The sequence below is a fragment of the Schistocerca serialis genome, chromosome 9 (assembly GCF_023864345.2).
Source record: "Schistocerca serialis cubense isolate TAMUIC-IGC-003099 chromosome 9, iqSchSeri2.2, whole genome shotgun sequence".
NCBI lineage: Eukaryota > Metazoa > Arthropoda > Insecta > Orthoptera > Acrididae > Schistocerca > Schistocerca serialis.
Genome location: NC_064646.1, coordinates 399,102,770 through 399,235,915, shown reverse-complemented (window position 1 = coordinate 399,235,915; position 133,146 = coordinate 399,102,770). Strand labels below are relative to the sequence as shown.

Sequence of the window (133,146 nt, the reverse complement as noted above, 5' to 3'; positions counted from 1 at the left end):
GGACCATCCTGGATGGCCTAAGCATTAAAGGCAACTGCACATCACAAGTGGTAAATCTGGGTTTGAGTCCTGGTACAGAACAAATTTTTATTTTCGCCATAGCCTTATCACAATGCCCTCTGTGACTGGAAGTGTAGCGGCACCATCGCTTAGGATAGGGAAAGTTGGTTTTGTGCAATATTCTGAGCACAAGTTACAGCCAGGTGTGGGCCGGATTGCAGTGAGTTACGCATACCAACAGTTACGAAGTAGAATAGAGACCACAGGGCTGTCAAATTTCTGAAAGAGTATACATAGCGGTTTTAAATGTTGCAAATCACAGGCAGAAGGGGCCCACTGGCCAACCTAGCATGTCATGAGTACGTGATGCGAAGCAGCATGTATGGCAAAACAGAGGCGCTCAGCCACATATAAATAGGTGCTGGTTTCTAACGAGATTCATTCAAGTGTGGCAGCTCTTCTGGATGGTGGGGGTATCACACTTCCAGCTACGTTCAGCAGCAGATGGGGCGCCAGCATTCCAGTCCACGGCGAGTTGCTGGTTTGACCCTCTTGAGTCTGACGTGGGGTCCGTAGCCAGCCAGCAGTGGGCCACTCCACGGCTCGCAACCGCAGGCAGTTGTCTTGGCTTCCAACACACGCCGGAGGCATCCTGAGGCGAGGGCCGCATATTAGGACTCCAGATCGCGGGCGCTTGTTGTTGCTGTGGTCTTAGCCACGCTGGCGAGAAGCACCCATCTGGCCACCTACAGCTCGCACCGACCAGCGCTGAGTCGGCAGGGACACAGACCGCTGAGTCAACTGCCAGCATCCTGATGACGCCGCAACTCCATTGCTGCACAAGGCCGACACACAGCAGTGCTTGCATGGGTCAGTGAGGCAGCCATTCTGCACCAAGCCGTTTCGCAGACAGCAAAGTGGTGTCCTCAGCATTGTGGAACTCAGTGATTCAGAACGAGAGGAACAGGGGCACTGTAGTTGGAAACAATAAATCACTTGGAAAGCTCGGACGAATCTTAATATGGTGCCTATTACCCCTTCCCGCTACATCTGGTGTTGCAGTTACATTCGGTGGCTGAAGTCGCCACTACAGGAAGTCACTCCATTCCCACCCATCCATTCCCTTTCTCCCTCATTCTCTATTTCATATAAACCGAGTATAAAATTTCCAGCGTTGTGATGGCTGTACAGATATGTTAAGGCAGCCAATAAAAAATGATAAAAAAAATTAAAAAAAAACGTTCTACCTGGATTGCTTCATGGTCAGACAGAGATTCTGATATCAGATACTGGATTGTGAGGCATACCCAGGAGCAGTTATAGACTTAGATCATACTTTAGTAATGATGAAGAGTAGAAGAAAGTTTAAGAGAATCACTTGGAAGAATCAGTGAGGAAAGAAGTGGGATACTTAAGTCCTGCGGAACGACGAGATGCGTTTGTATTTAGCTATGGACGTGGATACTGTGATAAAGAACACCACAGTAAGCACTTCAGTTAGAGAATTAGACATCTCTAGAAAGGACAATCACAGATGATGCACAACTAGACATAGATGCATCGAAGATAACTCAAAGAAACTATGGGTAACAGAAGAAATACTTCAATTGATCGACGTAAGGAAAAATACAATAATATTCAGAGAAAGAGAGGCATACAGCAATATACACCGATGAGCTAAAGAAACTGGTGCACCCGCCTAGTATTGTGCAGGACCCCTGCGAGCACGCAGAAGTGCAGCAACATGACATGGCACTGACTCGACTAATATCTGATGTAGAGCTGGAGGGAATTGACACCATGAATCATGCAGGGCTGTACATAAATCTGTAAGAGTACAAGGAGTTGGAGATCTCTTCCGAACAGGATGTTGCAAGGCATCCCAAATTTGCTCAATAATGTTCATGTCTGGGGAGTTTGGTGGGCAGCGGAAGTGTGTCTTAACTTTTTGGAGTGTTCCTGGAGCCACTCTGTAGCAATTCTGAACGTTTGGGGTGTTGCATTGTTCCGCTGGAATTGCTGAAGTCCATTGGAATGCACAATGGACATGAATGGATGCAGATCAGGCAGGATGCTTACGTACATGTCACCTGTCAGAGTAGTATCTAGACGTATCAGGGGTCTCATATCCCTCCAACTGCACATGCCCCACATCATTAAAGAGCTGCCACCAGCTTGAACAGTCCCCTGCTGACATGCAGAATCCATGGATTCATGAGGTTGTCTCCATAGCTGTACATGTCCATCCACTTGATACAATTTGAAACGAGACTCGTTCGACAGGAAACATGTTTCCAGTCATCAACAGTTCAATGACAGTGTTGATGGCCCCTCGTGAGGCGTAAAGCTGTGCCTCATGAGGTCATCAAGAATACACGAGTGGGCCTTTGGCTCCGAAAGGCCATATCGATGATGTTTCTTCGAAAGGTCTGCACGCTGACACTTTTTGATGGCCCAGCATTGAAATATGTAGCAATTTGTGGAAGGCTTGCATTTCTGTCACGTTGAACGATTCTCTTTAGTCATTGTTGGTCCCATTTTTGTAGGATCTTTTTCCAGTCGCAGCAATGTCGGAGATTTGATGTTTTAACAGAGTCCTGACGTTCAATGTACACTCGTGGAATGATTGTACGGGGAAATCCCCTCTTCATAACTACCTTGGAGATGATGTGTCCCATCACTCATGCACCGTCTGTAACACCACCTTCAGACTCACTTAAATATTGGTAAACTGCCACTGTAGCAGTAGTAACCGATATAACAACTGCGCCAGACACTTGTCTTATATAGGCGTTGCCGACCGCAGCGCTGTATTCTGCCTGTTTACATATCTCTGTATTTGAACACGCATGCCTATACTAGTTTCTTTGGCGCTTCAGTGTAAATTCCTCAAGAATGGAACAAACTGGACGTAGAATGCACCCAAGGTGAAAGGGCTCTAGCAAAGAAGTGAAGAAATCGAAAAAGGAATGACCGTCGGGAAGACTGGTTCAGCATGCAGGAAAGTCAAAAGATGCTTTGGTGAAATTAAAAGCAAGGATGGTAACATTGAGAGTGGATCGGGAATTCCACGGTTAAATGCAGAGAATGGATCGGGTAGGTAGAAAGAGTACATTGAAGACCTGTCTATGAGAGGGAGGATTTGGCTCATGATTTGATAGAAGTTGTAGCTGGAGTCGATAAGGAAGATGTAGAGATCTAGTAATAAAGGCAGAATTTAAAAGAGCTTTGGAAGTCTTGAGATCGAATAAAAGAAGAGGGATAAATAACATTCCATGAGAATTTATGAAATAATCGAGGGAAATGGCAACCAAACGACTATTCAAGCTTGTGTGTGTGGTTTCTTTGTGATCGGCGGCGTACGGTTAGATTTTCGGCAAAATATTATTCACACAATTCCAAAAATATACTTGTGAGAAATATCACAAAATCAGCTCGACAGCTCATGCATCCAGGATACTGACAAGAATAATATTCAGAAAAAATGGAAAAGAAAATTGAGAATCCGTTAGAAGACTTTGGACTTAGAAAAGGTAAAGGCGCGAGAGAGGCAGTTCTGATGTTGGGCTTGTTCGTTGGAGCAAAGCAAGAAAAATCAAGACACGCCCACAGGATTTATGGACCTAGAAAAAGCGTTCGACAGTTAAAAATGGTGCAAAATGTTCGAAATTCTGAGAAAAATAGGTGCAAGTTATAGGGAAAGGCGGATAGTACCCAGTAAGTACAGGAGCCAAGAGGGTACAGTAACACTTCTCGAATTAAAAAGGGTGTAAGGTAGGGATGCAGTCTTTCGCCCCCAGCTGTTCAGTCTATTCATAGAAGAAGCAATGACTGAAATACATGGAACGTTAAATTCAGGGTAAAAACATATCAATGATATTGATGACATTGCCATCTTCAGCGAAAGTGAAGAAGAATTACAGGATCTGTTGAATGGATGAACAGTCTAATCAGTACAGAATATGGATTGAGTGTAAACCAGTTAAAGACACTAGTGATGATAAGCAGCAGAAATGAGAACAGCTAAATACTTAACTTCAAAATTAGTGTTCAAGAAGTAAATTAAGTTCAAGAATTCTGCTACCTTGGAAGCAAAATAACCTGTGATGGACAAAGCAAGTGTGACATAAACAGCAGACTATCATAACAAAGATGGTATTTCTGACCAAGAGAAGTCCACTGGTTTCAAACCTAGGACTTAATTTCAGGGAGAAGTTTCTGAGTGCGTTTGGAACACAGCATTGTATGGCAGTAAATCATGAACAGTGGGAAAACCAGAATAGAAAAGAATCAAAGTGATTTAGGTGTGGCACTACAGAAGAGTATTCAAAATCAAGTGGGCTGCTAAGGAATGAAGAGATCCTCAGCAAAATCGGTGAAAAAAAGAAAGTTATGTAAACACTGACAAGAAGAAGGGACAAAATGATACTAGTGGGAACTGAAGAGGGTAAAAACTGTTGGGGAAGGCAGGTATTGGAGTACATCCAAAGAATAATTGAGGTCGTAGGGTGCAAATGCTACTCTCAAAGAAAAAAAGAAAAAATACTATGGATTTTACACAAACGTGGCCTTCAAACGCCTTTTCCTTGAGTAACTCGACAGCCGTGGTCTCCAGCAAAATGTACACCAGTACAAAATTTAATAACATTAAATTTTCCAACAAAAAAGCTCTGTTTTTTTCTGTAGGACTAATAGTGTGCGCTGGTAACTGAAGGGGTTGTAGATTTGGAAGTTAATCATGTGCTATAGAAGAGTATTCAAAATCAGGTAGACTGATAAGGTATATATATAATGATATGAATAAAATAGAAAGAAACATTCCACATGGGAAAAATATATTAAAAAACAAAGATGCTGTGACTTACCAAACGAGAAAGCGCTGGTAGATGGACACAACAAAAAACACACAAACACACACACAAATTTCAAGCTTTCGCAACCCACGGTTGCTTCATCAGGAAAGAGGGAAGGAGAGGGAAAGATGAAAGGATGTGGGTTTTAAGGGAGAGGGTAAGGAGTCATTCCAACAATCCTGGGAGCGGAAAGACTTACCTTAGGGGGCAAAAGGGACAGGTACACACACACACACACACACACACACACACACACACACATTCATCCGCACATATACAGACACAGGCATACCTGTCCCTTTTTCCCCCTAAGGTAAGTCTTTCCACTGCCTCTCCCTTAAAACCCACATCCTTTCGTCTTTCCCTCTCCTTCCCTCTTTCCTGATGAAGCAACCGTGGGTTGCGAAAGCTTCAAATTTGTGTGTGTGTTTTTTATTGTGTCTATCTACCAGCTATTGTGTCTATCTCATTTGGTAAGTCACAGCATCTTTGTTTTTTAATATTTGTGGAAATTTGTGGTAAGTTCCTATGGGACCAAACTGCTAAGGTCATCGGTCACTAGGCTTACACACTACTTAATACAACTTAAACTAACTTACGCTAAGGACAACACACACACACACACACACACACACACACACACTCGAACCTCCGACGGGGGAAGCCGCGCAAACCGTGACAAGGCGCTTCATACCGCATGGCTCGGCCATATATATATATATATATATATATATATATATATATATATATAATTTTCTTCATGTCCGCACATTAGCAGCACTTTGTCGCTAGAAGACTCCTAATTGTAGCGTGTAACGAGAGGATCTGTGACGTAACTACGTCGATGCGTGAGAAACAGCGTGCCATAATCGAATTTTGATTTCTCAGAGTTCTTCCACACGCGGAGCCGCCTCTCCTCAGCATGCAGTGCCAGACCACATACGAACGTTGCGACATCTACAACACCCCGACACCTTAGTTTCGCTGTCATCGGCCATCCTTCATACAGTGCCGACTTGACGCCATCCGATTTTTATTGTTTCAAAAACTTAAAGAACACCTTCGAAGACTTCACTTTGTTAATTATGAAGTGGCGCAAGCGGAGGTGACATTGTCGCTTCGCCAGCACAGTCAAACGGTCTACAGGACGGTATCAATAAACAGTCTCGCGTTGGGAGGAATGTGTTCGTAGCCACGGTGTTTATGCTGAGAATTTAAACATGTAGGTGTTAAGAATAAAGATGCAGAATATTAATAACGTTTATTTTATTTTACAAGCTTAAAGAGCTGTCACACAGAAATTCGGAAGCATTAGTTTTCAGCACGACCAAGTAAATTCTACTTGAATTAATGTAAATTCTAGTCAGTTGCAATATTTCTGCCTCCAGGCTTTTCACAAGCGTTCTTGACCAGTCATAAAGTTTCACATCCTGAATGATTCGAGGTAATTCAAATGTAGTACTAAACTCTTCTTTGAAAACTTTCAGTACACTTATAAAATACTGTGATGTATTGTAAAAATTGTCTATGACAGTCAACTTTTTACATTGAAGTGTTTTCTCAAAAAGCTCACTTTTGACGTCTGCGTTTGTCAACACCTTAAAAATATGTTTGATGACTCCATCTTGAACAAAACCGAGTGTTTGCTCTTTTTAACTATCTCCGGTATATGTTTCGGTTCTCTTAAATCATCCGTAATGGGTTTCATGTTCAAATGGTCCTGAGCATTATGCGACTTAACTTCTGAGGTCATCAGTCACCTAGAACTTAGAACTACTTTAACCTAACTAACCTAGGGACATCACACACATCCAGGATGTGCGTGCCCGAGGCAGGATTCGAACCTGCGACCGTAGCGGTGGCGCGGTTCCAGACTCTAGCGCCTAGAACCGCTCGGCCAACCCGGCCGGCTGGGTTTCTTGTCATTTTATGCACAATGCTTTGATGTATTTTGTATACAGTAGATTCTTCCATGCAGTATTTTCACTGTAATACTCATCTGTGTCATTCTTATCTATTTTATAACGTCCACTCAGTCTTTTCTTATTTCTTGGAAACCAGCAGAGACCTTACTTGGTTCATCTGCCACCCACCCACCAGGTCACATGTCCACTCCGTCTTTATTTAATTTTCATTACAGCCAGAACCCTGTCATTCATTACAGTCTCTTCCCTGATCCATTTCTGTCTTTCACTGTGTCTACTAGTAACTTCCATTTTCATTTCCTCTTTGCAACCTTACTTTCTGAAAGTTGTATATTCCATCTTTTTCTCATATTTGCTTCCGCCTTGGCATTTCCTTGCCGGAGACTCGAATGGGGAACTAGTGCGGAATCTTTTGCCTATAGGGAGATCGTCATGGCACTTTTCAGTTACAGGCCACACATCCTGTCGATACATATTATGTGTCATTAATGCAGTGGTTTCCATTGCCTTCTGCATCCTCATGCTGTCTATGATTGCCGATTGATCCTCCTTTTAGCGGCAGTGCAGTATGTGTTACCCGCCTCCCCAGCTGGATACTCGCTGTTCAGTCTTTCTATTCCTGATTTAGGTTCGTGAATGTCATATGTGAATGTGAATTCCGGCATACACCATTATTATTATCATCATTGTTGTTCTTGCTACTACTTTAACTTTTATTTTCGTTCTGGAACTTACACATTTCAACGGATATTATTTCGATTCTATTTATAACTGGTACGTCATGACAAACCGTGTGCTCTAACGCGCTGTCATCAGGCCTCAGTTGAATAGCAATAAAATAATGTAAATGAGGAGTCCTTATTTCAGACACAAATGGAGATGATACACTCATACTGTGGACCCACTTGCAGAGGTTAAGACGCTGTGTTCGTTGTTGATTGATTTTCTGCTCCCGTGCACACACACACACACACACACACACACACACACACACACACATGTAAAAGCGCCCAGTGTGTCCGCAGGTGCGATTGGAATCACTCGTGCGCACGTATTGTGGAAAAGGCGTGCACCTACACGCGCGTGTGCTACCGTAGCCGCTCGCCGTCTAGCCGCAAGGCGCACAGGTGTAAACACGCCTTTACCCAGACCTCTACCGAAGGCTTCTCGTTGTTTGATGATGTAAATGAGCTGTTAGGATAATGCTACCGTACTGTTACAGTACCACACTGCGTTAGGACGCCTGGTGCTACTTGAGATGGGGTGTCGTTGCATTACTCCGAACCAGCCAGTTATTGAGAAGCCTTCAACTTGGCGTTGAATCAATCAATAAGTGACAGAAAAAAATCCTCGAACCGCCTGAGATTGAACCCCGAAACTTTCGATTTGTAGCTGACACTTAACTTCTTAGCGACAGAAAATAATAACAAAAAGAAACGGTTTCTAAAACTACTCATCTGCTGATGAAAACTAGGGATTTATGTTGCACAGAACTGCTTAAGACGTTGTGGAGGAATTACTATGTCATGACAGAGTTCCAGACCGACCAGACGTGTAGAGGACTAGTCTGTGCGAATTTATCATTCTCGCTTATCACTACCGACGTGAAAGCTCCATCTGATCACTGTATCCTCAGAAGCGGATTTTGGATGATGCGATTATTACTGCTCTTCCAAACAAGGAATCATTCCTGTTGAGTCAGTACATTTATGTTCTTTAACATTTTATAATCGATCAGTGCAAACCAAGTTTGAAATATTAACATTATGATTTTCTGGAATGTTTCTTAACGAAAATAATAACAAAAAAGTGCATTTATTTCCACAGTTTGTAGCTTCCATATCGTAGAAAGGTCGTTTGTCAGAGCAATATGTGGTGAAGCTGCTGTCGTGTGGCCCTTAATTATCATTGGCGATTGATCTATAGTCCATCAAACGGCCTACTTGAGTCGGAGGCAAAAAATTTTCATCACTAACCCAGATCAAATACAACACGACAGGGACGTAAACTAAACCTCCTGATAATCGCTATCTGCAGCTGCTAACAAGTCTTGATACGTTTCAATTTTAATTATCTGACAGCGTCAGAACATACAGCCTTTTCACATAATAAGTATTCTGTCACTTTTACGTAAATCTTTCTCGTCCTTAATTAAAATGAAACTGTTCCACACTAAACTTCAGTCGCAGCCAACACACTGTTTAATACATTCCGATAAACATCAAGCTACTGATCACAAGTCCCAAATTGCTCTAACACAGTTCTTCATATGTTGTGAATTTCTCATATCCAGATTATATGCCGTAGTATTCCCTGATTTCTCTGAGTTCAATTACATTCAAAGAATACATGTATCTCGCCCGCAGCATACTTGTTTCCCTTGTACAAGTCTATACAGGAGTGACATATAAAAATTTTATAATGTACTTCATTCCCTGAGTAGTTGGGCATTCCTTCGCGGCCATCGTGTTTCACGTCACTGTCAGAGAGCATGCAGCGAACTACAGAATGCTATAGGTCCACCAGCTGCATCGTGACTCGAGCAAGTGACAAAACTCTGCATTTTCATACATATAAGAATGCATAAAATTCACCAAACTGCTAGACAGTTGCCCTCTCAGCAGTAATGTTATACAAACGTCTTGATAACTAGACAGCCTACCCATCAACCTAAACAAATCTTAACGGGCTCCATAGGCAATCTGCTACGAATGTCGTAAATAAACGAGTCCTATCGCGTTAATAATGCTAATGAAGGTGCAGGATCGAACGTCATCTTTACCGCTGGAAAAATGTAATGTTTTTATTTTTTTAATATATTTTTTTTATCCGAACCATCTGACAACGTACGTTATGTGAAGGAGTGGAGCGTGTCTCAAATTTCCTTGTAATGTATGTTTCGCAGTACAGTTTCTAGAAATGTAAGATGAAATCCATATACAATGTGCCAGATTATAAATCTCTTTCGAAGGATCCATCCCAGTATTTGCCTTAAGTGATTTAGGCACACGACCAAAAATCTTAATCTGCTTGATAGGACGGGAATTTAAACCACAGCCATCCCAAATGTGAGTTCAGAGTGCTGACTCCGGTTTACTTCCCTTGGTCAAATAACAGAATGCATATGGTGCTCCACAAAGCGTTCTCATCAACCAAAACAAATCTTAATGGGCTCCATAGGCAATTTGCTACGAATGTCGTAAATAAACGAGTCCTATTGCGTTAATAATGTACTTGTCTTCAAGGAGCGTAGTCGAAGGCCATCTTTATAGCTAGAAAAAAAGTAATTTTTTTTAATCTGAGCCATCTGACAAGGTACATTACGTGAATGATTGGAGTGCGTCACAAATTTTCCTGCCGCGCGTGATTAGCCGAGCGGTCTAAGGCGCTGCAGTCATGGACGGTGCGGCTGATCCCAGCGGAGGTTCGAGTCCTCCCTCGGGCATGTGTGTGTGTGTGTGTGTGTGTGTGTGTGTGTTTGTGTGTGTGTGTGTGTGTGTGTGTATGCGCGCGCGCGCGCGCGCGCGCGTTCGTGTGTGTGTGTGTGTTTTTGTCCTTAGGATAATTTAGGTTAAGTAGTGTGTAAGCTTAGGAACTGATGACCTTGATAACCAGTTAAGTCCCACAAGATTTCACACACATTTGAACAAATTTTCTTGTAATGTAAGCATGTTTCGTAGTAAAATTTCTAGAAATGGAAGACGAAATCCGTACAGAATGTGCCAGATTAGAAATCGGCCATGCTCTTTCAAAACATCCATCCCAGTATTTGCCTTAAGTGATTTAGGTACAACACCAAAAACCTTAACCTGCTTGACAGTACGGGGATTTGAACCACAACCTTCCCAAATGTGAGTTCAGAGTTCTGACTACCGTTTACTACTGTTTAGTTCTCTTGGTCAAATAACAGGAAGCATACGATGCTCCACAAAGTACACTGCGGGCCACTAAAATTTCAGCGTGGGAAAGGAGAGCAAATAAAGAAATTGTACTTGCCGAGCGCATACGTTATATGAAGTATAGCCAAACGAAAACGAAACAGATGGAAAAAGTAAAAAAACTGTTTAATATTTCAAACGTACGAGGGCATGCTGAAAAGTAATGTTGATACTGTCACTGCAGAATGTTTGCGTTTGTTGACAGATCACAACCTCAGCTTTGTTTGCACCGCTTCGTCACTATCACAGTGAAGTCCTAGTGGATGTACTTTAAATTTTGGAAACAGGTGACAATCGAATGGGGCCAAGACGGGATTGTATAGAGGATGATCGATGACAGTTAACCCAAGGCACATGGCACACTTACCTGAGAGCTGTGTCGGTGTTATCTGACAATTTTCTCTGATGAGTTCATTAACCCGATTCCGATGAGTCTCGTCGTTTGCCATACGCTTCCGTCCACTGGAGCTCTGCCACACACAATGAGTTTAGCACCATTTCCTTCATAACGAACACGAAAACCCAATACGCGCAGTACTGATGCTGGCACAATGGATATCGTGTACAGCTATCGTTCGTCTATGGACTTCAATTGGAAGCACATTTGCTGCGATGAGAAACTCGATTACATCACCCTATTTGTCACCCACCGACACAGTTACATTACACACTGCCATGTTACACGCAACAATTTGGAGCTCTCTAGCGGCAGAGGGTCGCAACTTGTGGCACTGAAGAAGGAAAGCCGGCCGAGCAATGTGCATGACTTGTAATACTTTAGCCAGTTTTGAGAACACAATAAAAAATTCTGTGCCGTTACTTTCAAGAACCCCCGCGTAATCGCCATATCTATTGATACATTTATCATTGTGAGACAAGCTGGTCAATGCCTTCATGGAAAAATGTTGCGGTTGCATGTAGATCCTTGATTGTTTCTAGGCCCGCACGCACCTCTTCGTCCAAAGCAAACTGAAGGACACGAATATCTTTCTTCAGGGCTCAAAAAATATGAAAGTAACATGGGGAGAGATCGGGACTGCATGGAGGATGTGCAAGGGCTTCCCAGCGAAACTTCTGCCATGTAACTTCCTGGCAGGCTAAAACTGTGTGCCGAACCGAGCGTCGAACTATGGACCTTTGTCTGCAGAGTGAAAATTTCATTCTGGAAACGTCTCCCAGACTATGGCAAAGCCTCTCTACCAGTGACAATGTGCTGGTTCTGCAAGTTTCGTAGGAGAGGTTCTGTGAAGTTTGGGAGGTAGGAGAAGAGGTACTGCTGGAAGTAAAGCTGTGAGGAGAGGGCGAAAGTCGTGTTTGGGTAGCTCAGTTGGGAGAGCACTTGCCCGCGAAAGGCAAGGGTCCTGAGGTCGAGTCTCGGTCCGGCACACAGTTTTCATCTGCCACGAAGTTTCATATCAGCGCACACTCTGCTGCTGAGTGAAAGTTTCATTCTGCCATGTAGTCAAAACAACCTTGGTAATACGTGAACGGGCATTATCCTGCAACGAAATGATGTCGTCCGCCAACATTACTGGGCGTTTGGACTTGACGGCGTGCTCCAATTTTTGCTAAGTGTCCATGTACAAAGACATCAATGGTCGTCGATTTCCTTCGAACGAAGACGGGCGTTTCTCAGTACAATTATTGCTCCGTAGGCAACAGTAAACATTTTTCCGTGAAACAATTGGCTGGCTTGTCACACAGTGGAATAAATGTATTAACAGTTATGGCGATTACTTTTGAAATAATAAATAGTTTAACTGTTTTTTTTCACATGTTTCTTTTTCGTTTGACAGTGCCTTTTAGTAGCAAGAATACATGGTAGGTGATTTGAAGTTATAAGGGTGCGAAACTTAGTACACAAGGAGTCCACTTCTGTCAGCAACAATCGCTCTAGCTCAGCTGGTCATCACGTCTGTTTGAGCTTGAGTGACACATGTGACACATGTATTTCAGTCCATACTTCTTCAACTCTGTGCCAGTTTCTCGGCAGCCTATTACCAGATGAGTTCAGTCGGTAAGAGATCTGAAAAATCGTGCTGGCCAGGCAGTAGTCGAACACATACCTTGTTGAGGCAGCTCAGGACACCACGGGCAACATGCAGATTAGATTAGATTAATACTAGTTCCATGGATCATGAATACGATATTTCGTAATGATGTGGAACGAGTCAAATTTCCCAATACATGACATAATTAAGTTAATTTAACAACATACTTAAGTTAATTTAACAACTTTTTATTTTTTGTGTTTTTTATTTTTTTATTTTTTATAATTTTTTGTTTTTTTCTTTTTTTCTTAATTTATATCTAAAAATTCCTCTATGGAGTAGAAGGAGTTGTCATTCAGAAATTCTTTTAATTTCTTCTTAAATACTTGTTGGTTATCTGTCAGACTTTTGATACTATTTGGTAAGTGACCAAAGACTTTACTGGCAGTATAATTCACCCCTTTCTGTGCCAAAGTTAGATTTAATCTTGAATAGTGAAGATCATACTTTCTCCTAGTATTGTAGTTATGAACATTGCTATTACTTTTGAATTGGGTTTGGTTGTTAATAACAAATTTCATAAGAGAGTATATATACTGAGAAGCTACTGTGAATATCCCTAGATCCTTAAATAAATGTCTGCAGGATGATCTCGGGTGGACTCCAGCTATTATTCTGATTACACGCTTTTGTGCAATAAATACTTTATTCCTCAGTGATGAATTACCCCAAAATATGATGCCATATGAAAGCAATGAGTGAAAATAGGCGTAGTAAGCTAATTTACTATGATGTTTATCACCAAAATTTGCAATGACCCTTATTGTCTTGCGTTATCTTGCTGAAAGACATCTCAGAGAATGCAAAGACAGGGCACAGCTGACAGCTTTAAGACGTCAATAATTTAATCACTGATGTGGAAATTACCAGCTATTTGAACCAGAGAGTTGATTATGATTTTTACCCAACAGCAGTCCATACCATCATACCAGGTGAAGGGCACGTATGACGGTGATGAATGCCAGTGAGGCAACATTTATTCTCCTCGGATCCTCCACACGTTTATAGGTCCGTTGTGACCCTTAACACACTCGTGGGTCTCGTTGGAGATGATGTGGTGCCACTCCTGTGTCCAGTTGTTGTTATCACATGCACCATTGTCGACAACGTCTCTCCTGCTGCCAAGGGAAGCTGAAAGCTTGATCGTCGTGCTGACAGTCCGTGAGGCTCCATACGATAACGCGTGGATAATCTCTTGCTTCAGCTCCACTTACTCATGATACATGACGCGGCTGTACGATCCTGCGTGGCCAAATGAATATGTCCTCTCGGGCGCTACTATTGTGGATTTGTTGGAATCTTGCACGGCGATGAGTATGTCTCTCCTGAACCCATGGATTCCATGTTTGCATGACAGTCGTGGGACCCACGTCGTAAGCATTTGCTTTAAAAAAAACTCGAATCCTTGCAAAATTCCTACAGTGCATTTGTTCCCTGGTGAATTTTATTAAAAAATTACATTTAAAAAAAAAAAAAAAGACTGACAATGATAAATGTAACGCACCAGGGGTAAAATATCTTTGAAATCCTACACTGAATTTCATGCTGACTTGGAAAACAGTAAGGTGTAGAGGCGGAACTGATGAAATCTTCTCGGGCTTCCAGCCAGGTGGCTGCATTGAAGTTCTGTGACGTTACGATGAGTGTCACTTTCACGATCTTCCGACGAAGTGTCGAGACACGTGCCGGTGGCCCATATATAGGGTGTGACATCTAGCCTTGCCACCTCATGTATTTCCGAAACGTACCAATATGTGAAAAATTAAGCAGGAATGCCGCTACGTCAGGGACTCACACAATCGGCGGCAATGCACAATCCATAAAAATAAATAAACATCACTTTCAACACAAAGCTACTTCTTTTTTAAATGGCACATATACTTTTTTTCTATGGCAATGAAAATCAGAGGTACAATTAGTGACGCATGACTTGTTTTCACTGTTCTAAACCTCATTCCTTCTGAAATACCCAGACTCTGAAGGGTGATAACGGAGTCACAGTTTCTGCCGTAATGCGAAGAGCAAGGGTTACCTACAGCAGGCTCCAGAACAGTGCAGGCAGCCAACATTACGTCATTACAGCATTACGGCAGAAACCGCGGCACCGTTTCCAATTACTTAAAGCAGAGGACACCAAACTTTTTTGACAACTTGCCATATATCTGGCAAAATAACTAGCGCGGACCACGTCATCATTCTGTATAATACAGAAAGCTCTGGGGTAAAAGACGGGAAACTAAGTTCAGCATTCCGCGTGAATAATGTGTGAGTGGCACGCAACCAATATACAGGGTGAGTCAGGAGGAAGCATACGTGTTTTGACGGGTGATAGCATTACTGATTCTGAACAGAAAACTTGATGTGCACATATGCCCTATTCCGGATGGTTTCCGAGATAAAACACTTTTAATGTACGTTTCTCTTTATTTTCTACATTATTCATTGTCATTGTTTACAACGTACCACAGTAATATAGAGGAAGGTGAGACTAAAATTTTGATACGAGATGATTGTGGTCTATCTAGTCGGAAAACTACCTCAAACTGGCCTACAAAAAGTACTTAAGTTACAGCGCATGCGCATCGCGCCAGATGATTCAATATTCTCTCTCCGCGCAAACTGTTAGTCCTAATCAAAATATAAATAGGACCTTTTCTGTAGCAAATTTAATTTAGTTTAATTGTGTACCGAGACACGTTTTCGTTGGAGTGTGCGCTTTTCGAGTTATTAAAGAAAAACGTACAAAAGTGATATTAAACGTGTTCTATCTCGGAAACCATTCGCAATAGGGCGTATGTCACTCTGAAGTTTTTTGTTAAGAATCACTAATACAACCGCGTCTCAAAGCAAGTACCTTTCCTCCTGTAGCACGCTGTATTTATTTGCTAAAAAGGTTATTAGAGAAGGTGACGTTAGCAAAAAGAGAGCTACATCCGTCTCTAATGATCTCGTTGTCGGCGGGACGTTAAACAATAAACTCCTCTTCCACGGTAGTTCCATCAGATCTTGCATGCACATATCGAAATCTCACAAACTAAGCAGCAAAAGAACGTTAGTGTGATTTGTGAAACTGACGTTTGGCTTTCAAGACATCATTAATGATTAGTTTGGTGTTGCCGTATCCAGTCGAGATAACTGCTTTCATATATTCATCTGTCAGTCTCATTCGATGTGCTGACTTAACATACCTCATTTTCGAAAACGTTTGCTCACAGACATCAGTTGTCCCAAACACTGGTGCTATATACCATCGCAAATTTCTTTAGTTTCGGAAACTCAGCAAGCTTTCTTTCTCTGTGTTTCTCTTTCAACAAGACATTTGCTTCCAAATCAATGAGCTTCAACTGTAATACAATTACCACATCACCGAGGCTACACTCAAGCGGATTCTGGAACAAAAGAATGTCACTCTCCAAAAGACGCTTCTTCAAGTCACGAATAACTACTTACGGAAAATCAAGGTTGACTTTTTCGAAGATTGACCTCTTTAAACTATTGACAATGAGAATAAGTTTCTCCTTACGGTTACGCTTAAGATAATGACAGCGTCGTCTGACCTCTTTTGATGATTCTGTAGAGATATAGACGAGATTATCCTTACCCTGAATTTTAAACTTCAGCTCATTCGTGTGGGATGTCATGTCGGCCAAAAATTACAACTTTTGACCGCCAACTAGGATCTGACAACTGTGGATCAGCTCTGTGTTTTTCAGTGAGAACTTTTTGTTTCGGAGCTTTTAAAACTGGAACAGAACTTCACCGCTGCTGAGCCACCTCACTGTTGTATGATAAGGCAAGTAACAGAATTCAGAATCACTCTCTTCAAGAAAAGCCTTGGACTGACGGTGACTGAGCGCCATATCCACGAATGAAGTTCGCAGCAGAAACGACTGGTTTCAGTACACAAGGAATGTATGTCTTTATCGCAGAATGCCATGTGATGTGTGATGCAGTATATGAAAGGAGAGTTCGAAATTTCCATATCTTACAACGGGTCCTGATCGTTGAACATGGTAAATTTAAGGCACACAAGAGCCAGGTGGTTTCCGCACGTGTGAAAATCACTTGGTATTCTACAGATAATATTTAAATTTAGACTGTATCACAGCGACTCGCGTCCCACATTGAGTAAATCCAAGTAACGTCGGTGGGTCGGAGGAGTAGACGTCGTGGGCTGTTGTTTGGCGGCGCGTGATTTAAAGTCTAAGTATTTCAGAACGTATGAGGTTTGAAACACTGAAAGCAAGTCTGGATCAGTAACTGTGGCTCTAGCTTCCGTTCTCTCTCTAAAAAAAAAAAAAAAAAAAAAAAAAAAAAAAAAAAAAAAAAAAAAAAAAAGCCTCTGACGTATGTGCTTCCAACTGAATTTTTCACCCTTTTGTTTCATTTCGGAAATATATGAGGTGGTAAACTTTGCACTGCAAATACTACGGGAATGGGAATCCTATTGATGTGTGGTTTTCACGGAATGGTAATACGAGTAATACTTAGAAAGCGCATTTTTGTGCAAACTTGCGCTTTTTTAAATGGAACAATGCCTGCTGACTTTAAAAAAACTAAAAGTAGGGTAGATTAGAATGCCAGTGGTGTTTGTTGTAGGATTTTAGTGCGAATGGTTTACGAGATATAGCATTTTGAAATTTCCACACAGATACTTGTTTAAATGCAGGCTGGCAATGGCAAGGAAAGCGTTTCTGAAGAAGAGAAATTTGTTAACATCCAGTATTGATTTAAGTGTCAGGAAGTCATTTCTGAAAGTATTCGTATGGAGTGTAGCCATGTATGGAAGTGAAACATGGACGATAAATAGTTTGGACAAGAAGAGAATAGAAGCTTTCGAAATGTGGTGCTACAGAAGAATGCTGAAGATTAGATGGGTAGATCACGTAACTAATGAGGAAGTATTGAATAGGATTGGGGAGAAGAGAAGTTTGTGGCACAACTTGACCAGAAGAAGGGATCGGTTGGTAGGACATGTTCTGAGGCATCAAGGGATCACCAATTTAGTATTGGAGGGCAGCGTGGAGGGTAAAAATCGTAGAGGGAGACCAAGAGATGAATACACTAAGCAGATTCAGAAGGATGTAGGTTGCAGTAGGTACTGGGAGATGAAAAAGCTTGCACAGGATAGAGTAGCATGGAGAGCTGCATCAAACCAGTCTCAGGACTGAAGACCACAACAACAACAACTTGTTTATGCCATTGAACCTGCGTAGTTGCCATATACGAAGTTATGTTTGGTTACAGTGTGCTTGCGTGTTCCTTGAGTGCAGTGTGACTTGCCAACCAGTAAGAGTGTCACAGTCCAAGCAGTAGATCGTGAGTGGACGATGGAACTTATTAGTGCAGAAAAAGTCCACATTCTCGTAGTGTATGGAGAGTGTAGGAAGAATGCAGTTCGTTATTGTGTGGTGTATGCGGCAAGATATCCCAACAGACGTCAACTATCTCGGCAATTATTTATCAACCTCTTGAACCAGGTACGTGAAAATGGTATTGTAACACCTAGACAAGGTAACAGAAGGACACAAATAACGACAGAAGAGGGGGGAAAGTAATGTTCTTGCTGCTGTTGCAGTTGATCCGGACGTTAGCTGTTTCACAATCGTATGAGGAACTAGCATGTGTCAGGCAAGTGTTCTACGCATTTTCCATTGACATAGGCTCCATCCCTATCACATCTCCCTCCATCAAGAACTGCATAGAAACGATTATGAGAATCGCATTAACTACTGTACATTGGCATTAAATCTGTATATTCCAGATGCATCCTTTATCTTGTTTAGCGATGAAACCACATTTACCAACCATGGCCTGGTAAACAGCATAACCATGCACTATTGGTCTGTTGACAACCTCCATTGGCCTCATCATGTAGTATGTCAGCCGCGCGGGGTAGATGCGCAGTCTGAGGCACCTTGCCGAGTCCACCCTCGGGCATGGGTGTGTGTGTTGTCCTTAGCGTAAGTTAGATTAAGAAGTGTGTAAGACTAGGGACCGATGATATCAGCAGTTTGGTCCCATAGGAACTTACCACTAACACAGGTGGAACGTCAGCGCACATGAAGTGTAAATATGTGGTGTGGGAGAATGAACCATCAGCTCATACACCCATTTTTCATAGACAGAACACTCAACATGCACAGGTATTGCAGCCTCCCAACAGACTATTTTCCACGCATACAGACTAAGAGAGTAGTCTGGAGTACCAACATCATCGCAATGCAGCCCATGGTACACGAAGTACTATGGCATTGTTTCAAGAGTTGTTTCCAGATCATTGGATTGGACGCAAAGGACCTGTACCTTGGTTGGTCCGTTCCCCATATTTGACGCTTGTAGACTTTTTGTTGTTGGAAAAGTTGAAAGAGTTTCTGCAAGGAGCTACCAACTACACCCCATGATATTCAATTACGTTTACTGCAGCCTGCTCGGACATCTCTGCTGAAATGCTAACATTTCTGCAGCAGTCGTTCCATACTAGACTGGAAGCGTATATTGATTTTGCCAGAGGTCATTTTGAACACAACCTGTGATGGTCAATTGTCCCGTTACTGGTTAGATAACTAGCGTACGCATGTGTGTTCTTCTTTAGTGTGTTCTAGCACAGGTATTAAACAAGTGTCGATGTGGGAACTTTTCAAAATACGATATCCTGTAAGCGATTCATACTACCGTAGAATGCTGCAATAAACCTCACTTACATTCTATTTTATCCTTCTTTTGGCATCTTAATGTTAATAGGTATTGTAACATTTTAAAAAAGTGCACGTTTCAACAAAAAACTAGACTTCATAAGAATTATTATGATCTGTATTGGCTAACAATATGAGCCCCAGATGCAGGGTTTGGTGGGGAGCACAGACAACTGTTCAACTCTCTGTGCATTCAGTCTTGTCCAGAACTGCGAAGCATCAACAGCTGTCTACCTTCTTGGTGTATATCTGCTGGTGGAGAGTTCCATTCTGAACTTAGCAGGCTGCCCCCATCCTGTCGACGTACTTGTGCTGGAGCCTTATCTCAACTGACCACTTATGATGCTCTCCCACAGTCGACAAGCTTGGCACAATATGTTTGTTTTCTCAAATTGTAATGTACATTCTGTTGATGCTGAGTGCTACCAATGCTGGTTTAACTTAATGCTCCAGATGTACACATTTAATATGTCCCACGCAGGGTTGCAAGAAGCAGCACTGTGTTTGCTGGATGTACTGGCGTTCACACTTGCAAGGGATGCTCCCAGGGGGTATGATTAAAATGCAGCTACTGACAGAAGTAAAACTCATAAAAAAGTGACTGGTTGCTATGTTTCTCAAACATGAACTTTATCTTTCAACTGAGACTTTATCCTGATTGGGACATATTTTATACATCTTTCCTGGTAAATAAAATTAAATGTTTTCATGAGAGATCTCATGATCTCACAGTGAATGACCCTGTACTGGTGTTATTGGTTGCTGTTGAGGTCACCTTTTTAATATGTAATTCAATGAACACTGGCATGAAACTATTTGTAATGTAATTTTGTTGTAGCACTTCACCCATGCATGACACGAAATTTTTTATGTTACTTGAAGTATTGCACTTGATAATTAACATGAAACTCTGTACCAGTTCTGTATAAAAAAACAATAAAGGAGATTTTTTTATGTTGATGTTAGCGAACTAAGCACTTCACACACTGATATTAAACAGCTCAATATATATAAGATGTTTTGTCGTTCTCAGACAAGATGGAGTTCCAGAGGTATGTTTATATTGACGCGACAGTTTAATCTTTCCCCCAGACTCCACGAAGCTTTATTTTACTATAGAATGTGAACTCTGTGTTTGTGGTCAATCTACTCGTTGTGTTTTTAGTTTTCATGCAAGAGATTCATCACTGATGCAAATGTAGATATAAAAACAGAAAAGCTGATACTTATTAAAGCCGCTGCTTCCCCAGTTACATTGAATCACTGTTGTCTACCTACCACCATTTGCCTACTATTATTTGCATGACCACACATTTATCAAGAATGAGAATTGTCCATTTGCTGTAAGAGTGGAAGCCATTTTACAATGATACTGCAGCTATGAGACTTTTTGCCGTTGCTATTAAATTCTCACTTTCAACCAATGGCTGAAAACTATTGTTAAAATGATGTACGGGTGCAGTTATTTTTAGACAAGTTTCACATTGCATTCTGTTTGCTATGACACATCTTCTGTTACTGTTCAGTTTATTCATTGGAGAAATAAATTTGCTGCAGATAAACAGATGAAGAAACTGTAGAATACAGGCAAAGATAGAGAGAAAAACCGTCATAAAAAAAGAAATGACAAGACTGCAAGATAAAGCCTGCTTTGAACTAACAACAAAATATTGTAACTCATTAAACTTTTCTAAGAAAGACTATTCTTACTTAGTGAACCAGCTGGTGTCAGCATTAAATTTTAACAGTATGAGGAATTTCAAATGAATTGACGAGTATTTAGCAAAAGGAAGATTGTTTTATTTTTAGCCAAAGCAATTAATAAAAACACAGCTGAAGTTTTGCATAATTCAAGATTAATTGCCTCTAATTTGAAATGTGTTTAATACAAAACATATTTCGAATTTAGAAAAGTGTAATTTGTGAGTTTTGAGCTGCACAATCTCCATCAAATATCTAACATTTAAAATAAAAATTTATTTCTGCAATTCTTGATGAATTGTGTTTTTTATAAAAATTAAAACAACAGTTTAATATTACTTTAAATCAGTCTTTTCAAAACTTAAATATAATATCACTATGCTGATAGCATTTTACAATTTGACAGGCAAAACATTTGGCTTGAAAGAATGCTGTTCCTCTAAAGTTGTCACTTTTTGTTTACATCATTTGTACTTAGAAACAGCCCACTATAGCAGGGATGTGAACACACAGTTTATAAGTTGCTACATAATTTTCTAGTCGTTTCAGAAGGTACAGCAGTATTCTTTTGATGTAATCAGCTTCTGATCATTGCCTAATTTTTGATGTCTGAAAGAAACTAATATTCTGACTAGCTTGACTGACCTTGCTGAAACAGGCTGAGGATATAAATCTTAATATTAACTCAATAATTTATTATGCCAGTATTTCTGACAATAATATCTACCAACATCTGTTAATTACAAGCAACAGTAACTGACCATCTGTTAGGATAATATTTCTTTTCATTGATTTTTTTCAGAACATTGGAGCATGCACAATGTGTTTCGAATTCCCCATGTTGGTTAGCTGTAGTAATAACAATAGGCAGTGGCATGAGTCTGTACTGCTACATTGCAGCAAGGGTAACATTACTTAGTAATGATATTGTAACTTAAATGCTCAGTGAGAAATAACTAATTCCCAGCCAAGCTTTGTACCTGTCACATGGTAAGACTGTTAGTTACAGTGAGTAGAATTTGAGCTCGTATAAATAAGCACTGGTCAACCGTATCATCACATACTGCTGTACCAATGTAGAGAGCATATTCCATCTACATAAATGTGAAAGTGCTCTAATATCACTATCATTCTCTCTCTCTCTCTCTCTCTCTCTCTCTCTCTCTCTCTCTCTCTCTCATATTCAGCAATGTAGTTGTGGACTTGAAGTTTCACTACCAAGCTGTGGAATACTGAAATTTTAGAAAATCTGAAATGTTGGCTGCCTATAGCAGTCTCCACAATAAATTTTCTTCCTTAATGAACTCACAGTAATGGAATTTCTTACTACCACAAGACCCTGCAAATTTTGTTATATGCTGGCAGTACCCTCAGCAACCTCTTCATCATTCTTCTGAGAAAGTTAAGCACTTTCAGGAACTTAATTGTAAGGAATACTGACACGCTGCACTATACATATCTTAACTGTTCGAATATGCTCTATTTACAGCACTACTACTACTACAACGACTTTGTCCGAGGTATGTCACAATTAACTTGTGATGCTCTAGCATTGATTTTAGTCTAGTTTATCATTCTCTCGATGGAAGAGTCTGCAATCAGTATGCAGCCATTTTCAGCTGAGACTGTGCTTCAGCTTCTTTCCCCTAAACAGTACACTTGTTACACATCAACCTCCAGAGCATCCTTACTGAAGTTCCTAATTGTAAATGCTCTACAAAATTTCTAACACAGCAAAAAACACAGACGTGTTTGTTATTTTTTGACGGTTTGAATACTTAGTGGAATATGGTACACAATTGTGCATTGACAGTATCAGTTTTACTCGCACTCCAGGCTACGGACACAGAAAACGCCAAATACACAATGCGGCACTGTACAGTGTCTTTTCGAACAGTCGTTACGATCACACAGTCGAACGACACCACTGCAATTGGCGATCTCAGTCATCTATTCCAGTGTCCACGGTGGAAGACGTGTACTGCGTACTAGCACCACTGGAGAAGGAACTGCGACAAGTGTCCACGCTGAGGGCCGCATCGGGAACTGGCACGAAGTCGCACAGCATAGTCCGGCACTTGGGCTGCTTGTAGCCCCATTTAGTTTTGCTGAGCAACGACTGCAGTACCGACGAGGAGCTGTCTTTGGACAGAGAGTCAGTCTCGCCTTCCGCCAGGGAGGCCATTACGTCCAGCGACACGTGGCTGTAGTTTGCAGTGAGATGCGTCTGCTGGGGGTGGTGGACTTGCACAGACGGCGGACGCCTCAACGTGGGCGCCTTCCGACGGCACGTGGCGGTACCGGACCCCGCCTCGGACGGCCTCGGCAGCCCGAAGATACGGCGGACCTCGCGCTGGACGCGGCGCGACCGGAGGGCGAAAAGAAATGGCGAAGCGACCGTGCCCGCGGCCAGCATGGTGAGGCTGAGCGCGTCCACGTAGTGCGGCACGCCGCCGGCGGGCAGCGCCACCAGCAGCCCCGAGTGCAGCAGCAGCGCCGCCACGTAGGGGAACCAGCAGAAGAGCGCCATCACCACGACGAGCGCCGAGACGCGCGCGGCCCGCGTCTCCTCGCGGTAGCGGAACACGCTCGCGTTCGAGATGCGGTGCTTCAGTGACGTCACGATGCTGCTCGATGTGCTGCGGACGCTGGCAGCGCGCGAGAGCGGCGTCGAAGGCGCGGGCGACGACTGGCAGGTGGGAGGGCCGCCGCCCTTCTGCGGGGAGCTCGGCGGCGTCACCGTCACTGTCACCTGCGAATTCAAGGAGGCAGCTGCTGTCAGCTTCACAGGTCACAATGTTGGGTATACGCATCAGTCAGGTCACTTGCGATTGCGTAATGATATACAGAATAAAATGAAATGAACACCCTTAGCTGCTTACAGGCGTTGACATACGTCAACGGGGACAGATGAAATTGTGTGCCCCGACCGGGACTCGAACCCGGTATCTCCTGCTTACATGGCAGACGCTCTATCCATCTGAGCCATCGAGGACACAGAGGATAGCGCGACTGCAGGGATTTATCTCTGGCACGCCTTCCGCGAAACCCACATTCTCAACGTATTGTCCCGCACTACATTCGTAGAGCCCCCCGCCCATTATACTCTTTACTCGCGGCGCGTTGCTGATTCCCGTAAGAGTTCGGGTACTGTTTGTGCATTCGCACAGAAGAAGATGGTCAAGTGGCCGGTGAGCCTTAACTATGTATATACTAAGATAGTATATATATATATATATATATACTAAGTATAGATATACAGGATACTCAAAAACGAATATAGCGATTAAGAACGCCTGTAACTACACTGACGTTTAAAACTCAAGGACGAAAGTAGCTTCTGCCCGATGTACTATTCAAGAGCAGCATCACTCTTATATGTTTGATCTGTTTATTGTAGATTGATTTCAACTGCTATATAGCTATTTTCAGTGCAATGATATCTCACTTACGACTGATGCTGCCTTTCCTACTGTTTTGAATCTCATTAATTCGGTCATGGAGTACGCCGTTCATGTTATTGTGGTCTTCAGTCCTGAGACTGGTTTGATGCAGCCCTCCATGCCACTCTATCCTGTGCAAGCTGCATCATCTCCCAGTACCCACTGCAGCCTACATCCTTCTGAATCTGCTTAATGTATTCCTCTCTTGGTCTCCCTCTACGATTTTTACCCTCCAGCTGCCCTCCAATACTAAATTGGTGATTCCTTGACGCCTAAGAACATGTCCTACCAACCGGTCCCTTCTTCGACTCAAGTTGTGCCACAAACTCACAAACTCCTCTTCTCCCCAATTCTATTCAATACCTCCTCATTAGTTATGTGATCTACCCATCTAATCTTCAGCATTCTTCTGTAACAACACATTTCGAAAGCTTCTGTTCTCTTCTTGTTCAAACTATTTATCGTCCATGTTTCACTTCCATATATGGCTGCTAACCCTCTGACTGAACACGCTGAGGTATGCTGGCGACCACTCAGCTACCGGGGGAGGACGTCGTATCATATGAAAGTCACTTTGATCCTTAGGTTTTTCACACCAGTATTCTTCACCCTTAGTTTGCGATGCATCGATAATTATTCCAAAGAGGGATCCTCAGAAATTTAATATCAGCTTGAATAAATAAAGTTACGTAACTATTTTTTTTTAAATTCCTTGCAGGCACGCGTTTGGAGTCCTAGTACACATCGAGCTCCCCGCACCACAGCAGGGAGGCATGTCTGTTTTTGAGGTGATAATTTAACTTCACGATCACGTCTCCTAATGGCTAATGGAAGACTCACTTGTTGCAGGAGGGCCGTGTTGTCCTCCGAGGCGGGCGCAGCGGACACGGAGAAGGTGATGGTGGTGGGCTGCGGCTGCTGTTGCAGCTGCGGCGGCTGCAGGTCGCCGGACGATGCCTCCTCCGCCACCGACGCCAGCGGTTGGCAGTCCGCCATCTGTGCGTCGACCGACGCGTCCGCTGTGCTCACTTGTGACGTCAGCTGCGAGCTGGCTGCCACCGGACCAGAACCTGCGCACACCGACATACGGGGGCTCTGTTAGTCGCTGCTGCTCTGCGCCACCAAACGCCTGCTGCCTGTCCCTTCCTTATACAAGCAATGCGGTTTCGAAAAAGGCTGTGACAAAGCCGACACTCTTAATGAACATCTGTAAGCAATTTCCATCCCCCGGTACAGAAACCAGATGGCAGTTATAAGAGTCGAGGGACATGAAAGGGAAGCAGTGGTTGGGAAGGGAGTGAGACAGGGTTGTAGCCTATCCCCGATGTTATTCAATCTGTATATTGAGCAAGCTACAAAGGAAACAAAAGACAAGTTCGAAGTAGGCATTAAAATCCATGGAGAAGAAATAAAAACTTCGAGGTTCGCCGATGACATTGTAATTCTGTCAGAGAGAGCAAAGGACTTGGAAGAGCAGTTGAACGGAATGGACAGTGTCTTGAAAGGAGGATATAAGATGAACATCAACAAAAGCAAATGAGGACAATGGAATGTTGTCGAATTAAATCAGGTGATGCTGCAGGAATTAGATTAGGAAATGAATTTTGCTATTTGGGGAGCAAAATAACTAATGATGGTCGAAGTAGAGAGGACGCAAAATGTAGACTGGCAACGGCAAGGAAAGCGTTTCTGAAGAAGAGAAATTTGTTAACATCGAGTATAGATTTAAGTGTCAGGAAGGCGTTTCTGAAAGTATTTGGAGTGTAGCCATGCATGGAAGTGAAACATGGACGATAAATAGTTTGGACAAGAAGAGAATAGAAGCTTTCGAAATGTGGTGCTACAGAAGAATGCTGAAGATTAGATGGGTATATCACATAACTAATGAGGAGGTACTGAATAGAATTGGGGAGAAGAGGAGTTTGTGGCACAACTTGACTAGAAGAAGGGACCAATTGGTAGGACACGTTCTGAGGCATCAAGGGATCGCCAATTTAGTATTGGAGGGTAGCGTGGAGGGTAAAAATCGTAGAGGGAGACCAAGAGATGAATACACTAAGCAGATTCAGAAGGATGTAGGCTCCAGTAGGTACTGGGAGATGAAGCTTGCACAGGATAGAGTAGCATGGAGAGCTGCATCAAACCAGTCTCAGGACTGAAGACCACAACAATAACATTTGTTAATAAGAGTTTATTAGAAAAAGCCACAACAGTTATTCACAAAAGTGAGGAAGAATTATTTATTTTCGTTTTATTTAAAGGAAAGTGACAGTAAACTGAAATATCAGGCCACCAGTTTATCGCCAATGGATAGTCAAAGTTGATGACTGTTCATAAGCACTGCTCCTTCATTTTCAACTGGTAACGTTAGGGCTTCTGAATTCAAATGTGGTCGACCTTGAAGGTGTCCAAAGTGAAGGACTCACGGAAGTACCGCCTCAGATGGACCCATCAAGCACACAGTAAGGTTTGGACGACTGGCAGTTAAAGGTGTACGAGGTTTTAAAATTTTGAACATGGCTGCGCTGTAGTAGCGTCGCAGGTAGAAATCTGATAGAATTGGAAAATAACAGCCAACCAGTTGCAGAAGTAAAGGTATTAGCGTTTTCCCATGGTTTCGAAAAAATAATTTTTCAGTCCATTTTCCTTACGAAGGAGACAAATTTATGCTTGTCAAAAGGATCGGTACGGGCAGCGGAATCATCCTTAATTTACTTGACGAAAATTGGAAATTTATTTAATCTAAATTGTATCTGCATATCGTCACAATTGTGTCTGTTCTTTCAGGCGTACACGTCCAAATGAACGGACACCGTACCCATATAATACATATAACAAATTATATTGGTAAAGCGTAAAGAAAGCTGATCTGAATTGATATGGTCCCTGGAGACCAAAAGGGAAAGAAAGAGATGGTGCACTATGGGACTTAACATCTGAAGTCATCAGTCCCCTAGACTTAGAACTACTTAAACCTAATTAACCTAAGGACATCACACACATCCATGCCCGAGGCAGGATTCGAACCTGCGACCGTAGCGGCCACGCGGTTCCAGACTGAAGCGCTTAAAACCGCACGGCCACTAGTGGCCGGCTCATTGAGAAGTGAGTCACTCACCAGTGAGCCGTGTCCGCTTGCTGTTGTGGTGTGCCGCAGAGTAGATGCACAGGTAGATCCACGCGATACCAGCAAACGGGATGGCGAATATGAAGATGGCGTAGCAGGCGGCGAAGGTCTCCCTGTAGAGAGAGTAATCGGCCCGCTCCAGCTGTGGCTCCTCCACACTGATGGTGCTGGTGGTGTTGTCGGCGGTGGTGTTGGTGTTGGGAGCGGAACGCGCATGCCGGTACAAGCACGCCTGCCACAGACTGGAGCCGGAGGAGTCCTCCACCGGGACGATGCCCGCCAGGGCGCCGAACACCAGCGCCACACTCCACGCCGTCAGCATCATGGCTGCCGGTCATAAAAATACGTGTTACACTGACTACTGGCAAGGGAAGGGCGGAGGCGAGCGTTCCGTCCTTATCAACGACAAATTGACACCAGACTTTGCTGGAAAAGGTCGGTAGAGGGACGGTGATGTGCAGAGACAACGCTGGAAGCGGCAGGGATGGTTCAAAAATGGTTCAAATGGCTCTGAGCATTATGGGACTTCTGAGGTCATCAGTCACCTAGAACTTAGAACTAATTAAACCTAGCTAACCTAAGAACATCACACACATCCATACCCGAGGCAGGATTCGAACCTGCGACCGTAGCGGTCGCTCGGTTTCAGACTGTAGCGCCCAGAACCGCACGGCCACTCCGGCCGGCAGCGGTAGGTAAGCAGTACTGTGGAAGTCCGTCATCCTCGAGACTGCTTATTTCTTTCTAAGTGTTTCATAATAGTTGTAATTTATCTCAAGCAAGATCAGTATAAAGTAATAAGTAGCTACGGCTGGAACGATCTGTTACTGGCCAAAGGGGAGAGGTTAATGGCATTAAACTTCGAAAAGACTCACTATACGCAATTCAGAACCTTTAAGACGTTTCCACCCAACATACGCATAAAGTATGAAGAAGAGCGAGCAGATAGAAGAGGTTGACAGTCTTAAATTTCTGGGATTACAACTTGATGATAATAATAATACATTCAGTTGGGAGGAGCACACCACAGAACTGCAGAAACGCCTTAACAAATCTGTATTTGCAATTCGAGTGTTAGCAGACATAGGCGACATAAAAATGAAAAGCTTGCATACTTTGCCTACTTTCTTTCCATAATGTCATATGGTATATTTTGGGGTAACTCTTCAAGTCAAACAAAAGTTTTCAGAGTGCAAAAGTGTGTAATACGTATTATTTGTGGAGTAAATTCACGGACGTCCTGTTGAAACTTCTTCAAAGAACTGGGTATACTAACTACTGCCTCTCAGTATATTTACTCCTTAATGAAATTTGTCCTAAATAATGTATCTCTTTTTCCAGTTCATACGTACAATACCAGGAACAAAAATGATCTGCACAAGGAGTTAAAAGCACTTACTTTAGTTCAAAAAGGGGTCCACTACTCAGGAACACTCATCTTCAATAATTTGCCAGCAAACATAAAAAATTTAGTTACAAATAAGGGTCAGTTTAAAAGGAGCCTGAAAGACTTACTAGTGGCCAACTCTTTCTACTCCATTGACGAATGTTTTAATAGAAACAAATGATGTATTGTATATATTCATACTGTTATTATGGTTATTTCAGCTTAAAAAAATTGACGTGTTCCACATTCACGAGGATCTCCTCAACACAGATCTATGGAACGAAAAACTAATCTAATCTAACAACCAATACAGTGATGTGTACACGCGTGCAAACGCTGTAAGATGAATGTATAAAATCTTATACAAACATTGTGCGATTTATGTCACACAGTAACACACGACTGTAGTAACCTCCCTTAAAGTAAATAATGAGGACTGCGATTTAACGTGCATTGACGGCGAGATCGTTAGAAGTGAAATACTCAAATTAGGAGAGGACGGCAAAATAAATTGTCCGTTTCTTCTGAAAGACTGTCATTACAATCGGTGGATTTAAAATTGCGATCTTCTGTTCATGGCGGTAGGCTGGATGAGGCACCACTCGGAGCTTCATGCGTCTCTCGATGGTGAAACGCTTTCGTCAAAACAGCTGCTTGGTCGATTGTGCATTGCCTGTCAGAGTACAGTGGCGTCAACGACACCGTGGATTATGTTTGTTTGTGCATTAGAGTCGCATAGAAAAAGCTTTGCTATGCTGATGTTTTTTTATGACGCGCGCTTTTTATTAAACAAAAACAGTAACAAAGATGGCTACAATGAAATGACAAATAAGGTGACATAATTGCAGCCATAAATTACAGCATCAAAGAATGAGGGATCTTTAGCAGTAGCACACATTCAGCACCTTCACTGTCACCTTCACCTGGTGGCAGTTCAGCATGCACATTTTCTTTTTCTGCAGCCTGAGGTTCCTCATCGTCATTTCCCAGACCCAAATTAATCATTCAGTAAATCCTTGATTTGTGTTCCTTCCAGGGTAAATTACGTGGACAGGAGAGCAGTCCCGAACAGCAACATTGCAAAATCCCTCACTGCCTTGTTATTTTTTGTCAGTTTCAGCCTTCTAAAGGCATCTTTAGGGAGTTCAAGATCTTCCTTTATATCAGACACCAGATGTTTGCCGTCATATTCTTGTATCTGCTGTACTACTGTTTTATTTTTCATGTGTGACTTGCAGGTGAGGTTAGGGTCGGGAAAGTGACCCAACCCATCCCCTCTCTAACGAGGAATCCAGTTCCTAACCTACACCCATTCTGTTGAAGATAATTCGGAGCATGTTACCATATTTCTTATTGTGATTCCGATACTTAAGTGAGGGAGCAAAATCGTACTGCAGTTCTTCGCTTCAGTTATTACACGAACACCAAACTGACGTACTGAAATAAGGGTCTCGGCATATGCAAGCAACAAAAACTGTCAACAGAGCTAAGGTAAATTGACCTGATGGAATATATGAATCGACACAGAGTACGCGAAAGGACTTGCAGTAGCATACGTGGTCTTCCGCGTTCCATCTGGTTAGTAAAACGCGCAGTTCCAGAAGGGTAATTGAAAATACCAACTGCTTGCCTTTACTCTGTTATGTCTTACACTATGTCATTATATCTCCACAAACCGAGAGGAGGTTTTTAGAGTACTTAAGTGCCTAATAAGACTCAGCAGTGCTGAAGTCACGCTTGCATAGCACATGGTAAGCTCGGTAAATGTTGAAGGTCGTGGGCCTTCACCAAGAATATTGCCCTTCCCACTTTTTCAAGCACGCGCGTTAAGTATTCAATTTTCTAGCATCTTGGGAGTCTCTAGATCGTCATTCCACTGCGAGAGCACGTGATGAGAATTGATTCACTTTAGAAACAAATGAATGCCGAACAGTATAGCACGTACATTACGGAAAGAATGCTACACAAATCTGAACATTTCGGGTTGAATTTTCTCTGTTCTCGATTGCTGCCAATTAATGCGATCTATCAGTACTGGCCCTTTCAAAGCGTGGCGAAATGTTGTGTTGTGCGGGTCAATTGGTAAATAATGTAAGGAGCAGGTTTAAACACTAACGTCTCTATAATCAGCTTTCGCGAGCCCTTATCACTTGGGTGTGTTAGTTATGCCATAGCTGCTGATCGGTACGAGGCGGGCGCTTCCGTGGATTACCAATACTGATCGACATTGCTACCGTCACTACCCCATCACTGGCCCGCCCCCCTCCTGCCCCTCCCTCAGTAGAAGGCGACCATAAATTGGTCTATACATCGAGAGTAGTATCGATTATTATTGACAACTTTTCGATATCTGTCGATCAGGGTGTCTGAAGTATCCATAGTACAGGGTGACACATGGGAGACAGACGGTTTTTAATGAAATAATACTCAGCCAACTTTAAAATTAATGCATGTTATTTACACAAAATCAAAGCTCATTATTTGCAGTTTTAGTTAACAAAGTTATTTGTGAAAAATAATGTCGTCAAGGTGATGTCCGTCATTTCGAATGCAGGACTCAAGTCTCTACACAAAATCCTCCATCACATGGACTAAAATCTCTGCAGGGATGGCAGCAATTTCTTGAACGATTGCATTCTTCAACTCGTCCAAATTTCGTGGTTTGTGGTTATAGACACAGTTCTTAAGGTACCCCCACAGAAAAAACGTCACATACTGACAAGTTGGGAGACCTGGGTGGCCAAGGAACATTGCCAAAACGTGAGATAATCCGGCCAGGAAACATTCGTCGAAGAACTGACATTGAAGTGTTCGCTGTGTGCGATGTTGCCCCATCCTGCTGGAACCAAACGCGTTTTAAAGGGATTCGTCGTCTTCTTAGCTCTGATTTCAGGAAGGTTTCAAGCACACGAATGTAACGAACCGAATTAACAGTAACTGAGGCCCCGTTCTCTTCAAAAAACAAGGTCCAATAATGGCAACAGAGGCAAGAGCACACCAGACTTACTTTTTCTGAGAGGACGCTGGTGGATAAGGTGTGGATGCTCTAGAGCCCAGTAACGTAGGTTTTGCTTATTCACGGTCCCGTTTAAATGAAAATGGGCTTCATCGATCATCAATAAAATTTCATTTTTATTCGATCCCAAAATCACTTGCATTCTGTAAGCGAAGTCTTCTCGTGCAGTAAAATCAGTTGTTGGACAATGAGCATTTTGTAGGGACGGAATTTTAATTCTTTATGCAAAATTCGTGTAACCGATTCACGATTGATTCGTAACTAACTAGCATGACGTCTAGCTGACCGTCCTGGGCTTCTGACTGCCGCTTGCCTTACCCTTTCAACATTTTCTGGTGTCCTTACTCTGCGTCTCGGGCCAGGATGCTTGTTATCCAGTAGGTTTCCAGTTGAACTGAAGTTTTCCTTCCACCCATCTGAGGATTGTGTTACGGCTCGGAACAGCTCCATGTCGACCGACATTAAACCGCGCACGAAACAATCGCTGCGTAGCAACAATAGACTCACCACTTTTCATGAAACTGCCAAACACTCGACGTTGCAAGTCCCACTGCTCCATAGCGACTGAGTAAATGAAATGGCGTCTTGTGTGGATCAGAACTATCCCCACCACGACCACCTCCCACGACCGCGCCCTCAGTACTACGCAGTTCAAAACCGTCTGTCTCCCGTGTGTCACCCTGTACTTAGCGACATTGCCGGCCGGTGTGGCCGTGCGGTTCTAGGCGCTACAGTCTGGAACCGCGTGACCGCTACGGTTGCAGGTTCGAATCCTACCTCGGGCATGGTTGTGTGTGATGTCCTTAGGTTAGTTAGGTTTAAGTAGTTCTAAGTTCTAGGGGACTGATGCCCACAGATGTTAAGTCCCATAGTGCACAGAGCCACTTTGCGACATTAATAACACTGATCACTGAAGAGAGATACGGGAGAAACATGTGGTCAACGAGAGATGCGGGAGGATTAAAAAAAAATTTCAAGTCTGCAGGCTTTCGTGGCCGTTGTCATTGAAGTTAAAAATCTTCTGGGTTATCAGGCCGCGTCATGTTTCTTCTAAAATGATCATTGTTTCGACTCCTCTGCTGGGATCTTCTTCAGGATCCTTTGGTGTCCACTACTGCTAGAACACTGATTGTTCTAGCAGTAGTGGACACCAAAGGATCCTGAAGAAGATCCCAGCAGAGGGGTCGCAACGTCGATCATTTTAGAAGAAACATGACGCGGCCTATTAACCCAAAGATATTATATATATTGCTGTAATACGGCAGATCTCGGGAAATACGGGACGGTTGGTCACCCCAGCTCGGATAGTGATGGGAGTGGCTTACCTGCGGAGCGCAGCTTGTTGATGTGCGAGTGGTAGTGCAGCGGGTCGACGACTGCGCAGTACTGGTCGAGCGCGATGAGCAGTACTCCAAGGATTGAGGCTGCGCAGGTGGCGGCGGCGGCGGCTCGGCCGGCGGAACAGAGCGCGGACAGCGGCCGGGACAGCACGGAGTCCGCGGCCGCCAGCGGGAGGAACACGCAGCACGCCGACAGGTTCGTCGCCACCAGATTCAGCACGAACCTGCGCATTGCCGCAGAGCACAGGCGTCACTCGCCGTACAACTCCGTGCCGGTCGGTCGGGTACTGGATATAACAATTTGTAGGGGTTAGGATGTCGCACAGGCCCAGGACGCTGGGTGAGACATGTGGAAGACTTCGGTACATTAGGATACGTGGAAAATTCAGTCGGTGTAAAAACGACATTGTTTACAAAAGTAACTCGTGGGAACTATCTGCTTTATGATGGATAAAAACTCTAATTACGCCAGCCATCTATGATGTCTGGTTAACAAAGGGAGCGTCTTTCGCAATCATCACGTGTTTCGTGGTACGAAAACCCCCCTGTCTGGAAAATTATCCTTTGGACACTGCCCTAATTAATGTATTATAGAAGATCGTGGCGCTCAGATACGATTAACCTAAAGATTGTCGGGTATTCCCTCTGACGTCAAGAACGTACCGAGAAACGTTATGGCTTATCGAGAGGTTTCCCACTGACTAGGACAAACTACCACCATCAACGAAGTCTTAGTGTTGACTTAGTACTTATCTACCGCATTTTTAAAATGTGACTACACCTGTTCAGGCCGTTTTAGTTTTATTTCTAGACCGTGCCCTCTTAGACAAATTACAGATTCAGGAATATCTTCTGAAGAAGGCTCAATTATTTGGGCTGAAACGTAGGTACAGGCTGGTTTCGTTACCGCAATCGAGGCTGATAGTTTCTCATATATTAGAATACTGAACGAATACAAACAATGACAACACAAATGGTCAGATTTATTTGACGCGTGAAGGAGTGTCGAGGACGTGCTAATGAGCCTGAACTGGTAGACACTTTAAGACAGACGTCGAATACTCTGCAAGAACCTGCTTACAAAGTTTCAAAGAACCAGCATGAAGTGATGACTCTAGGAACATATCCCCATCTTCTACATATCACTTCCCTAGAAACCGCGGAGGCAAGACTGCCACCTTATGATTTCGTGGCATATTTCAAACTTACAGGACTGTCGGGCGCCCGCTCCCGTTGTATAAATTCTCCACGATACTTCGCCAACAGACTAGATGCCATCTTCAGGTGGTTTCTTATCAGTGCTGCTCTGCTCGGGTCGACGTCCTATATACGTTCGCCGTTACCCTTTCCATCACTCTGGAGTGACGGAGGGAGTAATACCAAACTTATGTAGAACGCCGATCCGAGCAGGACAGCGCTGATCAGAAATCACCTGAAGATGGCAACGAGTCTGTTGGCGAATTAATCCTGGATGACACCCGAGAATTTTACAAAGAAGATGCGGCTAATTACAGTGCATACAGAGGCATTTAACAAATCATTCTTCCTGCGTGAATAGACTAATAACTGGTACAATGGGAAGTACCCTCTACCACGCACTTTACATCGGTTTGCGGGAGTATAAATATATACATAATCCAGATTTAGTGCATATTGCGATGAGGAGTGGTAGAAACGAGAATAACAACTTGCGTAACATCAAAATGGCGATAGATACCGAAGTTCAAGTGAAAGAGTTAACCTAGCTATCTGGAAGCAAGATTACAAAGGATGGCCGAACACTGGAATCAGATTACTACAGGTGATTAAATATCTCTTCAATAAGAGAGCTCTTTTGGTATCATATATTCGTATGGATATGAAGAATTTCGTGAAGCACATATCTGGAGTATAATGTTGAAGTGTTAAGTAGACATCGGAAACCCAGATCTGAAATGTGGTGCTATCTGAGAAAAGAATGAGTGGACAGATAAAATACGAAATGAAAGAGAGTAAAACAATAGGGAGGGATATAAATATGCAGAAGACACTTAATGGAAGAAGGGACAGATTAATGGGACATCTGGTACTGCGTCCAGCCGCGGTTAACATGGCCCTGGAAGGAGTAGTAGAAAGGAAAATAGACGTATACCAAGACTATAATGTGAAAAAAGATTTTAGATGAAAAATAGAGAGCAGCGACAAACTAGTCGAAAGAATGACAACTTAAAAAAAAAGCGATCCATGTGGCGCTTTGTTGGAAACAGCGAGTTAGAAATGGGCATTCAGCACTAGTAAGCTTGAAGGAAAAAGCCTTAGGGCTTAAACCGTAAAGTCACAGATGGTGGCAAAAGTTAACTAGTTCTATGTTCCGAAGATGATATCACAATAAACGTTCGGAACGTAGCATTTTTCGTCCCCGTTACTGCGCTGCTGTACTACGTTAAGTACTACAACACTGAAATGTAATATTCTCTCAATTAATTCTACCATTGGTGCAATACAATCATCTCGTGCTTCAAACTAATTCTTCAGGAAGTGCTGTGTTATTTGGGTTTGCGACGGTCATCACATCGAATTACGTCAGCCATCTGCAGCAAAGTATTGTTGACGATGTCAAACACTCCGTGTTTCGCGGTACGAAAATTCCCCAGTCCGTAAAACTGTGGCTTGGACACTGCCCTGCTTAGCATACTGGTTCTGTTATGGAAAAACTCAGCGCAGATGTACTTAATTTAAAGGAATTCACGTTCTAATTTGTTGGGTATTCCCTCTGACGTCAAGAACGTACCAAGAAACCTTACAATGTGTGTTCAGATCTTCGCCACTGATCGCAGAGAAGACCTTCGGCGTTCTCCGCCTGAATATTTCCATTGTGTAAAGTTTTATTACCTATAAAAACTTATAAGCACAACACAAACTTGTGATCTTGTCGATGTATGGTCATATTTATAATGAACGTATACTACGGGAATAAAGGTAAGAGGCGTTATCTATTTCCTAAATTTTTCGTAAATGTTTAATATTGACATTTCGTACGCGCACAATTTTATACCGAAGCAATCAGTGGTACCAGAGCATGCACATTCCTAATACGGCGACAGTGACTTGCTGCATCCTTACTTGACGGAATAAAGAAGTAAGATTACACATTAATCTACCGTCGACTTCGAGTTTGTTAGAGACGTACTTGACAATCACAATTCAAATATCAGGTCAACTAGTGTGATACAGTCTTCTTTTAAGTTTTAAAATCTCACTACGGGTCGTTAGCAGTCCTAGCATGATGTCTACAGTTGTTTGGTTTCTCTATACCATATTTGTTTTATGCCAACTACAGTTGCGACTACGGTAATATGCTGCGTATGCCTGATAATTTTGACTGACTAATAATGCGATAATTCTAACCTTCTGAAGAAGGACACTAAGTGTCTGAAACCGGTCAAGAAATAAAATTTCTTTTGTAGAACTGGTTACCTATTTCTTCAATAATTACTCTTAGTTACTGAGGAACGTTAAACTACTAAAAATTTAGAACCGTTCTACAAAAACATACCTTTGCAAAATTGAGGTAGTGTTCGGTTACTGGTGGCAATCCTTAACTTTAACTGAACTCTATACTTTTTTTGCGAAATGGTAAACTTGTCTTGTGTCTGTCGTGGGACTTGGTACTGTAGAAATTTCGTTACACAGCTTAGCGATATTAAATACAGTAATGACATATATCATAAATTAGTTACGAAACGAGAGTAATAGTATTAACTACGGGTTCCCGATCAAGTAACGGGCCACTGAAGAAACACGAGGAATGCAAGTCCTAGTCACTACAGATACAATGTCATCACGAAGTGCGTGCAGAGGCTTACCATGGATTTAACCTTCGGGGCATTGGTCTGTCATTTTACACACCAGGTACTAGGGCTATTCAGAAAGTAAGTTCCGATTGATCGAGAAATGGAAACCACTTTGAAAATCAGAAATATTTTATTTGACTCAGTTAGGTATAGCTTCCAGCCACTGCTTTACATAGTCACCACTCTGACTCAGACATTTGTCGTAGCATTGTACCAACTTTCCAATGCCCTCATCATAGAAGGCAGCCGCCTATGCTTCCCACTAATTCTCTACACTCATCTATAGCTCGTTGTCTGTGCGAAAATGTTGTCTTCATAGCCAGCAGTTAATGTGAGCAGAGATTTGAAACACAGAAGGAGCCAATTACGGGCTGTGGCGCCGGTGATCAGACACTTCCCATCGAAAACGCTGCAGGAGCATTTTCATTGCCCCTGCAGGTAGCGACCGAGAATTGTCACGAAGCAGGAACCGTATGACACTTCTGTAATGTTTGCTGCATAACATCAGGCGAAATCTCTCACCAGGACCTCATACTTGGAGGGAGACACTATTTTCTATACATCTTGATGTGTTCACCATGCGCTCAGAACTGAAAAGAGCGAAGTGATGCAACCGACAGGCATACTAGAGACAATGTCGAACACACATGTGCAAAGCTTTATTAGATTTTCACAGTGGTTTCCATTTCTTGACCGATCGGAACTTACTTTCCGAATATCCCTCGTATATTGCCCAAATGTAGTCTAGTCTACCATTCGATCGTTTGTTCATTGTGTAACGGTTGGAAGTTATCCACTGTGTAGACCACGGTCGTCGGGGCAGTGGTTTGCAGTGTCGTCACTTTGTTGCTATTTGATCAAGTTCCACATGAGGTATGTCGTTTTAGTTCGAAGAGTGTTTTAAGTGTCACCGAAAAAACGGATATAGTTCAGTTAAAAGACTGTCATGATTTGGCCGCTATAAAAGTAAAAAAAAAAAAAAAATAGTATATGTCAGAAAATTAACCACATTGTTATAATTTAGCGAAACTCACTCCGCGATTTATAAAATACACTGAAAAATAACGAGCCTGAAGCTGTAAAATGAAAACCGCTGGAGAGATGGTACTGACATTGCCTACGGTAGGTGTTGCCCCTTTAGAGGGGCAAAGCCCCAAACTCGCCTGACACTACATGATGAGAGCCAACTCTTGCACTGTCGACAGTCCGCTGCCCTCATTAGAGCCGAAAACGCAGAAACAGGGGCATCAGCAGAAGAACAAAGGGATGCAGCGCGTTCCTTTACAGCTAAAAGAATGCGGGGAATGGAAATCCACTGAAGACAGGCACAAGTGTACGGAGGGAACAGCATGTCCGTTGCAATTACGACGGTCAATCCGACCTCTGGGTCAACGTCTGCCACTGTAACTCGCCGGTTTTCAATAATGAGGGCATCCATATACGGGGCAATGGTGTCTGTAATGCGGTGTGGCCTTCCAGATCGTGAGTCATCAGCTAACGACGTCAGTCCTTTCTTGAATCTCATGTGTGATGACCCTTGCAATGGACTAGCAGTACTCTCCGTACACTTGTGCCACTCTTTAATGAATTTCGGTTCCCTGCTACTCCTCCCACTGTCAGGAAACACAAAACGTCCCATTGCTCTTCTTTTGAAGCTTCCTTTTCCCTGTTTTCAGCAGTACTGAGTGCAGTGGACGGTCGACGATTGCACGTGTTCGCTCTGTCGCGTGCGTGTGCGCCCATGTCCCCCTAGAGGCGTGTTTGGGGCCGCAGCGCTCTTACACTAATCATGCATTCTTCCGTAGGCAATGGCATTACGATCCCTTCATCGCTTTTAAAGCCTCTGGTTCGTTTCATTTTGAATGCTACTTACATTAAATCATTCTCGATATATTTCAGAAAGTTTGCCTCAGCTGCGTCACCTTGCATGTGGTGCGTAAACCGACCAACAACTTTGCAGGTCTAACACAGGAGTATAACACCCTCAATTAAATAAAAATTTATGTTATACGATGCATTCCAGACCCTATGGATCCATTATCAGGTGCATATAGTACAATACGCTATTTACGTCTGCTCTTGAGCGAGGTGATGCGAAAGGTACATTCCAAAATATATTTTGGGGCGTACATTTCGCATCAGTCGCTCAACAGCAGACGTAAATAATGTATTATTCAGTTTGCGCCTGATATTGGGACCACCGGATACGAAATGTATCGTATAATTTGGCGAAACAAAAAGAATGTGTATTGAATACAGTCACGTCCACAGATGGAACGTAAGGATAAAACTTGACGCAGATGTAAAAATCACTGTGGTGGGGGCGTTGGCAGTGTAACACGAGTTTGTTAAGAGGGTCTTTTTTTCTTTTTCAAGATTACGAAATAGAAATCAGAGTGAAAAAAAAAACGTTTTATTTGCGACATTTAGCTACACTTTCCAACTACTTTTGTACGTAGTCGTTTCCCCGACTTGAAGACAAATGTTGTAGAGTGGTACCAACTTCCCAAGACCTTCGTCGCAGAGGATAACCGCCTGCACTTTCAGCCAATACTCGATGCTGATCTGCAGCTCGTTGTCTGTGCCAAAATGCTGTCCTCATAGCTAGCGTTTCATGTGAGCAAAAAGATAAAAATCGGAGGGAGCCAAGTCCGAGCTGTTGCTGGGTGACCAGACACTTTCCATAGAACACACTACAGGAGCGTCTTTCTTGCAGCTGCAGTGTCGGCCCACCACTGTCATGAACAACAATGCCTGAGGACAACAGTCCACTTTACTTGTCCTGAGTTGCCCTTCGTAGGAGATTTTCTCTAACCGCCTAATCGGCTCGCTGAACAAGATCATTGGTTGACGCTCGCCTCATTCCCTGACCGCCTGCATCATCAACGTCTGTACGTCCTGCTTCGAAGTTCCTGCACCATTGCCACAGTCGTCTGTAACGCGTGACGGTTACGTTTTCGAGCCGCATGGAAGTCAGGCAAAAACCCTCGGCGTGAAATGAAGAAATCGAATGACAGCACCCGCTTCACATTGTTCTAGGCATCTTTACGTGTTCACTATCTGTCCAGAACTGGAAACTGCTGAAAAATGCAACCTTACGTGATCAAGGGGATACTAAAGATACTGTGCAACCCATATGCGCAAAGCGTCATCGGATTTTTACTGTCGTTTTAATTTTGCGACCGATCGGACTCTGGTTAAGAAAGTGCCCTCGTAGAAGCTTTGGTATCCTCATCCCCGAAGGAAATTCTGTCAGTAAAGCTTTTAGTAGATTAAAATTTCTCCGCTGTCTCCCTACCTTCTCGAAAAGCGATTGTGAACCAATTTATTGGGAGGTTGCGCAGCAAACGTATGGGGAACTTCGAGAGCCTGGACCTGCTCAGTTGCTCAGCTCTCAATTGACGGCTTATTTATAGGCGAGCGCCGTTGTGGAAGGCTGACGTAAGCGAAATGAAACTGAGCAGAGTGGGCCGGCTGTGGGCTAGGCTCACCTGTTGGACAGGGTGCGTAGGCCGGGCCGCCGGTAGAAGACGAGCAGCACGGTAGCGTTGGCCAAGAGCCCCGCCACCAACAGGAAGAGCAGCGCCACGTCGCACGCCACCAGCAGCGCCGCCCCCGCGTCCGTCGCCGTCGCAGTCGCCGCCACAGCCGCCCCCGACGCCATTCGCCGAGGGCCTTCACTGGACTCTGCAACACAGACACCATCACCGGTCAGTCTCGCTTCGGGTACCCCGATGTTGAGGTGCCGTCCTCACTCCCAAAACTAGACGGTCTTAACACTTAATTTACAATGGTCTTGATCGCGTTGGATGGTTGGTTGGTTGGTTGGAAGAGTGGACCAAACACAGAGGTCGTCGGTCCCATGATCTAAGGTGGCGGCAACCAAGGAAGGAACAACATAGACAGCACAGTCCAGTCAAGACAAAGAGAAAAACGGGCGAACGAAGAGGTAAAAGGAACGTTGGGGCAGCAGGAAGAGTGAAGAACAGGAAAAGGGCGGGGAATGGCGTAGCAGGGGCGTCCCAGAAACGGCACGCGCGATGGAGCTTCAGCAACGCCGCCGACCCTTCTCGATCCCGGCACCATACCATAATCACGACACAATGGGGACAATACCAGGGGAAGAAGACAGAAGAAAATGGGGAATAAACGGCATAAAAGATCAGAAAAAAAACGTAGGGAAAAGGAAGGGGTAGAACATGGCCGATGGGGAGACAAGGCCAAGATTGATCGTGCTGGATGGACATAACAGCACTTTGCAGGTTTCGACTCTTATGAGCCATCATCACACTCAGCGACTGTGTTGGCCACTTGACATCGGCATGAACTCAACGCTTGACTTGAGTTGATGTCAAGTCACCATCAAAGACATTAAGTGATTGTTCGACGTGCTACTTTTCTACCAAGATACAGGTTCTGATGATGGTCATAAGAGTCGAAACTGGTAAATTTTATGCCTATTAAGGTTCATTTAGGGGGGGGTGGGGCTTAATTGGAATGGTTAAATCAGTTCTTGTGTTGCCTAATTTTATTGTTATCAATTTTCTGGCTTTGATACCCCTACAGTTCACCGATCCTATTAACGGATGCCGAGACTGTTGGCTCTGAGAACTATGCGACTTAACTTCTGAGGTTATCAGTCGCCTAGAACTTAGAACTAATTAAACCTAACTAACCTAAGGACATCACACACACATCCACATCCGAGGCAGGATTCGAACCTGCGACCGTAGCGGTCGCTCGGCTCCAGACTGTAGCGCCTAGAACCGCACGGCCACTCCGGCCGGCGCCGATACTGTCAGAGGGATGTGAGATTCCTATTTAAAAAATTATCCTTCTGGCACAGGGCAAACTAGTTCAACTGTGGCGATTCACTTAATTTCAGAGGTGGCTCAACGTAAATATTTTTATTTAGACAGCTAAATGAAGTGGCGTAATGTCACAAGTCCATCCCGTGCCAACAGGACAAGAGTAAGTAAAGTACTTACGAAAACAGGTCGCGCGCTACAATTTGACAATGTCAAAAACTTCATTCTAGACAGGTTATTTAAAGATGCTTCCTTGGTCTAAATCCTCATTGCTATCGCATTGTCTCCAACGAACTAATGATGTAAATTACTCTCCCACTGCATTATAACATCACTGGAACTTTCGTACAATTGCAACAGTGTCCACTAAAGCCACAAATTTAGTGTCACGCTGGCTGCCATTTGAAAAATTAAAATAACCATTTCTTTTGCTTTCATAATTTATCAGTTTCGGCAGTGAAGCGTTCTCACATTATTATAATTATACTACATAATAATCAATGTACTTTGTGAAGACAGGGCCACCACAGATACTACATGTGGAAAAAGGCTATTTTGAATAATTTTATGATGTCTGAAGGTGTTCAGACGATCGAAACCGGTTCATAAAGCAGCTATTGGTGGCTCTAAAGTGTGACTTTCTCACATTTTGTGTACAACTCATCACAATCGGCGTAACTGCGTTTCTCATCAAAATATCTCAATGGTAAAAAGAGGAGAGGGTGCGTGAGGTGTCAGTCGGATTTCACAAAAAAATAACACCAGAATTACTTTTAACAGCTGTGATGTAGCATATCGCTTAGAAATGTAAGAATGTACTGGACACGTACGACGACACCACAGTTCACGTAATAAATGTGATCTGAGACGAGACATCTCGGACAACACGATCAGTTACTCAGTCGGTGGAAGGAAGGCGGAAGGCAAAGGACGCATGTTCCAATCCCCCTCCGGCACCCAGTTTTAATCTGCCAGGAAGCTTCAAAACGATATACAGGGTGTTACAATAAGGTACGGCCAAACTTTCAGGAAACATTCCTCACACACAAAGAAAGAAAATATGTTATGTGGACATGTGTCCGGAAACGCTTACTTTCCACGTTAAAGCTCATTTTATTACTTTGTAAGTAGGCTGTTTATGTTTTCTTATTGGCAACGTTACGTAGCGCTCTGTATGAAAATCACTGTCTGTGCTGTGTGCAGTCTGTGGCTAGTTTGCATTGTTGTCTGCCATTGTAGTGTTGGGCAGCTGGATGTGAACAGCGCGTAGCGTTGTGCAGTTGGAGGTGAGCAGCCAGCAGTGGTGGATGTGGGGAGAGAGATGGCGGAGTTTTGAAATTTTTGAGACTGGATGTCATGAACTGGTATGTATATTATGAGTTTTCAACACTATTAAGGTAAATACATTGTTTGTTCTCTATTAAAATCTTTCATTTGCTAACTATGCCTTCCGTAGTTTGAATCTTTTATTTAGCTGGCAGTAGTGGCGCTCACTGTATTGCCGTAGTTCGAGTAACGAAGATTTTTGTGAGGTAAGTGATTTGTGAAAGGTATAGGTTAATGTTAGTCAGGGCCATTCTTTTGTAGGGATTATTGAAAGTCAGATTGCGTTGCGCTAAAAATATCGTGTGTCAGTTTAAGCACAGTCTTGTATAATTGTTCAAAGGGGACGTTTCAACTTCTCTTCAAATCACATTAATCATGGAATGGAAACACACAGCAACAGAACGTACGAGCGTGACTTCAAACACTTTGTTACAGGAAATGTTCAAAATGTCCTCCGTTATCGAGGATACATGCATCCACCCTCCGTCGCATGGAATCTCTGATGCGCTGACGTAGCCCTGGAGAACGGCGTATTGTATCACAGCCGTCCACAATACGAGCACGAAGAGTCTCTACATTTGGTACCGGGGTTGCGTAGACAAGAGCTTTCAAATGCCCCCATAAATAAAAGTCAAGAGGGTTGAGGCCAGGAGAGCGTGGAGGCCATGGAATTGGTCCGCCTCTACCAATCCATCGGTCACCGAATCTGTTGTTGAGAAGCGTACGAACACTTCGACTGAAAAGTGCAGGAGCTCCATCACGCATGAACCACATGTTGTGTCGTACTTGTAAAGGCACATGTTCTAGCAGCACAGGTAGAGTGTCCCGTATGAAATCATGATAACGTGCTCCATTGAGCGTAGGTGGACGAAACTAAAATGAGCTCTAACATGGAAATTAAGCGTTTCTGGACACATGTCCACATAACATCTTTTCTTTATTTGTGTGTGAGGAATGTTTCCTGAAAGTTTGGCCGTACCTTTTTGTAACAACCTGTATACTCCGCAGCAGACTGTAAATTCGTTGTGGAGTAGTTTATGTGATCATGCTTATTAAGTAGCACACGCTCTGGCGCCAGGAGAGAATCGTATCTTCCGACGACAATGCCCTCTTTTACTGTACTGCAAATGGTCTAGATTTTGTATGACAGCTGATCTCTCCTCCACTGAACTCGCGACGGTGGACATCCCGCAGACTTCCTTACTGTGCTTGGCCTACTGCGGTGTAGAGCGCGTTATATAAGCGGGACGATACCTGCAGTTTGTAGGTGTCGATGGCTGTGGGCGGCGGGGTGAGTTCCCTAACATGCGGCTTTAAACATACCGGCAGACGTATCTAGGGCAGAGGCCTCCTAATATACTGTGCCGTCTGGAGAACGCCAGGTTATAAAATACTTTTGCCGGGAACTTAATGGTCTTGCGGAGCGAAGCCGTCTGTATATACTGCCTCGTGCCAGGATCAGTTACGATATTTAATGGTTTATGGACAAGTAAGTCACAACTGTCACTCTAATGGGAGTTAAAGACTTTCAGCTTACCACGTGATGGCGCTCTGTCTTCCTTTCAATCAGTAAGGCAAATTTGTTTCAAAATTTAGCGAACTCCCGAATACGTGCGGATATTCAGCATTGCGGATTATCCGTGCTGCTTTCCACTAGTTTTGCTGCTGTTAGAATTACGACGAATATTTTTTGTTTAGAATACACCACTATGCATGTGGCTAATGTTTTAAGACACAATTCGAACCACTAAATGTGCTGATCTGTTATGAGAGTATGCGTGAACCAAATTTAGCGATACCGTTGTTTTGACTCATAGGGAAAACCGTCGACAGAAAAAAAAGTGATTGGAAAACAGAAGCGCAAAAAAAATTGACGATCATTGTCACGAAATGAAAGCAAATGATCCCCGTCAAGCAAAGAAGTTCCGAGACTATTAATAAAAAATAAAGATTCGTTAAGAGCGTGGTTTTAGTGCACCAGTGTTCTACATAGTCTCTCATGACTTGAGTAAAATGCACAGAACGTTCAATCATGAGAAACTGCCAGAAAAATCCTACATTGGGATATTGTTCAAATCGCATGACACATTGGATTGAACGTCGGTTATACTGGCAAAACGTGTGACCATTCATGTCAATTTCGGCACCTTGTGTCGTTTCTGGTAGGTTGGTATTGGTAACGCTCTTAACGATTTTATCAAGAAGACCTGCCAGCGTTTTATATGTCAATTAAGGCGTGGCAGGCGTCGACGTGTAGTAGTTTTTGTTCGATAATCTACGGGGACAAACTCAGCAGACGCTTTCCTCTTCTTCAGAACACTCTGGAGAATGTCTAACACATGATTTAGAGGTGTTGCTCCACTGCAATTTGTGAGGCAGTGACACACTGCGGCCGCACGCCCACTACTTAACACTGCCTGTCATTGTTTACAGTTGTTAGTTCAACATGCCACCGTAGTTACTGCGCTCATCTCGCTTACACGCCAGGGATTATATCAGTCTCTCGACTTTTTGGACCGATGGTTTACAGTGCGTTTTAAGAGCGATTTAGTAACTAAGTTTCAAGTTTTCGACGCTTGACGCGTACGTAATGTAGTGGGCTTTCAAGCAAGTTATGTAAATAAAGTAAACGGCAACTTCCGTTAAAAACAAATGTATTTTGGGTAATCCGTATTTTTCACTTATCCATTCAGTTCGGTTCCGCATTAATCCAGAACATCGGAAGCTTCTGTATTCCGTTTCTTAGCAAGCACCGTTTTTGTGATAATTAGGGCTACATCGAATTCGCATTCCTGGTCAACGGCGTGGCGAGTAGGAATAATTTATCTGAAAGATGGAAAATGATCGACACGCATTGGCGTTATTCCTCCTACTTACACGCTGTCTGTGTTCCACGAAGATTAAAGAGAGACATCAAGTAAAAGGATGGATCACTTTTCCACATGGAGAGCAAATACATGCTAATGTATCAACGACAAAGCTGAATTTTTCAAATCGAAGTTTATTGAGTGGTACTAGTTCAATCTATCGTGGTTGCTCCCGCGAAGAATTCTTAAATCTATAAGGAGCCGTCAAATAAAAACGAGACAGATGGAAAGAAAGTAAGTAAGTAACCTGATTGTTATTTAAAAAGTAATCTCCAAAACTGTTAATAGATTAATCTCACTGAGAGACAAGACGGTCAATGCCTCCATGGAAAAAAGCGCTTACTAAGCGTCCGACCCCTTGTTGCCAAGGTTGCTTAGAGTACGTTGCAGAATGTGGGAAGCCCTTACACACACACGATATAGCCCCGACCTCTACTCGATTTTTGGGGCCATGAAAAAGGACGTTCGTGGTCGTAGATTTGCTTCAGACGAAGAGATGCACCCCTGGATACAATCATGATTCCGTAGGTAACTGCAAACATTTTTCCATGAAAGCGTTTGCCGTCTTGTCTCACAGTGGTATAAATGTATTAACAGTTATGACGATTACTTTTGAAATAATAAACAGTTAACTTCCTTTTCTTCCATCTGTTTCGGTTTCACTTGACCGCCCGTAATAGTTTTACGGAGTCATTTCGAGGAAACTCTCTCCAGTCCTAAGACGACTCGAATCACACGTCGAAAGGCTAAAAATCGAAATCTGCTGCTGGAAGGTGAATCCAGAACGACCAGGAAGGAAGAGGAGGAGGAGGAGGAGGAGGAGATTAGAGTTTAACGTCCGTCGACAACGAGGTCATTAGAGACGGAGCACAAGCTCGGGTTAGGGTAGGATGGTGAAGGAAATCGGCCGTGCCATTTGAAAGGAACCATTTAGGGAAGTCACGGAAAACCTAAATCTGGATGGCCGGACACTGGTTTGAACCGTCGTCCTTCCGAATGCGCGTCCAGTGTTTTAACCACTGCGTGGACCTCGATCGGTCAGAACTATCAGAACTGGTGCAAAGGAGAGAAGGGCGCGATGGTTGGTAACACTGGTAATAGAATGCAAATGGCCGATTTCTTCAGAGATATTCGCTAGTGGCTGCCAACAGTTCCAGCCACGCTGTGATTTATTCAGCCCACGTCGGAACACGTGCGACCGAAATACCGGATGGCGACCACTTAAGAAAATTCGCAGTAAAACTCGTGAGCAGGCGAACTGTCCTCCTTACAGTGACATAACTCTGTACCAGCGCATCACGCTTGTGGGCAAAACCAAGCATCTTTAGTTATATTTATAACGTGTTTCTCATTTTTGGTCTAAGTCCCTCTCGAAACTTCCTGGCAGATTAAAACTGCCGGACCGAGATTCGAACTCGGGACCTTTGCCTTTCGCGGGCAAGGTAGGAGACGAGGTACTGGCAGAAATGAAGCTGTGGGGACGGGCGTGAGTCGTGCTTGGGTAGCTCAGATGGTAGAGCCGCGAAAGGCAAAGGTTCCGAGTTCGAGTCTCGGTCCGGCACACATTTTTAATCTGCCAGAAAGTTCCATATCAGCGCACATTCCGCTGCATAGTGAAAATCTCATGCAAGTCCCTCTCATCTGATAACATGTTCTGGTGGCTAAATTATAGGAGTTTGCCTGGCTCCTTGAGTCCATGAAAAATCTGCCTACATCACCGGCAGATTAACCACGGATTAGTTTTTAGGCGCGCACCGACTGGCCTACCAGTACGAAGAGCAACCTGTGATCGTCGGACATGTGAGCACAGCATGCCAGCAATCCCAACAGCCGTTATTGCCATTAGATGCATCCTGGTGATGCTGCTGCTGCTTCTTCTTTATTCAAGTAATCCTGATTTGACCTCGTGACGTTGCGTCGCACCCGTTCTAGAGCTCCGTACCTTAGAAAAGAATCTGAGAAGGTATCGGGAATTGAACTCGGGTCTTTTCGCACCGGAGGGAGCAACGCTAACCATTCAGCTACGCAGGCGATCTACTGGCAAATAAAAAATAGAAATTATCTGAATGTTGAGGTTTTAAGTTGGGAATTCTCGTATGGCTTACGGGGTACAGGAGTACAAGTACCACTATAGCCGTGATCTGGATCCTAGTCTTAATAAGGTACTCTCCCTCTCCTTGTGTGTGTGTGTGTGTGTGTGTGTGTGTGTGTGTGTGTGTGTGTGTGTGTGTGTGTTTGTCAGAGAGAGAGAGAGAGAGAGAGGTGTGTGTGTGTGTGTGTGTGGGGGGGGGGGGGGGGGGAGGTCTGCATTCTTACTGTGTGTAAGAGAGCGAGACACAGTTGGTAGTAACGAGAAAACTGACGCACAAAAAGAAAGGCGTAACAAATATCACTGGCTGTGTTCACCAGCCTGTTTATGAGATTACGGACTCTTCGCTAAGGAGCATGTATTGGGTAGTTGAATTCATACATATGTCTTCCAATATGGAGTTTTAAGTGACGCCGGAACGAAGAGTTGTTTAAATCGGCGAAAAGTCTTTTTGATTAGTCTACTACGCGCGTTACTTTGGATATGTAACAGTCTCACCAAGCCACGCGGTGTGGTAAGTTGCTACTATGCGATGATTGTAACACATCGTATATTTAATCATATCCTTATTTCCTTATAGGTTTCAGGTCTTCTGCTAGAAAAAATATGAATATTTTCCGGCCGTACTAATTTGCTTTATACTTCTCATCCCGCCCCCTCTCCCAAACACACACACACACACACACACACACACACACACACACACACTTATTGTATGTTGCAGAATGACTTACTCGTGGACGAGAAATATTCGACACTAAAGTGAGCATCAGCTAAGCCTGTGTTTATTCCTGTGTTGCACTGTTGTTATAGTACATGAAATTCTGGCCCCCCTCGACCCGGATTCTTTGCTTTCAGGCTGCAGTGCACAGAGGTAATGTTGTCGTTCAGTCAGCACTCATTCTTCCGGAAACACCCAAGAAATGTAACTATGAATGGTATTCGGCATACGTAAACCGCACGTTTACAACACATTTTCCGATCGTCTTTCTTTTTTGGGGGGGGGGGGGGGGGGGGGGGAGGCGGTTATACGAACATTGTTTCGGACAGCCCGGGTTCCTTCGCTGCGCCTAAGCGATATTTCCAAGGTCTGTTGCTGTCCACTTCTACAGCGCGGATGACCTTGCACCGAGGCCGTGCCCGCTTGGCATCCTAAGGACCGTACAAGCGACATAGGAACGCACGGAATTTTGAAATCTATTTTCCTGACATTCCTCACTGTTCCACCACTGTCCGTCAACACGCCTGTTTTCGTAATACATTGATGACTGTAACGATAAAGAACGCCCCCGTAAAACACAAACAACTCACCCTGTCAGTGACCCGATCTTAGCATATGTACAGGAATTTGCAATGTCGCTATTTTTTCCTAGACTAGCAATATAAAAGAGTTGCAATTTTCTTCCTTATTATTAACTTTCTAGCGCTATTTTGTTTTGTAGAACTGGACCGAATTTCAAAAGCTTCCTGTTAGCTCGCAGTGACATTATGCGTCTATAATCAGCTACGTAAGTACGTGTCGGAGGGTGTTTCTCAAGGAAAGATGTATTGACCAAGCACGGTATTATATGTTCCGTGTATCTGGCGTAAGACCGGGCTCAGGTCACGTGGAACGCATGTACGATGTTGCGAAAGACGAGGAACCGGTTTCTGGGACGCAGATAATTCAGGATGCGAATATTATTTAACGTCGGCAACCACTGCTACCTTCTGTGCGGCTGCGGAGTTACATCGAAAACGTTTTATAAGAGTCACCAATGAGTGGAGACTTTTTCGAGATATTTCGGTTGAATGAAAAGGTGTATGCATGTCAGTGTCGATAAACAGACTTCATTAGGGCCACATATGCATTACTTCTAGGAAGCGATTACAATGTACATTGTTCGGTTTCACAACGCCAGGGCTTTGTCTAATGTGTGGCGTGTCGACCCGGAAAAACACCCGCTGTTCTTTGCTGAAAGAAGTCAGATTCAGAGAAGGCAGTTAGCTCGCCCATTAGCAGTTGTGATTAGCTCACGAGTCGGCGAACTCTCAAATTTCCACACGCTGAAAGACCACGCCTACACTGGTTTCACCTAGCCTGTGTAACTGGAACACTAATTGCTCGTGTGTTATTCCCCGCTGGTATTCGTCGTTGTTAACACTCAAGTTTTCATAGCGTCGTGTTCAATAACTAAACACTGTAAATAGATATTCTACGTTTTTCAGTTTTCTGTTTTTTGCTGCACTACCGTGGGTGATTTCTGATGCCCCCTTACAACCTGCTATAACAAAGTCTGAAGAAACTTTGTGCAAGGTTGGCACCTTGAGAAAATTGTTATATTATCAACATATTACATCAAGGAGGGAGGGAGATTGGGTTTAATGTCGACATCGAGGTCATCAGAGATGGAGCAAAAGCTCTGGCTGGGAAGGCAATAGGCCATGCCCTTTCAGGGGAATCATCCCGGCATTTGCCCGAAGCGATTTAGGGGCTGTCGGACTCTGGTTTGAACCGTCGTCGTTCCGAATGAGAGTCCCGCGTGCTAACCACTTCGCTATCTCGCTCTGTAGGAGAACCTGAAGCTCATACTAACGTAGGTGTCGCTGTAGTTAAAATACTGGACTCTCACTGCGAGATGGTTTTTTAAATCGTCTTCCACCCATCCGGATTTCTGTTGTTCCCTCAAATCCCGTAAGGCAATTGGCAAGATGGTTCATTTAAAAAGGAGACAGCCGAAATCCAATCCCATTCCTCCCGAAACCGTTTTCGTGTTTAATCCCTAACGACCTCGTCGCCCACGGAACGTTAATTCCGATTTTCCTTCTTTCTGAACTCGCAACCCACACTGAATAAACGATCTTATTCGGAAGAGAAGCGGCCAGTGCAGGGGTGTGCTACTTCTCTCTGGTAGAATCTTAAACTGAATTAAAAAGCGAATTCGTTCGACGCACTGTCAGGGCACAATTGAAAAGAATGGGAGATGCAGCGGAAAGTACATTTGTTATGGGAACAGTCTGGACAAAGCAAGGACAGTCATGGGAACATATCAGTGGGAAAACATCAACCCAGCGCCGAGTGTAGAAGAAACATCTCTTCCAGACACTTCAGCTCCTTGCCCCTCAGCGTCGATGGTAAACGAAACCGAAGCCGACTATAAATAAACACTCCGAGGCTGCCCCCAGAAAACCGCAACGCAGAGGAACACACACAGCTAGCGGCGGTTATGCAGCCGGTGATGCAAGACGTGTGACACCGATTGCAGCGCCAGTGGCGTCTGGCTGTAGGAGCTTGCAGAAGTCAGCCAGCTTGGATTCGGCTGTCGCCGGAATGCTAGCGGGTCTGAACGACAAAGGACGAGAATGTTCCAGCGGTCGATGATCTCAGCCGACACGTCATTTCGGGAAAGACACGTCTTGGCCGCACGCAACCGGTACGTGCAATTGGTAAACTGGCTGAAACGAGTGTTAATTACTTGCTGCAACCGCACTGGTGCCAAATATGCGAAACAGATGCATGAGAATTAGGTCATCGACTACGTTACCGTTCACACCGATTCAGATCGCGATAGTATAGTTTTATTCCATCGGAAATTGACTCATTCTCTACAGTACGCTGTACTAGTATATAAGAAGGATAAATGTGTGGGTATGCCTTAGAGTTAAGTCGATAAGAGTGTAATGTATCTTATGCTGCGAGTTATGGGACTTGTGCTTAAGACGACGACGGTGCCAACAGCGGAGACAGCTATGCCATGGCGACGATTGTTTTGATGATGATGATGATGGTACAGAGAATTATTGGAAGTGTTACGTATACATTTCCCACGATGCTGGGAAATGAGGTATAGGCCCTGAAAAATGAGGAATGGATGACGATGATGAATGACGACTGGATGATGATGATGATGATGATGATGATGATCGCATGTTAACCGCTATGACATGATCAAGTCAGTGATAACGAAATCTACTGTGTTTTGTGCACAGGGGACACAGAAAACTTCACTGGCAAGAGTCTCTCCAACACATTTGTTGGTCTCACCCAGTACAGTGCCTAAGAAATGAAACACTCATTGTTACGAAGTTAGGCAACATTATGCATACAGAAGCAGTCTGGATAAGAGTGGCTTTTGGGAACTCTTAACCAGGATGAAAATCATACAAGATTTGGTTCGACTCATCCTACATCGTTCGAAGGACCTAGCCTGGTAAGAGAGATCACATTTTTGTCGCCACAAAGGTGTAACAAACTCCGGTACGTAACATTCAGAAGGAACAACGGAATCTCCTTTCTGTAAAATGCTCTTAGGTGGTTCAATAAAGCGTATATCCAAGATCACCGCGGTACAAAAAATTCCTGCGCGTAAATGTACAAGTAATATGTACTGGAGAAACATGTCGTAATCGTAAAATAGTTGATATGTATTCCGCTCAGAATAAATTTACATGTACTTATAACTGTGTCATTTTTTTCTTTGGATGATTTTTGTGTATTATTTTTGTACGGATTTTCTCCGCCACTAGTAACTTTATTCCGCCTACAGACTTTGTAGAGTCAAGAACTGACGTCCAAGGCCGAACGAACACGGCTTTGTAGATCGTAAAACGTCCACGCACTTGGCAGAGGCCTCAGCCTCTGCCCGTTTCGTCCCTGAATAGAAAAACTGACTGATGGAAGCAAGGCAACCTTGGGATCGAGTGAGGGGTCTAACAGAACAGAAAAATAAGGAGAAGAGGAAGAAATGTAAGAGGAGGAGGAATTGATGAGCAGAAGTGCCAATGAGGAAACTTTCAAAATGCACACCACTAGTGTGTGGAAGGAATAGATTGAGGAGGAGTTGATGATCAAGACGGCTACAAAAAGGCGCTAAGCATACGTATAAAAAAAAAAGCGCGACACGAGTACGTTCATTGATTGTCTGGCTGAGTGGAAGGGCTGATCGGGTGCATCGCCCACTCCAGGTGTCGCTAGCGGAGAGACCATTGTATGCTAATCTCTCGGCTTGTGAGCTCAAAAACAGCCGCGCGCCGACACACACACACACACACACACACACACACACACACACACACACAGACGTGGAGAGCCCCATCCTGCAGACCAGACTGCTTGCCGACTGATGGTGGGCAGTGGCGTGGAATTCTTTGCAGCGGACCAGTCGCTGCCCGCCGACCACCCCACACCAGACCGGTCAAGGTTGAAAGGTCAGCGAACCGGAGGAGTTGTGGCCAGCTGCAGATGGCGCACTGCCTCCTCCGTACCGTTCTCACAATCGATTGTACACTTCTCTGGTACAGATTTAAAAGTTATCCAAAGGATGATACAAGTTGTGGTACGCGCGATGCAATTTTCTATTTTAAATCATGTTTCTAATCGATATTCCGTAAACTGATTTTGCACAACAACGTCCAAAAGAACTATGCAAAATAATTTCTAATGACTGCATACCTTTGGAAAGCATTTCAACCGTCTAGAGCTGCTGATAAGTAACTTCTTATTCACAAGCGGTTTCGATCTTCAATCATTTTCAGATACTGTATTTCATTTTTCGAGTTGTTTAGAGCTCTTACCGGCCGCTAGGCCCTAGTGGTTCTAGACGCTTCAGTTCGGAACCGCGCTGCTGCTACGGTCGCATGTTCGAATCCTTTCTCGGGCGTGGATGTGTGTGATGACCTCAGGTTAGTTAGTAGTCCTAAGTCTAGGGGACCGATGACCTCAGATGTTAAGTCCCATAGTGCTTAGAGCCATTTGAACCATTTAGAGCTCTTCAGGTCTTTTCTCGCAACCTCATATCCAAGCCACACGACCCTTGCATAAATCATCTTTCAAATTTCTTCGTCGCGTATACTACTCCACTTGATTTTTCCATTCTGCAGTCTTCCTCTTTTTCTGTTTAAGGTGGATGCCAACACAGCAGTTTCTTTCGGCCATCGTTCGTTCCCGTGACATTTTAAACGCCGTTTTTCCACCCCTTCGGTGAGGTGCGTGTGGGTTTTCATTCAGTTCCTGATTATTTGGGATTTTGTCTCTCCTTGAAACCTTTCAGGCACCTTGTAATTAACAGCTGACCGGCTCCAGGCGCTTCAGTCTGCAACCGCGCGACCGCTACGGGGAATTTCATTAAAAAGTAAGTGGAAAGACATGCGGAATGCCGATGAGCAAATGGAGTATTTGGGAAATTCTCATTAAGAAGCGACAGGCATGGTGTATGAGCCAGTTCCGCAGCTGAGGTTAAGATAAAGCAAGACTGTAAAGTTCATATGGACTGAAGACATTGATACTAGTCAGTAAATAAAAAAGAAGAGGTGAGGAGACTAGTACAGAACAAAAACATTGGATGACACTTTTATCAGCATTTCATGAATTAAGAAGTATGGGACACACAAAATTTGCAAAAATCTTACAACTAATGTTGCGACCGTTTAAACCCATCCATCAGCAATCAGCGATTTCAAAAAGGGATGTTAGAACGTGACGATATGACTTCTAAAGGAGTCGAATTTCGAAATAATTTGTTTAATCCCCTTCTCTTATCATCTGGGTAGCGAACTTTACCCTCGGCGATCGTTGACTGATGTCTCGCGCCACTTACGCGCACCACAACGATTTTGATAATTACGCAACGAGTAAGCGTTGGCCTTCAAAAATCTGGCTTATCATTGTGTACAAGAATCTCGGTGTTGTTGCAAAATCACAAAGAAACCTTCATGATTGCCACCTGCCCTGTGGTATGCCGAAAATGTTATCCTTGCCGTCCTCGGTGTACTGGTTTGCAGAGTATAGCATCAAGCCACCTGACGATGTTACAGACTTCGTTACATCTTCAGTAGCTGAAAATGGCATTGGGATGAAGGTCGCACGCAGCTAAAATGTGGTGGCTAACATAACCAAATTAACAGTTCATCTGCTCCCTACATCCAAGCCCTTACCCCACTCCAAATTCACAGACAGCAACTTCAAGGAGCTAGTATGCAACACAGCAAGGAGCAAGGACGACCTGTGACGTAAACACTAATGAGGTGGTACGAATGGCTGAAAGTTTCGCATTACTCGCTCTGACTAGAAAATCTATTTGAGGTATTGCACCCAGACGAGACTACCTTCACTGTATTTGTGTATTTCCCGATTTAAGAAATGATAGTAGCAATATTTAGTCATGTTGTTAGTGCTCACACTGGAGGAAAGAAAACAGCATCGCCGAATGGAATTCCTAGGCAGCTGAGTATTTCTGCTTTGATCTGGCTTTGCTAACCAGAGGCCACTTTTTCATATGCAGATGGTCGATGCGCGTCGCAAATAGTATTAACGAGACGGTGAAAGGGATCGTTTATTTCTAATTTAGCTTTCAAGATAATCTTCTGGCTCGCAAAATTATGGGACTGCTCTGCTGGCAGGTTGGCAGCACGTACTGTAGAGGTCTTGCCACAGTAGAATCAAGTCTTTCACTCGACGTTATCACCCCACTTTCTACGCATTCTTCAGGCGAACTGTTTCTGTTTACCTTGTTCTGCAGTAATGCATGACGCACTATTCCTCAACCGCTAGTGTGGCTAAGGTGAAGTCCCGTGGATGTTGCAATCAGTTCCAGGTTCCAAGAAACTGTGCAGCACCAGGCGTATCACTCCAGGACGCATTTCTGAACTCTCTAGTTCACGTAAGTTTAGCACGAATTGGAGTACAGTGAAAATAAGGCTCGCATATTTTTTGGAGGTAAACTCATTACTGGCTCGAGAACAATGTCTCCGTCAATCAGTATCCAATTAGAAGAGAGCAAAATTGCTACTGGTTAGAAATCTCGATCATGTATTTTTTGGAACGTGTAAGAGGACCGATATAAATTGCGAATATTATAATGACTTCTTGTATTTTCGGGTGTCTAGCCAGGAGGTATCCACAATACCGCCGGTATTTACCTGGTTTGTGTTATACGTATTGACACCATCTAGAGGCACCTGGAATTCGTTTGTTTCTAACTATTGATAACACACAGAAGGGGAAATAAGATAGTTAAGGCAAGATAAACATGTCAGACTTGAGATAATTGCCTTAAACACGTGAACAGGGCTTTCAAATAGCCGTATGCCGTTTTCCCGCTACCTGTCACTCATTCCAATATAGTGGCTATTCATGTTAAAAGACAACGCCCAGTTTTAATCTTTTATCAGCGCCGAACATCGCATATAAATTCACGTGTTCCACGTCTACTGTAGGTGCTTAGCAGGAGGTTTCGCAGTATTGCAAAAAGCTGAAAAAAAGAGATAGTGTAACACGGTCTGTATGTGAATTATTTTGTACTAATGATGTTGCATTCGACATTTACTTCTGCCCCTAGACTTCTGCTTACATTGCCGTCTTTCGTTATTCGGCTACACACTAAGGACTACATATTTTCTAGTGTAATTTATCCGCCCTTAATTACATTCCCCCTCCCCCCCCCCCCCCCCCACCATCTTGGTCTTCTGTTATCTCTTGGAATCCGGCAGGGAGCTTACTTATTCCATAACACTTCTGTTCGCCTAGCTACTGTTACACCCATATCAGATACATATTCATTGCTTCTTGAGCTAGAAACCTCTCCCATTTGCGTCCCTATTCTTCCGAGAATACGTATCATGCATTTCTCCGATGATCACTGAGAAATCATTAGTTTTTAACGGAAAACCGTTCGAAACTCCATTTCTCACATTTCGTAAGTCAAAACTGGTAGTACATATACAGATTGTGGCTTCTGCATTTCATTTACGTCAGAAGCTCTTACTTAGTTTGCTAAAAGCACACCAGCCTATTTTTACTTTTCAGTTTACTTCTATTATTGCACCTTGAATAGTTGTCTCGTACGTCCCTATGTGCAAAAGCTCATGGATCGATCAGGGTACGTTATTGTTAATTTTTTGTTATTGTTAGTTCGAGTGTGCATTATATTAGTCTTCTTATACTTGTCAAGTTTAAAAGTAAAGTTACCTCATCCATTGTTGAAGATTACCTACACTAGAGACGAACCGTACGTTATCAGCAAAACAAAAGTATCCAGAATGAGATTTTCACTCTGCAGCGGAGTGTGCGCTGATATGAAACTTCCTGGTAGATTAAAACTGTGCCCGACCGAGACTCGAACTCGCAGGAGAGCTTCTGTAAAGTTTGGAAGATAGGAGACGAGGTACTGGCAGAAGTAAAGCTGTGAGGACCAGTCGTGAGTCGTGCTTCTGTAGCTCAGATGGTAGAGCACTTACACGCGAAAGGCAAAGGTCCCGAGTTAGAGTCTCGGTCGGGCACACAGTTTTAATCTGCCAGGAAGTTTCATATCAGCGCACACTCCGCTGCAGAGTGAAAAACTCATTCTGGAAACATCCCCCAGTCTGTGGCTAAGCCTTGTCTCCGCTATATCCTTTCTTTCAGGAGTGCTAGTTCTGCAAGTTTCGCAGGAGAGCTTCTGTAAAGTTTGGAAGGTAGGAGACGAGGTACTGGCAGAAGTAAAGCTGTGAGTACCGGGCGTGAGTCGTGCTTCGGTAGCTCAGTTGGTAGAGCACTTGCCCGCGAAAGGCAAAGGTCCCGAGTTCGAGTCTCGGTCGGGCACACAGTTTTAATCTGCCAGGAAGTTTCAAAACAAAAGTAGTTCAAGTGTGTGTGTATATATAAATAGAATTAGTGTGTGATGTTACGAAAATGCGAAAATTACAGTGTTTGTCTGAAGATTAAGGGATTTTTTTCCTACACATCTTCTGTAGGAAGATACGGAAGAAGTGTCAACTCTTAACACTGAATCTTCGGAGTCAGAGCTCAAGACAGTAGGACTGGTAGTCTAGTAAGCGTTGACCTAGCAACATCTTCTTAGAATGGGAGATTCTGATTTAACGTTCAATCGAAGGCGGGTCGGTCTGAAGAAGGATGGGAAAGGAAATCAGTTTTATCCCTTCACAGGAATGGTCTGGCACAGACCTTTACGTAAAAACCAAGCAGGCCAGATGGGAATTTGACACCACCGCCCTCCCGTCCCCATACAACGACTGCATCACCTCACTTGGATCACTGCTTAATACTCTGGAGCAGACTCTGAGAACGGGGCAGTCACTCACTCACTGGTGCAAGAAATGATACGCAAACCACATTCGGAATTAGCGGTACTAGATACACTGTCCACCTCGAAGACTGAATCTTCCCACCTCTCTACATACTGTTATTGTAGCCTAACCTAAACCGAACTCAAGCCTTTCTCTTACCTAAAGTCGTGAGCCATGCGCATATTTTGCGTCAGTGTAAGGAAGTAAGGAGGGTTAAAGAGTGTAACGCTCCGTCGACGCTTAACTAGTCGGAGATGGTGATTCAGTGACTGTTCTTTCCGTGGAGAAGTGGCGGTGTAAGGCCGTCGCAGCTACTTGCGTACGACAGTAAGAGCTGCGTGGGCGTAAGGCATACACAGAGGTGGAGAGGTAGAGCGTTTCGCACTACTTTGACAACTTGTTGTCGACTTCCAGCTACGGCGGCTCATTATCACTCGGGTGGAAAGAGTTCGGACATGCGCTAATTTTAGACACTTGTTTGCGCTTCGCCCGTAATAGCTGTTCGGCCAGTAAATTTTAGCCGTGGGAGGGCTCTGGAGCACTTTAACACACTGATCTCGACAAGGAAGGAACGCTACTGCCCGTAAATCGATCGTCATGCAGTTTAATAAGACTGTTTGGCTTGTACCAGCTGGAAAAACTTACACGTCTCTCTCCTCTTCTTCAAACCAGACACTGCCTCGCATTGTGAGAAAAAATTGTTAGAATTCCACGAGTCTTCTATAACCAGCACTAATTCCTGCAGCAGAAGCAATAGTTTACAATAATCCGTTTAGTGTCGTTACGTTAAGGAATTATGAAAGCTATGTGCCCTTGCCCATTAGGGGAAGGCTAATCCAAGAAACCTCTTAATTTAGAAACAAGTTAGTTGATATATATCAGACTGTTAATGTGATAATAAAAGTGCGGCGTATCATTGGCATGTAAGAAAGCGCGGAAAAATGTTTCAGGCAATAGTACCCATCTGCAGCTTCGTATTAGTCTCAAGTGCACAGTATTAGTACAATAAATGAAACTCTTGAATCGAATAGCTGAATGTACTACACAACACTCCGTTGCCACACAGCGTACAACTGGAGGTGGTATTGCGTTTTAAATACCTAGTATCTCTTTTGTTGCATCTTTATCGCTGTCTTTTACTATCGACTTCCGAACACGAAAAAGAGAGCAATAAAACCGCAGGTAAATTGCACACCAGTTCAATAAAGAACTTTTTATGTATAAATAGGAAAACGTACAAACATATTATAGGTTCTTTATTTGCTGATGGGAACAATTATGGTGTAAACACTCTTAAATTGCAGTACACTTAAGACGGAAGAAAGCAAATAATAATTGACATAGCATTTCTATTGATTTGGCGCCTTCCTCTAACTCGTTCTCATACTTTCATTTCTGTTTCCCCCAACATCCTCGGCAATGAGGAGTTCGGATGTTTCCCAAGTTGCTATTCTCGTCTCTACTACTCTTCATTACTTTCATCCTAACTTTTCTTTGCCCTCCAAAGCGCCATTTCGCTACAATAAGCTAATTGTCCTATTCAGCATAGCTTATAATTCTTTCTTTTCATCTCTAGAAAGGTTTTGTCATAAGCGAATCTTAGCAACAAAGTCCGTAGCCAATCTACCTTTAAGTCACTCGAGAAAAGCTACTTAACTTCTTAATCAGTTCTTTGGATTACCTTTAGGGGAGTACGTACGATGAAATTGGTCCAAAAGTGACATTTTTCCGATTATTATCTCTTAATAATGCTTGATCTCTCCTGAATAACTTGATGCATCTTTTATCGACTAATTCCAGTTCGGAGTGCCGTTTTTATTATATCAAAGTTAACAGTGCAAGTGTAAAAAACATACATTTTGCACTGATTTCCGTAACTACCTCTATGTCAGGTACTATTTAATCTAGAAAGCTGTGGTTTTCCTTGAATTCGTGTCAATGTTCGTGTTAAGAGATTGGATTTAGTGTGTAAACAGAAATGGCGATAATGCACATGCATTTTGTGGGGACTCTAAATGGTAAAGGAAGACTTACGGACGAAAAAGTTGATGAACTCCAGCAATATTGTAGAATGGCAGTAAGGAACTATACACATGAGCTACAAGGGATAAAAAGAGCAGTGTGGGCTACATTCTTCCACAAAAATTATCTATTGGTGGTACACTTATACATGGTCTATGCCCAACTGGTGTTGATTCATGGTTCAAGTACCACAAATCTCAGGCAGTGGGTACAGAGGAACAATTTAAACACAAAAATAGCATACCATTTGCAGTGATGGAAGCAATTAAGCCAATGTATAGAGTTAGCTCATCTTGATATTTTTTTCCAAATGTCTTCATGGTCGAACACAAAACCCGAATGAGTCTTTTAATAATGTCATTTGGACCCACATACCAAAAAATATATTTGTAGGAATGAAATCTCTGCACGTGGTGTTTGTGACGCTGTAATAACATTTAATGATGGTAGTAAGTGAAGGATTAGGGTACTCGAGCAACTTTGTTTAACTCCAGGAGCCAACGCACTGAAAACCTATCGCCGAATGGATCGACATAGGATCATGAAAGCCCAGCGTGCAGCAGAGAATATGACTAAAGAAGGAAGAGGCAGAAAAAAAGGAAGCTTTAAGATCTGCAAGATTCAGATAATGCTGACTATGGGCCTGGCTGTTTCTAGGCGCTGGCATGCCTTTCCAAATGCAAGTTCATATCAAATGAATCTTTTAAACTTGATTTCCTGAAAGTGACTATTTTTAAAATTTTTGACCCATTAGCTCAGGAACTATTACCGATACGTATATCTAATTTTTTACTATGTTACCTCTTCGTATACTGCTGCTGCTGCTGCTGAACCACGGAAACATTTCTATCTATAATGGCTTTTTACCTACAAAAGCAAAAGTTGACAAAAAATTGAACATAAATTTAAAAAAATCATAAGTAATTAATTATTTGTATGTGTATTATGATTCTAGTTCACTAATCAGAACAGGAGTGAAACTGCCTCCCAAAAATTTGAGATCTCAATCTGTAGAAGGTTCTGAGAAAATGGGTCTTCAATATTGCAAATTTAACACTGTAGGTGTGGGATGTACGGACTCCCTTTAAAGCCTTTTTAATGTGTACTTTCATTTTTCCTGCTCGATATGTCAATCGTTCACCGATGCCGTACTCTGTTTTATGACTCAGAGATGAACAAGACCCTGTCAGAGACAACAGAAGTGTTTTGGAACAAAATTAGAATATCAGAGCAGTAGGGAATAGAATATAGGGCTCTTAGTATTTCTTATATGGTGAAGCATCTGTAGAGATCGTCCTGTGGAGGTAGGAAGTATACCATACAAAAGCCCCAGCGCATACTTGCGGTGCTGCGAAACCGCATACCATCCGCGTCGTCATGTGTGACTCGCAACATCATGAACTCAGAGTGACTCAACGTTACAGTTACGGCGTTGTCTATGTGATAACCGTTTACTAGTGGTCACGACAAGTGGGAGACCGAGGCATACCATTATACTGTTGTCTCCCGCACTTAACGAGACTTCTACGCCGAGGAAAATAAGTAGACCGAAGATTAGAATTTAACGCGTCCGGTTGACGAAGAATTTATCAGAGACAGAGCACTTACTCGAAGGGTGGAAGAAAATCAGCAGTGCCCTTTTCAAAGGGGCTCAGCATTTGCTTTAAGAGATTTGGGGCAATCACGGAAAAACCTAAATGTGGATAGTAGGAAGCGGATTTGAAACGTCGTCCTCCAGAATGCGAGTCCAGAGTCCTAACCAATGCACTACCTCACTCGACGGCAATAAAGTGAGATGATGACAATAGGAGGAATCTAATAGCTACAAATCACGTCTTTTATTTGTCATGAGAGCTTCAATGGAGTCCGTACTCATCCCTGTCGTACTATGCTTCGTTTGCAGTTTTCCTCGGTACGTCTATGGCGGCGAAGAATTTCAATAAAAGCGTGAATTGACGTAACAGTGCTATAAAGCTTCCCACATCCTGAATTTTTCTGACGATGCCATTGAACCATCGCGTGGGCGCCGTATTTAGAATTCCGATCCACCTCGCGCGCGAAAATGCGGAAGGAAGACTTGTAGCGCAACCTTTTCACCTTTTTTTACCCTGCAGGGCCGGCTATTCACAGGATCCGAAAGCGCTCGCATCAGACCCTTGTAAGGAGCGTCTGACAGAGCTGGTTGTTTTCACCGAGCTTGTGGCTTGTTTCTCCTCTCTTCTGCTCTGCACCGATTCGAAACGGAGCACAATCCTTTCTGCTTGCAACGGGTCACATTTCTGTAGATGGCATTCGGAGGTGGTAAATAGTAATCAAATGGCCAGTGCTGATTTCCGAAATTATACAACAGCACCAAGAGACAGTACTTGATCTATATGGACCACGTATTTTTTCCACTGCATCGTATAGTCTCTTGCTATATCAACGAAAGAAACAAATAATATCTCCGTCCTTTAAAGAATTATTTGCACAACTTCATCATACTGCGTAGGTGTAAGTTTAGAGTCCAACACCGTAACTATTGTAGAATGGGTAGTGGAATTCATTTAAACCTGAAATCGCGTTACCTAACGTAGTGCATAAAACACAAATTGGAACTGTACAAATATTGAGACTTGCATTCATAAAATCGCTTCTCTGTCCAGGAAGGAAAAAATTACAGCTACTATAGCCCTTTCTAAAAACCCACTACATAACCACACAATCTAAGTATCAGGATTATGTCACTGAGCACTTGTGCCACTTTATATCTACACCATCTAGTGTTATCTTTTACTCGAGTACCGCGAAGAGTTTCTTGGGAACGCCCTCATTATCGGTATTGTAAAAAAAAACAACAGCTCTGAACCGTGTAGTTTTTGCCGCTATCCCGACGTTACGAGACTGACGAATGAATATCACATAACTGCAGCTGGATATGATGTCCAGTCGATACATACACATCTATTGACGTGGTATGGGAGTGCTTGTTATTCACTTTACATGCAATTCATAGCACCCCTCTGAAGACTAGAAGCTCCCGCAGTTATGGTAGCTTTCTTCCTTGGTGGTGCACGGAGTAACAATCATTAGCGTATACCTGATCAGGTTGAATAAATAAATAATCCTGAAGATACTCGCTTAGTCAACACAGTTCACAGATCTCGTTCTCCACAGCCACTACGGAGATGATATTATTCAGCCGGCTTACTGACTGGCACGCCAGGTAATTCCAGATTTACGTCGGCAACGGCAGGCCTGGCCGCGAGACCGTTGAGCGCGCCTGGACACCCCTGGGCGGGTGGGAGTTCTCCCGCAATCCGCATTCTGCCCGGGTAGCGGAGCCGGCCGCTAACCCCATTCACAGTTGAAAGCCGTTGCCATGGAAACGCACGACCAGCCCGGATGCCACCTCGTCTGGAGAGGGGGGGGGGGGGGGGGGGACACGTCTGCGCATGCGTACGGCACTGAGTCCCGGCAGGGGTTCCCAACACCTAGCGACAATTGCTCTGGCGTACACAGACGGATGCGCAACCTATGACACTGGATTTGCTCGAGCGGCAAATCCCAACCGATACGTGCAAGCGTTAAGCGATCGCGGCTTTGGAGCAGGAATTTCGCCAAACTCAGTTTGTGGTTGGCAGGAAGCTTTTCCGCGCAAGGATTCTTTAGTTAGGAATAATTAGAAACCGTTAGAGCTTCAAAAGCCAGCGCGGCTACGTGTTTCTACTTGTGCAGCTCATCCGGCATTAAAAAACAGCAGTTATTTAGCTATCACCACGTACAGCAAGCATTACTAAGCTCGCACAACGCTGGCGCGTATTGTATAAACTACCTAGCGGTATATCTATGAGGACATTTGCTGTCTCCCTCTACCTCCGTACCATGCATCACGAAAAAGTAGCTCACAACGAAGTAGACTAAAATGAAATCCACACTTTCAGTAACACTTCTAGACAGACACGTCATTTTGAAACGTTTTATTGTAACAAATCTAAGTAAAATATGTACGCCCTTGACAGATTTTTAACATATACTTCTCTCATCTAATAGGAACTCATCATCACGAGCTGCTCAGCCACTACTGAGACAAACTAAAAATTGTACTTTTTTGTCCAATACTATAAAAAGTCGTATCACAAAATATTTGCACTTTACTGTAAAAATGGAGGTAAAACTTTCGTTCGACGAAGTGTTTAATGTTTTTTGTCAATATATACTCCAACCATGTTGGACAATCCGGCCGGTGTGGCCGAGCGGTTCTAGGCGCTTCAGTTTGGAACCGCGCGAATGCTGCGGTCGCAGGTTCGAATCCTGCCTCGGGCATGGATGTGTGTGATGTCCTTAGGTTAGTTAGGTTTAGGTAGTTCTAAGTTCCAGGGGACTGGTGACTTCAGATGTTAAGTCCCATAGTTCTCAGAGCCGTTTGAACCATGTTGGACAAACAACAGAAAAGAAAATGATCAAACAAGACGTACACGATTCGTCAAGGGTTTGGTAAATCATCGTGATGATCTGCTCAACAAACACTCATGAGAGACGTTCCAGGAAAGATACTGTGCATCATGAACGGCGATACATTCAAAAGTTTCGACGTCTCACATTCCAGTATGAGTCTACAACACATGGTTTCCTCCCAAAAACATCTCTCGTAATGACTTCTACAAAACTAGGAATATCTACAGGGTGTAAAATAATAATAGCCACCAGCCACAATAGGAGGTGATTTTATTTAACACACGACCAGTTTCAGGTTTGTGTCCATCTTCAGGTGGTTTGTATTCATTTACATGGTTCCATACTCAATGCTGGATATCAGTGTTAGAGAGAGAGAGAGAGAGAGAGAGAGAGAGAGAGAGAGAGAGAGAGAGAGAGAGAGAGAGAGAGGGGGGGGGGAGAGAATGCGACGATACTAAATAGATAAAACCGAAACAATTAGAAGTTGCTCAGTGACTTCTGTCGAAAAATACTAATAGTATACACATTCACCTGCAATATCCATATAGTTTCTACAATCATCACATTTTTTACAGAAATATTTACAGTTTTTACAAGACTATATTTTAGTCTCAATAGTAATTATTGGTACTTCCATATTACGCCTTTGATACAACAGTGGCAGATGTTATTAGTTTCAGAAGCACATGCACTCAATTTCCAAAGTGTGTCATTTGAAAACAGAGGCTATGGTCAAAGAGCTTCGTTCTAAGAAGCACAGAGACGTTACAAGCACAGAAATATTATAGGTATTACAAGTGATGAACATTAAAGTGGTACATGATTTTGGAATCACACTGGCATTGATAATATATCAGAGTGATTGCTGGAAAATTATTTTAGGGTTAATGGTCATGATCAGTTTTTTTTATGGTTGTGAGGAGGAAATAATTTACAATTTTCTTTTTCATATGTTTCATTAAAGGTGTGTAGGAATTACTTGTGTGCAAGGTCTACTTATTGACTGAGAATAAAATGTGGTGAGCTGGAGCTATGGATGTCAATTTTGAGTCTTCAACATTTTCGTTCCTTTGCTGACCTACGTAGTATACGCAGGTTGCCTGTAATGGCTGTGGCTAAATGGTCGTGTTTCTTCCGATGTGTTGTAAAAATGGATTTATCGAAATTATTTAGCTGGAATGCATCTGTGTGTTTCCGATATCTTACAGTAAAACTCCTGTTGTGGTTTACGTAGAGCTGTGGGAAATTGCCGCTTGAAGTTACTAATAACTGTTTTATCAAAGGCATAACATGGAAGTACCAATAACTACCATGATGACTAATTGACAGTTATCGTGGAAAAAATCGAAATCTTAAATATGATGTGGAAACGGTGTCGATCCTCCTGCATTATGTATGTACTCTTACTGTAATATTTTTCAACACATGTCACTTAACCACTTCTGACTGTTTCAGTAGTATCTGTCTAGACATCATAACATTATTCACTTTATTTAAACAGTGATATCCAACGTTGAGTATGGAAACATGTAAATGAACGTAAACTACCTGATGATTGGCACGAGCTCGAAACCGGTTGTGTTTTAAAATCGCCTTCTATTGTGACGTGCTGTTCCTATTCTACACCCTGTAACGGGACAGTCAGAGTTCAGCTGCATCCAGTATGGATAAAATTCACTTAGAGAACCTCTGTCCACACAGACGGGTACCGACGATGCACTTGCAGAGTATCGTCCGCGAATCGCATAGAAGTCTCTCAAAACTGGTTCTGGCACACCATTTGGTATTTTTCAGAAAATAAATCCAGAAGTCAGATAGGCCGTATCGAAGTACAAGTATTTGATCTTCCCAAGCAATGTTTTTCATTTTTAAGCAAGTAGGATTCATTCATCCAACTCGTGAAAGAGAGTGAAAACTTACCTAACCTAAGACGCACACTAGGCTACCTGCTGGGCTAAGGCGAACTGTCAAATTTTTAAATTTTTTGAGGTGTAAAACATACTGCGCTCGTGATAAAGATTTTCGTAGAACCGTAATTGCAATGAACTATCTACACATTCTTTAACAGGGATAAAGGCGTCGTTTAAAGAACAGCAGGAAATCCTTGTAATTGGCAAAAGAAACGTTGACGCCAGTGATAAGGCGTCGTTTATAGAACAGCAGAAACGTCCTGTAATTGTCGAACGAAAAGACGTCAGCGGTCTTTGTTCTCGACCGGTTACGGCTGGACGTTCAGGGACTGAGCGACTGGTTCCTGAATTAAACCAGCGCTTCCAAAACGCTGCCAAGTGTCTGAAAATTCCTGTTGGCAGACAAGTCGAGTGACGAATGCCGGCCACCGAGACAGCGACGAATGTTGCTGGGCAGTTACAAATGCTCCCCGGTGGTTTAAAAACACACTAACCAATCTAAATTCCGACCTCTGTGTGTAGCTAGGGCAACATTCTAAGCTGTTTTTACGAGATAACCTGCGACTCCAAGGGTACCCCAGGTGCTAATATATCAGAATCCTACTCGACCTCACGAAGAACGTAGACTGGGTGGAAAAGCCGTATTGCTTAGTTACTTAGTACCGTAGTTTGTGTCTTTAATAAAGAATCGACGATGATCAGCCTTTAAATTCTCGATCGGCTTCTTACTTCCTGCCCACGATTTCGAACTTCATTGAAAGGCGCGTCATATGTTTCTATTACGCATGTTATGCCTAGGGTATCGAGATTCATGCAGGGAAATCTTTGTTCATCATAAATACCTCCCAGTCTACTCACTGTATCTTTACAAATTAATTATATTTTTTGTGACACATCAAAACAAAGCAACAAAGTGCTCTGATATGCATGCCTATAATACAAGAAATAAAGACTGCTACTACAGACAAAGAACAAAATTAAAAACAACAGACCATAGTCCATGCATTAGTGGTCAAATATGGTACAACAGATTACCGAGCTCTATAAGGTGCCACAAAGGGAACCTATTCAAAGTGAAACCGAAATATTTCTTGATTGACAAGTGTTTATATTCTTTAAGTGAATATTAATATTAAACTAAAATTATATATGTTTGTGTAAAATCTGAATATTTGTAATAGGTACGATGTAACACCCAATATTGTGCCTTATTAGGTAAAATGGTACATTTGTATCATGTATATGTAATCACATATGTATATATGACTGTACTAAACTTGTAAAAAAAATGCTATGACGTTTGCAAAAGACACCAGTTGGTGTCTCCATGCAAAAAAATAACAATAAATAAAATAAAAAAGATTGTAGACAACTCATTTCACAAACCGTTTGACTTATTTTTCATTTCTTTTGTCATACGGTTTTAGTCTCGGCGCTGACGTGCTTCCCTTGACAGCGGTTACGCACAATGAAAGCTTTCCGGGAAGAGTCAAATAAATGTACGGTCACGAGACTCGAGCGGCGAAGTTTTCTCGCGCCAACCCTCCTCTCCCCCCGCCTTCTCACAACCGGAAGTTTGCTCTCAGCAACCATGTCAGAGGGTCACTAACGTGAGGCTGCACGAGGTATCCGCCGCGAAGTGGGTTCAGTATTGTCGAGCCTACAGCAGACACCGGAAGTGAGACAGAACGGCTCAACTGGCTGTCGGTTGTGAGGCAGTGAGCAGACAAGAGACGTGGGAAGCGGGATGTAGCGAATCAATTGGAGCAGAGTATGCGTGACACTTCCATAGAGGTGGCGGCCGCACTGAAAGCAGCGGAAACCGATGGGCACCGATGTGTGCCACGCAATCGGCACGCACGCACCATTACCTAAGCTGCTGGCTGGCTGGAAGCTCCGCCGTCGTAACCACTGGCCAATCCTCGCTTTCTCCAGCACTCTCCATGCTCACAGTAGCTTCACAACGCTGCAGGACGCTCTTTGAGGTTCTTTGTCGGCTCGTGTCCATACTGTCGAGTCTAGTGGCTGACCTCTCGGAAGATTAGGACGTCACAAAAAATGACTAAGGTCTCATCAGTAAGGTTTTACATTTTAGTTTGTCTCCAACCTTTGAACCATGGCCTTAAATGAAGATTGGTATGAATACTGCACTGCTTGTCCAGGTACTGTCATACTGCAGATGGTATGCGTTGAATTCTTCCGACTTTTGAACTGACTTATCAGCCAGTTAGAGGAGGCTCTACAATTTAATGAGGACTATGAACCATGGTGCAACTCGATTTCACATTAACAACCAATGCCAGAAGTGAAAGAAGTTATGACAAAAATCCTGAACTTGACCAGGGGGTGAACCCGAGATCTTTTGATTGTCTGCCTTTTTCATACACAGTTTCAAAAATAATGTAAGAAAAGTAACTGTAGGAACTTTCAACATGTTGTTGTTGTCTCCAGTTCAAAACTGGTTTGAGGCAGCTCTCCTTGCTACTCTATCCTGTGCAAACCTCTTCCAATAACTTCTGCAATGCAACCTACATTCTTCACGATTTTTATCCCCCCCCCCCCCCCCCCGACACACACACACACACACACACACACACACACACACACACACACACTCTCTCTCTCTCTCTCTCTCTCTCTCTCTCTCTCTCTCTCTCTCTCTCTCTCTCTCTCTCTCTTCTCTCCAGTATTAAACTGGTGACTCCTGCATCCCTCAGAATGTGTCCTACCAATCGATTCCTTCTTCTAGTCAGGTTGTACCACAAACCTCTAGTCTCCCCAATTCTATTCAGTACCTCCTCATTAGTTACGTGATCTACCATCTAATCTTCAGCATTCGTCTGTAGCACCACATTTCAAACGCTTCTATTCTCCTATTGTCGAAACTGTTATTCGTTCATGTGTCACTTCTATACACGGCCTACACTCCATACAAATATTTTCAGAAAGGACTTCCTGACAAATCTATACTCTATGTTAAAAAATTTCTCTTCTTCAGTAACGCTTTTCTTGCCATTGCCAGTCTACATTTTATACCATCCCTACTTCGACAATCATGTTATTTTGCTTCCCAAATATCACAACTCTTCTACTACTTTAAGTATCTCATTTCCTAATCTAATTCCCTCATCACTTTCAACACGCTGCAGATATATCTACATCAAGTAACACTCAAAACTATCTTTGTTATCAGCACATTAAAGAAATTTCATGTTTTTGTTATCACAGCAATCAGCATTTCTTTCCTTTAAAGGCTGGAAGTACACCATATCACTACCAGCAGTAAATTTTCATCGTCTTCTTCTTCTTCTTCTCGAGCATATTCACCGCCATCATCACTTTCACTTTGTTGTTATTTTTGTTGTTCAGATATGTGAGGTTCGACTAATTTTCTTCTGAGCGTCCTTCAATGTCTGCCACTTCTTTAGCTGACTTATTTCTACCGTAATTGTTCCTGTTTCGTCTTTAAACGTTACAGTTGGCACATTGCAGCTTGACATTATGTAGCAAATATTGTCGGGAGGATTCTGTTTGTACAAAGCTCCAGACGACTATACATTTGCGCTTAAATTATTCGTATCACACGATGAATGAACGATCGACTATGCAGCAGCAGCGCGGTAGTATGTTCATCGTGGAAAGTGGATAGCATGTCGCAGGTCGTCCTGAGATATTTAATATTTCTTGTCCAGTTCACACGCTAGACATATTACCCGTTATCGTCATTTATTCATTGTTAAATTCAGGCTTAATATTCCTGTTGTTCGTTGCATTATGTATCTCGCAGCCTGCAGTATCCTTTGGTAGCCAATACATAACAGGAGAAAACTTATACTATCTATATTCTTCACAAACCACGAAGAAAGATGCACATCATCACCATTAAAAATAACTATAATACATACCAAACGGTTACCGATTTCTCTCTGAGGAAACTAAACGTTGACGAATCGTCAATGCTTAGTTATCTGTATCGACCACGGCAGCTTGTAAACATACCGAACTTTAGGAGTATCCAGGAGGGGCTCCTATGGAAAAGTGACGGCCGACTTCCTTCTCTGAGCCTTGTGTTTAGGTCCTGTCTGTACTATCCCATTGTCGCTGGGTCTGTGAAGTGTTCCCTCACTGTATCTCCATACTGACTAATGGATGTGTCTTTACAGGAAAATTCTTACTAGATACTATCCATCTTGTCGCAACTCTAGTGTTAGCTGTTTCCCCTAATACAAGATAGGTTACTTACCTATAACTGGAAGATCTCTCTCGAAACGGAAATTCAATCAAATTAACAATGCGCCATCGATCGTGCAATGCCGTAATGCAGTGGCGACTTGCAACTGAAACCGCATGCTACCTCAGCGCCTAAGCGGATCATAAGGGATAGAGTCGGAGCCCGTGTAATGCGTCTCGGACCGGCGTCTGAAATGTAATAAGCGGTTATCCGTGACCGCAACACGGCTCACAAGGCTGCCTCGTTCCAGGTCGCCGTGCGGACGTTTCCAGGCCGACTATGACTGGAGCGCGCTCTTCATCACAACTATCCACCGGGCATATATTCCGCGAACATGGAGTCATTACCACCAACCTCAAAACACGATGAATCTTGAATGAAAGCGATTTATCGAATTCTAAATACACCTGTAGAACCTAAAAGAGACGTTGTCAATCCTTCGACATTGACAAAAATTTCTGTTATCTGGAGAGAGAAGCAAGCTTAAGGCTCTCTCGACGAATTCCGTTGACGAAATCGCCTCTTGCTACCAGCCGCGTTTACAATGTCACTTCGGTTCAGCGTTTCCACAAATTTCCTGCTCGCCATCTTCTGGTGAGGGAAAGCGGGAAACTTGTAAATACGTTACACAAAGGCTACATTGTTAATCACCTGATAACCCGAGAAGATTTCTCTTTTACTACTTTGTGTGATTTCTATAGCGTTTGAATATCCGCTTCAAACAGTTTGACTATAGTAGACGTCAGTTCTCTAACTAGATTCTACTGACGCAGGAGACTATAGTAACGACACACAGTGCGGAGTAATAGTGCCTCAGAAAAACTTAAATAGATCTACCAGTAGCAAGGTTTAAAATATTGCATTGTCCCTAATTTACATGTTAATGCTTCAGAACATTATCTTTTGTGATCAGAGTGGTTAGGCATTCGAACATCCTTGAGTTTGTATTTCACGTTTCCTTTTGATAACTGTTACTGCGTATTTTTAGTTGTGTTTCTACCAGTACCTTGAGAGTTATTCAATCTGCAGAACAAACTGAATTAAACAACCTCAGTGGATATTACAAACTTTATCCCTTCTATTTAGTATGATTTTAACAACAGCTATTCGATATATTACGATGGATATTCGGAATGTAAGTCCCGACCTTAAAAAATCTAATAAAGCTTTGAACATATGTCTTCTACAGTGTCTCTAGTATGCCTGTTGGTTGCATCACTTCTCTCTTTTCAGTTCTCAGCGCATGGTGAGCACATAAAGACGTGTAGTAAATAGTGTCTCCCGCCATTATGAGGTCCTGGTGAGGGATTTCGCCTGATGTTATGCAGTCCACATCACAGAACTGTCATACGGTTCCTACTTTGTGACAATTATCGGTCGCTATCTGCAGGGCAATGAAAATGCTCCTGCTGCGTTTTCGATGGGAAGTGTTTGATCACTCGCACTACAGACCGCAATTGGCTCCCTCTGTGTTTCATCTCTGCTCACATTAACTAATGGCTATGAAAACATTTTCACACAGACAACGAGCTATATATGAGCGCAGAGAATTAGCGGGAAGCATAGGCGGCTGTCTTCTATGATGAGGGTATTGGAAAGTTGGTACAACGCTACGACAAATGTGTAAGTCGGAGTGGTGACTATGTATAGCAGTGGCTGGAAGTTGTAGCTAACTGTTGCAGATAAAGTATTCCTATTTTCAAAGTGGTTTCCATTAATCGGAACTTACTTTCTGGATAGCCCTAGTATTACAGCCATCGTACCAGAATGAATGTAAAACAAGTTTATGGAAGAACCGTGATTTGGCACAATAGCTATGTGACACTTCTTTATTAAAATTACCAGTTTCCGTATCTTTCTGATACATGAAAATAGAAATTAATTTCGCTTCACTTCATACGACCAACTGTTCGTTTTTCATGCCTGAAGATAGTTCGCTGTTTCACAAACCAGGAGTTCTAATGAAGTGACACACCAGCATTGTGCCATATCATTATTTCCCAAAAATCGACCATGATCTAATAGTAGCGTCTTTGACTAATAATAAAAACTACCGTGATCTTGAATTAGATCGCATCCTCTGATTAAATGTTGAATAAAACAGATCAGCAGCGGCGAACGGAGACAACCGGCATAAGCAAGTCACCTTTGTTCTGCCAACGGCCTTTTTCAATGAGGCCAAAGGAGCGAACAGTGGTGGAGACACCTTGTTGCCCTTGGGGTGGGAAACTGCCCCTAAAGGCGGAAGAACCGGCGACGGTCGACAACCTGAGGATGTAGAAGGCAATGGAAGCAACTGGATGAAAGTCACAGAACGATTATCCATAGAACATTAGCCTGCAATAGAAAGTTGTGTGACGATCTCTGCATTGTAGAAAGATTCCGGGGTAGCCCCCAATGGGACCACCAGGGAGGTACTTCCAAGGAGCAGGAGATCATGAGTAAAAGGCTGAATAATCAGCGAAAGGGCGTTTACGAGTCTGAGAGTGGAATATCTGAAGTCTGCATGCGATGGGGAGGGTAGAAGATCTGAAAGAGAAGGGAAAAAAGGCAGTCTAGATACAGCGGTGGTCAGTGAAGTGAGAAAAAGTAAAATTTTCTGGCCAGATGAGTGTAGGGCAATACCGACAGCAACTGAAAATGATGTAATGGGTGTGGGATTCGTCATCAGAAGGAAGGTAGGTCGGACAGTTAGTTACTGTAAACTAAACCTCCTACCAGCATATACAAGTAACGAACGCCAACAGCAATAGTTCAGGTTTACTTGCTGACGTCACTGTAGTATAGTTTTATTAGCATCCACAACTCGTTAATAATCAGAGCGGTGAGTCAGAGTGTGTGAACTACTCCCAACGCCTGCTCACAGATGTACGTAAAGCAGAGCCTCCGTACTCAAGACGGCAAACTCTGGCGTCTCGCATGGATTCCGCCATCGTACGCCTCAGGGAGCGCCGCGCTAGCGTGCAGAAATTTGTAGAAAGTTTACCTCCGGGCCTTGTTCGTCGCAACCGCACCTCGCGTATCGCGTCTCCCCCTACTCGTGGCCACTAATGCACTATACGGATAGGAGCGCATACCAATCATACCTCTCTCTCTCTCTCTCTCTCTCTCTCTCTCTCTCTCAAGTGTGTACTGACAGTTTAGGAAGACTGTGCCTATGACACACCTACCTCCTCTGGAAAGTGACCTTCCTTGTTTACCGGCGGGGTCTGGCGGAATCTTCCTTCATTTTTCTCTCGAGCAAAGCGTCCTCCAACCGACTAACGGGAATTGCAGACGAGCGAGGTGGCTCCGCCCGCATGAAGACTCGTGGTCACCGCCCGTATGTCATCCACCGGCCTGGGCAGATATGCCGGACAATGGGAACCGACAGTGGCAGCTCCCGTGGAGAGCTACGTAGAAGGGCTCACAATCGCTGGAAACGGAGCGCACTCATTGGCGCGGAATCACTTACTGGTATGTCTGCAACGTTGTTGTCCATCAGAAAAATCGTGTCCGAGTAAAGGACGAAGTTCAAACCTGATCCGAAATTACTGCAGTCAAGAAGCTACAACGACGTGTCGACTACGCTTTGAAAAACTGACTAAAACGAGTTTGATCTTCCCATAAAATAATTTTTTTAAACTTTTCTTACAGATATAGTTTGTTAAGTAGGCTAAATACCTGGAATTAAAAAAAAAATGAGGTCGACATCTGCATTTAAAATTGTAAGTACGTCAATTCAGACTATTAACTTTAAGAACTGAGTTCCATATTTTAGTCTTCAATCTTCAGCTGAGGAGACGCGCGATCTGTCTTCGTCCGCTATACATTTCCCTTTCCTGCTCGCAATAAGCAGTTATGTAACCGACTCAGTTGTAGAGCAATCATCTCCGGATCACAGCATCTAATGCAGCTAGTATGATAAAGCACCCTGTCATATGGAACCAATAAGAGTGCCCTGCAAACAGCAACTGACTACGTGAGTTATAATAGCAGTTGCATTAGGAGTTACGACCTGGAGATAGTTTCTCAACAGCTGAAATCAGGACTAAATTTATACTGAAGCGAGTTGCAGTTCCTCTTGCAGACAAATCGTTACTAATGATTCGAAACATGGGAGAATCATGTTGTGTTGAGATGCATCGCAAATGACAGTCATAAAACATAAAGAGTCAACCAATTCAATTTGGCTCTTGCTACCTCTAACGAAGCCACCACATAGGATTTAAAATTGGGCACTACAACGACGCCGGCCGGAGTGGCCGAGCGGTTCTAGGCGCTTCAGTCTGGTACCGCGCGACCGCTACGGTCGTAGGTTCGAATCCTGCCTCGGGCATGGATGTGTGTGATGTCCTTAGGTTAGTTAGGTTTAAGTAGTTCTAAGTTCTAGGAGACTGATGACCTCAACTGTTAAGTCACATAGTGCTCAGAGCTATTTGAGCAATTTTTAAACTACAATTACTTCCTTTTCCACCGACATTGTTACGTTAATGTAAAATTCTTTTGGGAATTAGGTTAAACTGCTTTAGACTCAATACGAAAGATTTTTGTATTTCCACTTGACTGAAATGCTTACTTTCCGTGGTATCCCTAACCCACTGCCCCCGTGTTCATTCAAGTAGACGACAGGCGATTTCCCCCTCCTTAACTTTTGTGCAACTGAGGCTCCATCATTGGCAACATCGTAGACGAGGAGCTAAAATCGAATCTGCCACCACAAAAATGCAACCATTGTGTTCTCCCGAGACGGCTGGGTGAGCCGATGATGACATCTCGTCAGGACGAAGTATCCCTATTTCTGTTCGCTCTGGTGAACATATGGCGTAAACGACAGTTCGGTGGTACAGGCAACATCGTACTTTGCGTCATCTTGGTTTAATTTCCGAGAGACAAATTGAAGAAGCACTTAGCTATAGCGACTACCCGATTTATATGTTGGCTAATACTGATTTCCACTACCTCATCACACAATGTTCCTACAGCAACATTAAGGGATTGTATTCAGCTCAGATAACAGACCTGTACCCATCTATTGCTAATAATTAATAATCATCGTACAACGTCGTCAACAGAGCACATCACAATAGCAGATTGTATTAAAAGTCGTAAAAATGGTTTCCTCTTCATGGCGTGTTGGTACAGCAACCAGTATGCAGTGTGGTAAAAATAACAGTCCTGGTTGCAACCGACACTGTTCCTTTCACCACATGGTATAAACTAACGCATTAGCTACTCGTGTGATTAACAGAACATACAGAAATTTAGCGAAAAATAGGAGGCACAGTTTCTGTTTCCTAACTTACGGTGCCCTGTTGAACCAGCGCAGACGAAGTAATGCCAACCACTCTGACAGTTTGACTACGTCGTAACTGAAGTCCGCCCCCGAGGCACCCTATACAATCACTCACGGATTCCCCGAATTTCGTTCGGTGCTTGGCGGTACCACACAGCGCATCGCGCTGACAGCCGTCGCTTACCCCACACGCCCTCTGACCGCTTGTTTATCACGGATGGTGGCCGCAGAGCCAGGCAGAGAAGCAAAACACGACAGCAAACAGCTACCGACTGGTACTTCCTGTTACAATCTCTTTCCAACACCGGCCACATGTGTGGCCATGAACCCTGTCCCCAGAGCGCGCAAGGAACTTACAGAAAATTTCGTTTTGGTAGTGAAACGAAAACTGCTGTCTGACTTGAATGATGGATTGATGACCACACAACATTTTAATTTTATACCTCATCATTTGCTTTCTCGATTGACAGCATTAACTACCCTTGGATGCTGTTGGTGATGTCTCCAATGCCACCTACTTATCCTTACTCCCATGTAAACATTTTCAAAATACGTCTCTCCTCAACATTTCCAGTCACTCTTCAATTCATCATGATATTCTACAATCCAAAATATCAGTTACATTTCGGTTCTTCTACTGCAGTTTTCAACTGTGCATATTTTTTTATTTTTTGTCAATGCCGTCACATATTTATGCTTTCCTTGCCTCGTCTCTGTAAACCAAGTTCCTAAGTAACTTTCTAATAGCACCTTCCCAATTTATGTATATCTGATAATGAAATTTATCATAATCTATGACAGTTTGAAAGTAGTAGTAATCTCCATTAATACAAAATTCATAAAAAATAAATGACTTCCTTCGCTCAACGCTAATGTTGCCACAACTGTTCTTCAATACGCATCCACAGTAAGTGTTTGGCATTTTGAAAAAACGCGTAACATCTTTGAGAGGTACCAAACCAAATTTTGAAGCTAAACTGAAATCACTTTTTATAGACACCACCTACTCTAAAGACAAAATTGTAGTCAGAAGATGATAGTATCTGTAATTCAGAAGAAAAACTGCATGTTAACTTTATTTGTTAAATTCATTGTTTTACTAATTACATGAGTAGCTAAAGCGTTCATTTTATTGCGTTTAATCCACTCTATTATCTACAAATCTATTAATGGCCTGCATACAGCCACACACACAGAACATATATACATAACAAACTGACTCGGTCCTCATCGTTTCAACGTAAGTTATACATATGATCTACGGGCAAGGAATCAACCAACTAGTCATCGGTATTCTGTATTATATGGTCAGTTTATTTCATTTAAAGAAACTGAGCTGATGTTGCCTGATGTATTTTAGACGGAAGATCATTTTCAAATATGATAAACAGTAATGGACCTAAGACTGAGCTTTGTGGAACCCCGTAAGTGAAGTTTCCCCAGTCAGAAGAATCTCTCCTGCTTACATTGATTGAATTATTAAGTACACCTTTCTGTGTCGTTTTCGTTGGAAATGACATTATTCACTTGTTGGATATACCATCAGTTCCTTAAAACCTCAAGGGTGTTGCGATTCATGTTTCCACAGCGACATCTATACTTTTTAAACCACTGCAAAATGCATGGCAGATGGTACGTACCAATTATTGGGGCGTTTCTCAATTCAATTCACTATGTAGCAAATGTCCTTTTTGTTTCATCTCTCTAACATCGCTCGTATATAACCCAGTGACCGCCTCGCCGGACCAGATTTAACACACTTTCTGTCCGCTCCACGTCGAGTGCATTACGACCATAACTCACACTTAGCATAGATGTAAGGATGTAGCTCTTGACACAGTTTAGCCCACATCTGATACTGCAATGCGGATGTTTGCTACTTGCAGAGTTGGCGCAAGACTGTGTCTGGTGAGTGCTACGATCACTCCGCTTCTGCTACGTAAAAGTGATACCAAGCATACACCAAGGCGAAGCTACTCGACGCGAAGGCAGGCTTCACAATTAGACATTGAAGAGATTTGCTTGTAGCAGGCAGAAATGTGTTCTGGTAAAATGGATGCAAGTCTGGATCTGTGATTTACGTTCAGGAACTGAGTTGAGCAGTGCAAATAGTAAGGGTGTAACTCAATAACATAAATTGTGCAGTCGTAGTAAGAAACCTCACTCAATTGTCTGTCAGCATCACACTACGCTCTTGTAACCCGAGGTGAAAGAATGCAAACAGTCCAGTATGTTATGTAATAGTGATAAAGATTTAACGTAACAGGCTAGTATGGTCCGAAACAAAATGTAAGTGTGTAGTGTTATTTTGTAGTATTCTTGCTAACATCCTTCCTCCATCTTGTAAGTTAGGTGGTTGTCTCTTTCGCCTCCAACATACGCTCTCGTTTCCCAGCCGATGATTGGTAATTTACGCTTGTCCTTTTACTTTACTCAAATGAATGTCATTGTTAGTCTTTTTTAATCGTCATATAGCCCCCTAACACTGATGAAAGTGACCTACGTTAGTACTACATAATACTACACTGACGTAAAGTAAAGCAAGTTGAGACTGACAGACGGATTATTGTGTTATCGCCCGAAGTTTCATTGTAGTTTCACACTGTTCCCGAGAACATTGCAGGGCATCAACATTCAATCGATCTATGACTTTCAAATGTTTGATGCTGCTCGTATCTCTAATTCTCTAGCCTGGACGCGAACGTTTCTCTTGGAGCTAAACTCTTCTACCCTCATACGCGAGATCTATAACGACGTCTGACATCACACCTAACATCCGGTACTTCCTACAGATGTCTCCTCCTCCCTTCCTCACACACACGTTCGGATATTTATTATACTTCTCCGTCAGCTAGGTCTCCACAACTCGCCCACCGCTCTGGAAAACTGCCAAGATCTCTCTCTCTCTCTCTCTCTCTCTCTCTCTCTCTCTCTCTCCCTCTCTCTGTGTGTGTGTGTGTGTGTGTGTGTGTGTGTGTGTGTGTGGGGGGGGGGGGGGGGGTCTGTGCAAGAATAACCGGTTCGCGTTGGTGTTTAATAGTACGAGAAAGGTGAGAAGTCCTTTCTCGCAGGGAAGGCAGCCAATAACATCGTTGTCGAGACGGACTTGGTATTGACAGCACAGAAATACAATTATGACCTTAACCTGCAATTATCCCCTTCAGAACCAATTTTTTTCGGGGTAAATGGTTATTTTAATTGATGTCATACTCGGAAGCAACAATATGAAAGAAAAATCCCGAAGTTTCATTCTTCAGCGCGGGTATGGAGAAGACATACTGAGTTAAGGGTTACTTGTAAGTACCACTGGGGTTTCGGAAGGACACTGCGAAAGTACGCAAATCAGTGGACAGAACATCTGTCCAAGTGGTTAACCCACGTTACTGGTGCTAGATAGGGCACTGAATGTAAGCGGCAAACGTGAATGACTGAAATTATCACAGATTTTATGGAAAGGCGCAACAGCAGCCCGCTTTGCGTATCTGTTAATTGGGTTGCTTATCTGCAGGCGTCAACTACTTCGACGCAACAGTGCGAGGCGTTTTGTTTTGTTTTGTTCTATTCTAGGGCGCAAAAACAACTAAGGTCATACGCAACCATGTCGAAACCTTAGAACACTATGACGAAAAAGGATCAAAAGCGGCTACACGTTAAGGCCAATCGACGGAAGGGAAGACAGCTGAAACCAAGGACTTCCTCTTGGAGAAAGGTCCATAAAATAAGCCTTAGACACAGCGGAGGTCCTGAACTGGAGATTAAATGTCTTTCGCCATATTGCTATGGCAGATAAAAAACGAAACACGGTAGACACGCCACGCGTCGTTCGCTAAATCGGCCGATACCACAGACGGCTAAAACGACAGTGCCCAATACGCAGCCTAGCTAAAATGATCTCTTCGCGGCGAGAGGGTCGGCCAAGCAGCTGGGAGAGGTTTCATTCCCCGGAGCTTGTTCCCACGAAGGGAAGACCAGTGGCGATGCCAAAGGGACACCACCTGCTGGCAAACGGCAACGCAGAAATCGTCGGAGTGGAGCAGAGGATTAACAACGAAGACAGGACAGCCTACAGGTGCAAGCTGTAATTACTTGTTTATAAGAATCTTACAAATCGTTAGCAGTCTTCGCTTTACTGATGTATTGCAGTAATATGAAGCTGATTCCTTCTCTGTCTCTGGTAACTTATCGTGAGACACAACGTCCCAGGCTAACGAAGGTAAACGCTCTACTCGTTTTTACACGTAAGCCGCCAAGACTCACACAATACTTTATTTGCGTGATTTCACTCATCAGATGCAAGCATTTTCATTTATTGCTCTGATCCAACAGATCAAAGCCTTAGAGCTCCAGTCGGCCCCATAGTCAACGCAAAGCGTACCGAGCTGTGACTTGAACATCACTGCCTATGGATGTTTTTGTACGTATCTGACATAGTCGACGACTTCATTAAGGCGTACAGTCTCTGATGGGACGCGGATGGGGAAGGAAATGAGATAGATCCTTTAAAAGAAACCAGTTAGGGTAATTGTGGAACATCGAAGTCTGGATTACACATACGTTGTTTTAACGATTATTGCTTAAGAAAGGAATTTATAACTATAATACTGAATCCCACATCACAACAAAACGAAATGAATTTATCGATACCGCGTCGAGGCTAGTAGTGAAAGTGCCAACGAAACGGACACCTGTGTCCGTCCCCACGTCTGCTACATCTACCCAAGTACTCCGCAAGACGCCATAAGATGCATGGCGTACGGTACCTTGTACCTCTGCTAGTTCCTTCCCTTTCCCGTCCCACTCGCAAATGGAGTGAGGGAGAAACGACAGCCTATAGGCCCCCGTGCGATCTCCAATTTCTGTTACCTCTTCTTTGCGATCTTTCTCGTATTTCGCTACTTTAAGGGTGAAGTTTTGAAAAATCCCTTTTTACACTATGCCGAAGATCAACATCGTGTGCAAATTTCAAGTTTGTATCCTTAGCGGTTTGGGCTGGGCGATGATGATCACTGACTCAATCAGGACATTTCCTTTTATACCGGTTGTTTACAATTCAATTGCAGGTACTCATGGAGGTCCAGTTGAGTTGTATTTATTGTATGACTGTGAAATTTTATAGACATTCCAAAGCGTTAATGCGGAACCGATTTAGCTGGAAAAAAAATAGTTCCAATTTTGGCCACCAGGTGCAAATCTGGCGCTGTACAGCATCTCGTGTACATCTCCGGTGCTCATATTGAGCAAACTTTGTAAGCGGTGGTTGATAATAAAATCATCATCATCATCATTATGCCTTACTCACTTGTTTGACTTTTACTGCCTGTGCCCCATTCCTAATTTCTTGCATTCACAGCGCCAGATTTGCACCTGGTGGCCAGAACTAGAACTAATTTTTTTGCCTTCGTAAATCGGTTCCACATTAACGTATTAGAATATCTACCAAGTTTCGCTGCCATATTATAGAGCACACACTGGACCTCTGTGAGTAGCTGCCATTCAGTTTAACAACCTAGTATATAGAGGTTACGTTATCGTTGTTTTACTGTGGCATTAAGTCGGCGGCAGCCTCGGTCCGTTTTGTGCGCTTCTAATATTGTTCGGGTGGAAAGCTGCTCGCGAGGTGGAGGCCACGCAGTACTCGGGCTGGCGCTCTGGAGATTGGCAGGGCCCGCGTCCCGGCCACAGTGCAGGCAGGCGGCTGTTGCTCTCCGGGGAGCGGCACGCGATATTGCCGGCCTTAAGACGCCGCCGCGCATTTAGCCGGCGTCCGCCACTGCCCAGTAGCCCGTGGCTTGATGGGGGCTCAATGCCGCCAGGAGTCTGCGTAGCCTCCTGCGGGAACCGGGCCGGCCCTGACCCGTTTCCATGGCACCCTCTCAGATGTCGGGACCGCGAGGTCGCGACGCCTCTGCGAGTAGAAGAGGGCGGCCGTATCGGGTCTCAGGCTGCCCAAGGGCTCTAACGCCATCACCGGATTACCGCAGACTTAGCGGCGAAAGTTTGCTCGGAACAGGAATAAAAGCCAGTATTGAGCCTCTAAGATGGCGTTGCTCTTAAGGACAGTGCAGTGCGTTGGGACCTTTGCCGTTCATTTTGTGTATTAATGACCTCGCATATAATTAGAAGCCGTCACATTAAGGAAGCTAAGCGCCGTCGGCCTTGGCTAGCACTTGGATGGGTCACAGTCCGGGGCTGCCGACCGCTGTCGGCAAGCACAGTGCACTAAACCCTTGTGAGGGCAACTGGGGAGCTACGTGATCGAGGAGTAGCGACTCCTGTCACGAAAATTGACAACGGCCTGGAGATCGGTGTGCTGACCACGTGCCCCTCCAGTGACGCCTATCGTCTGATGATGACACGGCGGTCGGTCGGTACCGTTGGTCCTTTCGAGGCCAGTTCGGATAAAATAAGAAGAGACATCAGTAATTAAGTCACACATTACTGCCAGGCCAAGAACTTTTTATTGAAGTGAGAGATGATAGTGTTTTTCAATATGGTAATCAAGTCTCTGTAAACAACAGTCAGAACGTTCTAGCAACCGTCCAGTTTCTCGACGACAGAAATAAGCTCCTGCGAAACGCTGCGTGAACGTTCTCATAGTTGAAAAAGAACTGCTCCCCCTCCCCCCCCCCCCCCTCTCCCTCGATTACCTGGATGTTGTGGCGTAGTGTTTAGCACAGTGGACTAGTGGACTAGCATTCGGGAGGATGTCCAGACAGCTATATTTAGGTTCTCCGTGACTTCCTTAAAGCACTCCAGGCAAATGTCCGGATGGTTTCTTTGAAGAGGGCACGACCGATTTCCATCCCCAATCCTGAAACAATCCGAGCTTTTGCTCCGCCTCTGATGGCCTCGTTGTCAACGGGAAGTTACCTTTCTTCCTTCAAATGTTCAGAAATATAAAGTTTGTACCACACCCACACACACACACACACACACACACACACACACACACACACACACACACACACAGACAGACAGACAGAGAGAGAGAGAGAGAGAGAGAGAGAAACGAGTTTTTTCTTTACTTTTCTGATTAAAATGCAAAACTGTAATTTTCCAAAGATTATTCTGTTTTATTTACATACACCAAAAAGCAAATTGTTAACACAAAAAATGTGTTTCGGCAGGTGAAAACAAAAAATACAAGGACCTACCATATTTTACTTATAATGTGAGTTACAGCTGTCTCTAAGTGGTATTGCTTCTTCTGATGTCCAAATTAAACTGAGATCGTTTTCGAAATCATTACGAGTCGTCGTGATCATTTCATTTTACGGTTCCGATGCCGGTTACCGTTTTGTGAGGGTTCCAAACGAGGAAAATAGTCTTGGACGTCTTCCACCACTGGTGCTTCAATAGTAAGATCGAAATTCCCCTTGACAACTTCAATCTCTCTCTCTCTCTCTCTCTCTCTCTCTCTCTCTCTCTCTCTCTCTCTCTCTTCCTCTCTTCCTTCCCTCCACCCATCCTTTCAAGAACCACTTAAAATGACCTTACGACGAAATAACAGCAAACGAAATGCTTTATAAACAAATTCGAAGAACCTTTACAGACACTGCCTTCTGGTACAGAGGCCGAGCTCTTCTCCCACTTTACCGCAGGTGTACCCTGAAAGAAGATAAACATATCGTTGGAAGGCAACAGCCTGTCAGCACGTTACTACCACACGACCCTCCTGCAGCATCTGTGTGTTTACAATCGCACGGAAATGACAACCTTCATATCGTATGCGGCTAGCAGAGCCCAAATGTTAGCAATAGCTGTGGAGCCACTGCGTCTGGAAATATCCCGAACTCCGTAGCGTATTTATTGCGTTTGGCGGTAGACAGATATAAGCGTGACCTTTCAGGAAGGACAGTTTGTTCCATACGCAGGTGCAGTAGCAGAACGATTGATTGGGAGGTGTTTGTTTAGAGCCACTTTGATCAGTCGTTTTGTCAGACGCGTATTCCTTCCCAGGTATGCGGAAATGCCGTCGTTCTGTCTGGAGCAGAAATAAAATCGCCTTGTATTTTCTTTGTTTACTCACGCGCCAACCTTTTTTCCTTTTTTTTGGCTCTGACTGAAATGGATACTTCCGGCTCGGAAACGCGGAAGGATCGACCTTTTCCATTTTTAGATGAGCCGGAATTCGGAAGCGCCTACTCAGCGAAAATACAAACATGACCACATGATTACGGAAGGAAGGTTAGAATTTAATAGTTCGCTGACGTTGAAGCCATTAGAGATGAATTAAACGAATTGGACAAGGAAGCAAACGGCTGTGGAATGTTTATGAAAATACCACCGTATTTGAAGTGATGTGATGGAAGAAGGTAAAAATATACGTCTAGATGGTTGTGAAGGGATTTCCCATTCCTGCCCAACACGCTTCGGTGTTTTTAACCGCGTTGCTCGTGTGACGTGTAATAATCAGTTCCATGTTTATCATCACTTACATTTATCTATTATCCAGTATTTGTGAGCCAGTTATCAACTCTCCACAGCCTGAGAGCCCATTTGGATTGTTTACCGAAGTTAGGAACCGCTTTTTTTCCCCAACAGATTCGCAGAAACTGTGGAGATAGGGAAGGAGTTTTCAGTTTTCGTTATCTGACGCACGGTCTTCCTCGTCGGCGTCTGGACGCTCACTGTGGCTCCTCTACAGATAACGCTCACTGCTTTTTCAGGCGCCAAAATATTTTGCGTGACTGCCTGCTTAGCCTTTCTAGTTGGAACAAGTTGACGATATAATGTTTATATCCAGACTAAGGCGACGAATGAAACTTTGTACCAATACTGGGATTCGAACCCGGGTCTCCCGCTCACTAGGTAGGTGCGCTAACCACTACACCACCCAGTGGCTTTGCGCAACTGCACGCAGTACTCCTGCACGCCTCCCTTCTCAAGTCGACAATACGTGAATGGTTAAACGTTCGGATCCTGGCACTGGCACAATGTAATTTTGATCTACGTACTCATCTATTAGGTGACATCTTGTGTCATTATGACATTTGTACGTAATTCTCACTACAGTAAAACAGACAGAAATGTATGTGACATCGCAAGGCGACAATGAGCGTTTTCCGTGACTACTACTGGGCTGTAGACAGCGCCATATTATGCAACTATTAACCAATGGGGTGGATTAATATAAAGACCAATAGAAAACAGCTATTTCAGCCAATGACAGATAATAAAGGAAACACCAATAAAGCATACCCTTCACCCCTCCTCCTCCTCCTCCTCCTTTTACAGCCAATCAAGTAACGACACGGTTTTCTCGTGCAGCTATTTAAGGAACCAAGTGTGTTCATTTAGCAGTTAACGTAAGGCCCTGATGAAGGCTAGCTGCAACGCTGGCCGAAACGTTGGCGCATTTTAAATTATGACGATGCGGTCTGATACCCTGAAGAATTTTATTGAAGATTAACCAATCAGTTGGTCATTGCTGAAAGTATAATTCACAAGGATATTTAATATAATCCTATTAGTACACATCCTATTGAAGGCTATTTGCAATATCAGTCACAGTATTGGTTAAACAGTTTGCAATGTGACGCAATATTTTTAAAAAAGCAGAATTTTATGGGAACTGACTTTCAGCGATAGTATACAAAACATAATATTTGCGTGGACTATTTAGTTTTAATTTCTGGTTGATATTCATTTGTTTATTACAGAAGCTGCACCTGGACACATCTATTCTTATTTATCTCGCGGACATTCAACTTCCGTTCATTTATCTGAGACCAATGAGCGTTTAAGGAGGAGCTTAGAAGTTAACGTGGAGGCAGGTGGAAAGTAAACACAAAAGACAAGAAAATCAGTAGTTCATACGACACGGAAATAAATTAAAAATAAATTAATATGGACGTGAAAGAAAATCAGCGGACACTTTACAACTGCAAGGAGAAGGGAACAGAAGTTAGTTATGAAAATAGACATCATAACAACAGTCATGGTGGTTGAGATACGCAGAGTTCAGAACAAGGATCAAGTACGTCTGCAATGTACATAACAGCTACCGAAGATAAGTTGTGTTAAACAGTCTCGACAAATGTTCTTATACACTGTGGTGTCAGCTTAGTTACGATTCTGTTTATATCTTCAGCGCCAAATGGCAACGTATGTCCATTCTACCTTCTTCTCATTAGAGTAGCTGTGAGGCAAACGTTCTGGAATGAAGTTCACGACGAGAAAACCAGCTGCTGAGGTCATCTTCAGACGCCATTCAGAATGTACCATCATTCCTTCGCTGTAAGATAGGGTTGCGAATAGGCAGTGTAGGAAATTATGCAGACCGGCACAATAAAAACACAATTAATATCCACATACCACTAGCGAGCTTTTTGTTCTCTTTTGGAGAGTAATGCATACTCTAATAAATAAATAAACTATTCGACTTCTATATATTTCTTTCCTGTTCTCTTTACATTGCTGTGTGAACAGCCACTTCCAAGGATTTCCAGTCTATTTTCTTTGGTTCTTTTTATAGATTTTAAACATGTGTCGACGAGTGTTCGTTACAAGCAGTGCCACGGTATGTTTTCAGAATTACCGGCAGAGGGCCGCCGATGTCCGTATCGAAGGAGCTCTTTAACATAATTTAGGCAAACAAGAGGAAACTTAAATCGTAATGTCTGGATTAAGATTTGAGGTCGCTGCGTCTTGAAAACATAGCCGTGCTAACTTTCGGAGTTGCGTGGAATATTCCATAGATATGTTGCTAGTAAATATCTCTGTAGACCCAAGAGGTCTACCTGCGAGGGAAAAAAATCTTCCTTCTCTCGACTCATACATAGAAATATACTTCTCTTTGCTAGACCTGCTGTCCAGGAGCGTAATAATCAGAATGATGTATGTAGGATTGAATAGATCTAAAATAGAAAGTAATAATGAAAACAGCACATCATTTATCTGGTGACGTGCTGCTAGCTATGTTATGGACAAAGTGGTCCATGTGGCACCTTTGTTTTGGACTAAAGACCATGCACTGCAAGAAGTCGGGGACTCGTTATCTGTGTGTAGATCCGTTCGTGTAGAATTCAGAGAAAACTTTGTTTGCGGAAGTTGGAAGCTGCGTCTCTTATTATTGCTTCCGGTCATACAGCACGACGAACGTTTTGAATACGGGCGATCCTAAACAGCTTGATGTTTCCCTGGTCTGTCAAATTATTGTATCAGACATCGTGTTTGAAATATTTAATCATACAGTCTCAGCTCAATAACTATGGACACTTGTGAACGGTATATGACAATGACTAACGGTGGGGGTGCATGGTTTGCTCTTTTATTAAACTAGATTTTCATTTGCCTCCAAAGAGTTGACTTTACTCCAATGTAGAAAGATCGAAGTTGATCACTGTGCATCGAACGAGGTACCTCTGAGTCAGTAACTAATCACTAACCACTAGACAACGGGCACGCTTAACACTTAATGTTCTCGAGCTCCGCCAAGTGGAAACTCAATGGAAGACACCGATGTCACAGTCTACAGATTCGGTGCGAAGAACTTCCGCACTGTGCTAGGACAGCGCGCGTGTTATCCGTGTTGCACCGTCTGCGACCTCGACACTAGCACCCGCATCTGTTTTCGTTCTGGGAGGTTGTCACCCCGCGTCCCCACGAACGGTACGGCAATTAATCTCGCAGCGGCCAGTAATGCCAACCTCTGACGCCTCACGGCCTTCCACATTGTGCATACTCAGCTGGCGCCGACATGAGACCCGACGGTTGCAGTCACGTGACGCTCGGAAACTAAAATTAAGGCGGCCCGGAGGCTCACATGTTTCCCTCGGCACGTGTCTAACACTCCCTCAGCTTCTTTCCTAACCGGAGCAGACAGACTTTATGCCGCTGGGAGTGCAGAGAAAGTTTCACGAGCGACTGCGTTAAACGCGGCCGGACATTAGTTTCCAGGTTTAACGGTCCCGGCTGTTCGTTATGACCGCCTGACTGTCCCGCTACACGTTCCGTGCCTGCCGTTCATCACCCCGTTGCTTGTCTTGAATCCGTAAAGCTCAGCTATTTCCATAAATTCTACGAAATAAAGATGGAGATCTATTCAGGTATAGATACAGTGAAAAGACAAAGAAACTGGTACACCTGCCTAATATAGTGTAGCCCCCCCCCCCCCCAACGCGAGCACACAGAAGTGCCGCAACACGGCGTAGCATGAACTCGACTACTGTCTGAAGTAGTGTTGGAGGGAACTGACACTATGAATCCTGTAGGGCTGTCCATAAATCGGTAAGAGTACGTTGCAAGGCTTCCCAGATATGCTCAATAAGGTCCATGTCTGGTGTGTTTGGAGGCCAGAGGAAGTGTTTAAACTCAGATGAATGTTCCTGTAGCCACTCTACAGCAATTTTGGACGTGTGGCGTGTCGTATTGTCCTGCTGGAACTGTCGAAGTCCGTAGGAATGCACAGTGGACATGAATGGATGCAGGTGATCATACAGGATGTTTACGTACGTGTCAGCTGTCAGAGTCGCATCTAGACGTATCAGGGGGGTCCATATAACTGCAACTGGACATGCCCCACACCATTACAGAGCCTCCGCCAGCTTGAACAGTCACCTGCTGATATTCAGGGTCTACGGGTTCATGAGGTTGTCTCCATACCCGTACACGCCCACCCTCTCGATACAATTTGAAACGAGACTCGTCGTACCAGGCAACGTGTTTGCAGTCATCAACAGTCCATTGTCTGTGTCGACGGGCCCAGGCCTAGGCGTAAAGCTTTGTGTAGTGTACACGTGTGGGCCTTCGGCTCCGGAAGGCCATACCGGTGGTGTTTCGTCCAATGGTTAATATTCTTTTTAATAAAACAATTTTTAAGGTAATAAATTATTAAAAAGAATGTTCCCCATTAATATATACGGTGAAATAATAACAGATGCACAATTGTTATAGGTAGAGGGCACTTTTTACTGTTACCAATCAGGTTACTCTTAAAAACTGCGATATAAGGTTTTAACAGATTGAAATTTACTTTACTTATGACAGTGAACCGAGTGTTCTGTACGGACAAGTTACTCTGTAACTACAATATATGGTATGTTGGCATTTAATACGTTCCAAAATTTCTTTTTGTAAACTAAGATATTTCTATCACTAACTGTATCTCTCTTATTAATTACATTTTTAACTTTGTCTAACAGATCTGAAGATGGGCAGCTAGCCCGAAACCGGTAATTCAAAATAAAGAATAGCAATCGAAGACTGAACCGCCATATTTTATTTAACTTCCCCTATGTCAGCACGTTGTAGGTGTCGCCACCGGCGCCAACCTTGTGTGAATGCTCTGAAGAGCTAATCATTTGCATATCACAGAATCTTCTTCCTGTCTGTAGCACGTCATCTTCGTGGTGTAGCAATTTTAATGGCCAGTAGTGTACGTATAGACAAAATCAATTGCAGCGACATTTGTTGAAATGACAACGATAATCTGCTTCTGCAGACTCGATTGCTGACACGATATTTCAGCACCGCGAAAAATACGTAATGAGATGGTAGCAGGGCGAGGTAATGGGGCTGGGGGAGACGGAAAGCGCGGGCGCACGGAGGGAGCGGGGTTCGGCTCGGCGGCCGGGACGCGGCCCGCCGGCATTGGCAGTGGCTGGCGGCCGTTCCCCCGACCTCGCCCTCGGCAGCCGCAGCCACAGCCGCCGCCGGTCGTTAAGGCTAGGGGGAGTGCTGGCGGCGGGCGCCGCTTTTCAGCCGCGTGGGCGCCGCGCCGCAGCCCGCCTTTACGACCGCCTCGTAACGCAGGGCGCCGTGAGTGCAAGTGCTCGCAACATCAAACGGCCACAGCGCTGCAGTCACCAGGTCGATACCGAGCACCACCCGGAAATTACTGGGCGGAAAAATTCAGACTCTTTTTGTGACGAAAACTGCCGAACTCCCCAGCCTATGGAATATAACTCGGCGAAGGTAATATACCGGGTGATCAAAAAGTCAGTATAAATTTGAAAAGTTAGTAAACCACGGAATAATGTAGATAGAGAGGTAAAAATTGACGCACATGCTTGGAATGACATGGGGTTTTATTAGAACAAAAAAAAAAACAAACAAAGTTAACAAAATGTCAGACAGATGGCGCTGGACAGCAAAACGACAGTGACTGCGCATGACAATCGTGTATAAAACGAGCTGTATTGAGAGAGAGAATCAGATGCGCCAGCAGTCGCAGCATGTTGACGTTACCTGAAAATGCGCTTTTAGTGAAGCTGTATTATCAGAATGGGGAATGTGCTAGTTCAGCGTTACGATCCTATCACTATAGGGACTGGAACGGGTAAAGGTCCGTTGACAAATGCAGCTGTGGCGAGAATGATTTCGAAGTTCGAAGCCACCGGTTGTTTAGACGATAGACCCCGTAGAGGCCGACCGAGCACAAGGCGTAATGCTGCTGAGACAGTTCAGGAAGAAATGGAGACTGTAGTGGGCTCGTCTATGCACGTGGAAGTCAGCGCTCGTGCAGTCGCACGTCGCTCTGGCATTCCATACACTACTGTTTGGTTGGCACTTAGGCGCACCCTCCGATGCTATCCGTACAAAATCCATCGGCATCATGAACTGTTACCTGGCGATTTAGTGAAGCGGAGGGCATTTGCGGTGTGGGCGTTTCAAAAGATGGCGGAAGATGACGATTGGTAGAGTAACGTGTTGTGGACCGACGAAGCTCATTTCACTCTCCGAGAGTCTGTCAACGCCCACAACTGCAGAATTTGGGCTATCGAAAATCCTAGAACTGTCGTGGAAACTCCACTGCACGACGAGAAAGTCACGTTACCACATCTACCGTTATCGGGCCTTTTTTCTTCGAGGAAATGCGTGAATCTGGTTTTGTAACTGCTACCGTGACGGGTGAGAGGTACGCCGATATGTTACAGAATCGCATCATCCCCAGCCTAGGTGATAAACACCTGCTGGAACGTACGATGTTTATGCAGGATGGCGCTCCATCCTATATTACTAGACGCCTGAAAGATCTCTAGCGCGCGTCGTTGGGTGATGATCGTGTGCTCAGCCGCCACTTTAGTCAAGCTTGGCCTCCCAGGTCCCTAGACCTCATTGCGTGCAGTTATTGGCTTTGGGGTTACCTGAAGTCGCAAGTGTATCGTGATCGACCGACATCTCTAGGGATGCTGAAAGACAACATCCGACGCCAATGCCTCACCATAGCTCCGGATATGCTTTACAGTGCTGTTCACAACATAATTCCTCGACTACAGCTATTGTTGAGGAATGATGGGGGACATATTGAGCATTTCCTGTAAAGAACATCATCTTTGCTTTGTCTTACTTTGTTATGCTAATTATTGCTACTCTGATCAGATCAAGCGCCATCTGTCACACATTTTTTGAACGTTTCTATTTTTTTGCTTCTAGTATAACCCCATGTGATTCCAAGCACGCGTGTCAATTTGTACCTCTCTATCTACATTATTCCGTGGTTTATTAAGTTTTCAAATTTATACTGACATTTTGATCACCCGGTACATACAGGTTCCTCGAGTTTGTGGGAAGAGGCGGAATGGCGCCTTTAAAGAGAACTCTGCCCTTCGAATCAAACAATCGCAAATACAGTATCATCTTCCCCCTCCGGTGGCCATGCGGCGTGCTATTATGCGCAGGCGGAAGCACTACTATTACGTGACTGGCAGCGGTCATTTCAGTGCCTGCGAGCTAATTCCGACCTCCCCGTGTTCCCATCCACCGAGGCAGAACCTTCCCGGGGTGGGGAAACACGCGAGCTACGACGACAGGCACCACCTATGGCGTCAGACTTCCCTGAGGCGTCCGAACAGGTCGGCTTGGAGATTCCAGCGCTCCAGCAGCGTACGGCGATCTGGTTCAGGCTGGAGAGGCCACGTAACGGCGAACTGCCTCCTACTTCCACAGCCGACCGACCGTCCGGTTGATTGCGTATTCTGGACGCGGCAGGCTCGGCGGCGGCGGAGGTATACACGGAGACCGAGCCGCCTCGAATCGGGGACGAGCATTCTTCCCGCCTTGGGCCCACTGTGTGTGTGTGTGTGTGTGTGTGTGTGTGTGTGTGTAGCGGAGGGCTTTAGAAAGTGGGCGGGCCTTCAAGCGTCGCGCATGCTTTCGCCTCCCTGTAACAGGGAGGAACGTTAAGACTGAAAGGCACTCTGTCAGCTATTTGAAGATGTATCCAGCTCATAAACGTTTTCGAACTGAAGCCCTTTTTACACGAGTGACTTTCTGGTCAAAATCAGCTCTTCGTGGTGGGCGCGTGTAAACCGGCCACCAACAACGTCGCGATGCGTCACGGACGAGAATTACCAATTGACACCACTGAGTGTGTCTAGAATTCGACAGTCTAGACAATCAATGCTGCAGAATGTGCTTACGGTGTAATAGGTTTTTCTGGACCCGTCTGCTAACTTATTCTCGCTGCGCTCACTGATGTTATGGATTATGCTTTTATCTCTTCTTGATCTTCGTCTTTTTGTTTGCTCTGTTCCGTGACTCATTGCAGAAGCTGCATAAGGACTTCATATCTTTTCTACTAGTTTTCTGCTGTAAGAAGGTCAAATATCTGATTAATAAGTTACTTGTAATATGTGGAAAATACATAAATAAAAGCTAAGTAGCCGGAAAACATTTTAATGAAAATTACACCAACAGTGCAAAAACCAAATCTAAGGAATTAGGAAAATACCCTTTCGAAGTTATTTGGCAAGTAGAAAGAAAACGAGATACAAAGGATAAAGTAAATAGACTCTTTACTGCATTATAAACGTTTCTGAATGTGTGTGTACCTTTATATCTTGCCGAGTAAATGGATGCTGATGTTTTGAAATGCTTGGCCAACACTTTCCCTGTCGTAAAATATTGTACATGGTTGCAAGATCAGAGACCGTGAATACTTACAATTGAAAGAAAACAGCCCTCGGTCACTATTTTTAACGAATTAACCGGGTTTCAACACTGCTAGGAGTGTGTGCCTCAGAATTTAAATCAAAGAATGGTCTGTAACATGGTCATAGAATTATGACTAATAACGTATCATACAGAGTATAAGTACAGAATCATCGTGAAAGACTGGCAGTACTTATGACATTTATAAAATAATAAATATGCCAAAAGGGCATTAGTCACAAAGGTATTTAAGATAAAAAACTGTTGTCCGTTTGCAACCTGTAACCGCTCCAGTAACGAGCAGCCCTTAGTGGCTCGCCATCACAATTTTTTTATCTTAAATATCTTTGTGACTAAGGCCCTTTTGGCATATTTATTATTTTATAAATGAAATAAGTATTGCCAGTCTATCACGATGATTCTGTACTTATACTCTGTATCATACGTTTTTAGTCATAATTCTGTGACCATGTTATAGACCAGCAGTGTTGAAACCCTGTTAATTCGTTAAAAATAGTGACCGAGGGCTGTTTTCTTTCAATTGTAACTTTTCCTGTCCTTTCATTTATCATCCGTGTGTAGAATTTACCATCCAACTCATGAACTTTTCTTAGATCATTAGTAAACATCACTGACCCTCTTAGTTCCTTAATTCTATATTTTGACCACCATTCTGTTTACAAACTACACAGCAAACAGGCCTCACAACATGCGCAGTTTTGACGTGGAAGTGCTAACAAAAACGATGAGTCGTGACAGACGAGAGCCTGTACAGGGATGCTGCAGTGGACTCACATTACCAAAAGTAGTCGATACAGACAAAAAAGTCTGTCTGCGTAAATGGAGATTAAAGCCAATCGTCTGTCAGCTCTCGTCGTGCGCTGAGTAGTGTGTTCACCACGTGCTTCTTGGTCCACCATTATGTTTCAGCCAGTCGTTTTACAAGAACTCAGCACTCTGCTGCAATCAGCTTCAGCCACATCATATTTATCACACAGGGAACCTTTCTTCAACTTTCGAAATTTTTCTTTCTATATGAGTATTGACCGATAGAAAACAAAATGGAAGGAATGGTTTTAAGAGGTCGTTGAACTAAGGGGAAAGGCTTAGTAAGAGCGGCACTTAATGATTCTACCTGGAGGAAGGTCACAGTGATCTTGTCTTAAGGTGCTTTAAATTTTCTGTAAACGGATAAACTACGTCACAGTCCAATATGGAGAAGGGTGTACCAGTAGAGAATTAATCTTCATTTTCGGTAGACGCAGATGGAAGATCACAGACTATGCTATACTTAATGTTTCGTATGCCATTTTTCATTGCGATGCAGTGAAGTAGTGCAAGTATTAAGTAACAGATACTAGTTCAACCGTGTGAATTAATTTAGCTTCCCTTGCGACAGCACAATGGTGACTGATGTACGAGTCCAAATATTAACGGCTCTTCTTTGTACCATTTTAACCACAATTCTTGGGCGGAAATCCGTATTTTTCTAGCTACCGCCTGCTGGTATCAAGGATACTGTAACGCTCCCCGACTTTCGTCAATTCGAAGAGCATTACAAGAGGGGAATCGGAAATATGCTGACCAGCGAAGATAATCTGGCCGGACAGCAGTGTTCGCCGTCTCCCTCACTTTGCATCGCGGAGAACGCTCTGTCGCCTATTCACTGACCAAGACTGGCGAGTCTGTTGCTCTTTCAAGTGTGACGGAGCGGGGGAACCCTGATACAGCTGCAATGCGTGCATTCCATTCCAACTTCTTGCACGTTACCAGGTGCGCGTTGAGGGAAATCTTTTGTGCTTGTGTTTCAGCACTTGGCGGTTTTCTTCGAACTCTACTCTCACATTTGTATCGGGAAACTTAATTCATTCGTCATTACTATGCTTCCGTGATCAAAAGTGTTTCCCATATCTAAGAGGAGTGTGGGCGTTGGGATGTGGAAAAGATGTCGCACGAGCTCCCATTTTGTTCAGTTTTCGATTATCTAACGGCCCTTCCCAAGCAGCAAGGTCAGGTCTGATTTTAATAGATGGATCATGGCAAAGAGGCAATAACGAGCCTTAATGCTATTGACATCCTCTTTCATGGTATGATCAAATTCATAAAAGCATCACAGTTACAGCTTGCTTGTTCAGAATAGCGAACCTATATTTCCAGTCGCCCAAAGATAGGGAGGAAACACCCAGGAATTTGGAATTTATGTGTACAGAAGAGAACGAAGAGGGGAGCGAAAGCAAAAAAGGGGGAGAGGGGAGCGAAAGCAAAAAAGGGGGAGAGGGGAGCGAAAGCAAAAAAGGGGGAGAGGGGAGCGAAAGCAAAAAAGGGGGAGAGGGGAGCGAAAGCAAAAAAGGGGGAGAGGGGAGCGAAAGCAAAAAAGGGGGAGAGGGGAGCGAAAGCAAAAAAGGGGGAGAGGGGAGGGAACGCGAAAAAGGGGGAGAGGGGAGGGAACGCAAAAAAGGGGGAGAGGGGAGGGAACGCAAAAAAGGGGGAGAGGGGAGGGAACGCAAAAAAGGGGGAGAGGGGAGGGAACGCAAAAAAGGGGGAGAGGGGAGGGAACGCAAAAAAGGGGGAGAGGGGAGGGAACGCAAAAAAGGGGGAGAGGGGAGGGAACGCAAAAAAGGGGGAGAGGGGAGGGAACACAAAAAAGGGGGAGAGGGGAGGGAAAGCAAAAAGGGGGAGAGGGGAGGGAAAGCAAAAAGGGGAGAAAGGATAGACAGAAGATTAGTACATTCTGGAATAGGCCAAGAAAACTGGCTGTATGCCATACAAAGGAACCATCACAATATTATCTTTAATCGACCAGACGGCAATTTGAACATCATTTGCTTCAAATGCAAGTTTCCCCAGTGTCTCAAGTTTAGACTCTAAAATATTAAGCCTCCTTTTTAGGTTGATGGCTATATCTCCATCTTTTCTTCATTTCTCTTACATGAGTACTCGTAGAGCGTTGGTTCTGAATGTACAAATGATAAAGCTCCCTGAAGACAGTTTGCAGTACTATGACACACGTTAAATAATTTTAAAAAATGCAGAGCTTATTTGAAACCAGTAGTTAGATTCTAAGTAATACTTCACACACAGAGGGAAAAAAGTGACATTACATTTGTTTTGAAGTTCATTCTGAAATAAAGACAAGATTCTAGTCATGGACGTGTTTACAATAACAAAGAGTCCATAGCGAAAATAAAGGGGACAAATAGATTTGCAAACACAAGACATTTTTATTATTGTTAAAGTAGCAAATTGGCATTAAAAACCACTGGGCTTTAAAATTTCGCCGAAGTATAAGAATCAATTTTTAAGTTTTATTTTAGTTTCGAAGTTAATATCTGCTAATAGAAAAAATGGTGAGGAGTTCATGTTTCTCGAACCGACGACGCAAGGTGCGAATGAACCCAACAACCGTGGCAAGGCAGTTTTTAGTGAGAATTTGTAAAGTTTCGAGATACGCGGTAGTGACTATTACAGATAAGATGAAAATGCAAGTAACCGAGAAGATAACATAACTAAGGATTCTGACCCTTTCTATACTTACTCGGTACACACAAATGCCAAATTCCTGGGTGATTCCATCATGGTAATTGCCAAGGATATTTTCTTTTATCGATGTGCCTGCTTTCGTTGAGAATTTTGGTAGCATAACTTTGACAGGAAAAAAACTGAACGAGAAAAGGTTATGCATGGAAAATCCAGCAATGCGAAGGGCAAAGTTGCGCAGTAACCACCGTCCTGCACAAAGGACTGAAGAAGAAAATTGCAGGGGCACCAAGGCCAGAAAAAATAATCACTCCCTTTTCCTGTGGAACGTGGAAAGTTTTGCATCTGTTGTTCTACCCCTCTTCCGCTTGAAGTTGGTGAGCCTTGGAGGCCAATCTATTGCAGTTGACCTGAACAAGATAATGTAAGGCGTCGCAAAAGTTAGGAAAACTATGTATTACACTCTCAGCAGGCTTCACAAGACAAACCCAACAACTCTGAGACTTACAAATAGTGCTATACTTTTTTTTAGCAGATACTCTACATTGCTCCCCCCCTTCCCGATACAAATTTTATTCCGATTCTGTCACTTTTCACTGTAGGTACCAAAGTAAATGACTAGGTAAATCATCTCACAATTCGGAATCACAAGTAGGGGATACGCACTATCTACATCAAGGTTTAATGTTGTTAATTATTAGGGTTCTAGCGAACCATGCCTGCATAAATTTTAGCGACCACTGCATACCGTAAAGCGATGCTATATTCGCTACTTGGCTTTGTTTTTCGGAATGAGTTTCGAACAGTCATATTGCTACGTGAAGCTAAATAAATGCCTATTTTGTTTAGGGAAAGTGGCATTCATTGAATGCTACGAGTTGTCAGTTATTGTGGGGAGGCAAGACCGCTTGTTACGACTATAAACGTATAATTTACAGAGTAGCAGTACAGTGTTTGAAGGCGCCGGTAAACAAGAAGAGAGGTATGATGTAAAGAGGGAAAAAACCGTAAATGGCAGAGAAAGCAATTACAGTACAGGGGAAACCATGATGTTGGTAAACATCAAGCCGGACATAGTTCAAAGTCTAGGAAAAGACGCAAAATGGACTGAATTGCACAAGGGGAGGCTGCAACAGTAGCAATGAAAATCATAACGCAAGTTTCGCTGATGATGCTGTGCAGATCAATTACCGTTTTGATCACAGTACTGACGGCCGTAAGTTACAGTGTAGTTCGATGCTGAACTTTGTTCTACAGGTAATCGTTTCGGACTGGCCAACACAGGTCATGAAATTTTCCAGTAAAGAATTAGAAGTATTATTAAGCGGTATAGACAGTATCATTCACGAAGATCACAATGACCATGGAGTCATTCTAGAAATTTACTTTGTCTATTAGTACACATTTTATGTTTTGGCAGGTACTGATACGTTCACAACCTTAAATCATTTGAGAGAGTCATAAAAAAAAGAAAAAAAAAGCCAAGTAATATCTACAACACACGCAATGCACTTCTCACATGACAGAATTCACTAACACGCATTCTGTCTCTTCCATGAGGCTGGACCATATTAAAAAATAAATAAAAACAGTGATAGCGAGGGACAATTATACTGAGTGAAACATAACAAACACAGTTTGCTTCACAGAAGTTGGGCACAGAGCTTCGAAAACTACTACTACTACTACTACTACTACTACGTCTTGGCGAGTACAGTAATAATAAAAAACAACCGGTTGCTTCGCTAGCTGTTTAATATTTTTGTGCGCAGTGCATTTTCGAAAACACAGAGGGCAGTACTAACACACAGAAAGCAGCGTGTTGTGATATGCGTTTTTTCTGGAATTATGGTAAGAGGACACTGGTGAGAGGGTTGTCACATAGAAGCAAGCGCGTGTTAACAAAATTTGACAGACAGACAACATTTCTTTAATTGTTAGTCTTATGAAACTCATGAACTAAAAAAAAAAAAAAAAAAAAAAAAGTTTGGAAACTGTCACGTCCGTCTTTAGACGCCGTAGTTTTAAAGGTACAGATAACAAATCGTTGTTATTGTCAGAGATCAGATGCCTGAGCTAGATATTTAAATAATGGTTGTTACACATGAAACACTAAGAAATTTGTCTAAAATTTTAAGGAGAGCTCGATTTGATTGGTTTGACCTAATAAATTACGTAAGTTTGCACGCAACATATGACTTTCATAAATATAAACAAAACCCAGAGCCTTGTGTTTCATAATGAATTTGAACTTTCAACGGGTAACTTGTCAGGCATCCGCAACCGATTCTGAAACAGCTGTGAGGACAAACTAAAGCGCTACTTCTGATACGTGTTTGAAGAACACACTTGCGGTTAAAAGGAAGGACCTGAGATAATCAACCGGGAAAGAACGGTTAGTCAGTCCCGAATCGCACTGCAAGGCCCGTAAGCGTGGGCCTTGGGGCGTTCATTTCTACATTTAGACTGAAAACTTTCACTTCGCTTAGCAGGTTGCTGCGGCAACAGCGTTCCCCTTGTTGCGCCCAGCGAACAATGCAACAAAAAGCGTGCGGGTAGCTGGAGCGCCAATTTTGCCGTACTCACCTAATATCGTCGGTGGCTCAGTCACTGTGGGCGCCGAGTGGAGCGTAGTTTCCTCCGTGGTAAACGTAGCGGGGGTTCACTTCGTAAACACCGTTCAGTCCAGTGGTCTCAGTTTGAATCGGCGCAGATTTTTACACACGCACTCGTGTCTCGCGTTCGACAGGCACTCGCTCGGACACCGAGCTGTCATCGACATCGCAACCGCCCATTTACACGGACGTCACCTACAGACGGGGAGCTGGAGCGGCAGGTGAGGTGATGGTGGATGCCCGCAGCAGCAGACGCCTGCCTCGTGTTGTGCTGCGTGTGTGTGTGTTGGCGCTCCAGGTGGCTCTCCGCAGACGTTGGCGCACGCGGCAGCGACTGGGCGCGTCAACTGGCGGACACCAGAGGCAGACTGAGCGCGCGCCCGCCGGCCGCGTCGGCTTATCACAGACCGGCCGCTCGGCTGTCCCCGGCTGGCTCCGCCGCGGTGGAGGGGGGGAGCGGGACCGGTCTGCTCCCAGCTCCCCACACTGCCTATCTGCTCCACCACTGGCACTCGCGCGGAGATCTCTCTCGCGGAAGCCGCGCGTCTGCTGGTGACTTCGATGCTCTCCTTGAATGCAGCTACAGAGCTTGCCATTAATATTCGGAAACCTCTATCTATGAAACTTCCTGGCAGATTAAAATTGTGTGTCGGACCGAGACTCGAACTCGGGACCTTTGCCTTTCGCGGGCAAGCGCTCTACCGACTGCTCACCTAAGCACGACTCACGCCCCGTCCTCACAGCTGTTGATTCCGCCAGTACCTCGTCTCCTGCCTTGCACATTTCACAGAAGCTCTCCTGCGAACCTTGCAGAACTAGCACTCCTGGAAGAAAGGATATTGCGGAGACATAGCTTAGCCACAGCCTGGGGGTTGTTTCTAGAAATACAGGGTGATTCAGAAAGAATACCACAACTTTAAAAATGTGTATTTAATGAAAGAAACATAATATAACCTTCTGTTATACATAATTACAAAGAGTATTTAAAAAGGTTTTTTTTTCACTCAAGAACAAGTTCAGAGATGTTCAATATGGCCCCCTCCAGACACTCGAGCAATATCAACCCGATACTCCAACTCGTTCCACACTCTCTGTAGCATATCAGGCGTAACAGTTTGGATAGCTGCTGTTATTTCTCGTTTCAAATCATCAATGGTGGCTGGGAGAGGTGGCCGAAACACCATATCCTTAACATACCCCCATAAGAGAAAATCGCAGGGGGTAAGATCAGGGCTTCTTGGAGGCCAGTGATGAAGTGCTCTGTCACGGGCTGCCTGGCGGCCGATCCATCGCCTCGGGTAGTTGACGTTCAGATACTAACCTTTTTCGTAGGACTCTCCATACAGTTGATTGTGGAATTTGCAGCTCTCTGCTAGCTCTGCGAGTCGATTTTCCTGGGCTGCGAACAAATGCTTGCTGGATGCGTGCTACATTTTCATCACTCGTTCTCGGCCGTCCAGAACTTTTCCCTTTGCACAAACACTCATTCTCTGTAAACTGTTTATACCAACGTTTAATACACCACCTATCAGGAGGTTTAACACCATACTTCGTTCGAAATGCACGCTGAACAACTGTCGTCGATTCACTTCTGCCGTACTCAATAACACAAAAAGCTTTCTGTTGAGCGGTCGCCATCTTAGCATCAACTGACGCTGACGCCTAGTCAACAGCGCCTCAAGCGAACAAATGTACAACTAAATGAAACTTTATAGCTCCCTTAATTCGCCGACAGATAGTGCTTAGCTCTGCCTTTTGTCGTTGCAGAGTTTTAAATTCCTAAAGTTGTGGTATTCTTTTTGAATCACCCTGTAAATTTTCACTCTACAGCGGAGTGTGCGCTGATATGGAACTTCCTGGCAGATTAAAACTGTGTGCCGGATCCAGACTCGAAGTCGGGATCTTTGCCTTTCGCGGGCAAGTGCTGTCATTCTAGAAACCTCTATCCATATTAATAAAAACGTAAATCTTCGTTCGTTAAAAATCTCAGCGCTCGAAATACCAAGGTTGGAGGAGGCCGGGGGGGGAGGGGGGGGGGCGGCACTTTAAGACCACTTTTGTAGTCTAGTCATTTTCTTTATATTTTTCTTGTTTCTAATCAAGTCTTCTACCAGACTCCATACGTCTTTTAAATTTTGCTGTTAAAATTAACCGAAAAATTTAAGTCTCAGTAGTAGTCCTGTTGTTGATAATTCTTCCGGGTTATATGGCCGTGGTCCATGGAATACTTCTATTCCTAACGTTTCGTCCAGTACTATGTTGGACATCCTCAGAGGTATGGCTGGTCCTGTTGAGTCCTGCCGACGTCGTTGAATTATAGTAACTGTATATTCTTTAAAGAGGTGCTGATTTGTGAGTTGGGTCCAACACCTGAAAATACCTTGTAACACACTCTTAGCAATATAAACGCATTTTCGGTAAGGTGTATACCGACTTCATGACCGCCACAAAAACCATAAAAAGTACAAATTTCGTTACTGTTGTTGACTTTTAGTCTCAATATAGTTTTTAAAAGAGATATTGTTGTGTAAGTAAGATACTGAAACAGGAAATACTGAATACGACCTTCACTGGGAAAAGTGACATCTACATCTACATTTATACTCCGCAAGCCACCCAACGGTGTGTGGCGGAGGGCACATTACGTGCACTGTCATTGTTTTTTTTTTTTTTAAAATTGTTTGGGGGTGCGCACAAAGAACCCACCCCTCCCTTGGTAATGAAAGTTTTCCAAAATGACTTGGTGTTGCTGAAGTTAAATCTCCGAAAGTTCTTCACCGATTGCCCTGAACTTCTGACTCAACACTGCATTCGAATACGCGCTTATTTTATATATTTACTTCTTTCGATATATAAACACAAATGAAGGGCTTGGCAGTAAAAAATGGTAAGGGACAAATCAGTAGTTCTGAGAAATGGTAGCTGGTCCCGGCGGAGGCTCGAGTCCTCCCTCGGGCATGGGTGTGTGTGTTTGTCTTTAGTATAATTTAGGTTAAGTAGTGTGTAAGTTCAGGTACTGATGACCCTAGCAGTTAAGTCCCATAAGATTTCACACACATTTGAACATTTTTGAGAATATGTACCACAAATATTTTAATAAAATCCCGTAAATCAGATATCTGAAATACATACAAAACCATATTTTTTTTCGGGTACAGCATTGCTTTATTACACAGAGTCAGTAGTTACATATTTTTAGTATGTAATATCAACTCGAAAAACATTTTTCAAAATTTCAGAAACACGTACTTAACATTATTTACTCGAAAAATTGTAATCTCAACACACTTACTTAACATTTTTTACATGAAAACATTTTATTCTCAACGCATTTACTTAACATTATTATTTTACTTAAAACATTGTTTTCTCAGTACGTGATTGTCCATCTTTCTTCTTCGTCTTCTTGTTGCTGAACCGCAGTACCTCCTTCTGCTTGGAGTGAGTTGACCAATCATGGTATACATGAAGCTTGAGAGAATGTCTCTTAGAACAGGAAGAGGCCCATAATATTTCGGTTTAAGCTCTGTCAGGAAAGAACTGCTTGCAGGCCTACTTTCTGATAAGGCAACAGGTTCTAGGCGACAGTTGTTTGTATCACTAAAGATTACTATTCCGACACTGACAATGTTGAGTGTTTATGGAAAAAGTTCAAGGCAATCGTTAAATGCGTTTTACACAAGTACGCGCCGAGTAAAACAGTGTGGGACGGGAAAAACCCACCGTGGTTCAACAACAAAGTTAGGAAACTACTGCGGAGGCAAAGAGAGCTTCACTGCAAATTTCTACACAGCCAAAACCTCGCAGAAAAAAAGAAGCTAAACGATGGCAAAGTTAGCGTAAGGAGGGCTGTGCGTGAAGTGTTCAGTGAATTCGAAAGTAAACTTCTATGTACCGACTTGACAGAAAATCCTAGAAAGTTCTGGTCTTACGTTAAATCAGTAAGTGGATCGAAACAGCATATCCAGACACTCTGGGATGATGATGGCATTGAAACAGAGGATGACACGCGTAAAGCTGAAATACTAAACACCTTTTTCCAAAGCTGTTTCACAGAGGGAGACCGCACTGCAGTTCCTTCTCTAAATCCTCGCACGAACGAAAAAATGGCTGACATCGAAATAAGTGTCCAAGTAATAGATCCTGATGGGATACCAATTCCATTCTACACAGAGTACGCGAAAGAAGTTATCCCCTTTCTAACAGCCGTGTACCTAGAGGAACGGAAGGTTCCAAATGATTGGAAAAGAGCACAGGTTGTCCGAGTCTTAAAGAAGGGTCGTCGAGCAGATGCGCAAAACTATAGGCCTATCTTTCTGACATCGATCTTTTCTAGAATTTTAGAACATGCTTTTTGCTCGCGTATCATGTCATTTCTGGAAACCCGGAATCTAATCTGTAGGAATCAACATGGATTCCAGAAACAGCGATCGTGTGAGACCCAACTCGCTTTATTTGTTCATGAGACCCAGAAAATATTACATACAGGCTCCCAGGTAGATGCCACTTTCCTTGACTTTCGGAAGGCGTTCGATACAGCTCCGCACTGTCGCCTGATAAACAAAGTAAGAGCCTACGGAATATCAGACCAGCTGTGTGGCTGGATTGAAGAGTTTTTAGCAAACAGAACACAGCTTGTTGTTCTCAATGGAGAGACGTCTACAGACGTTAAAGTGCCAGAGGGGAGTGTCATGGGACCATTACTTTTCAAAATATATATAAATGACCTAGTAGATAGTGTCGGAAGTTCCATGCTGCTTTTCGCGGATGATGCTGTGGTATACATAGAAGTTGCAGCATTAGAAAATTGCAGCGAAATGCAGGAAGATCTGCAGCGGATAGGCACTTGGTGCAGGGAGTGGCAACTGACCCTTAACATAGACAATTCTAATGTATAGCGAATACATAGAAAGATGGATTCTTTATTGTATGATTATATGATTGGGAGAGTCCTTAGAAAATGTAGTCCATCAACAAAGGAGGTGGCTTATAAAACACTCGTTCGACCTATACTTGAGTATTGCTCATCAGTGTGGGATCCGTACCAGGTCGGGTTGACAGAGGACATAGAGGAGAGGGTTATTCGGTAAGCGTAACAGCGTTACGGAGATGTTTCGCAGACTCAAGTGGCAGACTCTGCAAGAGAGGCGCTCTGCATCTCGGTGTAGCTTGCTGTCCAGGTTTCGAGAGGGTGCGTTTCTGGATGAGGTATCGAATATATTGCTTACCCCTACTTATACCTCCCGAGGAGATCACGAATGTAAAATTAGAGAGATTCGTGCGCGCACGGAGGCTTTCCGGCAGTCGTTCTTCCCGCGAACCCTACACGACTGGAACAGGAAAGGGAGGCAATGATGCCGACCGGTGTGGCCGAGCGGTTCTAGGCGCTTCAGACTGGAACCACGTGACCGCTACGGTCGCAGGTTCGAATCTTGCCTCAGGCATGGATGTGTGTGATGTCCTTAGGTTAGTTAGGTGTAAGTAGTTCTAAGTTCTAGGGGACTGATGACCTCAGATGTTAAGTCCCGTAGTGCTCAGAGCCATTTGAGCCATTTGAGGCAATGACAGTGGCACGTAATGTGCCCTCCGCCACACACAGTTTGGTGGCTTGGGAAGTATAAATGTAGATGTAGATGTCACTTTTCCCAATGAAGGTCGTATTCAGTATTTCCTGCTTCAGTATCTTACTTACACAACAATATCTCTTTTAAAAATTATGTTGAGACTAAAAGCCAACAACAGTAACGAAATTTGTACTTTTTATAGTTCTTGTGGCTGTCATAAAGTCGGTGTACACCTTATTGAAAATGCGTTGATATTGCTAAGAGTGTGTGTTACAAGGTATTTTCAGGTTCTGGACCCAACTTACAAATCAGTACCTCTTTAAAGAATATGCAGTTACTATAATTCAACGACAATTGACGATTTCTTTTTAATTTTTTTTGGTGGGCACAAAGAACCCCCTCCCCCCCCCCCTCTCTTTGTAATGCAAGTTATGGAAAATGCGTTGGTATTGCTGAGGGTAAATCTCCGAAAGCTCTTCACCGATTGCCCTGAACTTTTGACTCAACACTGCATTCGAATACGCGCTTATTTTATATATTTACTGCAGCGTCATCTTATGATATATAAAAACATATGAAGGGCGCGGCAGTAAAAAATGGTAAGGGACAAATCAATAGTTCTCAGAAAACGTACCACAAATATTTTAATAAAATCCCATAAATCAGTTATCTGAGTGGCAACTGCCTTGTCGCAGTGGGTACACCGGTTCCCATGCGATCATCGAAGTTAAGCGCTGTCGGGCGTGGCCGGCACTTGGATGGGTGACCATCCAGGCCGCCATGCACTGTTGCCATTTTTCGGGGTGCACTCAGCCTCGTGATGCCAATTGAGGAGCTGCTCGACCGAATAGTAGCAGCTTCGGTCAAGAATACCATCATAACGACCGGAAGAGCGGTGTGCTGACCGCACGCCCCTCCTATCTGCATCCTCCACTCAGGATGACATGGCCGTCGGATGGTCCCAGTAGGCCACTTGTGGCCTGAAGACGGAGTGCTAAATCAGATATCTGGAATACATACAAAATCATATTTTTTTCGGGTACAGCATTGCTTTATTACACAGCGTCAGTAGTTACATATTTTTAGTATGTAATATCAACCCGAAAAATATTTTTCAAAATTTCAGAAATACGTACTTAACATTATTTACTCGATACACTGTAATCTCAATACACTTATTTAACATTTTATTTTTACATGAAAACATTTTATTCTAAATGCATTTACTTAACATTATTATTTTACTTAAAACATTGTTTTCTCAGTACGTGATTGTCCATCTCTCTTCTTCGTCTTCTTGTTGCTGAAGCGCAGTACCTCCTTCTGCTTGGAGTAAGCTGACTAATCATGGTATACATTAGAACAGGAAGAGGTCCAGAATATTTCGGTTTAAGCTCTGTCAGGAAAGAACTGCTTGCAGGTCTTCTACGTTAAGGCAATAGGTTCTAGGCAACCATTGTTTGTATCACTAAACATTAATGTTGGGGTGGGACTTTGTAGCTCAGCAGAAAATACGAACCGAACAGAATTTCGGATACGGAATTTGCTTGGAGCAGTTGATGCTTGTGGTTGGTGCAACAGCTGTTTCAGTGAAGAGAATCTGTAGAAACACTCTTGAGTCATACGAGCTACCTTGAATGGTTTCTGTCGCTTGGATGTTCTTAGAACTTCTTCCCAATGATCAGGTCCATAAACACTTTGATAACGTGAGGTGACATTTTTCTCCACTTGAGCAAAGTCTCTGTCACTGGGTAGCATGCTATGTCCAGCCTGAGGAAAGGTGTGCTCGATGTATCTGGAACGACCAGACTTTAACACGTATAGCCAAAGCGCCACTAAGGCCCCATTCTTGTTCTGTCCGCCACATTTGTCGGAAAACGCAATCAACTTTTCACCTTTGATGTCATTCTTTTCAAAACACATCTTTAAACAGCTTTCTGTTTCGTCTGGTCCCCTTTTAGCTGTTGCTTTATTCCAGAGGAAAAAAAAAAACGTCCTTGGCAATCTGCACAAGAATGAACATTAAAACTATAGCACCATATTTTACGCTTATAAAACATTGGCCCAGTAGTCAGTTTATGCCTGGGTAGCGTCAGTTGCAAACCTAACGTGATTACATGCACATTTTTGTCTTGTTTTGCTACTTTCATTGCTACATGTATTGCAGATTGCCCAGCTTCTGCTTTTCGATAGTGATTCTCCTCCTTTATTCGCAATGCATGTACTTCAGTTTCGTTTTAACAGTTTTCAGCGTGCTTGATTGCTACCCAAATTGAATCACACTGTTGACAAGTGTCCATTTTACGGCTCTTGAAACTTATATTGAATTCCTCAGAAAATATTCGTCGAAATTTGTCTATAGAAACATTTGCTTGCCGACTGACATTCCTCGACGTACCGGTACTTGTCGTAACAGAGCTGCATTGAATAGTCCATACTTAGGTACTCCCGCGATGAATCTTTGCGTCTGTAGTGACTCCTATACTTTGGAAGTTTGTCAATAAGTGCTTTCACATCGTTGATGCCATCCTTTGAATATTTTCTAGGATGACTGGAATGCTTACCTCTGCTATTAGAATTAGGTGAAACGGCACCACTTTTCAATCGTTTCACGATATTCTCCACACGACCTCTATTTTTCTGAAGTCCATGAAAAGAAATGCAATTTTGCAAACAATGACATCCTTTCCAGCAGTTTTCACTGTATATACACACATCAAAAGTTTTTCATTGCCCCGGTTCGCAGAACTCCTGAAGATAGACGTTAACTGTGGGTATTGTATCACAGACAGCCCCTTTGACTGTTCAGAGATGTCAATAAACCAGCCCAAAGATATAAACTACCATGCATGTGCAGCGCCTATTAGACGGAGGGGGTCCGACAACTGATCAGTTCCAGTCTTACCACCAGGAAGGAGGTACACGGCTCGTGTTGTCTGTAGTTTAACCATGTCTAAACGGACAATTCGTCCGAATTGTTACTTTGTGCCAGGAAGAACTCTGAACAAGTGAGAGGCGTCTCGGAGTGAACCAAACCGATGTTGTTCGGATATGGAGGAGATACAGAGAGACAGGAACTGTCGATGACATGCCCAAGGGCTACTACTGCAGTGGATGACCGATACCTGCGGATTAAGACTCGGAGGAACCCTGACAGCAACACCACCATGTTGAATAATGCTTTTCGTGCAGCCACAGGATGTCGTGTTACGACTCAGACTGCGCGCAATAGGCTGCATGATGCACAACTTCACTCCCAAAGTCCATAGCCAGGTCCGTCTTTGCAGCCACGATACCATGCAGTGCGGTACAGATGGGACCAACAACATGCCGAATGGACCGCTCAGGATTGGCATCACGTTCTCTTCACCGACGAGTGTCGCATAAGCTTTCAACAAAAAAATTGTTGGAGACGTATTTGCAGGCAACCCGGTCAGGATGAGCGCTTTAGACACACTGTCCATCGAATGCAGCAAGGCGTAGTTTCCCTGCTGTTTTGGGGTGGCATCATGTTGGGCCGACGTACGCCGCTGGTTGTCATGGAAGGCGCCGTAACGGCTGTACGATACGTGAGTGCCATCCTCCGACCGATAGTGCAACCATGTCGACAGCATATTGGCGAGGCATTCGTCTTGATGCACGACAATTCGCGTCTCCATTGTGCACATCTTGTGAATGACCTCCTTCAGTAAACGACATCGACATGGTGGTACAACATGCAGTATGTGGTTTTCATGAGCAATAAAAAGGGCGGAAGTGATGTTTATGTTGATCTGTATTTCAATTTTCTGTATAGGTTGCGGAACTCCCGGAACCGAGGTGACGCAAAACTTGTTTTGATGTGTTTAGAATTGTATGATGCGTCTAGGTATCTCTTGTTTACTCTTTTTTTCGGATAACAGTTTTTGATCGCAAACAACCTTGTACGTAAGCATTTTGAGTATCATAGCAATTCATTTCCGTGAAATTTCGGAATATTGTTATTTATCTACTTCGATGACAAGCTGAAAACATTTTTTAGAGCATTCGCATGGCGGGCCTATCCTTTTCTCTTCAGCAACAGTATCCTTACCTCTGTACTATTTCGTATACTGCTTTCCTTCATTCCTGTTTTTCTTCATTTGCTCTTGCACGTTCCCACGTTTTAGCCTCTTTCGTCATTTCCGTATGCTCTGTTGATCGTTAACATGCTTAGTGTCTGCTTCATCATTGTCACCACTGCATGTATCTTCGGGGGACCATCTACCTCCAAGAAACCTCTGAACCTACATAAAAATCAAAGTCATAAGATTAACATTCTGCACAGTTCCAAGAATAATGAAAAGCCTAAAAGTACACATCCACTCTAGTTTTCATTATGTAACATATGTATTGACATTCTCCCACACATGTTCTCTAGAAAGAAAATCTTGAAAAAGATAAGCATGTGGAATAGAGAAACTCCATAATAAAAGATCCGTAACTTAATACTGATTGCTGTTAGACGGCTAGGTATTTACAGATACCGTAATACTTCGTAGAAACTAATATTGATTCCTTACTATGCAAGTAAGTATTGTTAAGGATAGCCCTTAACATTATTGGTCAAGTAAATTCATGTAAATAATGTTAAGGGACGCAACTTAACACTGTTTACTTGCAGAAATAAATATTCATATTTGTTTGATTATCAACAACTCTGGAGGTGCTTTCATCTTCAGGAACGTATTGCGGGTCTTTATCAGAGTCATAAGTATCCATACTCGTTCAAAAACTCACCGAAAAGTTTGTTTTTCACACTAACATTGCCGCGTGGGATTAGCCGAGCGGTCTCAGGCGCTGCAGTCATGGACTGTGCGGCTGGTCCCGGCGGAGGTTCGAGTCCTCCCTCGGACACGGGTATGTGTGTGTTTGTCCCTAGGATAATTTAGGATAAGTAGTGTGTAAGCTTAGGGACTGATGACCTTAGCAGTTAAGTCCCATAAGATTTCACACACACATTCACACACACACACACACACACACAGACACGCACACACACACACACACACACACACACACACACACACACACACACACACGAACACTGGACAATTCACTCTCACTTTCCGTCATGTTTTAGGCACTTGCCATTGTTCACTTGTACACGAATCGAAAAAGCTGCCAACAGCGAAAATCTGGAAGTTGACAAAGTGGTGCCAACTATCGGTTTTTCGTGAAACTTTTTACTAATATCAATGAAACATGCCATATCTGACATTTTACAATTAATATCTCTGTTTTTCGCAGACTGTCCCTTGCCATTGTTTACTGACGAGCTCCTCATATTTAATGTAGGAAGGGAAAATGTTATTAAAAATCTCGAAAAGTACCTGACTGATTCCGAAGGAACATTCGGATGGATGTAGACTCTATGTTTGTTAAATACTGGATGATTATAATTAAACTACAGCTACTCACAGGGTTCCAGTGTGGGTTGTAAGTATCGTATGGCAGCGAAACTTGCTAGATACCGCGGACCCAATTTACGCTGAAAAAAAAAAAAAAAAAAAAAAAAAAAAAAAAAAAAAAAAAAAAAGAATTCCAATTTTGGCCTCTGGGTGCAAATCTGGCGCTGTACAGCACCTCTTCGACATCTACAGTGCTTAGGCCTACAGTAAAAAAAAACTGTGTGAGCAGCAGCACTTAAAATCTACATTAAGCCTTTCTCACTTGTTTGACGTATTCTGCCCACACCCTGCTCGTAATCCATTGCATATGGAAACATTTCTGTATGTCTTTTTTGCATTCACAGTGCCAGATTTACAGCTGGTAGCCAAAGTTGGAACCAATTTTTTTCCCAGCATGTATCGGTTCCGTATTAATGGATTAGAATATCTACCAAGTTTCGCTATCAAACGATAATTACACCTCTGTGAGTAGCTGAACTTTAATTATAACCACCCAGTATATTACATATCTAAATATCTACGTAATAATATGAAAAGGGAAACGTTGTTAGCAAAAATATCGGAAAGTTCTTGACCAGTTTACTTTATATTTATACACATTAATTTAATAAACATTTCGTCATGTGGAGGATGGCTATAAATTTTTTAAACAACAACGTACATGTTTTCTCTTAAAACCGACTGCTGTGCTTTGGTCTGCTGGGAATATGTGCTTGTCTGTTTTCTCTCTCGCTAACGCTATGTATATGTATATATATAAGTTTATTTAAGTAATGTGTATAAATATGAAGTAAACTGGTCAAGAACTTTCCGAGATTTTTGCTAACAATGTTTCGCTTTCATGTATTACATAAATATTTTGATATGTAATACACTGGGTGGTTATGATTAAAGTGCAGCTACTCACAGATTTGTAATTAAAGCTATAGTAGGGAATTTATACCAATCGAAGAATTTTTTCTCCCATACATATTCTTTCTCGTGACTTATAATTCTAAACAGAAGTTGTATACACAATAATGTGTTGTTTTGTTTTCATCCTCGCAGTCGGTTTTCACACAAATTAGGAAAGTTGTATTTACGGCTTATCAGCTTATGATGAGAATACTATAATGAAATCTGAATTTGCAATTACAATAAACAAGGGTCAGGGTCGGAGAAAAGGGGAAGGCGTAGAGGACAGAGAAAGACGGAAGGAAATCGACATAGAGAGGGGTAGGAGGAGATGGATAGACAGAGAGGCAGGAGGGCATGGAGAGAGAAGAAGGAGAAGATTGACGGAGAGAAGGGGAAAAAATTGGTAATTTGTGGTAAGGTCTTATGGGACCAAACTAGTGAGGTCATCGGTCCCTAAGCTTACACACTACTTAACCTAACTTAAACTAACTTACACACACACCCATGTCCGAGGAAGGACTCGAACTTCCGACGGGGGAGAGCAGCGCGAACCGTGACAAGTCGGCTTAGACCACGAGGCCAGAGAGAAGGGGGAACAGATGATAGAAATAGAAAGGGGAGACGATACGAGATGGACAAAGAGAGAGGGAGGAGGAAATTATGACATAAATTCAGTTCCTATACATATTCAGCATCTGCGAAGTACTGCCGCATTCGCTAGTTGTAAATAATAATTTACAAAAAATAACTTATTAATATAATATGTCTTTAAATAGACCTAAAAAATACAAAATAATTTCTCCTAGTCCCAGATTCCTAACTCCGTGCAGATAGTCGGAAAATTTGTGCTTGTGAGTTTCTAATAGCTATGAAAATACTTGTAACATTTAAAAAGAAAAACGTTGGGATCTTACAACAGATAATCCTAAGTAGGTAAACTACTCATGCATGAATTATGCATGGCATTCACCCCACGGTTATCGTTTTAAATATCACAAGTATTTTCCGGCCTGTTAAAAATTAACACTCACAGATGTTCAGGGCAATCTGTATGGGGTTAGGAATCTATATGGGGACAGGAATACTTATTTTATACTTTTCAGTCCGATTTAAAAATCGTTGTGTAAACAATTATTTTCTGCGTTTTAGTCTTGTGTGTGTGAGATTTTTCAATAGATTTCAAACATTTTCGTGTGATTACGAGACAGTTGACTTAACTTTCAGGTTTATTTAAGTTTCTCTTCACCTCAGTCGAGCAGTATATTGCTTTCCCCTAAGTATGTCTGGCGATAAGGTCTTGAAGGTAAAAACTAGGAAGATTCGAGTTCACACAGAGGCTTACCGGAAATTGTTCTTCCCGTGAACCATTGACGAAAAGGGGAAAATGGTAGTGGTGCACAAAAGTACCATGCGCCACACGCCAGAGAAGAATTAGATTTAATATTGCATTGGCATACGGTTCTGAGATATGTTGAAAGTTTCAAGTAACCAGCTCATTGCGAAATGATGAGAGTAAACAAAGTACCCTCCGCCAACCAGCAGACAAGAAAGCGAGTTAATGTTGTACTGTTATCCAGATCTGAACTAGGTGAAATGTTTAAGTCTCCGCCTTATTCAGATGTTAGCTTTAAACCAACAAAAATTGTACTGAACGGACAGAAGTGAAAGCAAAATACACACACAAAAAAAGAGTCGTACCATGCAAGAATCACCCGAATGGGATGGAAATCATCCTCTCTGGCCATCGGGGCTCATTTCGAAGCGGGACTAACCAATGAAGACTATTTTACTCCAGTCAGTGAGACTGCAGCCCGAAGACGTCTGGAGACGCTCCGGACAATGATGGAATACCAACCTGGCTCTCGCACGCCATCCGGTCCGAAACCAGGAGTTACAGTCTGTAGTGCCATTTCTTTTCATAGCAGTATCACTTCGGATGTCATCTGCTGCACCCTTACAGCACATTGGTACGTCAACGATCTTCAACGCCCCTTCATTGTAAGCCATCCTCAGATTACACTTCAGCAAGATAATGCTCGCCTGCACATGGTGAGTTTCTACGGCTTGCCTTCGTGCTTGCCAAACCCTATCTTGGCCAGCAAGCTCGCCGGATCTCTACCCAGTTGAGAGCGTTTGGAGCATTATGGGCAGTACTCTCAAACTAATTCAAGATGTTGACGATCTAAACCGCCAGTTGGACAGAATTAGGCACGATATCCTTCACGAGGATACCCAACAACTGTATCAATCAATACCAAACCGAAAAACTACTTGCATAAGGATCAGAGGTAGATCAATGAACCACTGACTTTCCCAATTTGTGAAGCTCTTTATCTTGAATGAATCATCCAATTTTTATGAAATTGTAATAATTTGTTTGTGTGCACATGTACGTCACAACTACCATTTTCCGTCTCATTCGGATAATTCCATCGTGATGCATCGTTTTTTTTGTCCTTGAGTGTAGTAAAAACACGGTAAAATGGGTGTCTGTACGTATGTATGTTCAACAAATCCACATAAATTACTGGATCGATTTCAGCCAAATTTGGTACACATATCACTTACTGTCGGTAAACAACCATTGTGGGGTTAAATGGTTCAAATGGCTCTAAGCACTATGGGACTTAACATCTGAGGTTATTAGTCCCCTAGACTTAGAACTACTTAAACCCAAGTAACCTATGGACATCACACACTTCCATGCCCGAGGCAGGATTCGAACCTGCGACCGCAGCAGCAGCGTGGTTCCTGACTGAAGCGCCTAGAACCTCTCGGGCACAGCAGCCGGCACTGTGGGGTTAAGAATCCGCTGCCTCTCAAAGGGTAGGGGTAGGAGTAAAAAATAAGCGTAACGAGCCGTTCACAAAGCCGGACTATATTAATCCAGTATCTGAGAACACTTGGAGACTTACAATAAACTTTATAAGTCATTTAAAACGACACGAAACTTTTTATTGCTGACACCCCACTCCCCCTCCACAAAATGATGAAAGTAAATAGTTTATATTACCACATTTTCGCTGTTCGTACAGCACAACTGCTGTATCAGGCATGACGTATTAATCTTTACCACTAACTCTATTTGCAACTCATTTTGCAGATAGTAACTACATATTCTACTAAATGTGTCTGCAATATTATAACATTGTACGACACATAGTTCAGAAGCCTTGGCGACGGCCGACAAACTTTAAACTTAATCTGAAACGTTTTCTATTTTGTTTTCTCGCTTGCATGTTTAATTTCCAATATTTAACACGATAACTGAACTGTAAAGTAATTAAAAATTCGAAGCTGTTGCACACAGAGGTGTTCGATTCTTTAAACAATAGGGGGTTAACTGGTCACTTACTGTCTGAAAAGACGTATTGTGGAGTTAAGAACCACCTACATCCCATGCATGTGCAAATGAAATGTGGGTGACACTGAAGCACAGCTCGGGAATGCCTGGAGCAATTTTAACCGCATCTGATACGTAAATGTCTCATCACCTGTCTAAAAATACGCGTAGAAGTAAGATTCCCCACTGTCATTGTTGGGGGGGGGGGGGGGGGGGATGGTGGATGAGAAGCGGTGACCTAAAAAAAATCAAGGAGGACCTGTTGATATTTCCTCTATTTAGGTGATTTGGTATACTTTTGAAGATGTGGAGTGCAATTTGTCTCTTGTTTGTGGTGGTGCCTGTATCAACCAGGTCGCGAGAATGAGCACTGTGGCGAACGAATAATTTTGCCAAAGTATTTCGGGACCTAAGATCAACCCACATGGCTCAGTACCACAGATTAATTTAACATCCTATCTGGAGACGTGTGATGTAAAATAGGAGTGTAACAGACATACATGTGTGCAATATATGTAACATACGCATATGTTCAACGTCTCTTTCTAAACCGCTGAGTCGATTTCAACCAAATTTGATATAAATATTACTTACTATGTGGGAAGAAATACCGTGTGGCTAAAAGACGCCGACATTCCATGAAGATAGGGTAAGGCAGAAAATGGGATGGTTGACAAAGAAGGGAGAGGAGGAAGTGGACAGAGAAAGGGAAATGAGGAGATGGACAGATACAGAGGGGGTAGGAGATGTAAAGAGAGAAATGGGGGGGGGGGGAAGAGATGGAAAAAGGGGGAGAAGGTCGAGATAGGGTGGAGGAGGAGAGATGGACAGAGAGGGGGGGATAAGGTGGATAAAGAGAGAGAGAGGCGGAGGTAGATATAGAGAGGAGGAGAAGGATGGCAGAGAGAGGGGAGGACGAGATGAACAGAGAGAGGAGAGAGAAGAAGATGGACTAGTACAAAACTAGAACAAATACAAAACCTGGCAATGACGGAGTTCTCACCTAGTACTGATAAATAATTTTCGATGTTAACTGAGGGACAATGTATCAAAGCAATATTGCGAAACCGACCTTGTGCTTTTCGCTCATGATGAAGTGAAAGTCATGGTTAAAGGCAGTCAGCTAGTTGCGCTATTTATCGATTTCCGATTTGACTCACTACTACGTCTACACTTATTTTCAAAAGTGTGATTGTATAGGGTAATGTGAGGTGCCGATTGAGCTGTTAAGTTTATCCTTAAGATGCTCTGAGTCTGATCGCTGGTGACCTACAGAAAAGGAAAGCTTCCCAAAGATCACACAAATTTAAAGAAGGATAAATTATAGGGGTGACCCAATAAAGCATGATAATACAGGTACCATCCCACACATACATATATTATTGAAGAAGCTCATCTATCTACAACTGAAGCAAGTGGTCACTGTAACAATTTGATTTATTATCAGAAAGCTTCAACATATGAATTAACCACTGAGATATGTGTGTGAACATTTAATAAATCGATAAGGCATTGTAATTACGAAATTTAACCTTGGTACAGGTGAGTGGACAAAATAAAGGCATAATCATGAATAAAAGCATAATCATGAAACTAAGTCGCAAAAATGTTCAGTGACTGGAAGAATGGTTTGTGGTTTTTTAGAGAAGGAATGTGGAAAAATAGGTATGAACACCAGTGGAATTGCCAAAGTGCATGACGGTAGCAACTAGCTGGCTGCGAACGTTAAAATTGTGAAACTAACCCCTGATGAGAGGTAACTGGCATCGTGTCCTCCTTGATTCAGAGATTGCATCACCAGCTCATCTTTACCATTTCTGTATGGTGTGCCTGTGGAAGACGACAGCAGTATCGGCTGTAACGTCTGAGCTCTTTTCGATCTCTGTACTCATTTCTGATATGGAGGCGTTCTTCCTTTCCACAGCAAGTGGGGTCTTGTTGGTCGCCTGGCAGCAGTACTCTTCCGTTTCCTGGCAGCCAGAGTTTTCTCTTGAATCCTACGTTCACAAGTGTTCTCTGACTTAAACGTTTTGAAACGCAGCTGCTTCTGCCAGTATAGGAATCTCATCAGCCAATTGCAACAGACCCTGCGAATTTTATCCAATAATAATTTTGTAAATAAGTTAAACAAGCTTCTACTCTCGTGGATTTTGTCATGGTTAACCAATGATAGGTTGGCGTGGTGAGGAAGGCAGAAAATCTGTCCCATTCCACGGCAGGTTTCTAACAGTGGCCTATCTAATGGTGTACACATAGATACAGGTGCAAAGTGCGCTTTCTACAGAAATCATTATTATGAGCCAATCAGAAAGTCTTGATAGACTGGCCCTTAGGCTGCCCATTGTGCAGAAATCAGCCGAAGTCAATTCTGCAATGTCTACCTGCACTGCACTTTATACCCCTTCCTGGTCCTACTGAAGGGCAGCTCTCAACTCTGGACACCTTTATAGTCCCTCCTGGTTCTTTTCAGTAAACTTATACGTTACATGAGCTAGTTAGGAAGCTTACAAGGCTGCTGAAAATAACAGTCCCTCGCAGTACTAAATGGAACGGATTAGCGGGCCAGTCACTGGTAGTATTGAATACTGTCTGCTGTTATGATGCAGTGTAAAAGGTTCGATTACATTAACCGTGGGGTTGTGCATATAACGTTATGAAATGTGTTGTGTTACAGGTTGGGAATAAGCTGCCATATGACAGTGTCAGGTGATATTTGTGACTGGATTGTCGATTTTTTGGTAGAGAGGATTGCTGTGGAAGATGGCAGCAGTAATGGCTCTAAATTCTGAGTCTATTTCTGTCGACATCGACAGATGTAGCAGTAACTTGGGTCTGCCCCAGGAAAGCGAGTTCGAACCCCCTGTTGTTCGTGTTGTATGTTAATGACCTTATAATATTATTGATAACTGTATCCTGCTGCTTTTTGCTGATGATATAGTTATCTATAATGAAGTACTGTCTGAGTGAAGCAGCACAAATGTTTGGTCAGTGCAAAGATTGGAAACTTGCTTTAAATGTACAGAAATGTGAAATTGCTCATTTCACACAGCGAAAAAAATTTGGTATACTATATGAGTGTGTTTCAGTTGGGATCAGTCAACTCACACAGGTTCCTTTGTGTAAGGATTTGTGGAGATATGAAACAATCACTTATATGTATCTTCAGAAATTTCGACATCAAAGCAGCCTGATGGCTGCTCTAGTGAGTGAGGGTTGGGCAACCCCATCGAAACCTGTTTGGTGGGGTTTGCCAACCTTCAGCTGCTAAGCAGCCGTCTGGTTGAATTGAAGTCACGTTCCTGTCATGTAAATTTGCAACGTGCTCAAGAAAGTTGCTTGGGTGGCACCGAGGATGTTGCCGAACTGGGGGAGGCGGGGGGTCGGGATCATAGAAGGGCCTTTTGCCGTTTTATTCGCTCATACGTTAATGTTGCAGCCCGACGTGATCACGCTACAGTGTCGGGGGCGGAAAACAGGTTGGCTGGTAAAGCATAACTATCCTTTGGTGCATCGGATCACGTTAAAATTTCGTTGAATGGCTTTGAACGGTCACTAGTCGTTCGAAACAGTGCACGAGAACAAAAATTGCCGTCCATCATGCTGCGCTCTGAAGGGGAGCAATCATGTTCATTGGGGATGCAGCCCTCCAGTGTCCATAGGGAAGGCTTGAAACGTCAGCTCGTGTCAGCAGTGTCCAAAGTTCTCAAGGACATCTTCCTGTTGCTCTTCGCACTGTAAACTACCGTTTTCAGCCGTGAAATGTCTGGAAATCATTACCCTAGAGAAAGCGGTAGTTTCTATCACCCCTTGAGGGCTGGCCGGACGTTGTGGCCTAGCGGTTTTAGACGCTTCAGTCTGGAACCACGCGATCGCTACGGTCGCATATTCGAATCCTGCCTCGGGCATGGATGTGTGTGCTGTCCTTAGGCCGGCCGTCTGTTAGTTTACACAACGTTATCACATTCTACGCTTTAGTTTACACGGGTTGTCTGGGAATGAGCGTAAGCAGCTCGCTTTGAAAATCTGTTCATTAGGTTGCCTAGTTGCAGGCGCGAACTAATCTATGCGACGATCCGCAGCAGCGGTTAACAAGGAAACTTGAAGAAGCACAAATTACGTGTGCGACCTGTTACTCTACGAATTCTTCAAACTGTCGGCGGGTTTCTCTTTACTAGTGTGGCATACATAGCAATGACATGTTGATAACATATTGTGGGACATATAAGTCTCAGAGATAGTAAAGATGTTTAACTATGTTACGTTCAGGAACCTGAGCCTTGACTGTTGAATATTACATTCAGTGCTCATAGACTGACCTAACAAATCAAATCCTTACTTTGTTTACAAAATCATTTTCAAATGTTTTGTGAACGCAACAGCGAATTTTCCATGTGTCTTATTACACTGCCCTTTCTGGTGCATGTAGAACAAATTCAGCTGGAACTACGGTTGAAATCTTCACTGCCATTGAGACGAAGTCTGGAAATAATTAAAATATCAACAAATTTTGCAAACTACATTCTGCAGTTAATATCGAAAACATCGTTCCATTCCGAGAGAGTTTTGAAAATCGATAACAAAGGGAATGCAAGCAAAACGAAGGAAATTTTACAACTGAACTTTTGATCAATCAAGGGTCTATTGCGTACTATTTCAGCTATATCTGGATGTGCGAAGTAATAGGACGTAGGTTTGTGAAAAGAAGCAGCTCAGCGACTGGATTATCAAAGGGAACCTAAATTAGTATGATGTAAATACGCATATATCACTTTAACCACTGTACGACGTTGCTCATGACACAGATATCGGAGTCGAGCGTAGCTTGCGAAGATGCATATTAGTTTCTAGGCATGTAAATCAGTCACGAACACGAAGATTTCCGTGAACTCCCAGATAGTTCGTGTAATCCTACCGGACTTTGAAACCGGCTTACCGAGCTCGTAGTCGAAAAGATAAATGTAGAAGTCGAAACATAGTGCAACGTGATATTTGTAATACACACAGACCACTACCAGAATTGAAAGTCGTTTCAGGTTCCAGATTTATACACACATCAAAACACGTTTTGCATCACCCCGGTCCCCAGAACTCCTGAAGATAGACGTAGGACTATGGATATTGTATCACAGACACAGTCCTTTTGACCAGAGATGTCACTAAACCCGCCCAAAGATGTAAACAACCATGCATGAGCAGCGCCTATTAGACGGAGGGGGCCCAACAGCCCGTTAGTTCCAGGCATTCCACCTGGAAGGAGGTACACGGCTCGTGTTGTCTATAGTTCAACCATGCCTAGACAGTCAATAGCACGGTTCGATCGCGTCCGCATTGTTACTTTGTGCCAGGAAGGGCTCTCAACAAGGGACGTGTCCAGGCGTCTCGGAGTTAACCAAAGCGATGTTGTTCGGACATGGAGGAGATACAGAGAGACAGGAATTATCGATGACTTGCCTCGCTCAGGTCGCCCAAGGGCTAATATTGCAGTGGATGACCGATACCTACGGATTATGGCTCGGAGGAACCCTGACAGCAACGCCACCACGTCGAATAATGCTTTTCGTACAGCCACAGTACGTGGTGTTACGACTCAAACTGTGCACAATAGGCTGCATGATGTGCAACTTCACTCCCGACGTCCATGGCGAGATCCATCTTTGCAACCACGGCGCCATGCTGCGCGATACCGATGGAACCAACAACATGCCGAATGGACCAATCAGGATTGGCATCACGTTCTCTTCACCGATGAGTGTCGCATATGCCTTCAACCAGACAATCGTCGGAGACGTATTTGCAGGCAACCCGGTCAGGCTGAAAGCCTTAGACACACTGTCCAGCTAGTGCAGCAAGGCGGAGGTTCCCTGCTGTTTTGGGGTGGCATTATGTAGTGGGGTGACGTACGCCGCTGATGGTCATGGAAGGCGCTGTAACGGCTGTACGATAGGTGAATGCCATCCTCCGACCGATAGTGCAACCATATTGGCAGCATATTGGCGAAGCATTCGTCTTCATGGACGTCAATTCGTGCCCCCATCGTGCACATCTTGTGAATCACTTCCTTCAGGATGATGACATCGCTAGACTAGAGTGGCCAGCATGTTCTCCGGACATGAACCCTATCGAACATGCCTGGGATAGATTGAGAAGGGCTGTTTATGGACTACGTGACCCACCACCCACTCTGAGGGATCTACGCTGAATCGCCGTTGAGGAGTGGGACAACCTGGACCAACAGAGACTTGATGAACTTGTGGATAGTATGCTACGACGAATACAGTCATGCACCAATGCACGAGGACGTGCTACTGGGTATTAGAGGTACCGGTGCGTACGGCAGTCCGGACCACCAACTCTGAAGGTCTCGCTGTATGGTGGTGCATCATGCAATGTGTGGTTTTGATGAGCAATAAAAAGGGCGGAAATGATGTATATGTTGATCTCTGTTCCAATTTTCTGTACAGGTTCCGGATGTGTGTATAATGACATGTGTCCACCAATCAGCAGGTCCATACACTGCGGATATCAGAAATACACGAATATAAAGCGTGTTTCCTTCCTATGTTTCGAACAGTTAAATTTACCGTAGAGTGAAGTTCTTGCATTTTGCCTGAATCAAAGCCGATAAACTCAAATAAACGTGGTGTCTGGAAAAGCCAAATGTGGGGACAGGAGAACTCGAGGAGGAACTTAGAACGCTTCATAAATGATGCACGGCGTGGTATCGATCGCTACAAGTTCCGTTTTGATCGAAGAAGGCTGAATATTCTTGTCGATGTGATAGTGCTTCAGCAGGCATTTTTCTGTCACGAGACATAAACCGATACTATCTTTTTTTTAAATCTCCGTTGCGTTCTTTTGAATTAGCAAGTTCTGTATAACAAAGAGCACTATTTATATTGCGGAACACGACGTGTTTCCTAGATACTATGACCAATAAAGGAAGATAGTCTACATCTCTGCCTTCAAGTTCACGATCAGTAGAAGTCGAAAGATTTTTGGTAAACAGCGTATTTGCTACAGTAGGCACCGTGTTTCGCAGCCAAACAGTGTTTTAGCGAACGAGCAGCCTGTGTTCCTTTCTACAATAATTCACTTTTTAATTCTAATTTTTTTTAACATGTTGAAGCAATATGTACCATTACACGTAGGTTCACAATTTCAGTTCATGTTAATGCATTCCTTCACTTCTTTCGTTTTGAATTCTTTTAAGCTCTGTGTCAGTGCTTTCATAAAATTTGAATTAAATAACTCATTTACGACTGACATTTTCAAACAGTCAAAATATGTTATACCGACAAGTTTTATTCGCTGTTAGTTTCAATCATAAACCATCGTCAGGTCGCAATGTAAGATATGAAAGTGCATGACATATAGTGTATATCTATACTAATAATAAAACTGTAAAACCGCCGTGTCTGTCTATCTGAGTACGCTAATCTCCAAAATTACTATACGAATTTTCATAGGATTATCACAGATACATGGAGGGTAGCTTTCGGCAACGTGTGGTCTGTATTTAATTAAAATCGCATAATAGAACGAAAGACAGCGTGATTTACAGTTTTACCTAAATCCGTCGTGTCTGTCTATTTGTCTGGTCATGCTAATTTGTAAAAGCACTAGACGAATTGTCAGTTTTTTTATAGGTAACTTGAGCGCAGCTTGGAACAATACGTAGGCGTTATTTTATCAAAATCGCAACACGAAAAAAAGATATCGTAATTTAAAGTTTGTGATGTTACAAAATAAAAGTGATGTTGTTATTCAATGGAAAGTTGGAAATTGAGATTTAGCTTACTGTTTTATCAATCACAATTGGCGTAAGAATCATGGATTGACCATTGTCATAAAATATTGCATTATGAGATGTGATTAGTTTTTACTTGCAGTTTCGCGTGGCTTGAGGCTGTCACAACTAGCGTGCCATGGATTAAGAAATCGCATTATCGTCTTTCTAATTACTTCATGATCGTAGATACGATCATACCCGGTTGTGAAGTTATTGTTATGACAAAACAATTTTCTAAGGGACCAGAAAGTTCTTAAGGGCGCAAAAACAACTGTAACATCACACAAAAGGGAAATTCAATATTAAAGCTGATGCAAAAAGACGATAAAACAGTTTTCTTTTTATCAATGTAACACGCACATTGGACTGCTGATCTCCGTGTCTGCAATCTTATCAAAATGCATAATTAAAATGAAAATAATACTGAGGAGATGATAGGAATGAGCACTGCTAAATGATTCAGTATTCCCAGAACAAATATTTATTATAAACTAAAACATATATCGTACCTTAAGCTTAGTACTACAATGACGGTAGATTTTTATGTCCGTATCATGTCCACTGAGCGCTCTTTCATATAGCCATTGTCTTCTTTGAGTCGCTCGTGCGTCGTCACAGTAAGTTATAACAGTTCTTTACACTTCACTCAAACTTAAACATAACACGTTTTTATACATTTAGTAAAAAATTAGATCAGACTACCACAAATCTGCGTCCGTCTTACTTGAGAAAAACAGTACAAGTCTTCTTAGCGCTCAAGGCTTCATTTGTTCTCCAGCGAACAAAATAGTGAAGGATCGTATATCTATCCGTGTTTTTCTGTTTTTATTGCCGCCCAAAGACGACAGATTACATCATTAGAAAATTCCACCGTCGCTATGCGACGCCTCATTATACATTAATCATTATTTACAAACAAGTATTTGCCTTCTGGCTGAAAGTATTAACTACTCGTATTTGCTGTTTTAATGAAGTCAAAAATAGCGAATATCTCAAATTTTATCTAATATACTCTGCTCATCTTAACAGTTAGGATGTTTAATCGTAACGGCGTAATACACCAAAGAACCAATAAATGGCGCTGATAGTTTCGTAGTACACCACAGAACCGGTAGACGGTGCTGTTAGTTTTTTAACTCAGTGCCAGATGTATTTTCGGAAGTTTAAGACAGTGACAGAAATAAGAGCCGCAATGTAATCTTTACAAATACAAAGTAATATTGAATTTACTTGGCTAGGACATACAGATTTACTGATTTCGCTTTGTGCATTAATAGCTTAACGACACTACTTCCGATAGGTTTTATATGTATTATTCGTATTATTATATATTTTTATTTATATATTTATAAATATATACAAATATAGGAGTTTAGAACTGCGAAATTAACCCCTGGTGAGAGGTAACTGGCACCGTGTCCTTGATTCAGTGATTGCATCACAATATCATCTTGCCATTTCTATATGGTGTGCCTGTGGAAGACGTCAGTAGCGGCTGTAACTTCTGAGCCCGGTTCGATCTCTATGCTCAGTTCTGATAGGAGACATCCTTCTTTTACACAGCAAATCAGATCTTAATGGTCGCCTGGCAGCAGTACTCTTCCATCTCCTGGCAGCCAGTGTGTTCTCTTGACTACTACCTTCACAAGTATTCTCTGACTTACTTACTCCTTGGCTCTACAGCCCTTGAAAGGCCTTGACCTGCATCACAATATCCTGCCATTCTATCCGGTCCATGGCTTTCCGTCTCCATCCTCTGACACCCAGCTTTTTCATGTCTCCTTCAATGCGGTCCACCCATCTCTTTCTGAGACGTCCCTTCCGTCGTCTGCCTCCAGCCTTGCCATAAAAAATCTTCTTACATGTTCTATCTTCCTCCATTTTCAGGACGTGTCCTGCCCATCACAGTCTTCTTACACTCCTGGAAATTGAAATAAGAACACCGTGAATTCATTGTCCCAGGAAGGGGAAACTTTGTTCACACATTCCTGGGGTCAGATACATCACATGATCACACTGAACCACAGGCACATAGACACAGGCAACAGAGCATGCACAATGTCGGCACTAGTACAGTGTATATCCACCTTTCGCAGCAATGCAGGCTGCTATTCTCCCATGGAGACGATCGTAGAGATGCTGGATGTAGTCCTGTGGAACGGCTTGCCATGCCATTTCCACCTGGCGCCTCAGTTGGACCAGCGTTCGTGCTGGACGTGCAGACCGCGTGAGACGACGCTTCATCCAGTCCCAAACGTGCTCAATGGGGGACAGATCCGGAGATCTTGCTGGCCAGGGTAGTTGACTTACACCTTCTAGAGCACGTTGGGTGGCGCGGGATACATGCGGACGTGCATTGTCCTGTTGGAACAGCAAGTTCCCTTGCCGGTCTAGGAATGGTAGAACGATGGGTTCGATGACGGTTTGGATGTACCGTGCACTATTCAGTGTCCCCTCGACGATCACCAGTGGTGTACGGCCAGTGTAGGAGATCGCTCCCCACACCATGATGCCGGGTGTTGGCCCTGTGTGCCTCGGTCGTATGCAGTCCTGATTGTGGCGCTCACCTGCACGGCGCCAAACACGCATACGACCATCATTGGCACCAAGGCAGAAGCGACTCTCATCGCTGAAGACGACACGTCTCCATTCGTCCCTCCATTCACGCCTGTCGCGACACCACTGGAGGCGGGCTGCACGATGTTGGGGCGTGAGCGGAAGACGGCCTAACGGTGTGCGGGACCGTAGCCCAGCTTCATGGAGACGGTTGCGAATGGTCCTCGCCGATACCCCAGGAGCAACAGTGTCCCTAATTTGCTGGGAAGTGGCGGTGCGGTCCCCTACGGCACTGCGTAGGATCCTACGGTCTTGGCGTGCATCCGTGCGTCGCTGCGGTCCGGTCCGGTCCCAGGTCGACGGGCACGTGCACCTTCCGCCGACCACTGGCGACAACATCGATGTACTGTGGAGACCTCACGCCCCACGTGTTGAGCAATTCGGCGGTACGTCCACCCGGCCTCCCGCATGCCCACTATACGCCCTCGCTCAGAGTCCGTCAACTGCACATACGGTTCACGTCCACGCTGTCGCGGCATGCTACCAGTGTTAAAGACTGCGATGGAGCTCCGTATGCCACGGCAAACTGGCTGACACTGACGGCGGCGGTGCACAAATGCTGCGCAGCTAGCGCCATTCGACGGCCAACACCGCGGTTCCTGGTGTGCCCGCTGTGCCGTGCGTGTGATCATTGCTTGTACAGCCCTCTCGCAGTGTCCGGAGCAAGTATGGTGGGTCTGACACACCGGTGTCAATGTGTTCTTTTTTCCATTTCCAGGAGTGTATTTTAATGGTAGTGACAATGTCAGGTTCTTCACAAAGTTTTTCTAATTCTGCACTCGTACAGATGCGCCAACCTTCTTGATCGTATATTGGATCGTATATTTTACACAGAACTTTTCTCTCCCAAATGCTAAGGATCCTTTCCTCATTTGCAGTCATGGTCCATGTCTCGGCACCATACATAGCAACTGGTCTTATAATTGTTTTGTAAATGAGGATTTTAGATTTTCTTGATAGAAGTGAGCTCCTAAGCTTGTGTAGTGTGGCAAAGTAGCATCTGTTGCCTGCTGCTGTTCTAGCTGATGATGTGATTTGCGTCTGTGGTAGTCGAGGTAGTCTCTCACCCTTTCAAACTCCTTGTCGGCTATCCTGAGATTTGGTAGGTCTCGCTGGTAGGTCATGGCCATATTTTTGGTCTTTTCGACACTGACTACCAGGCCAAGTTCCCTTGAACCTCTCTCCAGTTATTGATAGGCATCAGCCAGCACAGCAGTGATACGTGCGAGTAATGCCATGACGTCTGCGTAGGCTAGGTACTGCAGTGAACGGTTAAAAATGGTTCCTCCTCTACTTATCTCTATCAGACTTATGGATTCTCTAACTTAACCTTTTCGGAACTCAGCTGTTTCTGCTGGTATAGGAATCTCATCAGCCAATTGCAACAGACCTTGCGAATTCCATGAAATAATAATTTTGTAAATGAGTTAAAGAAGCTCTTACTCTCGTGTATTTTGTCATGATTAACCAATGATGGCCTGGCGTGTTGAGGAAGGCAGAAAATCTCTTTCCACTACAGGTTTCTAACAGTTCCCTATCTAATGGGGTACATATACAGGGTGTTTCAAAAATGATCGGTATATTTGAGACGGCAATAAAAACTAAACGAGCAGCGATAGAATTACACCGTTTGTTGCAATATGCTTGGGACAACAGTACATTTTCAGGCGGACAAACTTTCGAAATTACAGTAGTTACAATTTTCAACGACAGATGGCGCTGCAAGTGATGTGAAAGATATAGAAGACAACGCAGTCTGTGGGTGCGCCATTCTGTACGTCGTCTTTCTGCTGTAAGCGTGTGCTGTTCACAACGTGCAAGTGTGCTGTAGACAACATGGTTTATTCCTTAGAACAGAGGATTTTTCTGGTGTTGGAATTCCACCGCCTAGAACACAGTGTTGTTGCAACAAGACGAAGTTTTCAACGGAGGTTTAATGTAACCAAAGGACCGAAAAGCGATACAATAAAGGATCTGTTTGAAAAATTTCAACGGACTGGGAACATGACGGATGAACGAGCTGGAAAGGTAGGGCGACCGGGTACGGCAACCACAGAGGGCAACGAGCAGCTAGTGCAGCAGGTGATCCAACAGCGGCCTCGGGTTTCCATTCGCCGTGTTGCAGCTGCGGTCCAAATGACGCCAACGTCCACGTATCGTCTCATGCGCCAGAGTTTACACCTCTATCCATACAAAATTCAAATTCCCCTCAGCGCCGCTACCATTGCTGCACGAGAGACATTCGCTAACGATATAGTGCACAGGATTGATGACGGCGATATGCATGTGGGCAGCATTTGGTTTACTGACGAAGCTTATTTTTACCTGGACGGCTTCGTCAATAAACAGAACTGGCGCTTATGGGGAACCGAAAAGCCCCATGTTGCAGTCCCATCGTCCCTGCATCCTCAAAAAGTACTGGTCTGGGCCGCCATTTCTTCCAAAGAAATCATTGGCCCATTTTTCAGATCCGAAACGATTACTGCATCACGCTATCTGGACATTCTTCGTGAATTTGTGGCGGTACAAACTGCCTTAGACGACACTGCGAACACCTCGTGGTTTATGCAAGATGGTGCCCGGCCACATCGCACGGCCGACGTCTTTAATTTCCTGAATGAATATTTCGATGATCGTGTGATTGCTTTGGGCTATCCGAAACATTCAGGAGGCGGCGTGGATTGGCCTCCCTATTCGCCAGACATGAACCCCTGTGTCTTCTTTCTGTGGGGACACTTGAAAGACCAGGTGTACCGCCAGAATCCAGAAACAATTGAACAGCTGAAGCAGTACATCTCATCTGCATGTGAAGCCATTCCGCCAGACACGTTGTCAAAGGTTTCGGGTAATTTCATTCAGAGACTACGCCATATTATTGCTACGCATGGTGGATATGTGGAAAATATCGTACTATAGAGTTTCCCAGACCGCAGCGCCATCTGTTGTTGAAAATTGTAACTACTGTAATTTCGAAAGTTTGTCTGCCTGAAAATGTACTGTTGTCCCAAGCATATTGCAACAAACGGTGTATTTCTATCGCTGCTCGTTTAGTTTTTATTGCCGTTTCAAATATACCGGTCATTTTTTAAACACCCTGTAGATACATGTGTGAAAGTGCGCTTCCTACAGAAATAATTATTATGAGCCAATCAGAGAGCCTTGGTAGGCTGTCCTTTAGCCTGCACGTTGTGCAGAGATCTGCGCTGTCTACCTGCACTGCAACTCTGAACACGTTTATGCCCCTTTCTGGTCCTTCGTACATGCATACCTGTCCGAAGGAATACACACTGCTGAGGATGTACAGCCATACTAAAGCAGGAAATGTATTCGCAGATTGGGAGTACAGGACCAACCACAGCTACACAATTTACTGGGAACAAATGAAAATTTGTGGTGCACCGGGACTCGAAACCGGATTTCCTGCCTTCTGCGAGCGATCGCCTTAATAGCTTCGGCTGTCCGAGCATGCTTCACGGACAGACACAAACTTCCTTATGTCCCCGTGTCTGCTCACACAATGATGTGATTCCTGCGTAGGGAGACAGTTATTATTATTTTTTTGTTTTCTCTCCAAGCTTTGGGATGAAATACATTAGTGCAACGTCTGTGTTTGACATTGTCTGTAAATTTCGCTGTAATTTTCAGTCGGAACACTTCATCGACCTTCAAAGACACTGCTCTAATGACTTCCTGCAAAAGCCAATGTATCCTGACGAGGTAGTTGAAACAGTTCAGGCGACCGCTCGCATAAAGCAAGAAATCCGAGTTCGAATCACGGCCCGATGCAAATTTTCACTTGTTTCCAATAAACTGAACAGCTGTGGCGGTTCTGTATTCTCGGTCACGAATACATTTCTTGATGTTAAGTTCACCAGTCTTATTTCTGAAACTCCTAATTACTAATACCTTTTTTTTTTTGGTTCTGCTCTCAACTCATGTTCTGTGCTCAGTAGACTGTTCATCCCGTTCAAAACCCCCGTAGCGCAGCGGTAACTTTACCGCCTACCACGCAAAGGGGCGGGGTTCGATTTCCGGCAGGGTGTTGTGTGTCTTTCATCATCATTGACACGCAAGTCGCCGAAGTGGTGTCAACTAGAAAGAATTGCAATACGGCGGCCGAACCCCGAAGGGGATATCCCGGCCAATAAATGCCATACGATCATTTCATTTTTTTTTCGTTCAAAAAGTCCTATAATCCTTGCTCACATTCATGGAATATAAGAATATCATCAGCGACTCTAAATGGTTCAAATGGCTCTGAGCACTATGGGACTTAACATCTATGGTCATCAGTCCCCTAGAACTTAGAACTACTTAAACCTAACTAACCTAAGGACATCACACAACACCCAGTCATCACGAGGCAGAGAAAATCCCTGACCACGCTGGGAATCGAACCCGGGAACCCGGGCGTGGGAAGCGAGAACGCTACCGCACGACCACGAGCTGCGGACATCAGCGACTCTCCTGAATTTTAATACCACTACTGAATCTTTGTTTTATTTCTGTCATTACTTCCTCTATGTACAGAACTAACAGGAAATGAGAAACTGCGTACGTGCCTTATACTCTTTGCAAGGCAATGACTCGAGCTAACGAAACCTTTCGGTTGTTTTTGTAATCTGTTCCTGCTGGACCGATTGGGAGAGAGATTGCTCACCATAAACTCAAATACGCAATCAAATTTCTCACGCAACGGATCGCATAATATATAGGAAAGACTCCCGTAAGCAATTCCTTTTTGCTGGTTCTTACAAAATCATTGACGGTTAATAACTGAGGAAAGTTATCTGTCTACTGAACTGATAATATTGGTCTAGGTTAACCCCAGTTTTATTCGCTCTTTGTGACCACACTTACTAACAGGAGCACACATTAACGTGATTTGTAAATACAAAAAGAAGAAAATGAAGCAATGAATATCAGGGTAATTTAATGACATCCTAAATGTGCTTGAATAGTGAACGAAACAGGAGTCGACAAGATAGAGATGGGGGATCCAGTATTACAATCAGTACTTAAAACACCAGAATGAGATTTTCACTCTGCAGCGGAGTGTGCGCTGATATGAAACTTCCTGGCAGATTAAAACTGTGTGCCCGACCGAGACTCGAACTCGGTCCCGAGTTCGAGTCTCGGTCGGGCACACAATTTTAATCTGCCAGTAAGTTTCAGTACTTAAAACACCTTTGGAAGACTTAAGATCAAATAAGGTAGAAGTGATAGATAACATTCCATCAGAATTTCTAAAATCGTAGGGGCAGTGACAACAAAACGACTATCTACGTTGGTGTGTAGAATGTATGAGACTGGCGATATGCCTTCAGACTTTCGGAAAAACATCATCCACACAATTCCGAAGGAAACAAGAGCCGACAAGTGCGAGAATTATCGCAGAATCAGCTTAACAGCTCATGCATCCAAGTTGCTGAGACAAATAATATACAGATGAAAGGAAAAGAAAACTGAGTATGTGTTAGATGACGATCAGTTTGGGTTTAGGAAAGGTAAAGGCACCAGAGAGGCAGTTCTGACGTTGTGGTTCACAGTGGAAGCAAGACTGAATCCTAGGGTTACGAAAATTTTACGTTGCCTCTCTGCTTCAAAGTTTTCCACAAAAGGTCCTCACAAACCTTATTCCACCAGTGGGAAAGATAGACCAGTGTTTATCCAATGATATTTTAAGAAACGGAGCTCCGACCTTCCACATGGTACAAAGTTTTAAGCCATCGAATGAGGTGCTTTCTCTCATCGGGGGAGTGGAAATTTTGTTGTTTACGTGGTCTAGTGTCCGGTTGGCGCTATTCCTCTCCCACAGAAAGGAGAAAAACTTTAATAGAAACTGCCATACAGCATTGTCACGTGAAAACCGTGAGCTGTCTTCAGGTTTCTCAGAACATTTTTCGTCAACGAATGTTCTTTTAAGCAGAGAGTAAGCTCTAAAACTTTTTTTTTAAAAATAATGGCTAATCCACATCTTTGGAGTGTTTACTTTTAGAGCCCAAAACGATTTGGCTGTATTCAGATTAAAAGTACGTGTATATCTTAAATATAACAGAGCGAGGGTTCGTGGCACAGTGACAGTTGCCAAAGTGGTGAAGATAGTACCTGCCTCTAAGAACTTGCATCTGATACACTACTGGCAGCATACAGTGATGAGAAATCTAAGTTTTCATCTACATCTACATCTACATTGATACTCCGCAAGCCACCCAACGGTGTGTGGCGGAGGGCACCTTACGTGCCACTGTCATTACCTCCCTTTCCTGTTCCAGTCGCGTATGGTTCGCGGGAAGAACGACTGTCTGAAAGCCTCCGTGCGCGCTCTAATCTCTCTAATTTTACATTCGTGATCTCCTCGGGAAGTATAAGTAGGGGGAAGCAATATATTCGATACCTCATCCAGAAACGCATCCTCTCGAAACCTGGCGAGCAAGCTACACCGCGATGCAGAGCGCCTCTCTTGCAGAGTCTGCCACTTGAGTTTATTAAACATCTCCGTAACGCTATCACGGTTACCAAATAACCCAGTGACGAAACGCGCCGCTCTTCTTTGGATCTTCTCTATCTCCTCCGTCAACCCGACCTGGTACGGATCCCACACTGATGAGCAATACTCAAGTATAGGTCGAACGAGTGTTTTGTAAGCCACCTCCTTTGTTGATGGACTACATTTTCTAAGCACTCTCCCAATGAATCTCAACCTGGTACCCGCCTTACCAACAATTAGTTTTATATGATCATTCCACTTCAAATCGTTCCGTACGCATACTCCCAGATATTTTACAGAAGTAACTGCTACCAGTGTTTGTTCCGCTATCATATAATCATACAATAAAGGATCCTTCTTTCTATGTATTCGCAATACATTACATTTGTCTATGTTAAGGGTCAGTTGCCACTCCCTGCACCAAGTGCCTATCCGCTGCAGATCTTCCTGTATTTCGCTACAATTTTCTAATGCAGCAACTTCTCTGTATACTACAGCATCATCCGCGAAAAGCCGCATGGAACTTCCGACACTATCTACTAAGTCATTTATATATATTGTGAAAAGCAATGGTCCCATAACACTCCCCTGTGGCACGCCAGAGGTTACTTTAACGTCTGTAGACGTCTCTCCATTGATAACAACATGCTGTGTTCTGTTTGCCAAAAACTCCTCAATCCAGCCACACAGCTGGTCTGATATTCCGTAGGCTCTTACTTTGCTTATCAGGCGACAGTGCGGAACTGTATCGAACGCCTTCCGGAAGTCAAGAAAAATAGCATCTACCTGGGAGCCTGTATCTAATATTTTCTGGGTCTCATGAACAAATAAGGCGAGTTGGGTCTCACACGATCGCTGTTTCCGGAATCCATGTTGATTCCTACATAGTAGATTCCGGGTTTCCAGAAATGACATGATACGCGAGCAAAAAACATGTTCTAAAATTCTACAAGAGATCGACGTAAGAGATATAGGTCTATAGTTTTGCGCATCTGCTCGACGACCCTTCTTGAAGACTGGGACTATCTGTGCTCTTTTCCAATCATTTGGAACCCTCCGTTCCTCTAGAGACTTGCGGTACACGGCTGTTAGAAGGGGGGCAAGTTCTTTCGCGTACTCTGTGTAGAATCGAATTGGTATCCCGTCAGGTCCAGTGGACTTTCCTCTATTGAGTGATTCCAGTTGCTTTTCTATTCCTTGGACACTTATTTCGATGTCAGCCATTTTTTCGTTTGTGCGAGGATTTACAGAAGGAACTGCAGTGCGGTCTTCCTCTGTGAAACAGCTTTGGAAAAAGGTGTTTAGTATTTCAGCTTTACGCGTGTCATCCTCTGTTTCAATGCCATCATCATCCCGTAGTGTCTGGATATGCTGTTTCGAGCCACTTACTGATTTAACGTAAGACCAGAACTTCCTAGGATTTTCTGTCAAGTCGGTACATAGAATTTTACTTTCGAATTCAATGAACGCTTCACGCATAGCCCTCCTTACGCTAACTTTGACATCATTTAGCTTCTGTTTGTCTGAGAGGTTTTGGCTGCGTTTAAACTTGGAGTGGAGCTCCCTTTGCTTTCGCAGTAGTTTCCTAACTTTGTTGTTGTACCACGGTGGGTTTTTCCCGTCCCTCACAGTTTTACTCGGCACGTACCTGTCTAAAACGCATTTTACGATTGCCTTGAACTTTTTCCATAAACACTCAACATTGTCAGCGTCGGAACAGAAATTTTCGTTTTGAT

At 43.4% G+C, this 133,146-nt stretch overlaps 1 protein-coding gene and 1 non-coding gene across 2 annotated transcripts; both read right to left on the bottom strand.

Annotated features, from left to right (window-relative positions):
• Nucleotides 1-21,336: 21,336 nt before the first annotated feature.
• Nucleotides 21,337-99,655, bottom strand: LOC126419001 (tyramine receptor tyra-2). The gene is made up of 6 exons (XM_050086050.1): nucleotides 99,254-99,655; nucleotides 40,801-40,996; nucleotides 33,462-33,700; nucleotides 27,725-28,060; nucleotides 25,447-25,676; nucleotides 21,337-23,915 (listed from the first exon to the last, which is right to left on the bottom strand). Exons 2-6 carry the CDS (start codon nucleotides 40,971-40,973, stop codon nucleotides 23,106-23,108), a joined length of 1,788 nt encoding a protein of 595 aa, XP_049942007.1. The 5' UTR covers nucleotides 40,974-40,996; nucleotides 99,254-99,655; the 3' UTR covers nucleotides 21,337-23,105.
• Trnat-ugu (transfer RNA threonine (anticodon UGU)) lies at nucleotides 24,085-24,158 on the bottom strand. The gene has a single exon. It is a non-coding gene; the product is annotated as a tRNA-Thr (tRNA).
• Nucleotides 99,656-133,146: the final 33,491 nt, after the last annotated feature.

Coding starts and splice junctions, on each gene's coding strand:
- LOC126419001 (XM_050086050.1), bottom strand. CDS start 40,973: ATGGCGTCGGGGGCGGCTGTGGCGGCGACTGCGACGGCGACGGACGCG. Junction 25,677..27,724: donor CAAGCGGACACGGCTCACTG/GTGAGTGACTCA, acceptor CGGTGTGCGCAG/GTTCTGGTCCGGTGGCAGCC. Junction 23,916..25,446: donor ACACGGCCCTCCTGCAACAA/GTGAGTCTTCCA, acceptor TTGAATTCGCAG/GTGACAGTGACGGTGACGCC.